At 48.2% G+C, this 119,781-nt stretch overlaps 11 protein-coding genes across 14 annotated transcripts in view; 6 read left to right on the forward strand and 5 right to left on the reverse strand.

Moving 5' to 3' along the window:
• Positions 1–15,563, reverse strand: part of LOC128272034 (uncharacterized) — a 21,437-nt gene extending 5,874 nt beyond the window's left edge. Inside the window, 2 exon segments of the mRNA XM_053009746.1 lie at positions 15,167–15,386; positions 15,388–15,563. Coding sequence (XP_052865706.1) covers positions 15,167–15,386; positions 15,388–15,563 — 396 coding nt within the window.
• A 20,769-nt stretch (positions 15,564–36,332) lies between these two features.
• Positions 36,333–42,068, forward strand: LOC128275737 (zinc finger protein 665). Of its 2 annotated transcripts, XM_053014346.1 has the most exons (11): positions 36,333–36,401; positions 38,174–38,474; positions 38,578–38,748; positions 38,817–39,345; positions 39,411–39,684; positions 39,762–39,947; positions 40,017–40,107; positions 40,190–40,324; positions 40,389–40,488; positions 40,546–40,698; positions 41,243–42,068. In XM_053014346.1, exons 2-11 carry the CDS (start codon positions 38,286–38,288, stop codon positions 41,284–41,286), a joined length of 1,872 nt encoding a protein of 623 aa, XP_052870306.1. In that variant the 5' UTR covers positions 36,333–36,401; positions 38,174–38,285; the 3' UTR covers positions 41,287–42,068. The 2 variants fall into 2 exon arrangements, with proteins under 2 accessions (XP_052870306.1, XP_052870307.1); XM_053014347.1 differs by having other exon boundaries at positions 40,546–42,068.
• A 1,597-nt stretch (positions 42,069–43,665) lies between these two features.
• LOC128272784 (iron-sulfur protein NUBPL) lies at positions 43,666–44,733 on the reverse strand. The gene is made up of 2 exons (XM_053010658.1): positions 44,447–44,733; positions 43,666–44,380 (listed from the first exon to the last, which is right to left on the reverse strand). Exons 1-2 carry the CDS (start codon positions 44,704–44,706, stop codon positions 43,666–43,668), a joined length of 975 nt encoding a protein of 324 aa, XP_052866618.1. The 5' UTR covers positions 44,707–44,733.
• Positions 44,734–45,460: 727 nt separating this feature from the next.
• Positions 45,461–65,279, forward strand: LOC128271643 (serine/threonine-protein kinase GL21140). The gene is made up of 10 exons (XM_053009254.1): positions 45,461–45,865; positions 61,078–61,425; positions 61,500–61,727; positions 61,790–61,919; positions 62,003–62,420; positions 62,500–62,597; positions 62,672–62,938; positions 63,002–63,151; positions 63,237–63,514; positions 63,948–65,279. The coding sequence occupies exons 2-10, from the start codon at positions 61,175–61,177 to the stop codon at positions 64,018–64,020; spliced, it is 1,893 nt and encodes a 630-aa protein (XP_052865214.1). The 5' UTR covers positions 45,461–45,865; positions 61,078–61,174; the 3' UTR covers positions 64,021–65,279.
• A 3,661-nt stretch (positions 65,280–68,940) lies between these two features.
• On the forward strand, positions 68,941–71,627 carry LOC128271417 (peroxidase). The gene has a single exon (XM_053008948.1). It carries the CDS (start codon positions 69,092–69,094, stop codon positions 71,165–71,167), a length of 2,076 nt encoding a protein of 691 aa, XP_052864908.1. The 5' UTR covers positions 68,941–69,091; the 3' UTR covers positions 71,168–71,627.
• Positions 71,628–71,963: 336 nt separating this feature from the next.
• Positions 71,964–74,280, reverse strand: LOC128272479 (protein-associating with the carboxyl-terminal domain of ezrin). The gene is made up of 2 exons (XM_053010297.1): positions 73,049–74,280; positions 71,964–72,985 (listed from the first exon to the last, which is right to left on the reverse strand). The coding sequence occupies exons 1-2, from the start codon at positions 74,183–74,185 to the stop codon at positions 72,068–72,070; spliced, it is 2,055 nt and encodes a 684-aa protein (XP_052866257.1). The 5' UTR covers positions 74,186–74,280; the 3' UTR covers positions 71,964–72,067.
• Positions 74,281–74,643: 363 nt separating this feature from the next.
• LOC128274626 (60S ribosomal protein L5) lies at positions 74,644–76,643 on the forward strand. The gene is made up of 3 exons (XM_053012878.1): positions 74,644–74,720; positions 75,098–75,799; positions 76,089–76,643. Exons 1-3 carry the CDS (start codon positions 74,718–74,720, stop codon positions 76,275–76,277), a joined length of 894 nt encoding a protein of 297 aa, XP_052868838.1. The 5' UTR covers positions 74,644–74,717; the 3' UTR covers positions 76,278–76,643.
• A 1,692-nt stretch (positions 76,644–78,335) lies between these two features.
• Positions 78,336–85,766, forward strand: LOC128275376 (CCR4-NOT transcription complex subunit 3). Of its 3 annotated transcripts, none has more exons than XM_053013854.1 (12): positions 78,336–78,375; positions 79,395–79,492; positions 79,559–79,693; positions 79,773–80,226; positions 80,308–80,513; positions 80,594–80,888; positions 80,970–81,498; positions 81,617–81,693; positions 81,785–82,437; positions 82,506–82,616; positions 82,748–82,957; positions 83,134–85,766. In XM_053013854.1, exons 1-12 carry the CDS (start codon positions 78,351–78,353, stop codon positions 83,230–83,232), a joined length of 2,892 nt encoding a protein of 963 aa, XP_052869814.1. In that variant the 5' UTR covers positions 78,336–78,350; the 3' UTR covers positions 83,233–85,766. The 3 variants fall into 3 exon arrangements, with proteins under 3 accessions (XP_052869814.1, XP_052869813.1, XP_052869816.1); XM_053013856.1 differs by lacking the exon at positions 78,336–78,375 and adding an exon at positions 79,312–79,330; XM_053013853.1 differs by lacking the exon at positions 78,336–78,375 and having other exon boundaries at positions 79,235–79,492.
• A 663-nt stretch (positions 85,767–86,429) lies between these two features.
• Positions 86,430–88,335, forward strand: LOC128274708 (uncharacterized). Its single transcript, XM_053012989.1, has 3 exons — positions 86,430–86,476; positions 86,539–88,059; positions 88,122–88,335. The coding sequence occupies exons 1-3, from the start codon at positions 86,450–86,452 to the stop codon at positions 88,221–88,223; spliced, it is 1,650 nt and encodes a 549-aa protein (XP_052868949.1). The 5' UTR covers positions 86,430–86,449; the 3' UTR covers positions 88,224–88,335.
• Positions 88,296–105,365, reverse strand: LOC128274707 (protein real-time). The gene is made up of 8 exons (XM_053012988.1): positions 104,785–105,365; positions 93,896–94,371; positions 93,324–93,813; positions 92,859–93,117; positions 92,673–92,794; positions 91,577–91,835; positions 91,413–91,513; positions 88,296–91,346 (listed from the first exon to the last, which is right to left on the reverse strand). Exons 1-8 carry the CDS (start codon positions 104,845–104,847, stop codon positions 91,170–91,172), a joined length of 1,947 nt encoding a protein of 648 aa, XP_052868948.1. The 5' UTR covers positions 104,848–105,365; the 3' UTR covers positions 88,296–91,169.
• Positions 105,366–112,943: 7,578 nt separating this feature from the next.
• The window catches only part of LOC128270744 (zinc finger protein 184), a 37,196-nt gene continuing 30,358 nt past the window's right edge, over positions 112,944–119,781 (reverse strand). The window contains exons 3-4 of the mRNA XM_053008160.1: positions 113,200–113,356; positions 112,944–113,132 (exon numbers count right to left, since the gene is read on the reverse strand). Of these exons, the coding sequence (XP_052864120.1) occupies positions 112,944–113,132; positions 113,200–113,356 (346 nt within the window). The remainder of the gene's footprint in view (positions 113,133–113,199; positions 113,357–119,781) is intronic.

Raw genomic sequence — 119,781 nt, forward strand, 5'->3', positions numbered from 1 at the left:
CGAGATGATTCATTTGTCGTCGAAAATTTAAAATAACTTTGTTTCCACACAACGTACAGCTAGCGCGACACACAAGCGACTTACTTTCTGGACCATCGCCCACTCACCACTCACTTTGTTTGGCCGATAACTTTTATCGTAATGGCCATCGCAAAACGTTTACCGTATCACCCCATCGTCAGGGAGGCTGATAAAACGTCGGCACACACACCGAGCATAATTCGTTTTACGATTCAGTTAAGGTGCGGTAAAGGTCCGCAGTGTGGGTCTATTTGATTTAGTTTTCTTCCGTGCCGTGCATACTAATCGCGAACCGTCGATAATCTTATACAAGCGTCGTCGTTCAAGCGTTTCTGTTAAAAAATCGTAGCTTCCGGAAAGAATTAGCGTTATCGCAACACAACTGTTTACAGAACGAATATACACAACGTATCATCGAAACCGTAAAGCAGAATAGGCTTTAAGCCCTAGAATTACTTTCTTCTGAGTTTAAAGCGCCGTTTCAAAGTGAATCTCAAATGATATGATTCGAATTACGATTGTATAATTATTTTTTTTAAGCAGGCTAACGGATTCCAACCGGTATTTTTTAAAAGAAAGCTGCCATTGTAAGGAAAAACGATTCCGAATTATAAAAATATACGTGTAGCTGCCTTGTGACACTAGCTTCAGTTCCATTACCATTGGAACTTTGATTGACTTGTTTCGGCGTTTTATTCCCAGCCGGCGAGGAATAAATGGGGCCGACGGACGTGTGCAGTAATCAGCTGTCCAGGCGGGGACCGAACGGGACCCAAGAACACTCCGATCACGGTGACAGTGATTGAAACGACGAAGGCATCGCTACTTCCAATTGCGAAACACGATCGCCGTATCTTGATGTACTTCTTGCACAGCGAGTGACAACTGTCTATCATTAAACGAGTCGCATCTCCGATAGCAGACGTTCCGCGCGTTCGTCAAGGTTTTTCGCCGTCTCCCTGTGCAGCGGGGCTCTAATTGCCCTTTGTGGGACCCTCAGGTTCCGATGTCGGCAACCAGGCAGAAGATCGACTTACATCGTGCCGAGTATCTGGCGGATGTCGTCGCGAGATGCTGCGCAATTACCACGGTCGACTCATTCCTCACTCGAAACTACTATTGTGTAACGTCAGAATCTTCAGAAAACTCTGCCACCACACAGCAATCAACCCGTTTCCGTAATCAAGAGACTTGAAAATCTTCACAGCACTACTCCCGGCTGCTCGAACGCGAGTTTTAAAAGCTACTAATGAGCCAAGCTCTAAACTTTTGATAGAAAAAGCCATAGACTAGACAATCAAGGTGCAAACAGTGATGTAACCGATGTCTGTATCGCAGTATCGAACTGATAGGGCGTTGATAAAACCCCCGACAATTTGCTGCACCGTATGCACAACTCGCAAGTTGATAACGGCTGTTTGCATACACTTTGCCATGCGATAGCAACCACGAATAGCGCCTTCAATTACCCAGAAGTCAAACCAACGATAAATTGTCGATAAACCGTGCAAAATCCCCACGGCGCCATCCAGCGTAGATAAACGCGATATAGAACAATCGAGCTTTCACACTTCACGAACGAAGCAGACTACTTCACAGAACGCAACCGCGGGCAAACAATCAGCGCAACAGCACACGTCATACTTCGTGGTGAACAACGAGTTTCTCACCCGCAACCCGCGGCGCTACATAATCCGCGGCTGATCCGCGGCAGGGAAACAATTGCATTTGTGTTATCGTGTGTTACCCCGCGAATCCAGTCCATTAAGCCCACGTGGGACCGTGGGTCTCTACATGAGACGACCGCCTTAACGCCCGGCCTGGGTGTGCGTGGACCAATTGTTCCGCCCACCGCTAGTGTTTTGATGACGTGTTCGCTGTCAGTGCGCTGCTTGTCAGCAAAACTCTACCGATGACTTGGGAGTCTCAGGGAGTCCACGACATAGGTCGCAAAGCTGAATGGTGGAACCGCCACCACCACCACCACTGGACACTTCCGCAGCTTACTACACCCCGCCGGGAAGGCATGCGCTCGAAACTTGAGCCCTTTTTTCGCAACGCTTGGTGCCACCTGTTCTGGCGATCTGGCTTTCAGGAATGTTGGGCTCAGCTATCCGATACGTCCACGTACCCACCCCCTGACCGGGGCGCTCTTGGCTATGTGGCGCAACAAAGTGTTGGCAATGCGAAAAATGGCTGAATTTGCATTGTGTGGCGGTGGCGCACGTCGTTTCAGTGGCGGCGTTTGGACAACTTTAACTCGGTCTGGTCGAACTTGAACATTCCAGACGGTTCTTCGCTTTGGAATGGACTTTTAAGAATAAAAAAGACAATCCCTCTCTTAGATACACGCAGTTCCGTGTGCATTTATTGTGCAGTAACAAGGAACATTACGCGGTCAGCATTATACGTCAGGCTGTTCAATAAGTTTTGAACTTCAAGAACAGAAGGCGGCGCTACTGGCTTAATTTTTATTTTGTTATGTTGGTACACTCTTCACATGAACGTATGGGGAGTTTCATTTCATTCTGTCGATTCGTTTTTCCTTTACATTCCATTCATTGTCGACGTGTCACAGTACTTTTTTATGACGCAAAAATCAAGAATCGTACAGTAATTGAATTTTTATTTTGGAAAGGTGATGCGGTTGAAAGTATATAAGGACTCTTCGCCCTCAATTAGTAGAGTAAAAAGATCCCACCTTCAAGACGATCCATGTCAAAAACGTCAAGAAACAGACACAACGGCTGAAATCGTAAGGAAATACCGGATATCGTATTGGAAAATCGTCGAATCACTTAAAGAGATCTAGTATAAGGCCTAGCCATCTCATTGAGCAGTATAACCAATACTTTGACTGAAGACTGAAGAAAGCTGTTTGCAAAATGGTTGCCGCATTCGCTATGGAATAAAAACGCATTGGAATGCAACTTTCCCGACAACATTTAGAGCGTTTTCGATAGGATAAAGTGGATTTTGGCCGTCGGTTCATCACTATGGATGAGACTTGAGTCTATCACTATGATCCTGAATCAAAACAAGTGGCTAAAGAGTGGTGTGAACCTGGTTCTTCAGCTCCGAAACGACAAAAATACGCCAAAACAGTGTTAGCATCAGTTTTTTTTGGGGTGCGAAAAGGATATATAAAACAATAAATTCTGAATATTATTGTAACCTTTCAGTCAGACAATTTGTGAAAAAGACCCGGTTTGCAATGGAAAAAATCCTTTTTCATCAAGAGATTATTCCTGTTTCTCATTTACGACCTCACATTTATTCTCCTATTGATACCGGTCGTAATGAAGACAGAGAAACTCGTGGTTCTTAAAGCACAAACTCAATAGCAGCACGATGCTAAAAAAATATAAATCCCAAACGTTTAGGAGAAGCATTCATGCAGCATGGCACACCATTCGGTAGGTGCAGAAGGGTTCCTAAATCCCTGCAATAAAAATACTGTTCAAGGGTCGGCCATTCATAGGCGTCAAACGGTGCGCAATAAAACAAATCGGTTTGACACCTACGAGGCGTTTCGTTTTCGATCGCCCCAAACTGATAGCCAACGGTCCTAAACCAACACTGCATAATTCCGAACAAGGATTCCCCGACGGCGGGCGGTGAGGGGACCTCTGGGGGCCATTATCGGATCACCCATAAAGAGCGCACACCCAGGCGCATAAAAACGGATCGGTGACCGGCACGATCCAGCACGACGCGACCCTCATCAATATGAAAACGGTGCATACTTTCCCATTATCGATAGCAACCTGCAGCCCGTGGCTAATCTGCGCACCCAAACCCAACACGCGTTAATGGTGGCGGCGTGTGTGTCCTAATTTCCTTCGCACGGTCGTGGCAAACGTGACACGGTGACACGGACCCGCGCCAATGCGAACCGCGGCAAATGAAAGCAAACGGACGTCCATCGGGGAGGCCGGACACCATCATCGCGGCTCATCAACCTTATGCGCACCATATTTGAGCCACCTTGGACACCTTTTCTCAGGCCAGCACTGCGAACTACGAATCGTGCTCGATTCGAAAGTGACTAATCGCTCCAATTTCTCTCCGGACCGCCGGACCGCTTGACGTGGGGCCGTGTACGCAGTCCGCAAAAATTTCACCTTTAAATTAATTTTAATAGCCAAACGCGTGTCCGCCCTCAGTAGGTCCGGCGAAAGGCTTGCCTGCAAAAGGTTAGCCAATATGCTCGCCGCTTGGCGTGGTTTCGTGGTCATTGCTTTACCGCTCAAAGTGCGGCGCGTGTCTCTGGCACGGGTGGTCCACGGACTAACGGTTGGAACGTCCGTGGCCAGGGCGGCTCCCGTTGCTTCCCGTCCTAAATCAACAACCACCGAACCGGACACAAACAGACAGACAGAGAGAGAGAGAGAGCAATTAGTGTAGACTTGCGAGCGTTTCCGTCACGGACCCAAAAGTGCTCCCGATTTCAAGCTCCCGGCACCTTCATAACATCCTGACTGAGCACGTATTAGGCCCTGGCCCGCGGTCGACAGTCGATGAACAGTCACTTATCCCAACATCTGTGCAGCGCCACAGGCGAAGCAATCAAGCGTTCGATCCCTCCCCGGATGGCCATCCGAAACGCATTTAATTTGTCCCGTAAACATAAACATCCACACACAGACAGATCGACGGAACTGAACTTTCCCCAGACCTCTGGTTGACTTTGAACTTGGGGACAGTGAAGCGCACGCTTCAACATCAGCCCCGCGGAGATGCCAACGGTGCTCGGTGAGCAACTTTGTACGCCTGTGTGTGTGTGCGTGTGCCAAACCCGAAACGTTGTTGGATTCCGATCGTACGCAAATGAAGAATGTGGCCAGGCAAGTTTTCCATCCGCCGGACTCGAATCCGTCCCACCCGGTCCGGTCCGGCTGGAGCGCAAATGATGAAAGATTAGCAGGCTGGCGCGAGAGAGTTACGGCGCGCGTCTCTGGGGACTCTAGGACCGTTCCGAAGCTAGGCGGGTCTATCTAATTTGTTAATAGATATTTTATCTCACCTTCCGATACTGGTTTCTCGCAGGTCCACACGTGTCCAGCGGTGCTCAACGCCTCGCCTGCCGTGTGTGACGCACGGTGTCACTGAGATCGCCACGCTTAATCGCAACGACATCGCGACGACACCAAGGCAGACCTCGACACTTTCGAACACACACGCACAGCAGTCTGCTGGCCTTTAGCGCATCAGCGATCAGATCAGCGATCGCGATCGCGTTCAGAGGATCAGACCATCTGGTCGAACGAAAGAGAGAGTTTTCTCCGTCGCGAAACGGTGAGACCGAACATTATTCAAATTAGTCTAGCCGTTGGGTTCGTTGGACCAGCGATCCAGCTGGTAGATCGACGCCCGACGGCATTCGCCGTAATCGTCGATCGAGCGCACAGTGCGGTCGTTGGCACCCCAGAAGATCCTTGATGCTCATCTTTCAGGTGTCACCGGTTTTCACATTTGCACTCCACGGCCACGGCACGCCTTGCTTTCCCGTTCGAACGAATCCCAGCCGAACGAAGGCGTGGAGTCCACGATCTGTGCGATGGAGGGCTTTATCGAGCGCGCATGACGACAGTAAAGTGTGCTTCACGACCATGGACCCCACAGCAAGCCCCACCGAGGAGCGTACGTTAAACAGCTATCTTCTTCCATTAGCCAATCCATCTGTCAATAAGAGCTCGAGCCCGCCCGAGAGGCCGCTCGCAGGACGAACTGGCGTCGTAGGCGAAATGGGAAAGAATGTCAAGCGATCTTCCGACGGCGATCCTCGTTGACACTAAGCCCCGCCATCGCCGTTCTCGGCGGCGGCGGCGCGACGGTTAATCCGGCGGACAAAGGCGAATCATCATGATCGGCAGAATCGGCCCAAACGAATGCTCGGTCACGATTTTAAAACTCGAAGAATTAGAGGGCCACCGATCAGCTGGCATCCGGCATGGTGCCCAAAAGCTGGAGCTCCACACCACACTCCGCAAGGTTGTCACGATTCTGCGCTCCTCTGGATCCGTCCCGACCCGAAAACAGGCACGACATATTTCAGACCGGGCCCGCAGAAAGCGGACAGAATGTTTAACCTTAATCTACCCCCGTCCGACCGAAGCCCATTAAAGTGAGTCAAATGGAGCGATGGAGGATTAACGAGCGTCACTTCCATTTGACACACACGGCGCACGCGTTTCACGGTCCGCGCGGCATTGGCCTCAAGGAGACCCCGACGCGCCCCGAGGATCCCGACCAGAAACGTCTCCGGTTGCGACAAGGTTGCGCACTACTTTTGGGGACAAATTTGACTTCCCGGGCGATGACAGGTTGCTGCCAGGCGGCGATTGATGGTAGCGATTAGCCAAGCACTTTGATCCAATCGTGGAGAAACCTGTCAGCCATTTGATCGCCGGGGCTTGGCCGACCGGATCTGCTGGCTTGAGGGCTACAGTGGTCCAGAACCTGTCCAGAAGATGCGTCGACCAAACCGGAGACCGGTCTCGGAGGAGTCGTCCATTGTGTTGTCGCTAATCAGATTGTAGTTATTGATAGGCCAATAGCCGATGGGCATAATTGAATTAGACGATCGTGTAAATGATGCGCTTCCTGTCTCCGGTCGTCATCACGATGCTAGCTGTCAGATGGCACGATGGCACATTATTATGGCCACCGGCTGCCACCGTTGTAGGTCAGAAGGTGCTGGGAATTCGGAAGAACTGTACCAACCACCAACACCGCTTCAGGGTCGTGTGAGGACCGGTAAAGGGCACCTCTCTCGCGGTCCGATCGTCGCACGGTAATCGGCTTGATTTTAATCACCGAAAACGACCGTCTCGAGTCCCACGACCGTGACATTTGTACGATCAATCAAGCGCGAGCATCGAAAATGTGAACCACGACATCGGGTGGGCGGATTGTTTCGAACGCCAACGGGGCGATGCGATCGCTCCGGCCTGGCAGTTGGTCACACTTTCCATGAGACGACTAGTCGGTGCTAATTTCAACCATAAATCTAGCAGAGGCCAGCAGATCAGAGATCTTCTGGTGATCATAGACCGCAGCCTCGCTCAGAGACTCGAGTCGGTATGTCGGATTGAGCCATTTCCATTCTGCCGGTTGGTGATTAACATTTAACGAAAGGGCGATATACTCGACACTAGCGGAATGGACACAATAGACCTGGCTAGTCGAGAGAGCTTTGTACCTTCGAAGTACCTTCTGAAACTTCCTTCCTAGTCCAACAAAAACCGTTGACGTTGCTAAACAATGACCTCATGTCGGGGATCAGTATCGCATAATATAATTAGCATAATAACGCAATTAACAATCGGACACCATACACATACCACATACACCCCCGTGAGGGTAGATTTTGCACCTTCTACAAACGAAACCAACGTTCGGACACCTTCGCAGTCAATGACCAAAGCCTGTGGTGCCTGTGGAGTCCGCCTACGAAGAGTTGGCACAGCAGCCTGGCGTAACTTGTTGAGATGTCGGACTGGCCCAGGCCCGTAGCGAACGACTTCCCGCTGGCCATCCACATCCGGTTGCATCCACGGCACGGCCAAACCGCGAGAGAGCGCTAGGTATTCGTCGCCCACACGCCTAGACAGGGGCAAAAAACAGAAATATTCCCCACTCGGTCGGCAAGCCTGCAGTTCCAGTGATCGACGGCAGTTAACACATGGGCTGAAAAGTCCCGAACCTTCAAGAACCTTCTCCCGACACTAGACAAGGCGACACGTTCTTTTTTAAAGATTAGATCAAAAATATTAAGTGTTTGAATTAATTCTTGTCGTTTTTATTCGTCGTTTGTGACCTAACTTCAACAACCATACGTATGACTACTTTAATGAAAGTATTGTCCGTCGTTGGCTACTACTTTCTCCCATCTTTCAGGTAATTCCTTGATTCCGTGTCGGTAGAACTTCTTATTGTTAGGAGCAATCCCCTCAGAGACTCATTTTTCAATACTTTAATAAAATGTGAACCGCTGTGCCGTCGAATCGTTACTTATGCAACGGAACAAATACTAGTCCGAAAGAGCAATATCTGGTGAATACAGCGGGGAGGTTTACAGTTCCCATCCGACATTTTCGAGATAGGTTTTGACCGATTTTGCGATGTGGGGTCAAGCGTTGTCATGTTGGAAAATCAGCTTATCATGTGTCTTATTAAAATTCTTGTTGTTTTTATGGCCAAAGCTTGCTTGTTGCTGATGGGATTGTCCATCAACAATTTCATTAGGTTTTAAAAGCTCACAGTATGCTACACCTTTCGTTTCCCACCATATGCACAGCATAACCTTTGCGCAGTGAATATTTCGCTTTGGTTGTGATGGATCTGGTTCACCAGGTTGTATCCAGGATGTTGAAGGTGTTGATGATTCTGAGGTGATATTTAAATTTAACAAACCGGAATTTTGGGATTCATATGTGACAATGGATGAAACATGAATCCATCGCTTCACACCGAAATCAAAACGATCGTCATCCGAATGAAAAAAATGCTCACCGATAAGAAATTTCCCTCGAATGAAGAGGTTATCACTGAAACTGAGGCCTTTTTTAAGACAAATCGATAAATCGTTCGACAAAAGTGGTATAAAAATGTCCAAGCGGCGCTGGAATAGTTGTGTGACTCCACAATTTTGAACAATAAAACCGCGCTTTTCCCGTTAGGCACAGGACTTTCCAGCCCATGTGTTAGTGAGGCTAGCTTTCGGTTAAAATGTTGCGATTTCTGCTCGCCGTAGTCTTAACTTCACCGCCGACGTGCAGAGCTCCGGGGAGCGTCAAAACACTATTTCGCGATGTTTATTGTTGGGCCACTCGCGGCGATCCGGTCCCGGGCGATCATCCATCATCGACGTGCGCGAGCAGTTGCCAAACGGCATCCATCCATCAGCAGGCAAAAATCACAATCCTCCCGACCATCAGGCCATGCGGTACACGCCGCCGTAGGTGTCAAAACACAACCGACGCCACCGGAGCAGCGTTTGCCATTGCAACTCCCAGCTGCTCGATATTTCGCTGCCTGCTGCTCCCCTTCACTTTTCTTCACCGCTTGAGGGAGCATACGGGTCCCGCCCGCGCCAAAGCCGGGTCCGTGCAAGAAAAGCTCCCCCGCCGTAAGGTAATGCGATACTTTAATTGAATGGCCCCAAATTCTAATCGCGATCTTCGTTCCGGTCGCTCGTCACACCCCTCGGGTGGGAAAGGGACCGCTTTGGCCGTTTTTTACCGTTGCGATCTGGCGAGTGTTGTGAAACGCACGCGGTTCGGTCGGTCGGTCGCACGAAATCGCAACCGGCGTGACCTCATCCGTGAAAACGTGGGCGAACGCGCAAGGGAAAACCCTTCACTCGGGTAGGTGGTGGTGGTGATGCGCGGCCGATCGGCGTCGCAAGATCACCGGTGCGACCTTCGGGCGATCCCGCCGATGGCTGCCGAAAACAATTCCAAATCCCCAGACACCGCCGCATCTCACGCGAGTCACGGCGACGAGATTAGTCGGTGGCCGCGCTGTTAAATATTCATCAGCGGAAGGGGGGGGGGCATTGCGCGGAGCGGCACCCAACCCCCGGGGACACATTAAGCCGCGTTTCTGGTGATTGGTGCAGGTCGTTCGTGACACTTTCCAGCTACACTTGGTAATGGCTACCGCCGCCGCCGCCGCCAAAGGTTGTAGGCATTGTTCAGTGAACTCAATGTTACAACCAAGACCGAGCAACCGACCGTTCGGCCGTGATGCTCTCGCGATGCATCTGTCACGAACCGGCTGCCTCGACGAGGCCCCGGCACGCTATCGTCAGGTTCGTATTCCGTAGGAATACGCAATAAGAAGCGGTCTCGTTGGACGGTGTGAAAAGAAGAACATTTAAATAGAATTTAAGTAGCTTTACGGTGCTGCTTTATGACTTCACCCTTCTATTTAAATTAGATGCAAGGGCTTTATTGGGCATTTTCCTATGCTGTTCAGGTCTCAGGTCGACCTGGATGCCCTGTATGGACTCAACACAACTCACCCTTTTAAACCTGTGCATAGCATTAAGTGTCTGTTAGTCAAGAATTTAGTTTTCAAAACAAACACAATAACGGAAACTTACACAAATCCCCACACAGCATTCTAAAGATCTACACACGCCTGGATTAGGCGTTCGCCAAGATATGAGAAATGTTAATTTACAGTTACGATCTAAGGCGACGAAGAGAGGTAGCTAGCTAATACAGCCCCCAGGCGCCAACCCGGGAATCGAACGTACAGCACCACGAGTGACGGCAACGATCGCCTTGAGTTCCCAGACCAGCTGGGCTTGTAAAATGCGCTTTGAAGTTGCCGTTCTACGACCATTCAATGGTAACCAATTAACACTCGATAGCTAGTGGCCACCGGGATTGACGCATATCGCGAAGAACAGCCACATTTTACAACATTTTCAACAAGCGAATGTCTTTCAGAGAGAGAGAGAGAAGTAACTGAAGAATGTGTCAATATTCAAAGTGTAATGGGTAATGTTCCAAAAGAGAAAACTAGCCCTACGCCGAAGCTTATGCAATGTACGCTCGACAAGCATTGTTTACGTAAATTAGTTCCACCGAATTGATCCTTTTCTCTCGGTACATTTCAAAGGCCCTAGGCCTGGCTTGTTTCTCTCCTTGCGCCAGCGGATTGTATTTTGGAACGCTTTGATTAGCTGGAGCGAAACTAAATTTCCCTTCAATCGCTGCCTCTGGCCATACTAGTAACCGCCATCTTCGGTAGCCGGAGCAGTACCGGAAATGTAGCGCAATAGCAGCTGGCAGTCCACGCCGGATGTGGTTTGTTAATTCAATTTTAAGACGTGTTGCTCGGCGTTGGCCGTTTTCATTTCGGTGGAAGGTTATCTTCGTCAGATGGAACGAAACATTCATCGATTAGTACCGGAAGCTGAATTGGTTCCACCGCTTGTCAACAGCGACAACAAACGGTTCAGAAAGATATAGAAAACGGTAAAAAAAGGAAAATATCTTCAAACATAGAAGAGTGCGCTCGAAAGAAGATGCTACAAACAGTCGAGCGTCGAGCGACTCTTCTCGACGACTTTCACGCAGAGACACATAACAAGGGACGAGACCAAAGTTCGAAGGGCCGCTTCCGGATCAGGTTTTCAGCGGTGGTCCACGAAAGTTACGCTTCCGGTGGTCCCTTGTCTAAGGTGTCCCCGGTGGCCCCGAGTGACACCCGGAGATTTGGGAGAAATTTCTCAACAATCGAAACTGGCGTTGGAATGTATGGCTGGCCGACAGGCCAAAACGGGCGTGTCATGGCGATGTGTTGGGAAAAATAAATAAAAGAAAATAATCGGACACCCCGGATTCCGACCGATCGAAGCGCAGATTTATGGCGCCTATTTAGCGTATTACTTTTTCCCCCTCTTCGGGGTTTCCTACCACGACGGACCATCCGGAATCGGTTACAGGATGGACCCGGTGGTGTACCGGATACGGTCCCCAGTGAGCAGTTTTGGAACGGAGTTAGCGTAGGATTTTGCCATAAACATGAGCTTTTGGCGATGTAACACCGAGTCGGGGGAAACAAAATAGTAAGCCGAACATTTAACACTATCCGGTTATGGAAGGGATCGATCCATTTGTCGCCTGTCGTTGCTTAAGTCCCGTGAATATGCTAAGAAAGTTCACCTTCACGAAGCTTTATTCTACGGTCCGAAAAGGAGTTTTGGAAACAGGTCAACAAGAAAGGGAATCATCGCAAGACAAAGATGGAACCGTCTTCGAGGTTGTTGTCTTCAACAAGATTATTTTTTGTTGCTTGAATCAACTCAGAATCAACTCGAGACAAGCAAAAGCTGCTTGCCTTTAGACATGCGGATCAAACGATGATCAAATCTGCCTTATGATGTAGCAGACACCTTCCGCTCCAATTATGGACAAGGTCCCAACAACTCCTTGGCACAGGCTTAATGGATGAGCGCAACAAAAACAAGGTCCCAAATGGAGCGGTCAAATCAAACGTCAAGCCAGGTTCAATCAAACGAATCCTCTCACAACAATTCTGTTGTCAATTGCACTCTAAAGAGCCACCGGCAAAAGTGGATCATCAGTGAATACCACTGACCATTGCGACACTCGGCGGTGAACTTTACAACCCTTAATAAATCATTTATCCAGATGACCTAGGCCTAGTCGAGTGGCACAGTCGAGTACCCCCCTGGCCGGGCGTACTTCTTATGCTGAGTGCCCCCTTCGGTTGGGGATAGTTAACGTTTGGGAGGTAATTAGCCTCCGGCCCGGGGCCAGGGTATTTGTATTTTGGCTTCGACCCTCGACAGATTTATGAGGCGCCTTCTAGCGACTGTGGCCGAAAACGCGAACCGCACGCTCCACAACAAATCACTCCGCTCAGCTCAGGGTCAACGAGCCAAGGGAAGCCAGATCAACACCAAATGGCAACGGCATCATCACCACCCTGCCGAGCGGCACACGAAAAGCATGAGCTGGGCTCATTAAAGACATCGAGCACACCGAGCGGGTCAGGATAATACTGTTTATCCAGATCATTGCGGGATGATCTATGCAAGTGACTTCTAAAGCCACCAGAACCATCGGTTAACTCCAAGCACACGGTATATCAAACCCCTATGTGTGTGAAACCCTTCCGGGGGGCCGTTTCATGGAAGGCCACAATCCTTAACCCGAATCGTCGAGCGGTCAACGCCGAACCACGTGGCGGTGGTCCATTCGCCCGTCACAATAGCTCCATAAAATTATGCAAGTAACTAGATCCACACACACACTTTGGCAGGCCACCTGGGGGATCGCATGGCCCCACCGCCGTGGCCGAAATTTATCGTTTGAGAAACACATATTTTTTAATTGGTTTCATAACCTAGGCACAGGCCCACACCCCACCTCACGTCGCACTGGCTCCGGTGCCGAGTGGCCCGGTTAGCTCAAGTGATTAAATCCTAGCCCGTTTCGCGGACGATCGTACGTTCGATAATGGCGTTCGGATGAGGGCTCAGGGCCTCGGAGCCCCGGAGCACTAGCGGCGGCGGACCCGTATTTCGCGAGCCGTCAAATTATTAGGTAATCTAACTGCCGCTACCGGCAGGCACCGGTCTATTACCGCAAACAAAGCCAGCAAGCTGATTAACATTAGTGCACCGCAAAAAGGAAGCTCCCGGCCGACCTCATCTTCGCGTCGGCACACTATCATTTTTGCTCTCGCGCAACCCTCGAGCCAGCCAGTCGCCATAACGAGCTACTTTCGATTTCGCTTCCTCCCGCCAATGAGGGACGGAGTGAAACCCGGAGTTCCACGTTTTATCTACGGTAAGCCACCGGGCGTATGATCGACGCAACCCCTTTGATGGAAGTCTTCGAGCGCAGCGCGCTGTTACTTTGCATATTGCCTTCCCCGTACGGAAGCCAACAGGCGAGTCCGGTGCGGGCGGGCGACCGTTTGAATTTGAACCGTCGTATCGGACGAATTCGAGCTGCAGTTGCAGTGCTGCAGTTACCCAGAGAAGGGCGCGGGCCCGGCCGCGGGAAAATGACATGCACGAATAAATAGCCTGTATCCATTTGCTGATTGCCGCTTGTTTGGCCGATCGAGCGCGGGTTGATAGAAAGTAGCACCGGTACCCTCAGTCAGACACGATGTTCATAAATTAAAAGTGTTACAGGGTGGCAGCTGGTCGTTAAATCGGTTTGTTGGAGTCTGACATTTTACGACCGAATTTAAACAATGTCCAGACACTGTTGCCCCCGTCTGAGAAGCTTCGGAATGACTGGATCGGTCGGGGTCACTATGTAGACATATTACAGGCATATTATGTAATTGACGGGTAATACATCCAGTATTTGGAATCCAAAGATGGAGCACCAAAAACATCGATTGTCTATCGAAAAATATCGGCACGTAGCGGCGTCTGCCCCTCCGTCGTTCAAGTTGTCAGCTTCAACCAATCAGCTAACATTTTTCGGTACCGTACGCCATCGACGGTAACGGCAGCTTCTTCTTCATTTTCGAAGATGGGCTGCTTTTCAAATGATTTTTTGAATTTCATACAGTTTGAATTGAAGACTAACGACTTTGAAAATAAGTTTTTAATGTTTCCCAATTTTCTGCAAGCGTACAGCTTCCCATTTCGTAAATGTCAAAGTTTTTACTAAATATTTTACAATTTCTATAATGAAGTTTAACGTCTTAAAAGTAAAAAATAAACGGTAGTTTAAAATCCAAACACTTGGATGACCCTATATGTTGTTTAGATGAATGGTTGAAGCCTTTTCATTGAAGCCTTTTTATATGGATCTATAACCAGACAACCGATTAATCGCTATCCAAAGCGAAAAGACATCAGTTCGAACCCTGACGGTGCATCAATTTAAGTTGGTCCTCAATACGACTCTGTCCGTTCTAATAATAATAAATAAATAACGGCCAGACATGTTAGTCCTTCGTCGTTTAATCATTTTGAGGAATAAAATGGACGTAGTAATAGTTCAATTCAATCTAGACTTAGAGTCGGACAATTCTCCGACGAACATTACTTGACGAAAATATGTTCAGCCCCTTATAAAGCATTAAAGTTTTGAGCCACCGTCCGAAACCGTCCGTGAGTCCGATGTTGCTCTGATAAAAAAAACTACCATTCAACAACGAGCCATTATTAGGAGCACTCGTTGTTGCACCGGAACGTGATCCTAAAGAGAGGCGCTCAGCTACGCCACGCTCCGCCCGGCAATCGCTCGAAAGCATCGCATCGCTGGCGCGCCACACACTCCGGCCATGCTTCAGCTCCTGTTACGATCCTGCGAAAGCGTGTTGCATAATGGCCATCATCTGCGGCCGTTAAATGCTCGTCCTAAGTCAGTCGAACAATGGGCCGTTTCCTCCACCAGGCAGCCCGTTCCCCAACGGTGAACCGTTCGACTTCGTTCCAGTCGAGCCACTCTCGAAGACCCAGTTTGAGCCGCGGTGCGGTACGGTATTGCGTCACGCTCCAGCGACCACCGGCGTCCGTTATCCGCATCGATTAGGCAGTCCGATCATTGCCAACCGATGCTAACTGTTGATAGCGAGACCGTTGTGTAGGACGAAAGCCCAATTCATGGTCCCCCGTTTGCTGTCGTACCTTGTTGTGGCGCCGTTCTGGACCAGCGTCCGTGTAGAAGACGCTCCTGCGATCGCCGCTTCCCGCAAAGCTCGAGCTGGAGCTGGAGTTCCGTTTGACCGGGCTGCCGGTACTGCTCCGCGCGCCGGAAGACTTCAGCGACGACACCAGCATCATCCCGGGGCCGGGTCCGCAGATCGACGACGCGCGATTCACTTTGGTCCGCATGCCACCCCCCCGTTCCGGTTCCGGGACTGTCCAGTTTAATCGGCGGAAGACCCACGGATCCAGTGGCCGCCGCTGGCCCACTCAGCGACTGCACGAGATGCGCGTTCGAAATCCCAAACATTGTGCCACCGACTGGGGGCGGCGCTACGGTCACTGTGGTCACTGCCGTTGCTACTACCGGTGCACGCATCGTCGTTGTTTAGTGTGTCGTCGTTGTTCCACCACACCATGGTCTGGTTACTACCGAGGACGACGCACACCGAACACTCATCACTTATCACTGCGACTGGCGCAGGAAGATTCGTCACTCATGCGCAGTCCGTCCCAAGTAACTAGAGCTGGAGAAAGAGAAAATGTAAACGGGAAAAAGGGGTTATTTATTATCTATATCTTAAAAAAAACATAAAAACATTTTATCAGTCGATCAGTCGATTCTGATGAGATAATTTTCAATTATTTTTTTCTACATTTCAGGCGTTACCTCGGCCATAACTTGGCGAATGTTATTTTTTCAAATGCTCCGAAGTTGCTGACTTGTCAGCATAAACACGATCTATTCCGTAGCCCCACGGTAAAGTAGCTCCAAGAATAAAGTCCAACGGTGTCAAATCGCATGATCTTGGTGGCCAATTGACATCACCACACATCTACATATCTTCTAAGTCCATATCTTCAATTGTAAGCCACAAAAAATGTGTTATCATCTAGCGGTATCGTTCGGAATTGACGGTAGTGGTCTTCCTTCCGTTGTCTTCGAAAAACATAGGGTCCTATGGTGCCACCAGCCCATAGTGAGCACCGTACAGTTACCTATTATGGATCTAACGGTCTCTCTTCAATCGATTGAGGATTTCCAGTGGTGCAGATGCGGCAATTTTGCTTGTAACCGCCAAGCGAAAAATGCCACTTCCAATAGCTCGAAACGTATTTACGTTTGAATCTCCACTTTTGTAGTAAGTTTTAATAATGTTAACACGTTGTTCAATTTCAATTTCAATTTCAATTTATTTACAAACGGTGTTTGCCGTCAGGCTCGACACGGAATCTAATATTAAAAAATTTACAATAAGGTATCTTATGCGTAACAGAATAAAGGTATAGAGAGATGAAAGATGAACGAAGCAGAGAAACTGATGTTCTGTTCTGATGTTCTGATGTTAAACGGTTCATTTTCCAAAATGGTAGACATTCAACTAAAAGTTTGACACTTAGGTTGACAGATTTACTCGAAAACTGTAAAGGGTCGGCCCTGTGATTTCGAAACTACAAAATGGATCACCCCACGAGTTACGCAGAAGAAGCCGAGGCTTGATACTAAATTAAACATTACTATTAACAGTTCAGGTTCCAGAAGAGGTTTTCCAAAATATACAAGAACGTGGTTGACCCCTGAGAGTGAGAGTTATTCACGTGGGATCTTCAAGGAGTAGGACTAGGAATTGGACTCAACCCCAGGTTTTGTCGTTGGAACCGTTTAGAATGACAAAATAAAAGATAAACTAATTTTGTCAACACTTACAAAGAATGCTGTTTGCGCTTTGGAACAGTTTTAAATTCTTGAACCAGCAATTTCAAATCAATTTTTCGAATGGCGAGTAACTGAACTGAACTGAAACCCGATGTCCGAAACCCCAAAAAACCTAACCGTTTCGCCCTTGCCGCGCGTCAAAACCCCATTTGCCCGTCTACTGCACACGGCCGTGGACGATTATCGACTCTTCGTTTCGGTGGCTTGCCGTCAAAAAAACAAAACTCCAAAATTCTTTTTCACCAATAATTGACCACAGAATCGAAAGCCTATTTTCCACTCAAGAGCCTAGTTATGGCGGCCTGCCCACGGTTCTGGCTAATGAGATTAAAGGTATCCATTTGCAACGCCATTTTTCCGACGCCTTTCAGCCCGTCCACCCGTCCGGACTTCGACCCCTTCGTCGAATTGTGATGGTTAGCTGCTGTGCCATTTGTGTTTTTAGCCACATCCCTTTCACCACCTACACAGCACAGCAACCGGTGCGTTGGCGCAAGATTAGCCTTCTGCTTGGATGGCTCCGGTTTCGCAGCAGGTTTCGCCGCACGCCGCACGACCTAGAAGGTGCATTATTTCCGGCAATGAGAAACAAAACTTCTCCGGCCGCCGGCAGAGTCTTTGGATTTCGTGGTGCCTATTAAACGGTGCCGAATGAACGAATCGGATGGAATCCGGTGTCCGGCGGACCGATCCGCGGTCGGTCCGTGACAAACGTGAAACGGACGAGTTTTTTGTTTTGTCTGTTCTAGTTTTTCTAGCAAAAACCTGTCGCAATCCTTTCGACGCCATTCGGTTTCTTCAGACCCTGTCGAAATCGGCGACCCAAGTCTCATTTATCGTGAAACATGTCTGGCAACGATTACAGCAATACCCGCCCCTTCTTCGGGCTCATTGATGTCGCCCACCTGCCGGTGGAATCCTTCACCTGACCCACTTGAGGGCTTCAGTTATCGAAAGCCAAAGCAAAATAATACCATACCCGAATGAGTCACCTACCACTCAACGCCGGCCATTCGCAAACTGGTCCACGACTGGACACACCCTTAAGCCGTTTGGACAGGACAGACAAATAAAGAAAGGAACCGAACCGGGACGGGACGAAGCAGGAGAAGAAGAAGAGATCTCGGAGGTGTGGTGGAGTAAAATTTATTTAATAAGGAGATAATTCGTCACGCCCGGTGCGCTGGAATTGGATCGGAATTCCGACGGTTTCTGCGTTTCGGGCCGTTTCTGGGCCAGCGCTTTTATTTATGTGCCCGTGCCCGCGTCGGCTCATTTTTATGTTGTCACTGCTTTCCAATCAATCAAGCTCCCCTGGGCCAGCGCAAGGCTTGGGGTCCCTCAGCCCGTGAGGGTACGTGAGCAGAGTAGCGTTTTTACTTGAGCCCACCATCGGTAGAAAGCTCTCGTTCGTTAGGTAATGGACCCTGGAGTTGTCTCAGAAAAGCAGAACCGACCGACGTCGAGTCCTGTTTAATCAGGCGCCGTGGATCATCGGACTCCCATCGGGCGAGTAGTTGATCAGTATTGACATTAAAACGAGTTCCATTCTAAATACGCCCAGCTAGGCATAAATGTGACCACCGAGTGACCGGCATGCGGCAAAGTTGTTAGGTCCGGTTAGCTACGGTTCCCGGGTGCTCTGAAAAGTCGTAGTGCACCTTCATCAATCAACTCCGCCGCCGGCCAAAAAATTGCATCCGCTTCCCAGGCCCGGGCGGAGCCCCAAAAGGCGAACCCGTTTCACACCTCGTCGCTGCTGAAGCACGGAGGCACGGAAGTGAAGTCGTCGGAGAAGTAAAAAGTAAGATATACGACCAGCGACTGGGCGCAACCGCAACCGCGACATTCTGGCGCCCCGACACCCCGACCGATGTCCTTGGAGCGTTATTATCCATTTGGTAAATCAGAGGGGTACGCTACTTCTCGGGTACGCTACTCGAGGAGTCTGACTGGACCCAGTCCTCCGTTTATGGTTCACCGGGCAACCAAGACGCCCGTAGCGCGATTAGTCATCGCGAAACTCGCATGCACCGAACCCTTCACGGGCGCCGATTTGCCTTCGGGCGACCGTTTTATGCTCGTAATGACAGCAAATGGCATTCTTCGTGGGCAGCGCTGCAGTGGGCCGCCTCTCCCGCGAAGACACCGTTCGATCCATTCGTTCGTGAAGCTCGTTTCTAAATGCCAACTCGGCAAGTCAATGGACGTGGATCGCGCGAGAGACACTAAACTAAACACACGACACCCGAACCGAACCGGTGGCTAATTGTGACATTAATTGAAAATCTATTTTCGCACCGTAATCACTTGATTGAACCGGAGTTGGCGCGCTTCAGATCCGGTTCCGGTTGCCTCCAGTTGAGCGGTCCAGTTTCTGTCTGCCAGCCACGGTGCCGTAAGTTCAGAAAAAACAGCCATGGAACGTTGCATGCCCGCACGATGCGCTCTCTTTCCGCTGCACCGATGGAAGCCAGCGGACCGTGAGTCTTGTCGGACCAGACGAACGAACCCCGCGCCGTATCGCTCCATACCAGATCTTTCCCAATCCGTAGCCAAAGCCCTGTTCGCCCTCAGTTTGGTTTCCAGTTACCGAGTCCGAGTTGTTTTTATTCCATTTTATGTGCTCCAGTGCCGAAAGTCCAGCCCGATGGTGGGCTTCAGGCAACTTTAGTTCCGTTTGGAACTCCTGGACTCCAGGGCGAAGGCTCCAGGATGGAATGCGGCAGCCCCACGGAGCCGTGAGATATTGGCTCGTGCTGGGAGCCAGCCGAACATGACGCTCTTAATAAGCGCCCGCCAACAATGGATGGAAAGATTGGAGTGCGCCGGAGAAATTGGTTACAGCAACAGGACCGGGACCATTTTGTTGGACCTTTTTAACTGTTGTTTCGCACAGCAGCAGGCGATGAAGTTCCGCACCAGGGTAAGGGGACACCTGGTCGTGGGGTCGTATCGTGTTCCACCCTGGCGCAGGACTCGCAGGGCGCAGAGAGATTGTGATTTTATGTCCGCTTCCAAGTAATTGTAGCCTTTTTGTGGCCTCCCTCTGCCGTCCCGTCAGGTTGCAAAATCAATGCAAATGTTATTATTCGCCGCACTTTATGACGTTCGTATCCTGGTGCCCTGGTCCAACCCGGGTCCGGGTTGAGACAGTTTTCCCGATTCCCATACCCCGTCGTTTCGGCCTTTCAATTTGCTTTCATTTCCCGCTGACAGTTTGCTGGTTTTATGTGACAATTTCACTCGACTGCGGCTTCCGGGATACCGGACAGAGCCTGCAACTGATTGCGCTGCCTCATATCAACCGCCAGTCGGCTTACACAAGCGGTAATTAAACGCTGACGGTTGATAAAACATTCAAATACTGCTGAAAAAAGGGCGACTCGCCTCGCAGAAAATGCGTGCGGCGCAGCAAATTGCAACTGTTTTGGCGAACCGATTACGACGGCAGTTCTTTTGTAGCAATAAAAACGCAAGCACCTATTGGAGTGGTCACCGGTGGGGGGGGGGACATTATATCATAATTTAAACCAAAATGTTGTAGCTTTTGATATGAAGCTGAGCCCTATAAAATGGAATCTGACTCGACCTAGACGAGGATATTTAATTTGTAATATGCTAAATTTAGACGATTGGACAGTCTCATTAATTTTAAGTTAACTGATTGATGCCTTTGTGGAAAATGAGACTAGTAATAAGATAGTTTTATAGCTCAAGCAGGAGCAGAAGATAACGTACTTGAAGAGAGATCATAATAATACGAAAATATGAACAGAAAAAAGCAATATTTTCCAAGAGTCAAACATATATGAATTAGTATTAGTAATACACCTTCCTCATCATTTAAAAGATTGTCTAATTCTACCTAAGTCTAGTTTAGTACAAGAAAAATGTACTTGTACTAAACGAGACTCAGTTTCGACGAAATTTAATCCATTTTTACCTCATTTTAACGTACATCTAGACGTATTTAAAGGTTACCTTTGATAACTTTATTTCAAAACTTTTCCATTTTTTCCCATGTGATAAGGCACATTTCTTTCAAGATGCGATGTAATAAATGGCCCCACTTTTGAGGCACAATTTTAATTTTCCTCTCATAAAAGCTCTTATAGTGTCCTAATATTTAATAATGTAGCGGTAGTAAAAACGGCACCATCCGATAGCGCACCAGACAATGCACCCAGCGCAACAGAGGGGCGTCTTTCGGAAACAAAACAAACATTTTCAAACAAACAGCACAAACAAACCGATCAAATCCATTCCCAAACCCGGGCAACAATGCAGCAATGTTTGCCGATTGCCGAGGCCCCCAGCGCGAGCAAACTGTTAACTGTTTAGTGTCGGTGGCCAGCAACCCATTCTCACACCTATCGTCCTGCAAACATAATGCGCTGCAAGTGGCCACCATCCCCCGAAACCAAAACTGTGCCATTCCGAAAGAGACTCACAGACCCCGCGACGCTTATCTGTGGCACCTTTTCCCGAGGTAACCCTGACATTGATTTAGAGGGAACACTAAAGGCGGTGGGAGCCACTTTTCGTGTTGTGGTTCATATTTCTTTTAACGGGCTGGCCCACAACAGTGTCCCAATGGAAATCATAATGAGCCGAAAGTGGTAGCGACCGCGACGCAAACAAGCCACCCGAGCGAAGCAAGAGAGGCGGGCCCAGAGGGAGGCCAACATAAAATGGTGCGCTCATAAAACATGAAGCCATGAACAACAAAACTATTCCGTTCACGCAACACCAACAACCGCACGCCCTGATAACGCAGCAGCCAAAGTTGGCCAAACTGATCAAAACTCCCTCGTCCGACCCACGAAAACAGCCCGCGGGGGGGGTAGGGGGGATGGCCCCCCAACCCACAAGATGGCGGCGGGTGGGTGGGATGAACATAAGACACAAAGGTCGGGAAAAATGTAAAACGCGCTCGCGGTCGACCTTGTTTTGGTCTCACGTTTCACAACACACCGCCCGAGAAGCCAATCGACGTCACCACCAACCACCGGTCGGAACGGTAGCGGTGGTGAGGCGAGGTCCCTGCAAGTTGCCACCGGCGAGGTCTGCGAGCAAACAAGGAACAGCAAAAGCTAAAAGGCACCCAACCTAGCAGCCACCCAGCAGCCATAATCTAATAACCGACGGAGGCACTTCGGCGGTTGTAGCGCCAAACGCGGCGCCCCAAGTGCCCTCTATCAGCTGCAGCTGCAGAAACGCTCGGTAATGAACGAACTGGGTGAGGTTCCTGCCTGTTCGCCACTTCCTCCGACACTTCGACTCCGGCCGCCCGCAGCCGGTGGAGTAAGAGATTGTGTTTCTTTAGACTAGTTTCTTTTTCGTGTGCGTGCCAACCCCCAAGAGTGTTGTCTGGGAACGCCGTGCGACTTGCGGCACACGGTCTCCACCTTCGGCCGCGGTTGCGTCACAAGAGTCACGGTGACACATCAAAGGTAAGCTGACAACGAACGCGGAGTACCATTTGGTGGGCTTCGCTACACACTTCGGACGATGCACCAGAACACCAGAGAATGTTTGCAGTCGCTTCGGGGCTCGGTTTGGTACGCAATTAGCGGGACCTCTGTCTGGGATAAAACCACCCCAAAAACAGGTTCTCCAACGCATCGGCACTTAATTGAATTAACGGAACCATATGCATTTTCTGTGAGCTAGGCTGAAACGTTTATCACACTTGCGGTACCTCACACCTTCTGCGCCAGTGTGCCAGGGAGATCACGTAAAGCTTATCGTCATGGTTAAAATTAAAGCCCATAATGACGGAATGACTTGCACCGCTGAGGCTGAGCAAGTAACGACCTGCGGGGTTGAGTCACAGCTTTCGTTCTGAAGTGATGGCACTATTTTTAAGTAGTGATCTGGTGTTTAAGAATTTCTCTTCCAACGTTGTGTATTTGTGTAGCTGAACACATGGGCTGAAAAGTCCCGAGTATCTTGTTGCATTTGCCACTTTCTCAGTTAGTGCGAAGTCTTAAAGGAAAGCCGTCCAAATTTCATGATGCTCTACTCATAAGTAAGTGAGTTATTGTGTTGAAAGTGACACTATTTTTGTTATTTGTGTTTTAATTTTACACTGCTTCTTGATGGGAAAAATACTGTTCAAGAGACGAAATGGCTCGAAAAGTATTACTGAGCTGTTCAATAAGTCCGTAGCCGAACTGAGGGCGCTGCTACCAGACTATTTTGTTTTTGTTACGTTGGTACACTCTTCACATGAACGTATGTGAAGTTACATTTCAATCGAGCACTTAATTCTTATTTTACAATCCATTTAGTATCGACGTGTCACAGTAATTTAATTAAGTGATTAAATTTTTATTTTAAGAAGATTTAAATGCAAAGGAAATTTCTGAACGAATCTTGAAAATTTATAAGGACTCTTCGCCTTTAATCATTATAGTAAAAAGAACCATGATCCCGTCTTGAAGACGATCCCCGTCAAGGACGTCCAAAAACAGACACAACACCTGAAATCGCAGGAAAAATACAAGATATCGTATTGGAAAATCGTCGAGTCGCTGAAAGACATTTAGTTCAAGGTTGAATAATAAAGTGTACTGAATAATAAAGTTTCTTTCAAACCATAAAATTGTTTTTTTTCTTACAGAGGCTACGAACTCGAACAGCCATAGTGGCTGAAGGACTCCGCTCAACAAAATGCTCGCCGGTAAGAAATTTTGCACGAATGAAGAGGTTATCGCTGAAACTGAGGACTATTTTGTGGCAATAGATTAATCGTTCTACAAAAACGGTATTAAAATGTCCGAGCGTCGCTGGAATGATTATGTCGTTCTTGATGGAGATGTTGTTCTTGATGAATAAAGCTAATTTTGAACAAAAACACGCGTTTTCTTTCCCGAGCTCGGGACTTATCAGCCCATGTGCCCACCTCCGAATCGCATACACACATTGAATTCAACCTTCCTCCTTACTCGACCTCTCCGGTATTCGCGGGCGCAGGGGATTGTCCGTGCGGTGTTACGGTGGGACAGTAAATCCGATCCTTTAACTGTAGCCGTAACGCAGCGATTACCGCAAACTTTTACCCGAATTCGCGTAATTGCGGTTAATGATCGGACCCGTGGCCGGTCATGGAAACCCAATAATTAGCTCGATACAGTTTTCGGCGCGCGGTGCGCATCTGTGCCAAACACACACATCATTGCCGTCATTATTCGGGCTCTCCATTTTGGTTCTCTTTTTTTCTCTGGTGCCTTTCAGTTCGAACAAACGCATCACGCGCCCCAAAACGTGGATTGGAAAATGGCGACGGCAGGCTGCCGCTGACGGAATTGAAAACCATCATCGACCGAAATCGATCATCGATCGATTAAGATTCCAACACCCAACGGTTCGGTTGGTCCACGCTGCTTACAGGAATTCGAGGAATGCCTTCAAATATTCGACAGCCTCGCTCTGGTTCGCTCAGGAGGCCCTGTCCTGGAGTCCGTCGACACTTTGTTTATTTATAATCTTTTTCGCAACGACCGGGAAAAAAAAATCCGCACAAAGATTGCGGTGCTATTACTCAGCGGCTTCGGAACAGGAGAATGAAGAGCACCTTAGAAGTAAGGCAGCAAGGTGTTGCCATCGCTTTGTTCGGTACAGAATTGACACAGAGCGCCCTACGCAGTGGCGCAGCATTCCTTCGGCCCGAGGTTTGTGTGTTCCCCACAAATAGGTGGCTTCCTGGAAGTCTGGACGAGATGCTGCGGCCGACGTATCAACCACCTCGTAACGGAAAGGCACATTATCTCCACGGGCGGGGATCCTCCGCCAACAAATCTATCTCCCGTTGGCCCCACACCCCCTTATATCGGTCGATCGTGGGCCCCGAACCCGGCGCAGAAGTCGGCTGGAATTCACGCCGTCGTCGTCGGCGGCCACGTCACACACATCTTTTTCGGTACGCCTTGCGAAGCTGCTTCTGCTCGAGGGCGCTTTCTCTGTGTGTCTTCGGCCGCGGGCTCTCGGAGCCTCGCGCGCGCCTTTCGTCCAGATTATTTTAACTTTCCATTTTCACAAACTCGGCCGGCCCCCGCGGGCCCGGATTGACTATAAAGTTTAGTACTGCTCCGACGTGCTTCCCGCGGCGGCGTGATGATTTTTGAAACTGATTTGGTTATTTCTTCTTCCTCTCTATCGCTCTCTCTCTCTCTCTTTCCCTTCCTAGCACGTCCGGTTTGGGATGTCCCTCCGCAGCCCGCACCTGCTCGCCGGTCCGGTTCGCTTCGGTCCAGCAAGCCAACCGCGGAGTGAGACCTTTGGAGGTGAAGTTACCTCGCCGCTAACCTTCAGGTGGAGTCGGGGGCGATCGGTGCGGTCAGCGGACGGACGGGAATGATTGCGCTTCGCATCGGAAGTTGTAGAGTTCAGATGCAGCCTCCGGCGGACCGGGCTGTAGGTCAACCCCAGCAAGTGAGCCGTCCGTCGGAGCTTCGGTTCGTCAATCGGAGGTTGGTTTCCACGAATTCAGCGGAAATTAGTAAATGCTACGTTTCTTTCGAAAGACTAAACTCAAATAATGCGTTCAGCACTGGACTAGGACCTCAGTAACGCAGAAAAATAAACGAATAAGTTATTAACGCTTCAAAAGCATCTTTCAAACATTTAAGTCTCGATGCCTCAAACAATTCTAAATTTTTGTGATAAGTATTTTCATTCGCAACTACCTTTCGGAGCCCCCTAAGAGTCTCAAACCGGGAACGGCAAGGGTGCGCAGCATTAGTCTGGCGCACGGTTAATCCCCGACCGCGTCTACACACTTTCCCGTACGATCCGAAGCGGTGCTGATCCAGCCAACGAACACCACGGGCGAGACAAAACTGGTTTCGGAACCGGGTCCCGGTTGCCGTCGAAATCGTCTCACGAAATCATCTGCTCAGGCACTGCAACCCGAAGACGACGTGTTCGTCTGCTGAACATCGTAACTAATCTCCCCGCGCGAACGGAATTGCTGAGACTTTTGCTCCAAGATGAACCTCGGCCATTGACATCGGGGGCAGGCTCGCCCGATGGGTACTTTGCCGCTTAAGAACGTTCCATCTACGGCCGGACTCACTGACCATCTGCTTCTTTGGTGCTTTACGTGGGCTGTACTCGGTGCTGCAGTGCATTTAGCTGCGACTTGACGAAAGCGGGACAGAAAGGGGTAGATCTTGATCGTAGCTAATATTTCACCGCGCCATTTAGAAAAGAATTGGAATGACAAATCGGAATCGTCTTGGGTTGCTCCTTCTTCCGTCCCGTTTCGTGCTCTGTTTCGGCCTATCCCGTTTTAATCGTACCCTAGCCAGACCTTCACATATTCGGTCCCAAAACCGTCTTCCGGATCGGGCACACAGGTAGCCCGGCTATGCCGCCAAAGCACCAGAGCACGGTGGACGGAAGGCAGGACGACAGGGCAAAAGTAGAACGAATCCACGAAAAAGGCCAGACCGTAAAAAGGGCCCCGGACCGAGAATGGAAAATCGGTTTGCTTTTTTTTTCGAGATCGTTTTGGGCTATTTTTCATTATGCTTCATTCTTCAGCCCTGCTGACCACCCGTATGTGGAATTCTTACGGTTCTAAGGCGATGTTTTTCACTGATTCGGTACGGATTGAGAAAAGGGCTCACGCTCTGTCGGTCCCCAAACCCGAAATCAATCTTTCCGGGCGCAGATCGCATCGCGGCAAAGATGGTAATCTTGGGCAGCTTTCTGGACACCAGGCGGACGGACGAGATAAGAACTACGAAACGTAGACAGAAAATGGGACAATCGGGAGAGGACCGAGGCACACGCGGGCCACATTTCCACCGTGGTGGTCAGGGTCTGTAATTTGAATGTCTCGGCCTGAGTGAGTCTGGCAGTTGGCGGATGGTTTATAGTGGTCATACAAAGCGTTCCTTTTGCTCATTGTCAGCTAGACAGAAGAATAAAGACATCCGCACCAGGTCTGTGGTCATGGGAAATTTAATGGCTCTATCATTAGGAGGCTCTATTTGGGTTTGGAAGAAATAGGCCCATTTGTTGGAAAAGCAGCATAAAATGTTTCTAATGATACGTTCATGTGTTTATGCTTCAAAATTTCCAGTATAAGTATTGAAGCATAGCTGGTACCTGAAACATGACCACCATCAGACGATCACTTTCGCTTGATCGTCTCGGAAGGGATTGTTGGGCTATTGGGCTCGCGACTGGTTAAAGAATGATCCCGATCCCTCCCCAAAGTGTTACGGATGTTGCAAGCGTAAAGAAACTTGTTCCGCGACAGGGCAATGTTCAGACCAACGAAAAGTGAATGTTACTCGGGTCGAAAAAACTCGAAACGGTAGCATTCCCAGTGCACCTCTGCGGGAACCCTGCCCAGGACTGGGTGTAGAAAATTTGTCTTTCTTTACGGCCACGGCTTTGGAAGGGGTGGTTGGCCAGCAAAGTTGGTGGCGAACGTGAGCTTCTCGATCGCGCAGATCTTGCGCTACGAAAGAGAACAAGACCGCTGAAAATAATGTTGCAACGATCGTTAGACGACGCACACACATGGGCCGTTCGCGGTTTCTCGGTGAATCAGCCCCCGGAGAAGAGGTAACAAACAAACCACGTAGCCACAATGACCTAGCGTTTGATGTTCTTTTATCTCGGATCTGAGGATCTACCTCTCGCATGTTTTGCACAAATTGTGCGAAGCTCCAGAAGCTTTTCTGGCCGCGTGAAAGCGACGTAAACCTCGTTTCTGTCTTTTGAACATTCCGATTCATTCAGAAAACTCTCTCCACTCTCTCGTTAAAGATATTACCGATACCTACACCAGCACGCGTCGGTCACGCACACCAGTTCACGCACCGAGAAGCAAGGAATGCGCAAGTGGCTGCTGCTTGAAGTCTGCTCCTTTTGTTGTTTCGTTTCTCTCTGTTGTTGAGCACTTTATACCCAAACACTGATTCCGACGTTGATATGGAGGGTTAAAATCCTAAAACTCGCCAAGCTGATGCAACGGTTAAACGACTTGACTTACTTCTCTACTGCCACAGCTTGTTGCGGTTGCGGTGCTCGACTTTTCTTTGAGGAAAAACCGCCTTCTTTGTTGACGATCGGTTTATTCACTCAGCTTCCGAAGTGACACAAAAAAAGCACAAAACATAGCCCACACATTTACCACCGAATTGGGAGGCAGATCGGGGAGGATCGAGTCAACACACACAGAACTTGCCGCTCGCTTGGAACAGTTAAGCAAACACTTTGCAGACTGCAACGACTGCAACGACGACGACAGCAACGAACCCTTCGCACACTCGCGCGCAGAACATAAACTGCTCGACTGTCACCGCCGCCGCGATCGGAGGATCCACGCAAGACTTCTTCTCGCCACGCGCGCGTTTTCTTTCCTTTCTGCGCCTTTTTGCTTTCGCGGACTCCTTCGATCGAGTCAGTTTCTAAGCTCACTTCTCAATCTCTCGCCTTGCTAAGCTCACTTCCACGATCGTAAATTAAATTCACTCTGTCCGTTAAAGAACAAAAAGGAAAACTTAAACTGCCCCGCATTCCACAGGCACAACCGCGATTTTGGAGCTATATAGCGTTGATCTCGCGTCTCGCGATCTTTCGATCCGCTCGTGGGCCCGGTTGTTGTATTACTGAGAACCGCGAGCTGAACTCTCTAAGAAAACGGATTTAAGCGTCTCGCGTTTCGCTGTTGATGTGTTGGTGTACCGCGAACGGGACTCGCATAGGGGATGGTTTGAGGTCTCGCCATTGGTTATGTGGCGAAGCTCGTCTCCTGTTGTAGACTGATGTGTTCTGTCAGACGGTTGACGCAAGGTAAAAGTGGCGATGGAGCCAAACAAATGGCCACCAGTGGGGAAGACGGTCCGCCAAACGGTCCCAATAGCGGATTGTAGACGGGGAGCGAGGGAAGTCCAAAAAAACCTATAAACCACTTCTGGTCGTTGGGTGGCTTTCGCATTAATCGCTACAAACAGCTGCTTCACAGCTGACCATTGTATTTATTGATAGCCGCATGGGGAACGCAATTCGAACATCGCAGTACTTCTCTGGTGGTTTATAAGGCCTAACGTAATCCCAAAAGTATGCTATAATTTTTGGTAGTCTCCAGAACCTCTAGAAACGATTTCGGAAGTGCACCAGGAATCTCTCTACAATCGCTTCCAGCAAGAGCCTGAACCATTGAAACCACAGAAAAATTCCATTTCACATACGACGACGATACATCAATAAGGTTTTTTGGCAAGTCGAAAGTCTAGGCAACCTCGCTCGAATCCGCTGACGAACAAATTTCTTGTACGGGCGGCACAGAAAGGAGTCTCAATTGTTGCGATGGTGTTCGTAGCATGTTTGTTTGGGTCAAATTTATGCTCAACATCCCACACCAATCCCAACGCGCGGTAAACCAAACCGAAAAGCATAAGCTTTCGCACGACCAAACATTAAATTATTATTTTGATTAATAATGAAAACATATTGGATGTGTTGTGTGCAAATGTGTAATCTTAGCATCAAATGCTGAAAGTGCGACCGTTTTGTCAACTTTTGAATCGTTAGCCAAAATTTGCCATGAAAACTGCATTTAAGCAGAAATTTTGAATTCATAAAAGCTTATGCAGTCATTCCAAAAACTTAAAGCTCACAGCCGCTTCGAAAAGTACCAAACGTTGTTGAGTTACATCCCAAGGAGCAACTACCCAAGGAGCAACTATAGGCCTGATTATCATTCTCTAATTGACTACTCAAGCGGTCATCTGAGTTCACTTTGGTATTAGCGCACCGTTTGAGTTCTCAAACGCTCAAACGCAAACTGGATGAACGCTCTCTGTGGAAAGCTTTCGGCTGGATGAACTTGTTCACTCGATTAATCGAGTTGTCACGGCATTATGGTTTTCAAACGGAGACTCGAATTTGACAATCGAGTTTCCGTCAACTTTTTGCAACGGAAAGTGCTGTTCTGTTAGGATGTCTTTGATTTTATCAATTATTTTGTATTGTTTATGCTGCGCCGTGCAAAGATAGTGATACTTTCAAAGATAGTTTGTATTTTGGTGATGAAAAATTCAATTTGTCAAATTTACATCGCAAAATTTTGCGAAGAATCTTAGTATTTTCAGTTCCTTTACTGCCACTATCGCTAGTCCAAAGTAGGTCTGCCTAACTAAGAGCCTGCTTTACAGCAAATAGGATAAGTGATAGGGAACTCAGGGTCCTAACCCAGTCCCAAGAAAACAAAATTAATGCCTTTGAGAGAAAGATCCTCAGAAGGATACTAGGCCCAGTGAAGGATGGAAGCACTGGAGGATCAGGCATAATAGTGAAATCTATGCAGTGTTGGATGACCCAGAGGTCTCCACCATGATAAAGAAACAAAAATTGCAATGGGCGGGCCACATTATATGGATGAACGAAACAAGGCTACCAAAGAAAACGCTATTGGGAACGGTACACGGCAGGAGACCAGTCGGTAGGCCAAGAGCCCGATGGGAGGACAGCGTCCGTAAGGCCAGCGAGGACCTGCTCGGTGTAGCAGACTGGAGAGGCAGGGCAGTAAGCCGAGACAGCTGCAGGGTCTCGATACAAGCGGCCATAGCCCGAATCGGGCGTTCGCGCCACCAATAGATAGATAGATAGATAGATAGATAGGGAACTCAATAGCTCACACATTGGTGTACAACAAGAACAAATAATCATGTACACCGAGAACGCGTTATTGTAAACGCGTAAACGTTGAACCAACAAGTGTCTCGTTATTATGGCCGGCGACAGAGCCGCACCGAATCCGAACGTTGCTTGCCGATCCCCGATCACTTTCATCGCGTTGGAGAACGGGACCAGCTAGCAGCCGAACTCGCTGTGCGACCCGGGACTAACCGCACAAGTCGTCGCGCGTTTCGTTCGTTATTTCGTGCGCGAACTTGTACTCGTGATCTCGATGATCCGCCAGCTTACAATATTTCGAGTTACAACCTTTAACAGATCTAAAAATTTGAGAAATATAATAGCAAAAATCGCACGCACAGCTGAACTGCTACCTGTGTATGTGTATCTGTGTGTGCAATGTTTACAAAAATGCACCAGAAATGACAGATCGTACTCAAAGAGCTTGAAAAGCTTTCACATTTAAGCTTTTTAGCACATTTTAGCACATTTAGCACTCGGAGCTTCTCTAATTGAAAACCGTAATGCCGACACTTGAGTTTGCCATTTGAGATTGACAACTCGAGTAATTGAAAACCGTAATCGGGGGGTATGTCCGTTTCACCGTCCGTCGGACGCCTAAAACAGCAGAAACGGACGGTAAAACGGACGATTGTCAAAAAAGCTCAGTTTATGGAATGGGTATTTTATCTTGCTATAAAGCTTTGTTGAAAATTATAGCGCTTTCGAAGTCGCACCGTCGTCTTTTGTCTCCCTTTAATATGGCGGTCACTCACTCGAGATTTTGATTTGATCCGAAGAAAAAGAGGAGCACACGCAGCACAAACCAGTCAGCACGGATGAAAGAAAAAAAGTCGTCTGTTCCGTTCCGAGAAAAAGAGCTCGCATTCGACCGAAAGGCAAGCGAAAGAGAGAATCAGGTACGAGAAAGAGAGCACGAGAGCAGAAAACTGCAACTGCTCTCTTTTCGCGCAAGATGATGCGTCGATGCGTCGTTTGTGTGAGTGTGAGCAGTGTGCTCGATGAGAGAGAAAATATCTGGCCAGAGAAAAACGAACCCAATACTGCTCGAATTTACCCGTTCGATTTACCGTTTGTTTTTCGAACTGCTAAATCCGTTTTGAAATCTTTTGGGCATATTCGGAGTCTCGGAGTCAGTCGGAGTCTTGAAGTGATCGCAGAGTTCGCTAAATGAACCGGCCTTTGAGGAATTACTGTAATTTCGCTCTGTTATTACTTCAGATTAAAGGTTTGCTTTACTTTCGAGCAGTCAAGAAGGCATGTAGTATAGATTTTTCACCAGGCACGGGTACTAATCTTTAAACTGCCCAAGGAGCAACTATGTCCGTTTCACCGTCCGTTTTACCGTCCGACGGACGTCCGTCGGACGCCCTAAAACAGCAGAAACGGACGGTAAAACGGACGATTGTCAAAAAAGCTCAGTTTATGGAATGGATATTTTATCTTACTATAACTGCGGTGCCACACGGCACATAACAACGGATATAACAGCCTCCTACCGCGACTATTTTGACAGTAAAGCGATCAGTAGGTGTCAAAAGCGTTGTGGGTCAGCAGACCCATAACGTGTTACGCGTAACAGTTATGCACAGTGTGGCAGCGCAGTAAAGCTTTGTTGAACATTATAGCGCATGCAAAATATTCAAAAAAAATTATAGCAAACCAGATTTTTTTTTTTTTATTTATTTATTTATTTTTTAAATACAAAATTAATTCGTTACCCAGCGACGAACGTACAATCGCCGGGTTTACAATCTTATTGCTACGCACTCAACGCATTACAATCTATCCAATCTATACAATCTATCGGTTAAGTGGAGGGTTCGGATAACCCATCAGAGAAGCAACAACACTCTGGCAATCGACGATGTTTTCGAAAACGACGAAATAGATGAGTTTGATGATGGTATCACAAGCGGTTTGCGCTCCGTTGGCAGCTCCGAAGGGCTGCCATCTGTGGTGCTCCAACATGGAAAGTGCCAAAAGTGACCAAGATTTGGACTGATCCCATTCAACTGCGTGTACCTTCATATGATCGTCGTGAGTCAGGAACAAATTCATCGTCTCAGCTGACTCCGGTTCTTTAGCGTTGCCTCCCCTCGCTGGGAGAGCTTTCCTTCTTCTCGGCCGACAACTCCTGTGGCCGCCGAAGCAAACACCAGCAAGCGAACAACGCTGTTGGGTGGCAAATGTAAAATCGTTTTCGCGAAACGGTGATCTTTTTTGACGCATCCAATTACACAGCATCGCGTCTTGCGCTTTCCTCTGTCATTGTGCTCCGGCTCGCTTGAGTCGGTGCCGGGACTCTTCGCAGCATGGGCTGAGAAACCATTACATCGGCGTAAAGCGTAGCAGATGTTCGCCCGGGTATCGGCCATGCGGACGTGCTGGCCGCGCAAGTTGAAGTTGATTATTTCGGTAATTACTGATCACCGTCGGCGTTTGCGTCGAGGAGCCTCGCTACGTAATTACGATGTCCCGCAGCCGAGATTTTTCGTTTTCCTTCAACTTAGATTTTTCGTGCACTGGTCGATGTTGGCTCCGATTTTCCTCCATTCAAAGAGTCCGTTGCGCATTGAATTACCGATCTGGTGTCTACAAAACGGTAAGATCACAATGTTAGAATGATGAGACAACCATATTACTAACCATACCCGTGGAAGATTTTGCGTAGCGTTCTTGGATCACCAATCGTTCCCTGGAAGTTACTGCGCACATCATCATCCAGCACTTTGTCAATGTCTTCTAGGTTTCGAATACCGACACAACACACACAAGCCGTGGTGTGATCGCTGGCAGATTTGTTCCAATAACGCGCAGGGTCTAATTTCCTGCGCGAACTGTCCTAAGTCGGGAACTGGGAACTAGGTTCAGTACGGTTATTCGTCGATATTGCAGGGAATCATACGGGACACGTTATAAACCGACACAAGTCCAGTCCAGAAAACACCGACCGAAGAACCGACAAGTCCAGAAAACAGTCCCGGACGGGACTGTTTTCGTCGTTATAACGACGACAACGGTTCGTTCATGTGTCAGCGTCGTCGGCGCGCCGACTATCCGATAGCTCGTGGCTCCTTGGGATTACTCCCGTCATCCTAATATTTGTTAAATTTCATAGAAAATAGTACCAAAAATCATAAATGTTTGAATTTCAAACTGGATTAAAATGAAACAAGTTTAAAGATTAGTACACGTGCCTGGTGAAAAATGTATACCCCGTTCCTTCCTTACTGCTCGAAAATAAAGCAAACCTTTAATCTGAAGTAATAACAGAGCGAAATTACAGTAATTCCTCAAAGGCCGGTTCATTTAGCGAACTCTGCGATCACTTCAAGACTCCGACTGACTCCGAGACTCCGAATATGCCCAAAAGATTTCAAAACGGATTTAGCAGTTCGAAAAACAAACGGTAAATCGAACGGGTAAATTCGAGCAGTATTGGGTTCGTTTTTCTCTGGCCAGATATTTTCTCTCTCATCGAGCACACTGCTCACACTCACACAAACGACGCATCGACGCATCATCTTGCGCGAAAAGAGAGCAGTTGCAGTTTTCTGCTCTCGTGCTCTCTTTCTCGTACCTGATTCTCTCTTTCGCTTGCCTTTCGGTCGAATGCGAGCTCTTTTTCTCGGAACGGAACAGACGACTTTTTTTCTTTCATCCGTGCTGACTGGTTTGTGCTGCGTGTGCTCCTCTTTTTCTTCGGATCAAATCAAAATCTCGAGTGAGTGACCGCCATATTAAAGGGAGACAAAAGACGACGGTGCGACTTCGAAAGCGCGCGCGTGTTGTGTCTTGAAAAGGTGATTTGTTTTGAATTGAACTGTTATCCAAAATTAAAAGCGCGACACCGTACGGGAAACTGAAGTTCCGCCGTAAAAGCACCCGCAAGCCGCTTGGCGTGGGTCGCTTCTTGGCGGAGTGGTGGCAACCAGGGGAAGGCGCGCTGAATAAGGGCTACGGTTGGAAAATCGGCGCATCCGTTTTCAGTAGACTTTTTTTCGCTCGCTATGACTGGGCATAATGGCGGATTTGGTGAACATTGCTATCGATTAAAGTTGGTGGGTAAAAAATGGCAAGCAAAGGGCATTTCGTCATAAATTTTTACCAACGCACGGGATACGATGCGGCAAAGTGTGCGAGTGAACCGTTCCAACGAGAGCGAGAGAGCGCGACTGTGTGAGTGTGTCGGCGACGCGCGCTTGGTTGTGTGTGTTGGTGAACGAGGGCCGCGCGCACGAGAGAGCGAGTTAGCAAATGGCCGCGCGCGCGCTTATGAAGGAACGGAAGTAGGGCTTTTCGAGTTGGAAAAGAGAGAAGCCGAGTTTACTGCACCAAATCCATCAACGGCCGCCTTTCGCCTTCAGCATTTTTTGCAGCACCGCCTGTGTGCATCCTGACAGCAAGTGCCGAAAAGCGGCCCACAATTTGAAGTTAGGCTTCTCAGTTCGTTTGTTCAGTTTATTTGAAAAATCACGAATTTCCATCATTCAAAGTGGGGCCAACAGCCCTGTGATGTGAGCAAGACGAACACTATCACACACGTCGACGCGAAGCCGCCATCTCGTTTCTCCTTACGCTGAGTCAAGCCAAGAGTCCTTTTCTTACGCTTTCTTTCCGATCGGTCGAATGTTGAGACATTTGTCTACCATTCCGCGAGTAACTGAAACAATTGGTTCTACAAAGGAAAAGGAAGGAACGAATACAATGCCGCAAGCGAGAGAGGCCACCATTTCGCTGAGATGGAGTAGTGTGTTTTGTTTTTATTAACACTTTTTCATTGAGGCTGCAATTTCACTCGACGTTGACTGGGACCTCTGACAGAGCCCGTGTTGCCAGCCGATTACTCTTGGCCGGGCTGCCAGCTAACGTAGTTGGCGTGAGAGAAGCTTCTCTTGTTTCTCCTTCTTTTTTCTTTCAGACAAAGCAGGCTAGTCTCTCCCTCTCGCAGTGTGCGCCTCTGTCTCTCTTGTTCCGCTGCGCAGTAACGCGGACCGTTCGCTGAACAGCGTTTTCTCTTTTCCATTCTCCGTTCGATCAGAAGACGGCAAAAGTTTGGTAGTTTTCACATTTCTTCGCGAAAGACGCCTTCTCTTTCTACGATAACAAAGCGCCGAATTGTGATAGCGAAAAACGTGTGTTGTGACCGCGCGTATTTTCGACCAGTGGCGGTTTATTTACGTTTTTTTTTGCCACTCCACCGTAAGGAAATTCGTGGCTTCCCCGAGCATTCCAAGGACCAGACCGCTTGTCGCAGAAGTAATGCTTGTATTTCATTCGCCGCGGTTGGCGTTTGACCTTAAATTTGACAGATATCGATAAATGTTTCGTGCAATTTAATTTGGGGCAATACTTCATCTTGCTCCGTTCATTCAATACGGTGGCTTCTAGGCTTGGGTCCTACTTTCAAAACGGTCATACGAGAGCGTGCACGAAAATTCGCGACAACCTTGACTTGGTCGTGTGTGATCAACAAGATATTGAAGCAATGAATGAAGTCTATGTCCTTTTATGCTGTAGATTTGCCCTCGAGATTAGTAGAGTCAGGTTCTATTTTTTTCTTTATCGTTTACAGGTAATCAGCATAAGAAATTCCTGGACAGTTATGCTAATGCGATCGTCGATCGCTTAAGCTTGTGGAAGAAAGACTCCGCAGTTCTGCATTGAAGGGGGGACGCAGAAGAAGAATGTTTACAACAAACAACATCCAAACGGCGACGGGCACACCAATCGGGATTCAGTGCCATATTAAAGGGAGACAAAAGACGACGGTGCGACTTCGAAAGCGCGCGCGTGTTGTGTCTTGAAAAGGTGATTTGTTTTGAATTGAACTGTTATCCAAAATTAAAAGCGCGACACCGTACGGGAAACTGAAGTTCCGCCGTAAAAGCACCCGCAAGCCGCTTGGCGTGGGTCGCTTCTTGGCGGAGTGGTGGCAACCAGGGGAAGGCGCGCTGAATAAGGGCTACGGTTGGAAAATCGGCGCATCCGTTTTCAGTAGACTTTTTTTCGCTCGCTATGACTGGGCATAATGGCGGATTTGGTGAACATTGCTATCGATTAAAGTTGGTGGGTAAAAAATGGCAAGCAAAGGGCATTTCGTCATAAATTTTTACCAACGCACGGGATACGATGCGGCAAAGTGTGCGAGTGAACCGTTCCAACGAGAGCGAGAGAGCGCGACTGTGTGAGTGTGTCGGCGACGCGCGCTTGGTTGTGTGTGTTGGTGAACGAGGGCCGCGCGCACGAGAGAGCGAGTTAGCAAATGGCCGCGCGCGCGCTTATGAAGGAACGGAAGTAGGGCTTTTCGAGTTGGAAAAGAGAGAAGCCGAGTTTACTGCACCAAATCCATCAACGGCCGCCTTTCGCCTTCAGCATTTTTTGCAGCACCGCCTGTGTGCATCCTGACAGCAAGTGCCGAAAAGCGGCCCACAATTTGAAGTTAGGCTTCTCAGTTCGTTTGTTCAGTTTATTTGAAAAATCACGAATTTCCATCATTCAAAGTGGGGCCAACAGCCCTGTGATGTGAGCAAGACGAACACTATCACACACGTCGACGCGAAGCCGCCATCTCGTTTCTCCTTACGCTGAGTCAAGCCAAGAGTCCTTTTCTTACGCTTTCTTTCCGATCGGTCGAATGTTGAGACATTTGTCTACCATTCCGCGAGTAACTGAAACAATTGGTTCTACAAAGGAAAAGGAAGGAACGAATACAATGCCGCAAGCGAGAGAGGCCACCATTTCGCTGAGATGGAGTAGTGTGTTTTGTTTTTATTAACACTTTTTCATTGAGGCTGCAATTTCACTCGACGTTGACTGGGACCTCTGACAGAGCCCGTGTTGCCAGCCGATTACTCTTGGCCGGGCTGCCAGCTAACGTAGTTGGCGTGAGAGAAGCTTCTCTTGTTTCTCCTTCTTTTTTCTTTCAGACAAAGCAGGCTAGTCTCTCCCTCTCGCAGTGTGCGCCTCTGTCTCTCTTGTTCCGCTGCGCAGTAACGCGGACCGTTCGCTGAACAGCGTTTTCTCTTTTCCATTCTCCGTTCGATCAGAAGACGGCAAAAGTTTGGTAGTTTTCACATTTCTTCGCGAAAGACGCCTTCTCTTTCTACGATAACAAAGCGCCGAATTGTGATAGCGAAAAACGTGTGTTGTGACCGCGCGTATTTTCGACCAGTGGCGGTTTATTTACGTTTTTTTTTGCCACTCCACCGTAAGGAAATTCGTGGCTTCCCCGAGCATTCCAAGGACCAGACCGCTTGTCGCAGAAGTAATGCTTGTATTTCATTCGCCGCGGTTGGCGTTTGACCTTAAATTTGACAGATATCGATAAATGTTTCGTGCAATTTAATTTGGGGCAATACTTCATCTTGCTCCGTTCATTCAATACGGTGGCTTCTAGGCTTGGGTCCTACTTTCAAAACGGTCATACGAGAGCGTGCACGAAAATTCGCGACAACCTTGACTTGGTCGTGTGTGATCAACAAGATATTGAAGCAATGAATGAAGTCTATGTCCTTTTATGCTGTAGATTTGCCCTCGAGATTAGTAGAGTCAGGTTCTATTTTTTTCTTTATCGTTTACAGGTAATCAGCATAAGAAATTCCTGGACAGTTATGCTAATGCGATCGTCGATCGCTTAAGCTTGTGGAAGAAAGACTCCGCAGTTCTGCATTGAAGGGGGGACGCAGAAGAAGAATGTTTACAACAAACAACATCCAAACGGCGACGGGCACACCAATCGGGATTCAGTACCAGACGACGACGACGACCGACATCAACAAAGGCACCAAGCTGGAGGGCCAAAAGACGAACCAACAGGCGCCGGAGTTTTCGACGTTCTACGCCAATGTGAATATGATACAGAAGTTGACGCCAACGTCGCAGGTACAATCAGCTTCAATGCTGGCGGTTGGCACCACGCTTCTCTTTTCGCACGTCCGTTCTTCGACCGGCAGCACTAACTTTCGTCCATTTATCTCTCTTGCAGGCGCTTAGTACCGTCAACTTGGCACAGATTTCCGATGACACGAAAACGGTCCAGTACTTGCAGCCCTTCAGCTACACAAACTGTGCCCTGGTCAACCAGATGCCGATACCGAATGGCGTTACAGGCATTACGGTAGATGGGCGGCAGCTCGTTGTCAACAAGCCGATTGCTGTGAGTGTCCCCACCGTGTGCTCTATTGATTCCACGTACGATTCTTATTTTTGCTCGTGCTTCCACAGAACACCATTTCGAACATCAGCTTCAAGTGCGATGTGTGCGGATTGATGTTTAACCATCTGACGCTGCTGAATCATCACAAGCGCACGCACAATCAGGACGGTGAAACGACATCGGATGCCATTACCGTCGTAACCCAGCCGCAGAACTTGGTGCAGGCTCAAAATCTCATTTCGGAAACGGGTCAAAATCTGGGCCAGATTCAAATCGTCGCCACCGAGGCCCTCGATCCAGCTCCTCAACAGCAACAGCTACAACACGCACAGGAAGCGCAGCAGCAAGCTCAGCAACAGCAGCAAGCGCAGCAGCAACAACAGGCGCAACAGCAGGCACAGCAGCAGCAACAGCAGCAACAGCAGCAACAACAGCAGCAGCAGCAACAAGTTACAACTCACTCGACGAAGGCAGATAAATCGCAGAAGTGCATCTCTTGCAACGGGCCCATCCATAGCAACCCCAAGCGTAAAGGCCCCAAGTTGATTCGTTGCGAAACGTGCATCAACAACGATGGTGCCCAGACTGTGGCGCGAAGTAAGTTCGTCATTGCTACGGAAAGAACCGCGTCACTCTAGCTTTGCCCTTCTTTGCCCCACCAGCCACCCAGATCTTTGTTGCACCGGATGGAGATATCAAGTTCGAGATTGGCGAAATTCCCAATGCCTCCAACAGCAACTCGTCGATGGACTCGTTGATGCCCAATCCGATGCACGCCATCAAGGCAGAACACACCGTAGTTCCGCAACAAAACGCACATCCGGTGAAGAAGCGCAACCTAGCGACCGTCACAAAGTGCAACAAGTGTAACGGCTCGGGCGTGATTATTGTTGGTGGCCAGAAGAAACACATGCATCAGTCGCATATTCAGCACCAGTGAGTACCTGGTTATTTGGAGTGAAATTTTCCCCTCATTTTAATACGCAAACTAAACCGCATTTCTCGACCGTTAGACCTGAAAAACCGTTCACATGCAACACCTGCGGAGGACGCTTCTCGCGCTACTCCAGCCTTTGGTCGCACAAGAAGCTGCACACGGGTGAAAAGAACTACAAGTGCAACGTGTGCGGGATAGCGTTTGCAAAGGCCGTCTACCTGAAGAACCATATGCGCATTCACACCGGAGAAAAACCGTACAAGTAAGTATTGGGCCGCCATTCGGCACCCGGAAGAGCAGAAATCTGAATGTACGGATCGCTTCTTTGCAGATGTGGCACGTGTGGCATGCAGTTCTCGCAGTCACCGCACCTAAAGAACCACGAACGGACACACAGTGGAGAAAAGCCGTACGTTTGTGAGGTTAGTATCTAACAAGTGAGCATCTGAAAATGTCTCGTGCCGCCTATGGACGATTTTGAAATGTCCGCTTGTCTTCCTGCAGGTCTGTGACAAGGGTTTCGCACGCCACGCTACTCTGTGGAACCATCGCCGTATCCACACTGGCGAGAAACCGTATAAATGCAATCGTTGCCAATCGGCATTCAGTCAAGCTGCCCATTTGAAGAACCACGAAAAGGTAAGGAGCAATTTCGGTGCTACCTTCAACACTTACTGTACTAATGGCCAATGTCTCGCTCTAGGTGCATTCGGGATTGAAGCCTTTCAAGTGTGACATCTGCTCAGCAGCATTTGCCGATCGTTTCGCTCTCAAACGGCACCGTGGCATCCACGAGAAATATGGTACGTTCATTCTCAAACCCTTCCGTAACTGGAAGCTAACAATTGATTTCTCTGCAGGACAAACCACGCCACTGCATCAGAATCAACAAAACCAACAGGCCCAACAGCAGCAACAGGCTGGCCAGCAACAGCAGCCCCAGCAGCAGCAAGTGGTCCACAAAGAAGAGATCATCGAGATGGATGAAAAGTCACGAGAAGTGATTATATCTGGTATGTAAGGCGGTTTACATCCGAAATGGGATGTATACCGTGAGCTAACAGTATAAAAGCGTATTCGTAGAAGAAGCTACAAATGCAGGATACGCCACTTCAGGCAGTATAGGGGGCAGGCAAAGGCTTCAACGTGTAAAAAGCCAAAAGATCCAATAATCGATAGAGAAAAGCACACACATGTTATTAGTTAAAGCATAAACTTAAGCATCAGATTTGCATGAGAAGTACATGCGATACTGTATAAAAATGGATAATTTTACACATAAACACTGACATTTTCGAGGTCAATACCGGAAGTAGCACTTGTAGCACTACTGTCTCAAATGAATCAAACGACAAAACAGTAATTATTTTCCGAAGCAAGCCGCAAATCTGCACAGATCTGCAGATCACAGGGATTTAGTTGAAGCTAAAGAGAACAACTTACAAGGCACAACAATACATATAATATCAAATGTAGTAACTATGTATAATAAATCTATTTTATTTCTTTTTTGTCCTCCATGTCATACTGCGTCTCGTTTCTACGGACGAAACACAGTCCGCGAAAGCATGCCAGTTACACAAATCGTTCTCCACTCTTAAGTACGTATAACAACATTCAATTCAAAATGGAACGCTGGCAGAGACGGTCAATGCGGTCGCCATTCGTACAACTATTACTTTATTCTAAAATGCGTTTACATACACGTAGTGTTCGTGAGGAAGACTAGAAGATACACGCAAGGTAGTAAATACGTTAGATGGTAGAGTGAGTGAGGTGCATTTCATTTCAACAAACCCGAGGGCATCATTATTACTTTTATTACGTTAGCGATACTGTATTACCAACATGATTTAATAGAATTAGTCTGAATTTTGTCGCCGTCTTCAAAAGGCTCTGTCTATATGTTAATGCTTCTTTTATAGTAAGTTTTGTTCATATTCTCGCGTATACCACTATCATAGCAGTGAGAAGCAATATATGACAGAAAGAGAAACCATTTTGACTCGCATTAATAAGGGTTGATCAGTTTCACAAACAGAAAAGAAAAACGAAACAGTCGAATGCTTAGAAGCACTTCATCTACAGAGTATAGATGAATCAAGATTATTTCATTCTCTTGTCAAGCCTCACAGGTAACAGTATCAATTTTCTGCACACGAAGCAAATGCATGGTACCACAATGGATGTAAATAAGTTTTAAATGTTGTACCTAATTCTAACTTCCAACAGAATCACACACCGTAGTTCGGCGAACACGGAAATTGAAAGCAAACACACAACCGTCACCGTTATACTGTAAAAAAATATTGTAACTCTCACCTGAAATGAATTCCGCAGCAACTAAAATAAACCGTGAACTTGATTAACGAAAAATATGCAACTAAGAACAATAAATGATTTGAAGCAAAATCTATTCGCTGCAGTTTTTCCCTGACAGTGATGACAAAATTTAAATAATAAATTTGCATTTTATAAGATAAAGCGAATGAGTTTAAAAAAATCAGATCATAACGAAATAACGGAAATCATGTGCAAAACAAGGTTGCTATAGGGGCCCCTGCGTAAACACGAACCCTGCTTGTCTCAACCTTCCACTAAACGTCACTTCGCACAGAAAGCACGCGTGTTTATTTCTGATCTGTTGCCGCGGGATAAATTTGCTTTTTAGCATTTTAAGCGTTTAGTTAAATGTTAAATGGATTTCTTCGTTGTGGATACGGTCGGTGATTCGTCCGGGAGTGCTGCAAAACTAACACCAAGCCACAAACTACCCAAACGCTACTCGAATGCACTCGAAACATTGGGTTCCTCTTCTGTGAAAAAAACGACATCACTGCCGGCGGCCAACACCGAAAGCGATGAAGACGACGATTATGATGGTTCGTAAAATTGCCTAAACTCCCAAACAAACGGAAACCTCATTATCTGCTGCGTTGTTCCAGGTTTACCTTCTCCGGGGCAGAGTATTTCGGAAATCCTCAACGACGATGCTGATCTGGTATGCCTCGGAAGCACGGGTAGTAAAAAACGTCAAGCCAAAACGTTGGCGTCGCGGAAAGGTCTCAATTTTCGGGTGGACGTACAACCGAGCACATCGAAGGCAGCCTCGTCGAAGCGTCGGCATGTAACAGTTGCAAACGAACTCAACACAACGGATGTGGACAAAGAGCTGCGGAGTTCCGTATTGTCGCCAGCCATTGAAAAGAGCGAAAGCTTGGCCCGACTCTCGATGAGCGATAAGAAGCTGCAGCATTTGAACAGGGTAAGCATCTTAGTGACCGTTCCTGATCTTGACGTGGCAGCAGAAGTGTCTCTCGATGATGATATATTCGACAGCTGAAATGGATCGCAGGGATACTTCCAGCAAATTGGCGAAGATTTTCCCCGTGCTTCCACCATATAACCCTCTCGTTGTAATCTTAACGGTCTGAATACTTAAGCTTTGCATGCCGTCGTAAGGCCAGCGAGATAGTGAAGTGATGTGTTGATTGGCGGGCGTTTGCTGGTAAAGTGAACACCGCCAATGTATCCATCCGAGGACTAAGCCACGGAACAAAGTGAGAAAACGTAACGATGCGCTGTGGTTGTTCCAGTCCAACAACAGAAATCTTTCATGGGTTCGGTGAGTGCGGGCTTCGCTAAATTGTCCGGAGATCCCTGATCCATTTGATGCCTTCTTTAGTAATCTGATAACTTTGTGGCCCAGGTCAACGTGTCGCACCCATCAATTATGTGTGTGGTTAGTTTATCGAACAATATCTTCCCATTTCATTACAGTTGGAACGCCAGAAAACGAAGGGAAAGAGCTGGTTCGATCTCCCAGCGCCCGAGATGACGACCGAGCTACAGAACCAACTGGAACTGATTCAAATGCGCTCCGTGCTGGATCCGAAAAAATCCTTTGGTCGGGCGGAAAAAATCCGCAAACTCCCGAAGTACTTCCAGATAGGAACGGTCGTCAATTCACCTCTGGAATACTACAATGAGCGGGGCGTGAAGAAAGTAAAGTCACAATCGCTCGTGGACGAACTGTTGGCCGATGCCGAGTTCCAAAAGTTCAACAAACGCAAGTACGCCGAGGCGCTGGAAATCAGAAAGAAAAAGGCCTTCCACAAGGCAGCGATCAAGATGAAGAAGCTGAAGAAGAAGAAGAAATAAACTTTTGCCGTTTTATTCGCCAGGAATTCTAGTACCTTTGTGGCCAGGCTATCGTACGAGTGAGCTAGCTGCGAATTGGGGTACTTTAGACACACCGGCGTACCTCTATCGGAGCACTGCATGACGTCCTTTTCGATCGGTACCCGTGCAAGAACGTCCACGCCCAGTTCTTGTGTGTACTTCTCAACTAGGTTGTCGGCGAACTCGATGCGATGGTCACATTTGTCGCATATCACGTGGCTCATGTTTTCCACCATGCCAATAATTGGCACCTGCAGAGCCCGATACATTTCCGCACCCTTTTTGGTGATATCAAGAGCAGCGGCCTGCGGAGAACTAACGAGCACCACTCCATCGATCGGCACGTTTTGACTTAGCGACAGGTGGACATCGCCCGTTCCGGGTGGTGTGTCCACGATCAGCACATCCAGCGGGCCCCACACGGCACCCTTCAGCAATCGCTGTATAGCCGACATGACCAGGGGTCCTCGCCAAACCACCGGTCCAGATTCTACCAGTAAACCCATGGACAGGCTGCAAGAAAGATTGGTAGCGGGGTAGCACCGGGCCAGTTTGGTAGATTTTCCCGCGCACCATTACCATTTCACGTTATAGTTCATTAACGGAATCATCATGTTCCGCTCATCCACCAACGGGACCTCGGCCAGATTCATCATCCGCGGCACCGACGGCCCAAAGATGTCTCCGTCGAGCAGCCCGACGTCCTGGCCGTGCTTGGCCAGCATGACGGCCAGGTTGACGGCGGTCGTCGTTTTGCCCACACCACCCTTTCCGGAGGAAACGACCACAATGTGCTGAACACCCGGCAGTGGCATCCGTTTGGGTAAACTCCTTGCCATCAACTCGGTCTGCCGTTGGTCGGGCTTGGAGGATGAATTCCGTCTGCATGTTGAAACTCCGAACTGAACACAGGCACGATCCGAGATCAAACATTTGGCCAAGCTTTTAAATATCATCTTTCCGACTTTCGTTTCGTAACGAACGATTCTTCCTCCGTGTGTTTATATTCAACTCCGTTACACGCCGGTCGTTACGAGCTGTCAAACGTAACGCAGTGTAGCCCAGCCCTAAGCCGGTCGTTACCTTCGGGATTTTCGCAACTTGACTCGGGTGTCAGGTTCGTCATCAAAGTTAGGTTCGCAATGTCTTAGTAAGGTTGCAAAATCTGTTGGATTTATAAAAACAACATTCACGTTTTGACATTTCGTGTTTTGACGTTTTTTTGAGGGTTAGGACAAAAGTAAGATAATATACTTTTATTAGAAATAATAAAAGTATAAAAAAGAGACTAACGTTAAGCTTTGCAGCTCAAAGTCTCTGTAATTGAATAGACCCCCACTTCAATGTCGAGTAAGTGTGTGTGATAATTTCGGTGCGGAAAGTCGTTGTCGCGATTGTTGGGCGTTGATCATTTGGGGGAAAGTTGCTGCTCCGCCTGTGTGTATTACCTTCCGATCCGCAATACACCGCGAAAAAAGGGTTCAACAGCTCTGTACCTCGCGACGTGTGACAACAACCCCGCAACCGAGAACGACAAAAAAGAGCTGCCGCTGTTCATGTCGCGGAGTTACGATAAGAGTGCGTCAGCGAGTGGAAAAGCAATAGGAAGATAGTGGTAGTTGTTGTTGCTGTTGTTTTCGCATGTCCGCCGCTTGCTGTGTGAAACGTGCGCATAGTTTCCAGCGGTTCCTGTGTTGCTGTGCACTGTGCCGGAAAATAAGAAAAGTGTGGCCATTCTGCCTGCTCTTTGTTGTCAACTTCCACCAACCGAGCCCACGGTGTCCATCGGCTGGCGCACCCCTTCTTCCATCCACTCAGAGCGCGCGGAAGTTGTTCGGAAAATCCTCGGTTCGTTCCAGTAAATGAAGCATTTTATTGTTTTACCGTGAAATCGGTGTGAGTGGAATCGCGCACCGTTCGAACCCGCCTGGTGGTCGCCATTTACGTGAAGACGCTGGCCCCTCATGCTGCTTGCTCCCTGATCAAACCCCCCCGCAGGTGAGTAAGTCTCTAGTGGAGAACTCCCTTTGTCCCATCCGTCCCCAACCCTCTATTGCGAATAATTGTCGATGCTGTGTGCGTCGTCGAGTAGGCAGAGTGCTTTCCGGGCGCGAAAGAAAGGAAATGGAAAACCCATTTTGTGCCGTAACATACCATTAAACCAAGCAGGCGTTCGACTGTGTGCGTTTGTTGGCACCCGTGCGGCGTATGTTTACGATTCGTGTTCGACAATGGGGAAAAGAACTTGGCCTTAAAATGGTTCGAAAAATGTCCCGGTGTCGAAAGAAGACCCCACGACCCCCGCCGGTAGAAAGTGAGAAATGCATCCTCAAGCTGGCAAGAAAGGCGACGGAGGACAGTTCGGGGTGTCCATTTTGGTAACGAAAGCGAGAGGATAGCATTTACCACCAAACATCCATCCCCACCGTCCGATGGCCCGATTTTGCTGTCCTTCCGCCGCATCTGGGCCCGCTAGTTAGACGCCGAAACAAGTTCGACATGTCGTGGAGCTCTTTGTTATGTTTTGCCTTCGCTTGGTATTCACTTTTCGTTTTTGTGTGTTCTTTTAGTGAGGAGGCTTCACAGGTGCGCTCCTCGCGATGGATTTTTAACAACCAACCCCCTGTTGGAAGTGCCACAATTTCGCAACCACCACCGCGCACGGGAAAGCCGAAAGCCTATCATAAACCCATCAGCGCGTGAAGAGCGCCGGAGAAAAGAAAAAGAAAGTCTCTCGAATCTTATTTGTTGCACCATGCACCACGCTAATAAAAAAAGGAAATGTCTATCATATAAACGATGGCAAAATCTCCGGGACAGTGACACGCAGCCACGACGAAGCCTGAGCGTGAAACCGAAATTCGCCTTTCCTTTCCGCTGTTGAAAGTATAGCGTGAAACTCAGCGCCTGCTTTTTATATGTCGCTTTCGATGATGGCGCTGACGTCGGCGAAAAGTATGCAATCGTTTTCATTGAGAAAAATCATCCAATCATACACACACACACACTGCGTTGGAATTCGAAGCACTCGGCGAGTGTTTGGAAGCTGCACAATCGAGACGCGGCGCCGCCTGCGTGTCACACAACGCATAGCACGCACCGTGCCACTGTCACCGTTACCAATACACCGACAAAAACAACAAACTCCCCCCCGGCGCCGGACGTACAGTTATTGGCCCCGCCGGCACCGGGGGTGTATTGCACCCGCCGTTTGGCATTGGCTACATTGCCGCGCCGGTCGCGGATGTCAAGGAGATTCTAAAAATGTTCCGTACGCGCGCATTTCGTACCACGCAAGCCGCCGCCATCCCTTCTCCCCAAAAACGCCCCATACACGCACACATTTACCGTGTACCTATGCTTCGGGTTTTAGCGTCCCGGTCTCCACAGCCGCATGGGGGTTAATGTTGTGTTTTTCCGACACGCCCGAAGGGGACAGATTGCAGTGCTCGAGAGCTTCTGGGGCCCTCTGCATTCCTACCCAAACCGGACATGCATACCGTTGACACGGGAGTAGCGCCGAATGCAGCGGATGTGTGTAGGTTTCCGTCTGGGATGTCGATTGGAGGCCAACACAAAGTCTCACTAAGTGTTTGCCTAGACACGAGCGTCTCGGGGAGGATCGAAAGAAATGCCTCTTGTTCACAGTTGCTTTCGGATGTTTACTTAGACGCCGTGGCCGTGGGACGATGGCGTCCCAGTACCAACATTCCTGTGCGCCCTTTAGATACATTATAATTACTGGACAAACCGGCACACACACAGGCGTGTCTCGTCTGCATGAATCGTTTCCACAGATTGGCCACAACCGTGGAAGGATTTTATGCTACAGATTAGGCTGACAAGAGAGATGAAGACGGCACTCCGATCGAAAGAATCCGGTGCCGTGGAATGGAGGCATCTCTGTAGCTATTTCCAATCCACATTCTGGGGGCAGTGAAAAGATTTATGGTAAACCCTACGCGCGGGAGCTGATCTCCATTTATGGAATGACACATTCCACTGTTATACAGTTAGAGGCGTCCATGATTGGTCGAATGTGGAGTAACCACAAACATCTGACAAATTATTATTATTTATTATCGTTAGAACAGGCAGAGCCGTATTAAGTTCTGACAGATAACCGGGGAAAACTTAGCCTTTTGTTTGAAATAAGCCTTATTTTGCTATTAGTGTGCTCCAGAGTGATGTGCACCGAACCAAGGGCGCATATCTAGTACGATCCGGTGATCTTGTAGGACGGAGTATGATCACGGCGATCCTCCTGCCCACCAGGGCGTGTCTAATGAATGTTTCCTACCGTCTTGTCATCGAGTTATGCTTGAATTGTTGACTACATTTTTACTCGTACGAAATCGACACCTTCTTGGAGCACTGTTTACGCCCCACGGCTCCAGGTTGTGTTGTGTAGCCAGTGGCCCGGAAATGCTCGAGAGCCGGTTGCCGTGTAGTCACTATTTTTACTCCCGAAAAAATAGTCAGTCCAGGTGGCCCACGGTCGGACGGGGTGACCCAAATAAGTTGTTGGACTCTGCAGTCTACGTCGCGTGGCATACAGGTCCCACACACATACGGCCCTACGGTGGCCTGGAGCCAGCACAATATCCTTTCCTTATCTTGCGCCCCAGTACCTTGGGCCGGTGCTTTTTTCTGGGCTGGGCTGCAAGCGGTGACGGAGCGTATTTATAGCATGTATATTTCACTTCACGTGGCCGGCATTTTGCGACTTTTTAGGTGTGGCAAGGCAACGGTAGTCGTCGCTACTGGAAACCTATGCGTCAGCGCAAAGCACAGCGGACCGGCCACTTGAATACTACTCTCTATGCACGTTTGGGGCACTTTCTTGTTCGCAACGATATTTTAATGAGAAATGGCATATCAAAAGAAAGAAAAACACTTTCTCAACCAACGAAATTGGTTAAACATTTTTCAATTCGAGAATAGGAATTATTAAGACATCAGGCGTGTCACAGAAACATAAAAATCTGTCATCCGATCGATAGCCCAGACGACGAATGGACACGCGCGCAACACGTTCCATGGGTTTCCCAAAATCGCCTTCCAATCCGAAGGCCTCCTGTGGAGGGTCGGTGTCACATAATGCCTACCGTTGGCGGAGGGCATCCTTTCCAACCTGGCGTGCGCGATAGTTTTGAAAGCAAGACATGCCCATCACGGCGAAACGCCACAAAAATTAGCTTCGGCGTGCATTTGGCTCATCAACCGAACCGATTTGCTGTCGGTTTGTGTTTATGCTCGTGGGAAAGATAGCTATTTATGTGCGCCCTTCCGTTTCCCGCCCCCTTTTGGCGCTGGGCGCTGTTGCGTCCTGGCGTGTGTGAAGTGATAATATGAGAAATGAAGCACAGCAGCAGCAGCTGTTTGACAGCACGAGGCGGAATTACGTCCATGGTGCGGATACGCAACACTGCTTCGTGAAAGGAGTTTAAAATAAAAATATAAATCTTCAAGCTATTACAGATTATTAGTGCGGTGAGAGTCGTGAAGCCAATTTGGAGCTCTACAGGTCCATTGCATGGCGCTTTACGGCGGGGGTTTCTAATGGTTTCTAATAAAGTTATACAGGAAATTACTCACGAAGTTTGAAACGAAGCGATAATTTTGCATGGTACTGGATTTTTCCATGACTGGCTTATCGGCCCTTTTGGCCCCACTAGCCCCACTAGGCGTATCGGCCCTTTTCGCAAGTGTCGTGGATCGCTTCAGGCAAACCACAGCTGTTAGTCCTGAGCTTATCAGTTTGCAAAAATACTGACGAATAGCGATAAAACAACGATAACCGGCGGGCCTCGCCCATTTGCCATTAAACCGGTTTAGCTTATCTAACTGCGGTCCATTATTAGTATTAGTGTTCCTTTACCTCCAAAATCGGTCTCATAACACATCCGGATAGTGATTCCCGTGTCCTCAATACGCCTTTTCCTGCGATCAATTCCACCCATCATACTGAATGCCCGTCACATTAATGCCACTTGGATGCATCCGTAACATAAATTCTTCAAAAAATGGCCCACAGCTATCCAGCCCCGGGGTCTGCCTTTGCCGAAAGGCATCGAACGGATCTGGCGAAGGTAGAAAGCCACATTAAGCGCCCCAAAAGGTTGTGCTTTATGAAGAAAGCCAACACTTTCTCCACTTTGTCGGTGTCAGGGACGCAAACGGTTTGGTGAATCAGTATCTAATTTGTCGTTTCGCCAGCGGCCACAACATGTTAACCCAGCAAAACCCGCAAACCGCGTGACGTCCAATGCGCCACGCGTTTCTGCTACACTTTACTGACCGAAAATAGAGAAAGTGAGCTCATCCGTCATGCCGGCGGTCCGAACCGGAGCATCGCCCCCCTCGTCCGGGGGTTTCGGTGGTTTATGATTGATGAAATATGTCACCAGCGTGTTCTGTCGGTTGTCGGCTCGCAACAACGAACGATTCCCCGCCGGCGACGGTCCATTTGGATTTACGCAAACCATTTTTACGCACATCGCTGCCTTGCTATGCTAATGGCGGAACCTTCGTTGTTGTGATGATTTTCTTCCATCATTCTCAGCTGAACCGGTGAGGAGCTCGCGCCTACTTTGAGCCTTCAAGAATAGCCTGGTCCAAGGGTTTGAGAGTGCTTTTCTGTATTGTTGCCATCGAATCGAATCCCAAATGTATAGTTGCCATGGAAGCGACCAGTTTATCACCGAATTGTCAAATCAGCTACGGAACTGAAGATTCGTGACCGGAGTTTACATTAAAATCCTGCCACAAAACATAAGGTTCCGTAATGCAACAGAGGTCCCATCTTTTAAGCAGGTTTAAATGTTTCAGTAGCCACTTGCTGGTGTCAGTGTACCTTATGATTTATGCTCTCCTCGTGCCCGCAGGTCAACGATCACTCCTTGGGACAGACGGAATAAAACATGACTTACCAGACCCTGTGGTGGAATTGGAATGCGGCACGTGCGAAGCGGAAACCGTTAGCGGGAAGTGTGTGTGAGAAGATTTTGTTTCTTCCCTCCACCGTGTCTGATGTGTGTTGAAAGGGAACAACTCGCTAATAGGACTACAGCACGGCACAGCACTGTAGCTTGGCCACTGTAGCGAAACGTAATTAAATGTAGTATAATTTTGCGAAGCATGCTCTGATAACTGAACGAGTACCGCTCTCTTGTAGCACTTGTACCACTTGCTGTAGCTTCAGCGAACCGAGCCAGGATCTTCGGTTGCTCTGCATTCATTAGCCACCAACCCACTTGAGCGTGGCCTATGTTTTATGGTGGCGCACGGTTCCGTTCTTGAGTCGCTTCTTCAACCGCCGATTCTTCGTTGGTCGCCAGGATGAATTTCGCACTCGCTGCTCACAGAGCGGCGTTGCTGAGGCTTTGTGGTGGATAAGGACCCATGTTGAAAAGAATGCTCCTAACCATAGTTTCTTCCATCGTCGCACAAACATCACAAAAAAGGTGGCCTCGGGCAAATCATCACCAGTTAGCGAGTCAGCGCGTTGCACAGCGAGCGACCAGCTTATCCCCGGTTGACGTGCAAACATTCCGTTTTTTACGAGCCCAACACATTTGCCTGTGGGCGAGCTTGATTTGATAAGAGCGCGCCAACCGTCGCGTTCCCTCGGGGCGGTTACTAGCACAAATCACGACGGGGGGTTCTTGCCAGGACTGACCACTTGGCAAGTCCTTGCCCGGGTTTGTTTGTTCCACTTTTGAGGCTAATTATCGACCCCACCAACTCCGCTAAGCTTCTCGTCAACGGACGCCTTCTTTCGTGGTTTCAGTTGATAATGGACGATGGCGCCCTCGATTGCAGAATATCGTGCAGATCGAGAAAGGGAAAGTGCGGGGTGCGGAGTTGACACACATCAGGGCGGATAAAAGGCGCTACTTTTAGAGAGACCCTTAATCGAGGCTGAGAAGTAGGTCACATGTCTTGATTTTTTATGCGAGCAAACGTGAGAGGCTACTGTTCGCCGCTGGAGAGTGTGACAAAGTTGCAAAACCCGGACGACTAACGAGCCGGTTCTACGTGGTTGCGTGCCGATGATCCATCCCATATATTCTCTGTTCTCGGGCGGACGGCACTTGAGCCATCGACTCACATCATGTGAGCACCATCGGCGACGACGACGATGATGACGACGATGATCTCCGTGTTATGATACGCCTCCGTGATCCGCGTACGGTACCGTTGTCGGTTCCTCTTCCGGTGATTCAACCGACCAAGGCACACCTCCCGGGCCCGCGCTCAAGCTAAAGCTTGATTATGCAAAACAAACCGGTTCCCGGTGAAACACTCCCATCGTCGGAGTGAGGTGCAATCGACACCGGCTACACCGCGCCGGGCGACGATTTTATTGTCTTTATATGGTGTGAAGTCCGTTTGCGGTTTTGGCGACGGTACTGGGGGAGGTCTGTAATCCTAGTAGCGGTTGTTTGATGACTACTCACCCGGAGGTCATCCGCGTCTTCACACGGTCCAATAGCTCAACCCACAGTTCCTAAAGTAATTAGTTTCGTTTTTGCGTGGCCTCTCAAGAGATGACTTTAATTGCAAGAAACCAAACCCTCCAGAGACGTAGTATGACGTCGTTCGGTAGCGCATAAATCAATTGTGTCGCTCTCTTTCGCTTATGATTTTCGTGACTTATGACACTGCTGCCGTAGAGAGTCCGTCTTGTCTAGGCCGCTAAAAGTTCCGGGCGACACGCGTACGTCGGGACAGTGGAATTCCGATAGGCTGTGAGTCAGTGACAGGAGCACAGAGAATGGCAGGAAGTGTGGAGTGCGCTAATAATAAATATTCATTCCAGCTGGCGGCCCCGGGGAGATGACGATCAATGTCAGACGATGTCAATTGTAATGTGGCGAAGAATGTTGGTCCGAGGAATGTCTAGAAAAGTTTCACGGTTTCGAGCAGTCGACAATACGAGTTGTGGTTAAAGCGCTGTCGTTTTTATTTATTGCCTTTACACTGATCGTGATTGATTCGAGTGATGTTTCTACTTCTCTATAAAATGGCCTGAAAGTTATCGAAAATTTTATTAGTTTTTGTAACAATTTCGACAATTATATTTATTTATATTTGTTGTATTATAACAAACTCCTCGGGGTCATTTCTTCCCAAACGATGCATTACAACGATTACATTGCCTTTGGGCAGATAATTACGACGGGTCATTAGTTTCACATTTACGGCCACGATTCTTATTTGGATCCATTTTCAGGAGAATTTTCTCCAATCACAAAAAGGCTTCAGCTCGAGCGTGGTACGGTTCCTTGGTGTAGACCAAAATGGTCATCCACTGAAAGGTGGACGAGTACGACGTCGTTGTTGGCCCACAAGACGGTCGGCGCCTACCGGAACTCCCTGGCGTGGTCTTCCGCTGCCCCGTGAACTTTGGCACAGTTCCAGTCGTAAATGGATCGTTAAACTTTTTGCTCTCACTCTTTCGCGGCGAAGCCTTGCTTGACGGACCGCCGGCCCACCTGGACACGTTTGACCCGAGACTTTAGCTTACTTTTTTCTGCCGGCCATTAGGGCGTATTGTTCGGATCGTTCTAATGCGAATTGATTTTTGGCCAGCGAAGCATACAGCATGAAGGCGGCCCGATTGGCTCTATGGTCCTTTCTCGACGGGTGTGTATTGATTTGAGCCGGAGAGTAAATAATTTCGCGCTTCGGTGACCACTCGGGGTTTCGAGCCACGTCGAGGGTAAGCCATTAACACGTGGCTTCGGTGGAAAATCAGAACCAAAACCAAGTTGTGTCTTGGGCAGAGTGGGAGTGCTCCAAGAGTGGACTTTGCATGCATTTTTATCAACCTTCAAGCGGACGGGGACCCCACACACCAGTATGCACACAGCGTCAACAACCTTCGTTCGCGCGTGGACCAACACGGTTCTACTACAACCCTCTTCATTGGAGAGCTGTCAGCTAAACAACTCTTTTGGGGCCATTAAAACCCCCCCAAGATATAAACGGGAGACGGCTGGGGTTTCGCTAAGTCGTCGGAAATTACCCAGCGCGGCGCGGCGCCCATGAAAATATCATATATCATAACCAAAGCCCAAGACCTTTGGGTTTCGTAGTTTTTTTTACCGACATCTCTTTCTATCCCGACGGACTTATCTATTCAAAACTATGTTCCGCGCGAAGGTGTTGTCGCTCGAGCGCCCGCGCGTTTTGTAGCTGTCGTGTCAGTCAGATATTATGCTCCCGTTTCGTCTTCTTGGTGATGAATAGACATTCTATGGCCCGAAAGTGGTAACTGTTGCTGGTTCCTTGGTTTTCACGTCATTAAAAGGGAACGGGGAGCCATATGTCCATCAACATAATTTTTCTTTTGATTCAATGCAGTGTCGGGGGCCCCACTGCCAACGATTAATCGCTGCGACACAGCCGGTTAAGCAACTCGCGAGTCACGACTGCCTTCCCATTACCACCGTGCCCTATAAATCTACTGCCGAGCGGTGTGTGCAATGTCCTCGGCAAAGGTTGCATTCCAATTCAGAAAACCAAAATAAACGGTTCATACTTTTTCAGGTGCCGGTGGCAACCTTTTGGCTACTTTTGTGATTTTTAAAACGCAATTTACCGTTCGCCTCAGAAGTTCTCGTCTCAACGGCCAGGCGCCCCCCCCAAAACGGTGGAATTGTTTCCATGCATAATCGCTTCATTACGATGCACTTTGCTTTTATCGCGGCCCAAGACAAGCAAAAACAAATATGCCCCTTTGGCCGATTGTTGTATTGCTTCGCGAAAAAACCAACAAACGGGAGCCGGCCGGGAGATGAAAGGAGAAACCCCCTTTTGCGCGATTGTGATTTGTCATCTTTGTGGTTCCGTTTGCCGGAATATCTCTCCGTCGTCCGTAACGACAACCGCAACAACGGCAACCAAAACATCCCATAAGTTAGCTAAGCGCGGTCCGTTGTGTTTCCTTCCTTCCGGACGGCCACCGGGGTCCAGTTTGCGGCTTTCGGTCGGTCCGGACGTTAGCGCTAAACGGAGGAAGCTCGTTATCGATCCGGATCCCCGGAGTGGCGAGTAGGATGAAGCTGAACCGCTGCCAAAAACTCTCGCTTGATTATTGCTTTGCTTTGCGCCAGAGGACTAGAGGCACGGCTCTGTAGAATAGGCGAGCGAGACGCCACGAATCGTGTCGGAGATTTATTGGCAATGCAAAAACCCCTCGGGTTAGTTCCGCGGTGTGCCAGAGGCTTGGAGGTCTGGTAATGAAAGTCGCTACCGGAAGGTATACTACGGCGCCTAATAAATACAGAGTCGCACAAAGCGAAATTCTTTATTTAATTTAATTTTTGAAATTATTTTGATTAAAACACAAATAAACTCAATTTGTGACATGTTCTGAACTTATTCAACAGTTTCTTTATTCATCATAGTATTCCTGAAACTCCTTTTTGGCAGTCACTGGTATGGACATCATCCGAATAATCGCTTTTTTCATAAATTGCCTCATACTCAGTCACATCCACATTGATTTTAGTTTCTGTCCTTCTAAACGACTTAACAGTTCCTTCTTTCGGTTTGATATTTTTCCTGATGATTCTTCCTGATGGTGTTAAACTTAAGCTTGCAGTTGTAACTGTCTGCTGGAATGTCTTGTCAATGCTGACATCCAATGCTGTGACTGCTAGATCGCATCAAGCGTGTTCGAAGTAATCTCTTAGCACATTTTGTATCAACATTTCAAACCGCATGACATCACTGGCAAGAACACAAGATTATCGCTAAAAATAGTCTTCTTCTAATCCAACCATTTTCAACTACCCTCCTTTAAGCCGCAGGTGAATTTACTGCCCCAATATATCACTGCTGCTGCAGGCTCGGCAATCATCAAACGATGTAGGCTGCTATCTTTCCCTCCAAGAGCAGGCGGCACACAGTCGGTGGAGGTCAATGACTGGCCCGGCTGAAGAATCAGGGGGACGGCGGACTTCGTCGACGGTTCCGTGGGCTGCTTATGTAAAGAGCATGCACCGGTTCCCTCCCTTGGGAGGGATTAAGGGTGGAAGGTGTTGGGTAGCCAAATCCCTCAGGTGGAACGTTTATTAATATTTTGATATCCACCGTCGTGGGGTTGTGGTTGAACGGGTCCCCGCCGGCGGCAGTGTGGTACCCAAAAAATGAGATACGATCTCGCTCGGGCATTGCGGATCGGAAAAGCCGGAACACCACGGCCACAAGAAGACGGTACGCAAAAGGAAAACATAATGAAAAATGAAGCGTCTTAGGCGCACAACAGTGTCCCGTGGCAGGTTTATTTGCTTTCCGCAGACCGACTGTCACCTTATCGGGTCCGAGGACCTTCGGTGTAAGGGCAAGGTTAAGCGCAAGCGACCGCGTGCACCGCGTTTGGCAAATGCGACGTGACGGATTTCGATTGTAGGGCCAACAGGACCGCTGGCGGTGAGGAATAATGTGCGTCAGATAGGCCGTGCGACCCATCTGCCAGCGGCCTCAGGTATTGAGCATCGATCAAGCGATAACGACAGGGCGGACAGAGGAGGGCCGGCCTTTTTTTGGTGATTATGATGGTTCTATATTGCTTCTCGGCCAGATTTCTTATCAACTTTGCCGCAGAATTACCCCAAAGTGCGGGCCAGGTTTTATTGAGTTTTGCTATAATTCTGGGCAAACTTTCATGGTCCGATTCAAAGAATCCTAGTTTTTTTTCTTCTGTGGCCCGACTGACAAAGTGGAGGACAACGTTATGAGCCCTTACTTTTTTTTTTGCTTCGATGAACAATCTACCCTAACAGCACCACGGTCGGCGGCCGAACACATGCTTTTCGCCTGTAGGTCTCGCCAACTCGGTATCAGTCATCATTTCGCAGACCGGTCCGTATTCCGTGAGTGATAACCCAATTTTCGGGGTGACGTAACGCGGACGTCGTGGTGCCCGGAAAGAGTTGGTTTTTTATTTCTCTTTTTCGCCACAAATATGGCAACATATGGACACGCCCTGTGAAGAGAGGTGTTCAACCTGTTCGTCCGGCACGGTTCGAAAATGGTACCTAAATATACACTTTTACTTCGGCTACTTTTCCCTGGTGGCCTTTCGGGCCGATCGTTTAGGACTCGCACGGAGGAGTTTGAATTTTCCTTCATTACAGTTTGGCCAAGGCAGTAAAAATGGATGTTTTTACCACCGGGCCATCGTTTATCATTGATAGCATCGTTATTGCGAGCCACAAAAAGTGGTCTAAAAGAAGGAGAAGATATTGTTTATGATGCGGGCCCCGTTAGTTTACGCTTCCGTGACCATCCGCGAAAGGTACGAGCTAATGATTAATCATTAAATTAAAGTAGCTCCCGTTCCAAGCGCGCCGCTCGGTTTAAGGTTTTTTTGTTGTGTATGTGGAGAGTTTCCCCGCACCCCCCCCGCCCCCCGGGGTTCATTATGACTCACGCTGCCGCGTAAGCCTAAACAAGCTGCTAAATAGAAGAATTTTCCAAAAATATCGTTCGAAAAAAAGCACCAGCTGAGCGAGGGGAACGCAATCGGTTGAGTTTATTGGTTGGCTTACCCGCGGCTCGGAGCGTCGGAAGTATTCCTCGGTCCCTAACACCAATATGGCTGGGGAAGTAACAGAAATCGTGGTTGATGGGTAGTTTGGCCACGCTTTCTCCACGACTGTGTCTCCACCGGCGCTGAGTTGGGCTGGTGCTGATTGGCTTTCGGTTTTCCGCTGTTTCCACTTTGCGGCGGGTGCACGCTTGGGTTTTTTGGGGGGGGTCCTCGCCGAAAGAAGTGCCACGGAGGTTCGGTTTCGTTTTCGAAATGGAAAGCCCGCTATGGAACCAAGCCAATCATGGGGGGGGCTTTCCGTGGCAAATGAACACAAAATAATTACTACCGACGGTTGAAAGGAGACCGTTGTACCGGACCGAACGAGCTGCAATTAATTCTAATCGAATCGGTTGCTGTGTAAATCATTCGAGTTCGAGTGCAGGGAAATGGCCACTGCCACGCGGCGGCGGCGCTGCATTGATCGCGGACAGAAAGGAAGCGGAAACCGTGGTGGGAATGATTTTTTACGCCACACGCAAACGAACCTGCTGGACAGCCGGCGGGGGTCCTTAGCAGGGCGACTTATTGCTGTCGGCTCTCGTTCTCTATGGTCAATGTTTGCGTACACTCTTGAGTAAAACATGGTAACAGCCATTTCTCGTTATTTGTACCGTCTTCTGTATTTATCTTTGACCGTCCCATCAACACTGCTCTTTCAGCAACTCCTTATCTTAGATTACTTGAATTTTCAAACTTAATATTTTCAAAATATTGCTTCCTACTAATATGTGCTTCAGATACAAGTATTTAGTCATACTCAAAAATAACTGACCAGCGGTTAAGTTTTCATCATTGCTAAGAAAAACATCTCACCCCTCGATAGTACCGAGGTTTGACTGTAAGAATTTATCAGAATCACATGTAAACGAACGTAGAGTAAACACACCAACGCTGACCGCCACCAGCACCGAGTAATGGCATAACTAACGTAGCCCGATTAGAAACGCCGCAAAACAACATTCTCGCCATATCGCATTTGTTCTTCCTCGTGGAGTAGTTGCTTGGCGCGATCGCCATCGCGTATCGAACGAGTCGGGGGGTACACAGTTTTTGCCGCTGCTTGACTCTGCTGCTGTATGATTTGCGAGTCCCTCCCTCTGTGACCAAGTGAGCAAACACTGGTAGCTGCCCGGGGGTCGTTCGGGCTCTGCAACACTGCTGGAGAAGATGGAGATTGAGATGTAAATCAAAGCGACGGCCATTCGCGCTAACAAGAGGTATATTTAGCAAGAAAAGAAACCAGGAAGAAAACGGGTTGCTGCCGTCACCATCCCAGATCCACCATCCGTTGCGGATATGCTTCGTTTACCGTTAATCGAAGCGCAAAAGTTAATTGAAACTGAATCCGCGCGGCTCATCGTCGTGATCGGTTTGCGAAAAAAAAGAAAATGGGGTTCGAAGGACCAGAGACCAGAGGATGAGTAAACATGACCGTGGCGATCCATCGATACCGCTCAGTACTTCCGACCAGCTAAGCAGGTGGCCAGGAAGTTACCACCACCGGGTACGGTACCGAATTGGCGGCATTCGGTTAGATCGATTCCATTACGGCGGACCGACCAATACGCGCTCCGCGCCGCCATCAAGTGATTCAATTGTGCAAAAAAGAAACAGACCCAACTACACCGCCCCAGAGAGGGTGGTATGTCCACATTACCCGAACCGACTGGCCATGATGATAGTCACTCGGTCGTTATGTAAATCTCTGACGTGGAGAATCAATTATCACGCCCCTTCGCGGAGTCGCTGTCCAGCGTCGAGAGTGCACTCGGCGAGTAGCGTCCATTTTTGTGCTTTTGCTACGGCCGGGTCTGCTGCCAACTGGCAAGTGAAATTTGCTCCACTTTGCCCGCCCTGGACCATTTCAAGTTCCGTTTCCCGAGCCGGTCTGTTTGGAGGGAAAGAAGTGTTGCATAAAGTAATTAAAAGATGCAAGTTCGACTACCACCGGCGCGGTAATGGTGGAGCCGGAAGGGAACTGAGGGGAGCAAACATTAGTGGCAGTTGGAACAACAGATGTGTTGGTTCCCCCCAGCACCAGACGAAGGGATAATGATGCAAAAAATATGGCACAAACGCTGGGATGAACAGCACGTGACGGTGTGTTAAAATCGTCAGCAGCAGAAGCCCTAACCTTAATGGCGCCATCCGTTTTCGCGACCCTTATGTCGGTTTCACACACATACGGAGAACCGGGGTGCCATCAATGCCACGCGGAATGTGGCCCTCTGGCTATAGGTATTCCCTTTCGCTGCGACTTCGACTGCTTCATCTCTGGAGGGAACTTGTCACTGTGGTCCCGAAGTGCTCCTCGGTACGGCCAAGGGGTGACCACTTTCCTTCGTCACTTTTACACTCTCGGTTCAGACACAAATCAGATGGTTCAGATGGGAATTGAAGCGATGTATTGAAGCACCGTCGCTTCGCCCTTGGCCGGTTTTGCGATTGCCTCGGGGTATGTGTCTTCGCGTAGCGTTCTGAACTCGTTCGCAATGCGATGTGTTGGAACAACTCGTAACGTAAGTAACGAATGCAATGCGGGTAACTTTAACCCGGACCTTCAACCTGGAGTAAAGAAATATACCAGCCAACCCATTACACCCGCGGGTTGCGAAGAAAGTGGCATCAAGTGGAGAGTCATTCGTTTCCGCTGCAGCGAGTTCAATAGTTCAAGGTTAATGGACCACTAACTTCGGTAACCTTTAGATAGATCGTGGACGAGCGGAAGGTTAATTGGAGCAATAGATACCCACCATAGATACTTGAAAAGGTCACAATATGTTCAGAACATTCCCCGTAGCACCCAAGCCGGGGGGGCTTAAAGCAAACTTCAGCTGCATGAGTTAGTTTTTAACTTTCGACTTCAGACGGCTTTTTACAGTAAACGCGAGGCAATTGTTACTGGCAAAGGTGTCGGATGATATGCTGAACGCGAAAGTAGAGGCATAGCTTGCTTGATTTGTTTTAAATACTAAAGCTACTAGCAATTTTCAGCAATCGCAGTAAGCTTCATCCAGTGAGAATTTAGAATGAATTTACAGTTCAGAACATAGAAGAAAAATATGAAAAGATTTTCGTTTAATTGCATAAAAGTATAGCACCCTTTCGTTTAGTTACATAAATTCATAAAGTCCAAGTACTCCTCCTGCTGGCTGGCATCGCTGGTCTCGCGAGTAAGTAGATTTTGTTTCCGGGAACTCAATTTCAACTGTTTGGTCCCAAAATGCGAAATGAAAGTAATGTGTTCATGGCGTTCCTATTTCTCCGTTCGTTTTCGCAGCGCCAATGCTCGAAGTAAATTGGGCCAGGAGAGAGGCCACTTGGCTGGCTGACTGTGACTGACTGTTCGGTGTGGCCGTTTCCGCACCGCTTCCCAACTTTGGCTCACTCAATCAGGCGCGATGATGATACCAATGACCATTGGCTCTGCGTTGGGTGTTGCAACGTTGATGGGGGCATTAACTTGCACGGACCTGAATATTGTGGATTACGCGGGATGGTCATAAAATCTAATTGCACATTCCGAAAACCAATTTTTCTTTCCCAGTTCGTGTTAGCTCTTTTTCATCCGTTTCATGCGTGATTATGCTTTCATTTACAGCCAAAAGTCTCCGGGTTTAGGCGCATTTTAGTGGACGGACATTAGACTGCCAGCGGAAATATCGTTTGACCGGAGTCGGAAGCAGCAGCGCCCTGGCATGGAAGTAAGCACCCATACGACTTCGACGCTCAGTCGGAGCAATAGCCGCACCAGTTCCAATTCCGAGCTGGAGAAGGAGCTAATTGATCTCGACATTAGCGCCGGGGCACACAACAAGTCGAACACGCTCAAGAAACGGATCTCCAGCAGTCGAACACCGGCGAAGAAAGCGAAACGAATACGATTTTTTCGTAACGGCGACAAGTTCTACTCAGGCAGCACGATACCGGTCTCGGTGGAACGTTACAGGTAGGGAGCGAGTCAGCAAAGCCCAATCTCTCGTCAGCTAATGTGGACCCCCCAAACTTGATCGTGTTTTGTAGATCGTTCGATAGCTTGACGGAAGACTTAACGCGTCTGCTGGAGGATAGTGTAACGCTAACCGGAGCCATCCGGTCGATCTACACGCTCGACGGGAAGAAAATCGAGAAGGTCGACGATCTAGAGGATGGCAAAAGCTATGTGTGTTCCTGTAACAACGAAGGTTTCAAGCGAATAGAATATAACGTATCGAACACCGTTAGCAGCAAGAACCCCAATAGACTGTCCAGGTATGGATAGAAGAAGCTACTGGAAGCCGCTGGACGTTAATCGAATTTCATTGGTTTTGCAGAATGATACGGACACTATCGCCGGTCAAGAATGGTGGGGGTTCGAACGGAACGGCACCACTGAAGGAGATTGACTCCGTGGTGCATCCGCGGATCGTAACCCTCATACGGAATGGTGTAAAGCCTCGAAAGGTTAGTTAGGGCCCGAGGTCACGCTAGTAAACTAATTAGAGTCCCGCAGTAACGCTCCTTCGTCCCTTTCTCGCCGGCGACAGATTCTGCGGTTGCTGCTCAACAAGCGCAACAGTCCTACGTACGAGCACGTGCTGACGGCCATCACGCAGTGCGTCAAGCTGGATACAGGTTGCGTGCGGAAGGTGTTTACCGAGGCCGGTGTGCCGGTGCAACGATTAGCGCAGTTTTTCGATGACGACGACGTGTTCTTCGCTTATGGCAACGAGCGTGTCGGTGCGAACGATTTCGAACTGGAGGCCGAAGAAAGCAAAGCCATCGCGGCCCACAGGAAAACACTTCGCAACAGTACGACGCGCACGGGACCGAAGCCCAAGATGCCGCTAAAGAGCCACAACGATACGTTCGTTTGTGTGGACGAGTCTGCGATAAACGGAGGCATTCTGCCGGATTCGTTGCCATTGGAACTGCAGGCAAAATATACGCTCGGTTCTGTAATTGGTAGGTGTCTCTTCCTGTGTGCTCAAAGATGTTTTCATTGTTGGGGTTCATTGTCAATGTCTCCATTACCCTGTAACAGGTGACGGCAACTTTGCTGTAGTGATAAAGCTGAAAGACAAGCAAAAGACAACGGAGTATGCACTTAAAATCATCGACAAGTCGAAATGTTCCGGAAAGGTAAGGCCGCCGGGCAGTTGTTGGGTGGTCAGTTCGCCAGACTGTCGCATTTCATATACCACCCATCTTTGTAGGATCACTATTTGGCGGCCGAGATACGTGTGATGAAGAAACTGACCCATCCGTACATCATTCAGCTGGTGCACGACATCGAAACGATGAAGAATATGTATCTAGTGCTAGAACTGGTCCGTGGCGGAGATCTGTTCGATGCAATCACACGTGTAACACGCTTTTCGGAGAACCAATCAAAGATTATGATAAAACACTTGGCGTCCGCCATGGCTTACCTGCATTCCCTCAGTATCGTCCATCGAGATATTAAGCCCGAGAATCTGTTGGTAAGAGACGCTCGCCTCTAGCAGTTTTCTAAATTTAACTAATCTTCATTCTGGCTGCTTTAGGTTGAACTGGACAGTGACGGTAACGTAATTCTACTCAAGCTGGGAGACTTTGGACTTGCCTGCGAGGTAACGGAACCGTTGCTCTCGATTTGCGGCACCCCTACGTATGTCGCACCGGAAATCCTCATGGAATCAGGCTACGGTGTGAAGGTAACGGATGGTTCCTCTTGCCGAACTCATTGGTTCGCCAGCTTTCGGGAAAATTAAATTTCTTTTCACGCTTCTTTGGCCACAGATCGACGTGTGGGCTGCCGGTATTATACTGTACATACTGCTGTGCGGTTTTCCGCCCTTCGTGTCGCCCGACAATCAGCAGGAGCAGCTGTTCGATGCCATCCTGAACGGGTACTTTGACTTTCCGGCCCCATACTGGAACAACATCGGTGACAGTGTGCGCGATCTCATCATCAACATGCTGCAGTCCGATCCGGAGCTGCGGTTTTCCAGCGAAGACATTCTCGATCACCCGTGGCTGACGAGCGACATCGTAGACGACACGCGCGATCCAAATGGGTACCGAATTTTCTCCAATCACGTTTACTAGTGCCCGATTCCGTTTTGTTTTGGGTTTGCGTTAACGGCACCTTGGGTCATAACCGACCCTGTGATGTTGTTTGGCGCGCGTTTGAAAGTGTACAGTGTTTTGTTGAGTTTTTTTTTTAATCTTTTACGCACGGTATCGAATGATTTCATCCAACTGTTCTGTTGACCCTTTGCTAGGATGGTACTAAACTGTTAGATATGCATGAAGGTCGTAGGTCGTAGGTCGTAGGTAGAGTACTAGTAGTAAAAGTAGCTGTAGATGGGCCTAAATCAAATGATGTATCCATTGTTGCATATTGACCTCATATTGACATACATTCTCTTGTTATTCTTTCCATTCCACGATGGCCACCCGCGTATTCTTGTGCAACATTCAATAACGCCAACACTGAAACCAATCTAGTATCGTTATCGACGAAAGTTGTGGGCTGCCCCCACTAGAGGCAGTAATGGGAATCCCGATCACTACCCAGTAATAGTAATGCGTGTTCGCCACAGCGTCGACGTCGGTCGTATGATTAATCGTAATTCCCGGAAAACCTCGTTCGGCACGACTACTACTACCACCACCACTGGCGAGTTCTATCGGCAGTGTTTCCTCGAAGGGGGCGATCATAGGAAATTAAATCTCGTTTGGAAACCGTTGCAAACCTCACACACATAATCTCGCGGGATCTCTGCCGCGGAGGGGTACCGAACCGAATAGGGGTGAACTATCTCTCTTTCACCACCCTCCCTGTGTCCCTGTATCTTACCTGTGCGGCAAACGAAAAGGTTCGTGTTATTCTGCTTTTACAAAACAAAATTGACGATACCCGGAAACGGTTGGAAAAATTCATTGTGTATATAGAGTACGGTAAAAAAACGGGGAAATGTATTTATTTACTATCATTACGTGTTAGACATTAGACGTGTTGCAAGGTTTAGTCACTTAAGCACCAGAGGTTCGCTGTTTTATTAAGTTTATATTTTTCCTCGCTTTTCCGTTTGTGCTACCGTCGCTTTGCGCCACAGCACGATTGCAGCAGAGAGGGTTTTTTTTAGATTTGTGATGTACGCACACTCACACCCACTATATCACTGCTTCCAGTTGGTTGTGGGATCCAAAAGACGCGTTTGTGAAAAGATCGTGTTTAGCGAAGAAGCAACAAACCGAGAAAGATAGATCGAATGCCAGCTCTGCGAATAGAGAATACTATTTATTGACCACAGACCGGTGGTTCTGTAACAAAACAGCCCGTTAGAAAATGTTTAAAGTACCAAAACATCATGGCAAAAGGCGAAGTGTGACATTCAGCGTATCGTTCACTATTAATTAGGAAAAACCGATGGAGATTATGCGTTATCGAGTTCTGCTTTGTATACCATATCGGTCGCTTACGTTCGGCGAATTAGCTTCCACGGTCAGGTTCTTTCGCTAGCTGCTTGTTTTTAATTTTTAGACAATTTCATGTTAGTATTTTCCGTACATTGTGGACGTGCGTAACGCAAGGAGTCAATGAACGATAGGAATGCTGGGAAAAATGCCTTATGATTTGTAACTTATAATAAGCTTTATGATTTGTATCACTTTCTGTATAGCGTCAGACTGGTTTATGTTCTGCTACGCATAAACGGAATCAACGCAATCCGACTGAGAATGTCTGTGTTTTTCTGATATAAAGTCAAGAAACAAGCGAAGACTCTTATAGGAAGCATGTTTGCTCACGCCGGAAAATTGAAATACATTGAAAAATGAGGCAGCAAGATCTCAAATGCACTTTGGTTTATTTATTTCCTTTTTTATTAGTTACCGTTTACCGCTACGTTGTTATTGTTTCACCCTAGATTCTCGTTCATGTCCCTTGTTTTGTAGAACTTTACCGATTCTTATCTCGTGGTTGCGAACTAATCATTCCATTTTTCTCACCTTTGCAGCATTATGTTAATGAATCCTTTACGATGATCCGTAAACAACAACACCTCACTACTTAGCGCGTTAGCTGATAAGTTTTCCTGTGCAAATCTAAACAAAAAACAATGACGATTACTACTATTGTTTGATAATCATATCACTTTTCCTGCTAAAGAAAATGAGACTCCGCCAAATGACTATCATTCCTTTGGCGCAATATTGCATCTAAGATCTAAAAGATTAATTGTTGCACGTAAAAATTATGCCCAAATAATTGAGTGACGTACGAAAGAACTCCAAGCAACGATCACTGGAACTGGAACGGCTCTTCTATAGGAATGGCAACTGGTTAGCGAAGAAGAAAAATGTAAAAATCTAGCTTCAGGGAAACGCGGATAGTAATTTTTCGTTGACTTTCGTTGAGGCAGTCATTCGTATACCGTTTTGAATCTACCACGTGGGCAGTAGAAGTGATGAAGAGATTACGAGCCACGCAGCGGAAACCGAGAGCACCGTGACCCGTAGTGTGTGCCTCTAGAACGATGGCTTTCCTCCGGACAGGACAGCGTGGTGTAATGTCCGGTCGCAACGGTACATAATAGATTACGATTTTATATATAGATACATATATACAGTTTGTAGGACAGCTTATTGGCTTTTTAGACACATTTATGGGAAATGCTATCGAGCGTCCAGCGAGTGGGGAAGAGTAATGCACCAAACGATATGCCCGGTTTCTCCCCCAGCACCTGTAAACGACGAATTTCCGACAGTAACACAGTGGAACCAAATTCTCATCTCATCCGCTCCTTTCTCACGCGTTTTCCAAAATCAATAGGCCCGCAGGCGCATCATTAGCTGGTGGCAGTGGCAGAATGTAGTCAATTATGTTGTGCGACGCATTGTCCCTAAAGTTCTGTCCAGTATGCTGCAATTTATCGCTAAGCGCATCAGATGCACCCTTATTGAACTACGTCCCAGCCATCAAACATGCTACTTAAAATGTCCTTTGTCACTCTAGGGACGAGCAAATGAGCCACAAAAAAGGACAATAACACAGAGCAGTATATACACGCAGCAGCACCAAGTTAACCAAACAGGAACGTTGAGTGAAGAGGCGAAAAGCAATGGCGTCGAGCAGCATAACCAAGAGCCTCGCATATAACGGCAACACACTTTTTGCAAACAGAATCGTCCAACACCAGAAAAACACCGATGGGACAAATCCGGCGCAGTCATCATTACCCACGCATTAACGCCGAGCAAGATGAGTTTTTGTATTTTGCGTTTGCTTAAGCAATGCCGCATTTAGACACTAATAATCCTAAGTGACGCTTTTCTGCGATCAAAATCCCAATGAAGTTATAAAACGATATCATTATGAATACACGCTTAAATGACGTTATTTAAGAAAAAAGGCCCCCACTAGGCGATAGCGATAAAATAGTTTGCGCTTGTTTGGCGCGATCAGTTGTGCAATGTGCGGATGTGCGGTGGCTTATGTAAAGTGATATGAAATTCTCAACGAAAACACTACCCACGACGCTTCACTACATCGGAATGTTGAGAGCGGCGGGTAAGATCCATGAAATTTGTGACACGACACAGCCGGCACACGTGGCAAGGGTAAACTAATCCTTACTCTGGGACGTATATACACACAGCAACAGAGAACAAGTCGTCCGATCGAGGCTGTTAGTGGAACTACAGAAATGAATAAATTATATTAAAGTGAGAGCCCACTGGCCAAGGCAAAACTACAACAAGTGTTCAAAAACTGATTTTTTTAACCCAAAAACTGACTTTTCACACAAATACTATTCCAAGAATGCGAATTTATTCAAAGATAATAATAAGTAGCTCAGCTACGGCCTTCTCGTATGACACACTCTCGTGAAGTGCTCCACGTTTTTATGGCCCACATCTCATTCCGCGCGGATTCTCCGTCTTTTGTTTCTAGCACAATGGGCAGAGGTTTTCACATTTCTTCTCGATGACTTACCTGAATTGAGGTGTGCTCATTGTTGCTCACGTTATCGGCCGTTTGTGGTTTTTTTCTGTCGTACATTGCCGAGCTTTTTCAAACGCGCCCCTCTATCGGAAGGTGGTCGTTTGCGGTGCGCTTGACTTTGGCGTTCGCAGACGTTAAACTTTGCTCACTACCAACACGAGTATCCTTATGCGTATGGATTTTTTTACAGTCGCATCGAAGTGATAAACCTACAACCAGGTACCGGTTTTCCTTTTGGAGAAAACAACACAGCTGAGCCCGGACCGACCGATTCCGGTTCGAAGCAGATTGCATCTGGATTGAAGCAACTCTTTTGCATGGCCATTTTGTCGTCGATCGGCCTGTGGTGTCGCATGTTTATTATCAATGACTTTTGCGGCGATCTTGTGATAAACGTTGATATTTTTCGCGTACATGCTTTGATGATTTCGAACTAAAATCGCCGTGGTCACCGGCCACGGCCACCTTCCCAATACACACTTTTTGAACTAATCTCGCTCAAATACGAGAGAATGTAACCATAATGGCAACATCTCAATCAGCTTCAAATGGCATCCAATTTGGACCGCGGAATCATTTAGCAAAGCGTTCATCTATTCTATTTTCCGGAAACACGAGGCACGAGGCGGTTGTGCAGTCGAAGGACGTGTGTGCAATTACTAAACACCAGACGCGTTTAGAGCTTGCCCAAGGGAACGACGGGTTCGAAAATTAGCGTCAGCAAACCAGCACAGGCTAATTGCGTTCAATTAAACCCGGTGGAATCCAGGAAGAGTTCAACCGTCCACGTTGTCCGTCGCCGAAGCCGTAAAAGTGGGATTGAAAGCTTTTCAGCGCGAAGAGCACCCTGAAAGATGCCGCATCGCATCGTTCAAGTCACCTCACGTTCAACTTTTTCCTTCCAGCTTCCTCGTCTCGGTCGACGTGGATCGAATTTGATCGAGCTCGGTCGAAGAGGATCGCCCGTTGCGATTTGAATGCACGGTCCGTGGCGGGTTACTTACGCGTTGTCACGCAGCTCGTCAATCGAATCGGTGATCGTCGGACTGAAAGGGGAATTGAGTCACGCAATGGCTAGAACGTGGCGCACACGCGGCCGATCGCGATCACGTTAGCGATCGACGACGGTTCGTTGTGTGTTCGTCACACACAGCCGCATTGAATTGACGCATCATTTGAACTTTGAAGAACAACAGAGGGAACAGCGCGAAGAGCGCGAGAGGCGCCCAATGGTCATCTTGACCGAGGCAAACCGATAAGGTCCGCACCACGATCGAGTGAGTGAGTGAAAAAGACACAGACAGACAGAGAGCGCGAAGGACGGTATGTGGCCCCCGGCGGAGATGTATGCGTTGGAACTTGTTTGCGGTTTTAGCCCGGCCAGCGGAAAATGGGATCGGATAATGTTTTGAGCAAACAAAACAACACACCCAACCCAGTGGGCCAGCGCCAGCCAGCGCCCCGCGATCGGTTCAGTTCGGTTCAGTCAATCCGATCGGTTGGACGTTCCGTTCCGACGCCCACGGTGAGTTGGAGGTCGGTTTAAAAGTTTGTCGATGGAATTCCACTGGCCAAGCACGCCCCGCGAAGCCATTCGACTACGATTAGTGTTACGACGGAGATAAGAACGCCAGCAAGCAACATGAAGTCATCCGGATTGGCAAGTTTGTGGCGCGCCCTGGTGGCCTTACTCCTACTGGCGGCCATTGCGCAGCCGTTCGAAATCGTGGAGCGCTACGGGCTACCGAATCCGACGCTCGCCCAGAAGATGATCCGCCTCGCGAACCCAACGAACCTCGATGAAGCCCTCGAGTACGGGGAAATGGTGGTGGAGAAATCGAAACGGCTGGAAGCATCGATTAGCGGGGCCAGTTCCCGGGTGAAGGTCACCAGGGAGGGCACCACGTACGCCCAGACCATCGACGGGTATCCGACGCCGAGTACCGAGCGCCAGGATTTGCTGGCCCGCACGGTGCTCCGCGCCTCGGCCTTCATCGTCAACCGGTACTGTCTTCCGGCCGCCATTTCTTCGACCGAGTGTGGCGCCTTTCTCGGGGCCATTACGCTTCCGGACACTTCATCTCTGACTGAGCGGTGCAGGGCGGTGATCGCCTCGAAGGAGCACAACGACGAGTACCGTCGGTTGCTACCGGCCGCTTACGACGACGGGATCTACACGTTCCGGCGAAGCGTGTCCGGAGGAGAGCTACCGTTGGCACGCCAAATTTCGGGTCTATTCCATACGGCGTCCCAGAACGGGGACCACCGTGACGAAGGGCGCCATTCGGTGGCCCTCGTGCAGTGGTCCCAATTTATCGAGCACGATTTGGCCAAAACGACCGTACAAACCATGCACGACGGAACGCAGATTGAATGCTGTACCAACGAGCACGGTCCGCTGCTTCCCCGCTATCGCCATCCGGCATCCTGCGCGCCCTTGCCGGTTCCCGCCGAAGATCCGTTCTACCGGAAGCACCAGGCCACGTGTCTCAACTATGTCCGTAGTGCGCTGTCGCTCGGTGAGACCTGCCATCTAGGGCCAGCCAACCAACTGAATGCGGCTACTGCCCGGCTGGACCTGTCGCAGGTTTACGGAAGCACGGCGAACGATACGTTGCATCTGCGATCCCTCCAGGGTGGTCGTCTCCGGGCGCAACATTCCGATTCTCTGGACTACCTGCCTAAGGCAGCCAACGAGAAGCTGTGCGTAGCGGACGATCAACTTGAAATTACGTGCTACAGTTCCGGTGATAGTCGCGTAAATGTGAATCCTTACGTTACGCTCTTACACACGCTGTTTCTACGTTCCCACAACCACCTAGCGAAGCATCTGGCCCGCTTGGCGCCGCATTGGACGGAAGAGCAGCTATTTACCGTCTCGCGACAGGTTAATACGCGGATCTATCAGAACATTGTTCGCGAATGGCTAACAACGGTCACTGGGCGACGCGAGAAGATCAAAAAACCCGTGGACCGGGGAGATGATCGAGTGAGCAACGAGTTTGCGACGGCTGCAATCCGCTTCTACCACACGATGATGCCCGGTGTCATCGGTAACGGTACCGATTTGCAGCCACTGTTTTACCGGCCAAAGGATCTACGGAAACGCGACTACTTCCGCCATCTCGTTGGCGCCGTACTGCAGCAGAGCGCGATGGCCCTCGACACAGAATACGTGGACGATGTGGCGCACCTTCTGTTTGGAGCCACGGGCCAGGTAGGACTCGATGCGCTGGCGCTCGATATTCAACGGGGTCGAGATCACGGGTTGGCACCATACGTCGATTACTACGCCCTGTGCAACGGGGACCAGATCAACGGCTGGTCCGATTTAGAAAGTGTGATGAAACCGAACGATCTGGCGATCCTTCGTTCGGTGTATGCTAGTGTACGTGATATTGATCTAGTTGTGGGAGGTATTGCGGAACGACCGAAAGACACCGATGCCACCGTTGGGCCCACATTCGCGTGTTTGATTCGCGAACAAACCGAACGCTCTCTGCACATGGCGCCGGACGGACTAACCAACGATCTTGATGCCGCGGTAGCAGATTACGGGGGTGCCAGGTTCATGTGTGATACGACGATGGTGGATCGAGTTCAGCAAGATATTTTCCGCCTCCCATCGGCGGTCGATAACCCGCAGGTGCCCTGTTCGCAGCTACCAGCGCTCGATCTTGCGCGTGTCGTACGTGCGATCGACGAGCGTGCGAAATAAATGGTGCGACAAGGTCAAAATTGCGCCCCCCGGTGACGAAGGTGTCTCGTCAATGAGATGCGCCTTTGATTAATTATGACTTGTGGCCCGCGCTATCCTGTGTCTCTCTATTCCTTTCCTGCGTTTATGGAAATGAAAGTTGAATACGTTCGTTTACGTCTAAAAGACTTAAAAGCTCGCCACGTGGCCGGGCAACAAACCACTGAGCTTCCGGGCATCATATCCGCTTCGAAAGCCAACTGAGAGAGAGATGCAACTTACGGTGCCATTGATTGGTGTGAGGCGGATTCAAATTCCTCCTCGTTTCCATTTCAAATGAGTGTGGTGTGGTAATTTAAATAATATTTTGTGCGGGGCAATGTTATGGGCCATTTTGAGACCATAACGTTGGTTGGTTGAAACATCGATGAACCATAATTTACAAACACTAGTTGTAATTCTTAAATAAATAATAAACTAATAAAACTATATTTGTATGAACTATGAAATATTTTACACTGTTCTCTTTGTTTTATAATACTCGAATTCGCCCGTTTTTGCGATTCTTCAATAGTGGAGTAATCAATCTGAGCGGCTTTCCCCATCAAAAGCATGATTACGCGTCTACCCACTGATAAGAGGAACACTTTGCGATCGATAGGAAAATCCAAATTCCATCCCAGCGTCCTATTCTTCAGACGTAAATAAGAAGTAAAACAGACGTAAATGGCACAATGGCAACGAAATAAATACCCTTTTGTTTCGGAGAATCAACACATTTTCGGAGACCACCAGGGTAATGGTTTAGGTAACCAATTATAAACATATATTTATTACTTAGCTATAGATCCGATAAAAAACAAATCCTTAAGCATCGTACACAGTGGTAGTGCGGACGTAGATACGTGCTGGATGATCGCTTCACCAATCTTCATTGCCCTCGTCACCCCATCCATCTTCGGTCGCTTCCATCTCATCCACCTTGATCTCCAGGCGGCTGCTGCTAACCAGCGGCACTTCCTCTTCCTTATCATTGCCAATCCCCTTCAGCCGCTGCGTTTCCTGCCTTGGTTCGTTTCGGTTCTCGTCGGGCGGGTTTAGTCTCTCTCCGGCAGCTTCCCTACTCTCGTGGGCCGTAAAGTTGCCAACGGACTCGTCCTCGGCGATTAGCAACACGTTCGCTTTCTGTATGACTGGTTCCATGTCTTTGAAAAAATCGAACTCTTCTCCCGGGTCACCCTTTTTCGTTGAGGGCTGCACTTTGATGTCAAACCGCTCGCTGCTCGCTCCCGTAACAGTGGCCGCCGAAGACGAATCGTTCGATGCTGCTCCGGTTCCCTGCTGCTGAGTAGAGTCACCTTGATCTAACGGTTGGTCGCGATCCACCGTTGCCACGGGTTCACTTCTGGCAGTCTGTCCCTGAACTCGCTGTTCGGCGGTATCATTCTCCCAGTCACTCCACTCGTCCACCTGCAGCTCCACGTCTGAGTTAGTCTGATAGATGTCTTCCCCTTCGGGCGATAACCGTTCCGGCAGTACCAGATTGAAACTGCTTTGGTTCATCATTACCGATGCAAACGATGCATTAGTGTCAGCGCCGGTATCCGGCACCGGACTACCGGAGAGAAATTCACCCGATCCAATCACAGGCGTAATGGAGCGCACGGCACTCCAAGCATTTCCCACGTCCGGTATACCCTGCGGTCGTCCGTCGGCAAATATTTTACTTCGATGGCCACCGATCACTACTGCCGAACCGAGAATGGGCACGAGATCGGCCAGGCAGAGCAATGTCTTCGCCACCAGAACATCGTTCGTGTCCTTTATCCCAAGCAAAAGCTGCAAAAAAAGAATCCAATCGTAAAAACCCACGGTTCGACGTTCCGCTCGGCGAGTTCTCACCTGAGGTAGAATGTGGTCTCGGAGGTCTTCCTTGGCGAAAAATTCTACGTAAGCCGGAAAGTATTCCAGCAGAGTGAGGCGGATCTGCGCATCCTGCACACAGAATACCTGGCGCACTCGGGGTAGCATGTAGGCCGAAAATAGTTTGGGCGTGAAGAGGGCCGGTGAGAGGTCATCGCTCTTCGGGCGCAGCACGTACGGGGTCAAACACAGCTGAGCCGTCGTATCGAGTAGCACGATGCGCGACAGGAGTAACGAGCCCATCTGTTCGGCCACCGTTTCCGGGTCGAATAAACGCAGCCGATCGGCTAGACTGATAAAGAACTCTTGCTTCGCCTGAGGGCTTTTCAGGGGCAGCTCGGTCAGGAAGGAATGTATTAGTATGAAGTCATGGTTGAAGATCGGATGCAGTAGCACCGCCGACAGGTTGGGGCGCATGGCTGGATTGGCGTGCTTTAGGTGCGTGCCACAGTACGCCTTAAAGTCCTCGACCGACGGAATGTTGGCGTCAGTTTTGTTGTGCAAAATCTCTTCGCACATCACACCGAATGCGTACTGCTCGAGTGCGAGGCCTTTGTTGCTGAGTTCGGCCGGGTCTATTGATTTCGGGTAGCGATACGGTTGTGACTTCTCCAACAGCGTCTGATTGAAATCATTGGTCCGCCAGAGATGCTCGAACCCGGACAACCGCCAAGCACCGTCGTCCGTGACGTAGATGGCCAACATGCTGATGCTCAGATGACGCACGCTAGCCTGCTCGAGCAGGAAAATGAGCGCACAGAGAACGTTCCGCAGGCCGAGACAGATCTGTACGTCGCTCGTGACGCTCAAACACTTCACCAGCGGACGGCACCGCTCGGTGCCCAGCATCATCAGGGAACCTTTGCTCCATGACGCGTGGTACCGGAGGATCGAAGGATGTCGATAGATCTTAAGATTTTTTATCGCGCGCTCGAGCGGGTTTTGGTTCGTCCAAAACTGTCCCGAGACCAGTGTTTCGCCCTGGAAGATCGATATGTTGCCGACGGTTCCGTTCGTATTCGGAAGCTCCCCATTGTACACCGACCAGTAGTCGGTCACTTGGATCGCCTTCTTATTGATTTCTACTCCCTTTAGCTGGGACTGCTCATTGCCCATAGCACCGCGCTTTCGAACTACTAAATTAAACTCGTTGGGACTTTGGAAACAGTGTTTCGCATAATTCTTATCCACACTTGACCAATTTTTCGCAATCGACCTTCCTCTTCCAACGCAATCTTCAAGTTGACAATTCAAAAGAAAAACAAAGAGGCGTTTGTCATCCGGCACATGGTGCCGGGGTTTATGATTACGAATCGACTGTTCCACTTTGCGTTGTTTTGAAAACTACGATGCAATAGGTGATTTGAAAAAGAATGCAATGTGTGCCACATTGTGTAGTGAGAGAATTAATCGAGAGTGAAAATAAATCTTGGAAGTGTTGTCTTCTCTAACAGCGCTTCAACATTGTTTCCGTGCCAATAAGTAACAGAACGCATTCCTACCCTCTGTTTCGAATGTCAGGTGGACGCTGTCAACAAACTGAGTCCGTCGGTGCGCCATCTTTCTTTTTTCCTTTCCCGTGTAGAACCGACGTGTAGAAAACGTGTTGAGCGTTTCGTGCGTCGAAATTTTCCCAAAATAAGACGAAATGGTAAGTTTATTGTGCTAAAACTAGTTCCATTTAGGGGCTATGCCAATTTTGTATCGAAATGAACTATTTTTGACCGGATAAAATAAATGTAAAGCTCTTTTCCGGCCACCGATACGTGTCCGGTGGAACAGTAACTGTGTACCTGCGTGTGGATCGCAGGCGAGGCGGTGTTAAAATTATGTAGCAATCCATTTATCGCTTTGCTCGGTACTATAGCATGTAATTTACCCATTGTAGTCAAGCTTTTTGATACGCCAAGTGTTTTCGTAAGATATGAAGAACGAAAATATGCCCTTACAATTCTGGACTTGTTATGTTTATAACCTCACAAATTGAAGCAAATCTGATGTTTTTTTCATCTCTTTTCCTGCACACAGGGGTTCGTTAAGGTAGTGAAGAACAAGCAGTACTTTAAGCGTTACCAGGTCAGGTTCCGTCGCCGTCGCGAAGGAAAGACCGACTACTATGCCCGCAAGCGCCTGATTTTTCAGGACAAAAACAAATACAACACGCCGAAGTACCGTTTGATCGTTCGTCTCAGCAACCGCGACATCACCTGCCAGATTGCGTACGCCCGTATCGAGGGAGATCGCATTGTCTGCGCAGCCTACTCGCACGAGCTGCCACGTTATGGCGTTAAGGTTGGTCTGACCAACTATGCCGCCGCGTACTGCACTGGTTTGCTGGTTGCTCGCCGCATTCTGCAGAAGCTGCGCCTCGACACCCTGTACGCCGGTTGTACCGACGTGACCGGTGAGGAGTATCTGGTTGAGGCTGTCGACGATGGTCCGGCGGCTTTCCGGTGCTACTTGGATGTCGGATTGGCTCGTACTACCACGGGTGCCCGTGTGTTCGGTGCGATGAAGGGCGCCGTCGATGGCGGACTCAACATCCCGCACTCCGTCAAGCGGTTCCCGGGCTACAGCGAAGAGAACAAGAGCTTCAACGCTGAGATGCACCGTGAGCACATCTTCGGTATGCATGTCGCCAACTATATGCGAACGCTGGAGGAAGAGGATGAGGAGGCGTACAAGCGCCAGTTCAGCAAGTACGTCGCCCTGGGCATCAAAGCCGATGATGTGAGTATACCGAAGCGATGATTGCACTTTTACACACGTCCACTCCAAATTACCGTCGAACGAACCCATTTAGAGAGGCACGACGGTTTCCGAAAGTGGACCACAGTAATGTTTGAATGAAATAGTTCGGAGTGTGCGGGATACATTTGCCACCTTGCAAACTTCCTTGATTTTGTCATACAAATAATTTCTCTCCATTTGGAGGGTTTTGGTTCCATTCGTCCAATGGCCATTTGTGCCCGGAGTAAGAATAGCAAACAATTATTTACCACCATTTTTCTTTCGGCAGATCGAAACCATCTACAAGAATGCTCACGCCGCCATCCGCAAAGATCCTTCCTTCACGAAGAAACCCGAGAAGAAGGTCAACAAGAAACGGTGGACTCTGGCCAAGCTGACCCTGGAGGCCCGCAAAGAGAAGGTTGCGAAGCACAAGGCCGATTTCATGGCCAAAATCCAGGCCGATGTCGAAGCCTAAGCCGGCAGCAGCAAGCTTTTCCTTCTGCATCCTTATTACTTCCCTTGCGGTGTGCGTGAATACAGCGAGCAACAGAAAACATTCGTTTAAATTTTGGCTTCTATTCGCTGAACATGAACATTATGTTTGAAGAGAATTGTAGCGGGCAGCAGGCCCGCAGGTTACGGGCATACCGAGGTCGACAGAGCAATTTGTTATGAATAAATATAATGTTGATATTCAGCTGAATGGGAACCAAATATTTTGTTTGTTTTTGTACTGGTTACTGAAGCACGATCCACTGTAGGAATGGCACAAACGAGAAAGTATGAGGGAATTCGTTTCATAAAATTAAGTTTAGATTTGTAAATCCTACAAACAAATAAATAATACATATTATACTAATGGGTTATTATTGAAAATGTTGCTTTATTGATCTTTTCGTTGGCTAACCCTTCACACCAGACCCAACTGGAAACCGGTTAATCCCAAACGCTAAACGTGATAATTTCCTCTAATCATTTCCACCAACTAATTGAGTTCAACAAATCAGTTTCTTTATTCACATTTGTATACCTATTCAATTCTAACGAACATATTTATATTAACATAAAAACACATAAACCATCATTTGCAGGAATGCCTTTGGTCTGGTAAACGCGAAATAACCGTTCAACAGTTAAGTTTTATCGCTGTAATCTGATGGTGTTATCTGGATTTTCTTATAGTTAATAAACAATCATGGCCGCTGCAAATATGAGTAAATAATATGTGAAACATAAAAAAAACTAGGTAGCGATATTCACAACGGATTCCATTGATAAAGTGATACGGCGTGGAAAATTTGAATCTTCTCCCTATGTTCAGCGCAGTAGTCACTAGATGACACAACGCACAGTCTTGAATGAAAAGCCCGTATGAACGATTTGCTTTTGCAAGGTTTGACAGTTTACGCAAATCAACAGCAGGACCATCGGCGCAGAAGCACGCAGCCCAAAAAAGCTACGCAACGGTGTGTGCGTAATATCGATGACCCGCTCTCGCGGTGGAAGAAACGAGAGACCTTGTGGCTCTGACCCGCTCTGGCACATGCGAAAGCGTACACGCACACCGTTTTGGGCAGGCAATGGTTTTGAACGATTCTCCAACAAATGAGCCAAATAGAGGTTCCGAAATAAGTGCTCCCAATTGCAGGAAAATATTTTGTAAATGCTAAATGATAGGCACGCTTTCGGCGTCCGGTAATACAGTGCCAGCCTAACTCAACGGTGCGTGTTTCTCGGGAAAGTGTTCGTTCGCATCTCTAGTCGTGGATTGCGGAGATTTTCGGTGCGTTAACCCAAAGTGGAAGGTACTCCTCGCGGAATGAGCACGGTTCGGCCATCTTGAAAGTAAGGCAGCACCAACACACGCACAAACGCAGACACGTACGTGCGTCCTATGCCGTGTGTGCCGCCGCTGCTCCCCGCGCACATACACAGCCACACACACGCGCAGTTCCCATCACACCACTGGGTCCTGTAAGCGGTCTCCCGAAAGGAAACGTTGCCATCGAAGGAATCCTTGGTTTTTGGTGCCCTTTGCTACGCGCGTTCGCCCCGCCAGCGATCGATAGCGGATTTTCCTCTCAGCGGGTTTCCAGCGAACAACGATTCGTCTCCATGGACGGCACCGATAGGTGGAAAGAGGTCTAGAAAAGTGACCCGTAAGACAATCGCTACCATCTCACCACTACACTACACCACGCTCTCGCCGTCGCTTACATTCGGCCAAACCGCTTGCCGTTGTTGGGTTGCAAAGCGAAAAGAAAGGAAAGGCCAGGATCACGACTGCAGCATCCGGAACTGGAACCCGGCAGTCCCGGTGAGCCGCGTAGAGTATCATCTCGCGTCTTCGTTGGGTGTGAACACAGCGACGGCGTGGAAAGCGACCGTCGCGCGGTACACAACCCGAGCGCTGGAGCGGAGCAAACGAAGTGGACGGAGCAAGCAGCGGGATCCGGAAGCCTAAGAACGCGCTCCAGAACCCATTCCAGAGGCCCGGCTTGCATGAGTAGATTATGTCTGATATCTGTGACCAGATGTGTACATAGCCATGGCTGCGACCCGAAAGTTGCAAGGTGAGAACCACTCGTTAACGCGGTACAATAGGGGTGCTTCGCGGTGCAGGCGCGCAAGTATGCAATCGTTTTTCCGCCGTACAATCGATCCAGCAGTCCAGCAGTGCAACATGAGAGCAACATTTTTGTGCATATTTTTGCCCTACCGAAAGAGGCCGGGAAAGGAAATTGTGCAAAGATTTGCGTGAAAGTGTAGAGAGATAAGGATTCCTAGTATATCTGTGCGTGTGTATGTGTCCTCAGTATCCGCTTAAAGGACTCTACGAAACTCGTTAAAAAAAGAGCGGCTTCAAATTCCAATGCTTTCATGTTACGGTTCCATAGCAACCGGTCTGTGCACCCCACAAACGATTGGAGCATTATTCAGTCGTTCAGGATCTAGGATGCTGTGCAATGAATGAGTGTTGGCAATGTGCAATTCGTTAGACGGACGGTGAGGCTATTTACCGTTGAGATGATGTTGACATTGTCACTTATTGTCAACCAAGAGACGGATATTTTAGCATAGAAAGCGGAAACGGGGGTCACCAGGGGGTCACCAATAATGTTTACTTGATTAGGCAAGCGTTATGTGTTTGTTTCATTTTCAATGCTGGGACAGGTAGCTCGGCTTCCCCGATTAGAACCAGTCGCGAACCGGACCCCCCCACTTCGGTTGACAGTTTGAAACCCTTCCCGGCCCTTAACCCCCCCGGGCACGCATTAGTAGCATTGTTCAATCGTTTTAGTGTTGACAGTATTGAATGTCAGTGGTGTTGAGCGCGCCACGAGCCCCCGAGTGTATGTTTTAGTGGCGCAGAGAGGGTACAAAATAGAACGAATGTGACGCTCACAAGTAGTTGCCGCGCGCTACCCGCCGAGGCCGTGTATCGTAAGGCGCGCAGTGCACTTTTGTGTATCAACAAAACGGCGGCAAGAAAGATACGGTCGACGAATGGCAACCCGTTTTTAATGTGTAGCTCTTTTGACGTACCGCCCTCGAATCGGAATGTTTACTCATCCCCGATTCCTATCCGCAGGTGAAATCGATCGGTGCCTGAAGAAAGTCACTGAAGGAGTGGAAACGTTCGAGGATATTTGGCAGAAAGTTCACAATGCTACAAATAGCAACCAAAAGGTGAGCAACCGACCGGCGTTCGCTGCCCGATGCGGCCAAGGGACTGACGGTACCTAACCCTTGCAGGAAAAGTATGAGGCGGATCTCAAGAAGGAAATCAAAAAGCTGCAGCGGTTACGTGATCAGATCAAATCATGGATCGCATCCGGCGAGATCAAGGATAAAAGCGCTCTGCTGGAAAACCGTCGGCTCATAGAAACCGTACGTTTCGTTGAGGGGGGGCAAGGGTTTGGAGAATTTTGGTTGTTGGCTCAATCGGTCGTGTCTCCCATTTCTGCAGCAAATGGAGCGGTTTAAGGTGGTCGAACGGGAAACCAAAACGAAAGCATACTCGAAGGAGGGTCTCGGAGCGGCCCAGAAGATGGATCCGGCGCAGCGGGAAAAGGAGGAGATTAGCAGCTGGTTAACGTCGGCCATCAACTCGCTGCAGATCCAGATCGATCAGTTCGAGTGCGAGATCGAGTCGCTGCTGGCGGGCAAGAAGAAAAAGCTCGACAAGGACAAGCAGGACAAGATGGACGAGCTGAAGGGCAAGCTGGAGAGGCACAAGTTCCACGTCACGAAGCTCGAGACGCTGCTGCGGATGCTCGACAACGATGGTGTCGAGGTGGAGCAGATAAAGAAAATCAAGGAGGACGTAGAGTACTACATCGATTCTTCGCAAGAGCCGGACTTCGAGGAAAACGAGTACATCTACGACGATATCATCGGATTGGATGATGTGGAAATCTCCGGTAAGCATCGTGCACTCCGAGGCCACCCGACACCTGGTCCCTGGTATTTTGGTTAATGGGACGTCGATTGTCTCGTTTCAGGCATCCCGGTGTCAACTGGCACGGACAGCAATAACAGCAACGAGACGGCCGGTTCGCCCAGCAGTCTGATATCGGGAACTAGTCCGGCGCAGTCGCCGGTGCTGAACTACAGCGCGAGCACGCTGCACAACCACAGCAGCGATCTGTCGGCCGATAATAACAATCTAAGCGAGAAGCGTCCCAAGCCCGATGGCACGAAGATAACGGTATGTTGGTGGGAGCAGCCGTTACACTTAGTTAAATACCTAAATCACTGTCTTGCGTCTTTCATGCATCACTCCGCCAGCCGGTAAAACCGACTGCAATCCGAGCTAGCAAAGTGGATCCCTCGGTCCTGGCGGTCAGCAATGTCGTGAACAACAACAACGGCAGCAGCAACGCGAACAGCAGCAACATCGGCAGCGGCATCATCGGCAGCAACAGCAGCAACAACAATTCGTCCAAACCGGGGTTGATCAGCTCGACGCCTAGCAAAAACCACGCCAACGCTGGTCCGGCACCGAGCGGGTTGCAGCCACCTCCGAACAGTATATCGCTCAATGGGCCCGCTTTCGCTGCGGTGGCGAAACAGCACGCCAGCAGTCAGTATACCGGCGGAATCACCGGGGCGCGCGCGTGGTCAGCTGAAACACAAGAAATCAATTCTCATTTGTCTGTTTCAGAAAATGGTTCCACAACGCAGTCGAGTGCGACGTCGGGGTCCGTGTCGTCCGCGGGTGCATCGTCGAGCATCGGTCCGCAAGCTCCGAATGCATCGAATGTCTTCAACCTCAGTCAGATTATTAATGCATCTCAACCTAAGCTTAGTCAGTCGCAGCAGCAGCAGCAGAATCAGACGCAGCAAAATAGTATGCCGAGTGCGGCGGCCGTGGTTGCCGCGGCCAACAGTGGCAATGTGCAGCCATCGACTCAAGCAGTACCATCGTCACAGCAGCAACCCCAGCAGCAGCAGCAGCAGCAGCAGCAGCAGTCGCAGCAACAAACGGCGCAGCAGCTACAATCCCAGCAGATTCCTTCCGTGCAGAATTCCATGCTTCTACACAGCGGTGGCCAACCGCTGTCGTCGTCTGCGGCGAGCACCGAGAGCGGCAATCATGTAATTAGCACCTCGTCCGCGGCCACGATCAGCAGTAGTGGCCCGAATGTTATTAATAACTGTGTCTCGCCAAGCAATTCCGCAGTCAGTAGCAGGTACGTGCACCGTGCGCCTCTCGCGTTCGCTTGTTTGCGAAGGTAGCTTTCTTTGTTTATTTTAATCTGTCACCGTTTATTTTTATCCTCGCCGACCGGATATCCTATTGCGTCCTAGGGCGTCTCCCAGTTTAATGTCACCACCGCAGCAGCAGCAGCAACAGCAGCAGCTGTTAAATGGTCCTACAACACTCGGTAGGTCCTCGGCCGTATTACGCAAACGCTTTGTCGTTGGTTTGATCCGTTCGCCTCTATGTACATGTATTTTCGTTCGATTTTTTCTCAGCGCAAGAAGTGATAAATAGAACGGGAGTTCTCGAAAGTGGCCCTAGCCCCAATCCCAACAGCTTGATGCAACAACAGCAGAGCCAACAGCAGCAGCAGAATGTGCAAGGTGCATCTGCGGCAGCGGCAGCCGCAGCGGCCGCCGCAGCAGTGGCAGTCGCGTCCGCTCAGCAACAAGCGACAGCGGTGGCAGTGGCCGCGGCCGCTGCAGCCGCAGCTGCCGTCGCCGGACAGCAGCAGCAGCAGCAGCAGCAGCAACAATCGCAACAGCAGCAACAACAATCGCAGCAGCAACAACAACAGACACAACAGCAGCTACCACTACCACAGCCAGTGGACACGAGACAGACCGTTCCTCCCAATCAGTCCGCTCAACTGCAAGGCCCGCCGGCGTCGTTCATGGTCGATGCCGGCAGTGGCGGTGGCGGTGGAGTGGCAGGCGCCGGCCTCATACCGACGTCATCGGCCACTGCCATCACCAACGGACCGAACACGATCATCAACACAAACACTAGTATTTCGAGCGCCGCCAGCGTGAACAGTGGCACCGGCGGAAGCCTTAATCCTGCCGGCACGCACGAGGCATGCATACCGCCGCTGCTTGGCGTCGCCCCGCTCGGTACGTCCAAGCTGCAGAAGGAGCATCAAATACAAGTAAGTGTCCGATTCGCCGCTGGCCTAACCGCATGGGGACCTTACCTTACCTTCCATTTTTATTCCAGTTCCAACGGATGGAAGCCGCTTACTATCATCTGCCAACGCCGAGCGACTCGGAGAGGCTAAGGACGTACTTGCAACGTCAACCCGTGCAAACACCAGGGCACTTTCCACAGGTAAGCAACCACACATTCCACTTGAGGGTGCCCGTGGTGTAACATTTCAACACGGGGCTCACTCACGAAATAACGGCCATCGAACCTGTGGCCGATCAATGATTGCTCTGCTTCTCTCGTTCCATGCGCAGCAACAACTTCCACATTCTGACACGGTTGAGTTTTTCCAGCGTCTTTCCCCCGAGACGCTTTTCTTCGTGTTTTACTACATGGAGGGAACGAAAGCTCAATATTTGGCCGCGAAAGCGCTGAAAAAGCAGAGCTGGAGATTTCATACGAAATACATGATGTGGTTCCAGCGCCACGAGGAGCCGAAAGTGATCAACGAAGAGTACGAGCAGGTAAGTGAAACTCGGGGCCGGGAAGCTGGAAGCATGGGGAGCAAATGAGGCTCGGAAAACAAAACTCGCTTTGTCCGGCGTCGAGGACACACACATATGGTGGTCCTTTCGCGCGTGCACACCGTTTAAAATTGGTTTTCCTTCTTCTCTTTCTGTTTTTCTTTCTCACCAACCAGGGAACCTACATCTATTTTGATTATGAAAAATGGGGCCAGCGTAAAAAGGAAGGGTTTACGTTTGAATACAAGTACTTAGAAGACAGGGACCTGAATTGATCTTTACAGATTACGGAACTCCTTTTTTAAAAAACATGTGGAAAAGCGTAATGGAACGAAAAAAATCTGTCAATAAAAATTAAAAAATGTTCAGAAAAAAAACAACACGAAATCACGAGCAAAATCCGCACGAGCATCCGCGACGACAAAATAGGACAAACGGCCGGCAAAAACACAAACCATCAGCACACCAAACTAACGACGACGATGTTGCTGGAAAAGGCGAGCGGCTTAATTGGCGTGCGGAGTATCTCAGTTCGAGGCAAGGCTTTATAGGCCGATTTCTTTTTCTCTCTCCTCCGTTGGATGATGATCGTCGTTTCGTTCAAAACGCAACATTTGTTCCGGAAGCATTTTTCTTGCCGCTTTGTTTGCACCACAGCAACCCGTTGCTAGGATGGATTGGCAGCTTTAGCGAATTCGCCAGCGATCGCAAAGCTATCTTTGATGGTTCGTCTTACGAGACACACACACACAACATGTCCCCTTATTGGTAGGTGTTAATTTTGGGTGTGAGCTTCTTCTCTTCCAGGGTCCATTAGCAGCTGTTTCTCGTTCAATAGAAGACCCGCGATTTGTTGTATTCGGAGTCTTTTGTGGGATCGCCTCAAAACTTGCTTCTCCGCAAGATGCTCCGATTCCGAGTCGGACAACGGTGGTAACAATATTATAGGACGGATCACTCACACAACACAACACAACACACACACAAACTCAGACACAGTACTACGTAAACTTAATCCTAGAAGATTGATGATGGAGAGAAAAGCTTTTAAAAAGAACGAAACGAACATAAAAAACGATGAGAAAATTTAGAGAAAACCATGAAAAAAAGTATGCAAATACATATTGTTTAGATGTAATCTCGTGGCCTGGATGCCGGGGATGTGTTGACGTGGGTCGGCCGTCGGGTGTACTGTAGATTTTGATTCCACGTTACAACCGTCTGAAACACACACACTCACACACACACACTTTCTTCATCAGTGGCCACCGATCACCATGGTTCGACTCCTTGCGGTTTTATCATTAAACCCATTTCCCATTCATGTTGTTACGTCCGACCGACCGGTTGGCCGACCATTTTGTAAAAAGAGAAACCACACTAGACAAAAAAAACGACACACTTCATGCTGGTCACAGGAGTCCTGTTTCATCCCGTGCGTCTACATTTAGTCTCTGTCGAATCGATTCTAGGCCTGCAAATAGATAGGGGGAGGGCGCTTCCCAGTATTGCCGTCACCCAGCGTTCGCGGAACATATTCTCAGTTCTGTTACCGGTTTATCTCCTGACCTTTGCTGCTGTACATTGTCAGCGCTTCGTAGGGCTGAAACGGATAGTAAATATGGTCGTCAACGTTCCGTCAGCGTGTTCTGTAGAGCAAAAGCAGAAAAGAAAGTATAAAACAAAATCCCCCCCTTGGTCGGAACATTCACCGCTCGGACCTCTGAATGTTCGCGAGGCGCCACAATCTCGAATAAGTGTAATTGCATAAACATGAACAAGTTGTCAAGATGATGGTAGAACGGGGCAAGAAAACTCAGAACAACAACATGTTTCCGGGCGCCCGGATCGGCCTCGTTTCGGTGGAGTGAAAGAAGCAATTTAAGATGAAAACTATCAAACGGCGGATCCCGCCACAGCTCCGTTGCCCGGCGAGTCTGAAAGCTGCTGGTGACCATTTACCAGCTGGTTCCATTTGTGTTGGAATCAACGAACGGACATGGTCCGTCAGCCGCGCTCAGTTCCGCCTTAACGAGGGGGAGTCTAGGAGACAATTAGGCGGAAGCGCGAGCGGTCAACGGTATCTCGCGATTGAAACCCTATTCGGTGGAAGATGGCTAGCCTTAAGGGAGGAGGTGTGCGCTCTGTCTATCGATACCGAATGCGACGGTGTTCGGTGTAGGATTAAATACTACTGTCCCAGTCAAAGTACTCTCCGAATCGAAGAGGAAATGGGACACTGCGTTCGGGCATCAGGAAGCGTAGTGGGGCAAGGAAGTGGTTTTCCGGCACGCAAACAAGCCTCTTGCGCGCACCACCTGCCCAGAACTGATCCCGGATGGAGCCAGGAGAGGCGTAGCTCTGTGTGTCCCTCCCGGAGGTGTGTAGCGCGTGCGGGTTTGTTCTGCCGGCTGACACTGCCAATACAAAAACCTTCCGCGATGAGTGGGGCGAAGCGAAGCGAACGATGCAGAAATCGTTCAAACGCTATGACGGTAGGAAAAAGGATCAATTGAATGTAAAAAAAATCGGAGCACAGTAGAAAGGATCAATAATAAATCGAAAAAAAGAGGAATAAAGTAAAATCAGTGAACTAAAAAAAGAAAACAAACGAAAATACTTAGGAAATGTTGCTAAACCATCGACGCAAAACCGTTAAGCCACCGCCAATGGGGGACAACGCACGTGAACATTTCTTGACCCACGAATGACGATAAATGAATGAACAAAACAACTGCATTAAAATGTGATTTATAATTATAGATAAACTGATTGAGTAATTATTATTGAAATAAAAGCTCTATATATTAAAGCAGATTTACCTTTATTCAGTTGCCTTTTTCTTGTTTCTTTCACGTTTTGGTGCACCATGAGCAAAGAAATTCGTGGAGATTGTGGCTATTTTAACGTGCGTTCGTCTCGGTCGAAGCATCATCGGCGTCCACACTTGCGTTAGATCTTGCGACTTCCTCGATTTGTATCAAACTTTCGGGGAAAAATTATTGCAGCAGCACCAAACTAAATTAAAATGGAATAAAACAGTTAAAATCGTATTTACGGTGCGCGTTGAATGTTGTTTGCGCACCGGATTGTTGGAATTCCGGTGCGACAAGAAAAGAAAGAGGGAAACGGGATCCAACGGGAAACGAGAAGGGAAGCCGATCGTACACGTTAGCGAGAAGCTCGATTGTCTGAAACGCCAGATCATCGAGAAATTTACGGAACGGAAGATTGATTGGCCGTTGTTAATGATACCCAAACTCCGGTGCAGTGCGCACACTCCACCGTGGCCAACCTGTTGCATGGCAATTCGACAGTTCCACTCCGACGGCCGGATGCAGGACACATCGGCTAAATGTAATGTGGTGCATGATGTGGCTATTAATAGTGCGCCGTGGAAGTATTGATCAAATATTTTGGACAAAACGGGCGACTTCGTACAGTAAGTTGAACAATCTCACAACACGAAACCACACGTAGCCACGGGACGGGATGGAATTTACGGATCTTCCCAATGAGGTGACTATGTGACACATTTCGGGCCCAACTCAAAACTAACCCAAAGTTCCGTTTCTCCGCAGGTTTTAGGTAAAATCTTTGCCTTGCTGCCAGTGGATGAGCTGGTGCCGATTTCACTCGTCTGCACCGCTTGGAGAGACCTGATCCGTAGGTTCATTCTGCCGAAGTATGCTGTGCTTCACGTTCGACCAGTCCATCCCGTCACCCATCAGTTCGTCGCGATGGAGAAGGTCCTGGCGGAGCAGTGTGCCAGACCGTTTCCCTGCTCACACCTGAAGCTCACCCTTCCGAACGGAGATCTGCTTCGGTCGGTGGAGTTTCAGCAGTACTTCCGGCAGCAAGGATGCGCCCTTAAATCGCTGTCCCTCCAGGTGACAGAGCTCAGCACGGAGCTGCTGGAAGTATTTCCCACGCTCTACAGCCTGGAGAAGCTGAGCGTTACCAGTGAATCGGAATCGGCGTACGGAGCACTTCCGACCAACATGGAAGCGGCCCTCCGTTCCCTGAAGACTCTCAAGCATCTAAACCTTCACCTCGCTGGCTACTCTATATTGCGTAGTCTTTCATTCCTGAACGATGCCCCGTTAGTGTCGTTGGTGTTTGAACGTTTCGAAATGGAACTTCATCATTTAAAGCTGCTCCTTAACGGTCACCAAGGAACGGTGCGTGAGCTGACGGTGCGAGTCGATGAGCTGAAACCTCTGTTGGAGCTTCTAAACTCGTACGATCAGTTGCGGTTGACCAAACTGAACCTGAAATCGTGCGGCAACGAGGATGACTTTTCCGATGCACTGATACGGCTGTACGAGAACCAACCGCAGCTGCGCTCGCTAACGATCGGTTCGGAGCTTTCGCTACGAGCCGTCGAGGCGTTGCCAAAGAAGTTGCCCGTCCTGCAGGAGCTGGACATTATCGCCGAGAGTGTCAACAACTGCCGGGCGTTTGCAGAGTTGCGCCACCTGCGCCGGTTGACCCTGTGTCTGTATGATGTGCGCGCCTGGGACGAAACGGTGGCGATCGAGAGCGTTACCGAGCTCTCGTTGGCCGTAACGTTTCCCCTTATTTCGCCGGCCATCTTTTGCTCCTTCCCGAACCTGCACCGGCTCTACTTGGAGGATGTGGACGATGAGACACTGATGCGGGACATCATCGTGGTGCGCACGCTGATGGAGCAGATGCGTTGCGTCCGGGTGCTCGATCTGGAAAACTTTGTTTTCCGCGAACGCGAGATACTGAACGACGGTGTGCTGCGGTTCGACGAAATGGACCAATTGCAGTGTCTAAAGTACAGCTGCCGCGATATGTCGGATGCCTCGCTGTTAACGTTCACGCTGCCGAACCTTCGCGAACTATGCCTGACGCACTGCCCAAACGTGACGTTCCAGGGCATTTCGTTTCTGGTGCGCAACTGTCCGCTGATCGAGCGGTTGCACTTGGAGTCGAACAAACGGACGCTGCAGGATGATGGTCTAGGATTGATCGTACGAAAGTTGACCCACCTGCGACGGTTGGTCGTGGTCAACTTGCGCGCGTTGACGAACGTTTCCGTTGATGCAATCATCGAGAACTGCTTCTATCTGCAGGTAACAAATTTAAAACACTGCCCAAAGGATGGACCCGTTTACTGTCGGTTTTCTGTTTCCAGGACTTGACCATATCGCACTGTGTAGGAATCACGCTCGATAAGGCGGAAGCTATCGGCAAGCTGACCGCCGTGACGTCATTGAAAAACTTAGTCTATAACTGAACAGTGGCACTGAAGCAAAAGGTACACCAAAAGGACACGCCAATCGCTAACAACTCACCGCGAAGGTTATAATTTTGCCATATTTCTTTATTATCTGCAGTTATAAACTAAATTCGACAATACAATGCTTTCATAAACTGTGATTTATGTGTCGTTTGCAGTACTCTCTTCTCGTCTTTTCCGAATATAAGAATTTTCACTACCACCCGGGGCCATTCTTCTGTAACTGTCGCTACTTTGCACTGTACTCGTCCTGCCCCCTACAGACGTTCGCTGGACAATATGTGTGTAATGTGGGTTATGTTTGCGTTTGCCTCTACTACGACGCCCCGGCGCAATGGATGACAATTTTTCTATCACGTTGCGTATGCGTGAAAATCTACTAACAATTTCGTACCAATAGTAGCGTACTCTGGTGGCTATGCAAAAGCTATTAGATTTAACTTGACCCCAAAAACGCTGCACAAACATCCTCTGTTTTTCCCCTTCTGACACACTGACGGTATGGTTTTATGCTTTGTTTCGTTTATGTTTTAAAATTAGATGATTAAAATGAAAAAACAAACCCATCCCGTGTCATTTAAAAGTTTTTGAACAATCAAAAACTCGCCTCATTCGTTTGCGGTCCTGTAATATAAAATGAACCCTTTCTCATTCTAGTTCCTAAATAACAATAACTCTCACTCTTTCACTAGTATCTTGCAGCAGGGTTTGGAAAGAGGGTCACACACGCGGCACACACGTAGCTCTAGCAGTTTGGATGAATATAAAATATACACTAATAATGATACGCTTTCGTTCATTTGAAGCAATTTTCGGCTGTTTCCTTTTGTATAGTTTGTTTATCCATCTGCATTAGTGTTGTACGATACGTATTGATGAAATGTTTCTAGATGATCATTCTCCCCGTGTCCATTTGATGATAGTAAAAATTCTGTATGCTAAACGTTGATTGATGTTGATAATAAAAACTAATGCTGGTGCGCCGCACTTAGATCTAGATAGATCAAATCAAATATTGTTGCATTTAATGGATTTCACAATACTGTGGCTAGCGAAACATAGTTTATCAACTGAACGTTTGAATAATACGGGCCCCCAATTTTTAAACAACTAGAGTAGATTCAGTTGGTTATGAGTGGCGCGATTTTTTATGTGTTTCAACAGTCAAAACGCAAAATTAAGGGTAAGAAACTCACGTTGAAGAATTCACAAGACATTATAGTGTTTCTCAGCTTGTGAGATGATAAAAACCTTGAAATATTCTAAACTCATCGATGCAGAACGTTAAACGGTCATTAATAAGAGTTTTAATGGTAAAAACAACACGGATATTGCACAAACATTATGTTGCATTGTTGCAGGGATGCATTTTTTCCATAAAACGGGAGAGTGTAAAACCTATCCTGGTTACGGTGACTCGAAAGCTTACCAAACATTGGCGAAAGAAGTAATAATTCCCGAAGGCAAACGTCTCATTGGTCAAGATTTTATCCTACCTCCAAGAAATTCAACAGAATTAACTCACATTTAATAAATTAAAATTAAAACAATCTGATCAACAATAGCACCTGAGGACTGTAGAAAGGACCACAGGGCGCAAAACAACGCTGTTTTTACCATATTGTCTGAGCGCAATGGCAAGCATAGAACAAAATAAACTTTTTTTTCAATAGTAATCAGTAATCAATAGTAATTTTTGGTGTTTTCCCTTAATTACTCCTAAATAAAATATCTACTTTCGACGTATCTTTGATTGACTAAAACAATTTTTGCATCCTCGTATTAACCATTTGTTTTGTTAGAATAAACTTTGTTTTGCTAGCCACTGTACACAAAAGCATATTGTTCCATCATCTAGTGCATTAGTTGAGATGCGACTAAAAGATTCGGGAAACCCGGGAGTATGTTGGCTGTTTTTCTCTTCTTCCTAACAATAAAATCGTAACAGTACAATACGTTCTAAGCTCTAAAATATCATACGCAAGTGATTTGTAAACTACAAATAAAAAAGTTACACTTTTCCACGCCGTTTGATATCTATCACGATTGGTGTGTGCCTACATTCGCCTGCGTTGGGCGGCTAGCTATTTTATGAAAAATGAGATACTACCGAAGTTAAGTATAAGAATATTTACACACATGATCTGCTCCACATGAGAAACATAAAAACCAGGTGACTGGTTCTGGTTCGACATTCGTTCAGCCTTGTGCCATTAGGCGACCGTGGCTTACCTACTCCCGGACACGGTGTGCCAATGAAGATTCGTGATCGAGTTCGTGATTGTGTGAATGAGATTTACATCGTTACAGTTTTACCAAAGCGCGAACGGCCAACATTGCAGACACAGACAGAGATAGTAAGGGGATGGTGTGTGTGGTGTAAGTAGTGTGTTATGTGCACAAAATCACTCTTCGTGTCCTTTGCGTTCGGCGCCCAGCACACTTCGCCTTCTATTATTGTCCTCCTCACACGGGACACAACGGTAGGACGGCAGGGAAGTAGCATTTTCCTAACGTTCGTACGAAACTAGCTGCTCTCCTTGTCTTCTGTACTACTTTTACAAATTACTGTGAAACTACGAGATCGGTTTTGCTGTGTTTGCTCATTGAGATTGTTTCATTAATTGATTATGCTTCTCACTGCTGCTGTTCCTGTTTGTTCGTAAAAACACTTTGCACAAATGCGCTGTCGCGCAAGCAAGGATTCCGGTATAGAGTGGATAACATTAGGTAAAAAAAATGGTTTCATTGGCTGCATCGGTGCCGGGTCAGTGCAAGCACGTGGTGTGTGTGCCACACCACAAAGTGACCCCGGACCCGGTCTCTGTGCTCCCCATAGAGTGCGGGGAACCACTAGAGCAAAGGGTTGATTGAGTGGACAGATGATTGGGCTGCAGCCGAGGGCTGGCTGGCAGCGCTCGGTTCAGTCTCATTCGTTGTTCATCATCGGGATTGTAGGCTGTTGGAGGAGAATCCCGACTGCAGACTAGTCATCGAGCCTTTGTAGTTGGCAGAGCTGAGCGTTTCGTGGAAATACATCAGTTGAGCTGGCCCGTCACTGGACGGTGGGCACATCCACTGCAACACGTAGGTGCCGGTGTTGGCCATTTCGTGGGAACCCTGTCGAGAAAGACGATTACCAGAGTATTTTCAAGAACCGCCGCCACGCTTCGTCCCATCTCTTACCTGTACACCTTCTTTCGGGCGGCATCGAACGCCTTGTTCAATTTTACTATAATTGACACCTTCCGTAAACCCGGCGGCGTCGAATACCGATGAAAAGTTATCTGTGAAACGCGGAAAACGGACGAGGTAATAGGAATTGCAGTTCGCCACTCGTTAGTCCTTACCATTGGCGTTGCGTTCGAGCTCCTTGGTCGTATGGTACACGCCAAACAGGGTATCATTTTTCAGCACCTCAAAGTCCCAGGTGAGCACACTCTTCGGATCGTTGTTGCGGATGGCCAGTTCGAACAGTTGGCCGGGCTTGAGATCAACCGATTTGTATAGCCCATGGTTATCGTGCGCTTGGATGGCCCCGTTGCTCTCCTCGATCGACTCCGATTTGTAGAGATGCTTCGGCACCAGACCTCCTTCGTGTATTAGCGTCTGCGGAGAAGGTTTTTGAAGAGCATAGTACGATCAGGAGCGATCCTGGAAACCGATGGCAGGCCACGGCAGGCGTAACAAGAAACGAGGAGCGCGAATCGAGCAGAAGCTAAAGACGTTTTTGCTTCGACCGATGGAGGATTGATGGATGGAAAACGTGGAACGCGAAAATGCACACAACTTCTGCCAGTGCAAGTGCCATTGATTGCGACATTTAACTACAACAACTTGCACATAATGAGCTCGCATAATGGCTGTGGTGAGGAAACGGCTAGAAAGCAAGTGATGATTGCAAGTGGGTTGATCGCATTTAACGGTAGCAGAGCAATACGAGAGAATAGGCAACAGGACAGCAATGTAGTGGAAGAAACCCATAATGGTCACAATTCTCTAGTTGATTTCCTGCGTGCGTCAGAACAGAGGAACGAGCGTATAACGATATGGCCCATTATGGCCTTCCCCATTGGAAAGAGGTCCTTTTTGTACGTTGCTAGCGCAGGTGACAAATAGAGGGGAAAAACAAGAAACTTAAACCGATAAATTTACTATATCTTACACAATGACAAGCGCCCAGAAAGCAGCGCGTGAACAGTTTCGCCGGTACCGCTTCCGTCACGATCGGTATGTTTGGCTGCACGATACACGGTACACGGTTATCTGTTAGTTGGTTTGATTAGTACGCCGCGAAAGACCGCGCAAATCGGTCACACACAAAACAGTGCTCTAAACACGCCATCACACAACAAAGTGGTGGTGGGAAAGGAACAGAGCTGGAATCGGTACGTTTCGAACGGACACCATGCACATAGAACGGCCATTCGGGCAGGAACTACTTACATTGCACGAGCCGCCCAAGAAACTGGGAATCTTGTCCGTGTGCACGTATTGCTCTATGCCATCTTCCATGTGCATGCAGTCGGGGCCACCGAAGAACAGAAACTTGGAGCGGGTATTTTCGTCTGAAAGTAGCAGCGCCCCGAGGTTAGTGACCCCGGCCAGTCTAGACGGCGCTCCTAATCTTACCGATAAACGCGCTGACAATGGTCCAGAGCACCGGAAAAACGCGCGGTGCTCGGACGATCAGCACGCGTCCCATCGTTTCCGGGTAGTTCTTTTCGACCGTTTCGATGATACGCAGCAGGGCCTTCACTCCCGGGCGCCACAGGTGCCGCATCGAGAGGCCATCCAGGTCGACCAGCAAGCACCAGTTCCAGATCGGCTTGTCAAACAGTTTCGTGGCCTCTTTCATCAGCTTCAAGCCCTCCTCGCAAATGTGTAGCGTCTGAAACGAAAGGTGCCAAAAGGGCGCGGGGCGTGAAAAACATTGATAACGACAAGCCGGAACTGCGAATGGCCTCAATTCGCCTTTCGAGCCGGCTGCGCAGCCGGCAATGATAAGAGCCGGCCAACCGGCCGATCGGTCGACCTTTGGCCGCCCCTTTGATAGGAAGGATTGGTGCGAAAACGTCAATGAACTCCGGGACGTACCAGCTTGAGCAGCTCATCTTCGCCGACCGACTTGAGCAATCCTTTCACGTCCATCGTGCCGAGCCGCAGAATGTAGAGCGGTCGACCGTCCTTGTCGTGATGGTGCCACCCGCCCGGGAAGTACTTTTCCACGACCGCCGGCGTTTTGTATTCGCCCAAAATGTCGTCAATCCGGTGCTCCTTGCGCCACTGTAACGACTCCTGTAGCATAACCGTCGACTTGTCGATGCTGAAGTCACGCGCCCGGAGAAAACGTAGCAACGTTTGGTAGTCCGGTTCCGGGTGTTCTGCTGTTTCTTCGAACCGTTTGCGGAACTGCACCAGCTTCGATTCCTGCAGTGGCGTTAGTTGGCCAAGATACTTGGCGATGTAGTCGGCGTCAAGGATCGAATTGTCGCGCAACAGCGGAGGCTTCTCGGACGCTCCGGCAGCGGTGCCGCTGCTGGTGCTCTTGCTGATGTGATCTTCACTGGTGCCGTCATCGACCCATCTAAAATGTGGCATTCAGCAATCGGGGGATTAGTTAGTTCCGAGTGGCCGAAAGGGCGGCACCAAGACACCGTTGCCCTTACCTTTCCACGTGCGTTACGCCTTCCTGTTTGAGTTCGTTCACGAAGTACTCGATGATTTCCTTGCCCTTGAGCGTCGTCTGCGTGTACTGCTTCATGCCCATCTTCTCCATCGAGTGTTCGATGCCGAAGAAGTTCTTAATGTCGAGCGTGGCCGTCTGGTCGAAGCACGTCCAGTCCGGGTTTTCCGGGTGCGCGTAGTAGCGACACTTTTCGAAGATTTCCACGCGCGTCGCGAACGACTCGTTCGTCGCCTCGATGCTCAGCGTGCGCGTCCGCATGTCGAGGAAGTTCTTCTGGATGAAGAACACCACATCGACGCCGATGATCTTCTTGATGAGGTACGGCGCCTCGACGGCGATCGTACAACGCCGCTCCGTGTCACGCCGAGCCCCGTTGTCGTACAGGTTGTCCTCGATGATCTCGCAGTCGAGCACGATCGGCATTTGCGGGCACGTGGGAAAGCGTCGCTCGTATGCCTGCCGCGCCGGGTGAGAGGAGTAATAGAAGAACATAAAACCTTAATAAATATGAGCTCGAGGACTATTACCACCAGCAGTATCTTGAAATGGAAAGGAATTCTTTTTCTCAATACAACAGCACAAAAGCTTCAGGTTATTTCTGTGAACGATTTTGTCCGATGGTGTTGCCACTCGAATTTCGGTGAACATAAGAAACATTTCGGTCTTCAAAGTTGAGACCTCGATCGGACAGGTTTGTTGTTGACTTCACTACTTCAAAGGTCCCTAAGAAATAGACGATTATTTGGCAACCTTTATTATTTCTTATTATTAAGACAAGTTTATTTCAATCTTATAATTTCTAATTTTTCCACGAATAAAATTTATTGCAACTCAATATCCAATAAACAGCCGCTTCTCTACGCATCGTTTTTTTCTGATTATTGTGAGCAAAACAATTGAAAAAGGAAGCAACACCGAAGGATGTCTCGTGAAGGCCACATGCCTCATCAGCAGCACAGCGGAAAAAGAAGCGGATGACCGTAATCCAACTCGAAACCGATCCATTCCGGTTGATTACAGTTGACATAATGTTGGGGGCCGTGTGGGCGAGCGGCCGGCATCTGATGGGCACAAAGGTTGGGTCGTCGTGGCCACGCTTCGAGAGCGTTCCGACGTAATAAAACAACCGGTGGAATCGCAACGGAGTTACTGTCTGTGCCCGACCTTCACAACAAAGTTTGCCGCTAGATTACGGTTGGTGTTGTGATAAAGTTTTATCAATATCCTTCCTTCCGGTGGGGGCGGATAATGTCAATCAAACCGCAGGGGCAGGAGTAAACTTGTGTCATCTAGAACACTTCCCGGAAGCGGCTACTCCGGGCGTAGAATAAAGAATTTGGCACCGTAAAGTAGCACTCTTTTCGCAATGCGTGGCCCAGGATGTCCTTGAACGGCACCCGTTCCATTCCCGTCGGTCCTGCGTCGGTAGCTAATGATCAATCAATTAAGCTACCAATTAGCCAGTAACAAAGGGAGAGTTTACGCGGCCTTAAGTCGTAAAACATTCATCATCCGTGCTAGCGCCACCGGTTTCCAAGGACATGGGAGGACGTGACGGCGTTGCAGCGTATCTGCGTTCCTTTTCCCGGCGGTTCCTGTTTCCCAGAATAGCCTCGTCGTACGGCAAATGGCTCTGCCCGTCAACCCATGTTTATGTCTTATGCTGTGGGGATCGTGTCCGGACTGTGATTGCGCAATTTATAAATAACATTCGCCACCATTCAGCCCCAACAACAACAACAGCAACTGAACGTGAACCCTTCAAAGCACTGCGATGTGGCGGCCCCCCCCGTCGGCGGGCACAGGTGTGGAAAAATGATACTTTTAACCGCCATTGACAGGCACGTGGGGTGTCGTGGGCCGTGCACTATCTGTGCCCGGGTACCGGATGCCGTGGCTGTGGTCGGTCGGTTGGTTGTGTTGTTGCTGATAAATGAACCCGTCCCGGGGCTCGAGTGCACCACCGCCCAGAGGGTGCCTTTGGCTGAGCTTCACGCCCTGTCTCAGTGGCTTCCAACTGGCCAATGACGCCATAAACAATGCTACGGCATGGCATTAGACGATCCGAGCAAACGGTGGCCATACTCTATGCTGCTGGCAAGCGTTGGCGGTTGCACTTGTTGAGCGAGCCGCTGCTGAAAGCAGAGATTTATCACGCATGTTGAATGGGGCGACCAAACATGTTTGCAAACACTTTTGGAAGGGAGCCCCCGGAAGATTGATCGAATCGGGTCGAAATATCTAGCAATGCTTCGGCGTCCCCCCAAATGGACCCATTTGGACAGTATGCAAACATATGAATCATCATTTTTATTTGGATCATTAAAAATGACCAAAAATTAAAAAAATCAATTCTACGCACAGGATTTTAATTTATTATTTACAATTTTTGTTTTACATTATTAGTCTTTAGAACTAGAAACATGTAATCCCAAGGCGCAGATAGCTTCAACCCCGGACAGATGCAGGTCAAGTGACGGCACAGACGCATAGAGTACAAATAGGCAATTCGCAACAATGGGCAACACGTGAACAGGGCGCGAATCGTGGGTTTCTAGCACTGGGAGCTGTCCTGGCCCGAAGGGTTCTTAGAGAAGCGCAAAGAGCAATCTCGTAGAGTAAGACTGATTGGACTGTTGTTCTCCTTCGCTTTAAGGAGTCAAGTGCCAGAAGAAAAAGGCAACGAGCTCTGTGTAGCCTTGGAGGGAAGGATGTTCTGGATTCTTTCGAACCGACTCAATGTGATAAGTGGATCGCCAAACGCAAGACAAGACCATGCAAATACAGAGGTTGCAGACAAAGCGGATGACGGTTAGTGTATTTCTAAAGCCCTTCTTTGTGTTTACCAATATCAAACAAAGAACGCTATTATTACAGTTCGTAAAAGGAATAAAATAGATTAGAAACTACATAAGCCTTCATATTGAATGGGGTGGACAAAGGCGCTCGACCGCGAGTGGTGGGTTCTTTGATGCAGGCCAAGACCTGAAATACTGGTATGGAATACTAGTACATTCCGTTAATTTCCATTTTCAGGAAAACATCGGAATAAACAAAAAATAATAAAAAAAAACTAAAAGAAAGCGTCTTCAAAAACATAGACAATCGTGTTTCGATTATGTTATTTGTTTGCTTGAATAAATAAATATGAGGTGGACAATAGCGTTAACCTTCAGGTATCTGCCTCAATACTATTTTCATGTTTTTCAAAAGTTTGATAATTTATTGAACGTGTGGAATTCGGCACCTTTTCGGACTAGATTTGTAGGCAAATCACCAAAAATTATGAAACATGATGGTCGGTTGAAAACCTTTGTAAAAGAGTTTGGAGACCCTTTGGAGTTAGATAAGCAGCGTCAAGAAACGGGCATGATCCGCAACCGCAACAATAATTCTCCTCCCTGATAAAAAATCGTCAGTAACTAGAACTTAACATTGTCCGATTACCAACACAGAATAGATTTTTCACCGATCAACCATTGAAACCTGTACCAGAATGATGTTATGGATTGGCCAATAAGGTAGTGAAGGTAATTATGATAATTCACGTTACTCGGATATTTGATTATACACCTTACTCGTCACAGATTTCGCCCGATGCCTGTTCAACTCGATGGCTAGCATTAGCAGCATAAGCGTCTAAATGCATCCCACAGCAGGGGGACAATTTGGTTCCCGTCCCCGATTAGTGGACCCCTATTGTCACTGCGTGCTATCATTATCGCTCCGAAAGATTCGATCGAATCTGCCCGCCATAGTTCACCGCCTTTGGGGGTGAAGGTTCACACCCCACTGGAGCCCGATCCACCGGGGACTGTGAACTTTGACTTTTGCCAGTTTTTGTAGGCCGCTGACAAAAGGTCGCGGACTACAGGTCGGTTGGTTGGGAGGCGCGACCTTCTCGTCTCGAGAGGTTGTCTGCACCCCGGAGACGAAGGCTTCCTCCTCCGTTGGAGTGGCTTCCGTAGGTCTATAAAAAGAACGCTTTCGAGGCACTCGCCTCTTGTAAAAGGACTCCAGTTCTTAAACGGTGGGCGTTTTGCGTGCCACATAGTCCGCAGTTTCACAATCAAAACCAATCTCTGGAGCACCGAGGGGCACACCGCGCCGTGTTGCGGCTGCATGTTGATTATCCAATCAACTCGATTGGCTCGGACAGGTGTCTCCGGGTTTTCCGGGAACATTCCGGGCTGTGTGTGTGTGTGTTGGACCTGCTGCCTTGCCACAAAGGTCGGCGGTTACGTGTGGTCCGTTATCGGAAAAGCTCGTTGCCAAGGGCGCACAAAGTACCGTGCCCTAATGGACTGTGTGGACTTTGTCGAACTATCGATCGATTGGTGGTATTTATTTGAACTCATCGAATGGCGAATGGCGACTAAATACGTAGTGCTCCCCTATCAACACCGCAGGTCCATCGATCGCGGAGACTATTAATCATTCAAGCGGCCGTACGCAACGGCCGCAAGTGGTTCGCTTTTCCGCGCTGCTGCCAGGAAACGATCGCAAGGGACTCGCGGATGGCGTATCGGTTAAGGGTGCTACAATGAGGACTAATAAATAGCTTACGCGCTCGTCGTCGTCGTCGTCGCGTGTACCCGGGAACTGCAATGGGGCGGCCGCGTATCTGTTGGTTTTCAAGTATTCAAATTAACGGTAATAACCCGGTTTACAGTGACGGGTTCGCGACCGCGAGACGTTTCAAGGATAAGGCTTGATTGGGTGCGCAAATGCGACCGCTGCGGCGAACCTTTTAGCATCCGGCAAGAGTCTCACGTGACAATGCGATAGAAAGGATAGGTGAGGGTTGTTATCTTTAGCCATTTATTTATTATTTTATTTATCAGATAAAATGGTTTAATAGAACAGTTCCAGTTTCATCCGATCGGATTTCTATTGCTTGCCAGGTGATTAATGTGTTTTATTGAAAGTTTCTATTGCTTATGTTACTTTGCGGATTCAATTTAATGAGATTGACTTATAATAAAAAAAAACCTATATTTTTTTAAATTATTTGTTATTATTTCTTTACCCCAATGTTTTTTATTTTTTACCAATCCCTAATCTACGCAATTCACCTTTGTCAACGATTGTGCAAACTTTTTAATCGATCCGAAGAGTCCTTTTTGGGAATACCCGTCAACAAAACATTCGTTTCGGCTCTTATCCCCACTGATCGCCTCTAAACGGTGTCTACGGAGTCTTGCCACAAGTCACATGGTGCTAAAGTCAGGCAAATACAGTGGTTGCGGACCGGGTACGATATTGGCCGGGTTTATGGTGAAATGATCACGAAATGATCACGAAAATGTTATACAAAAAACTAGAATTATCTCTCCACAGATCTGGTCCTTTTTTACGCACAGTTTGTAGACAGTTTGGGCGATTGAAAGGTGTTCAAAAGGCAAGACACCTGGTTCCCGTGATTTTTTACCCACAGCAGTACAAAGAATTAAATTGTGTCCGCCGGTCAATATTGGAATGGAACTGAAATCTGCATAGGAAAATAAAGCAATAAAGAAAAGTAGGGCAGAACGTGGACCACTCTTTTGCAAAATGCATAACAGAGTGCAATTTTCTGCAATCCAATCTCCGCTTGTGTTGCGCACGCAATAAATTGCGCGAATGCACGCTAACCGATGTTCAAAGTCTGTTGCCACTCGCTGCCTGTAGTGCGCATATTTTACACTATTTCGTGAGTCCTCAGTCGAAGCGGCCTCACCTCGGAGTGCAAGTTAGCCAAGCGAAAACACAACCCGGGGTGGCCGACGGCGTCGAGGACCCCGGGGCAGATGTGCAAATATTGGCACTTGGGCGCCGGCCACTGGGCCACCATTCGAACGATTGTTTTTGTATTTGTTTCTATTACACACATGTTTACGATCGATCGCCGATACCTCAACCCGGGTCGGCGGAGAGTCAAAATTGGGTCGCATATGTTGCGTGTCCCAGGTGCACCCCAAAGTTTGGTGGCATTTGTTTCGGTAAATTATTAATCCCACCACCATCCCGGTGTGTGCTGCGTGTGAACCCGATCCTGTTGCGGTCAATTAGCCGCCTTGTGGTCGGGTCGAAGGAAGCCCTAGGAAAGACGGGCCACAAGAAACCGGGAACGGAGTTGAAATACGTGTTGGGTCCCATCCACAAGGGGCAGTTGATAGCCCCAATAACCCGCAGTGAGTCCTATGCACATACAAAAGCGCGTACAAACACACCATTTTGTTGCGCCACGTCACGAACAAATTGTTGCACATAAGTGGTCCGCGGCCGCAGCGGGGTCATTTCCCGCCGGACGCCGGAATAGTGGCCTTATGTAAGGCCTTTTTACATTTTAGTAGCATGGGTCCGGATCAAACCGGACCGCCGACTCGATACAGTTAGAGCGTACTAATTGACTCTATTTGAATAACGACATTGCGCCGAAGGACACCCGCCACGGGGCGAACCCCGTATTGGATTTTACCGTTTGGTTTTTACGATTTAATGAATGATTTTACCGTTTAATATGCTTTCGTGGAAAATTGACCTATCAAATAGAAAAGTTCAAGAACCGACACGAAAAGTTAAGTAGCTTCGGAAAAGGCAATGAAAAACAGGGAAATGAGAGTAATTGGCCAGTTGTGCCGTTCCAGGGTGCGAAGTGACTCAATTTTTTCGCTCAACCGTGTAATGTTAATTGTAACACACACTCGTGACGTGGACAACGAAATGGAGCAGATAAATAGAGCAACATGGCAACAGATCTCGAAGTCCATCACCATCGCGGCAAATGACACCTCGGAAACCTCAGAGCCAGCGACGAACCAGATTAGCGCCAGATTAGCAGCGCCAGATGCTTCTCCGCTACTTGAGGCGTAGCAAAACGCGCCATTTGCTGTCAGCCTTCCTCACCACCACCCTGTGCCGGATTGATAAAAGGACATTAAAAGGACATCGCAGGCACTGGCGGCGTATCAAATCACTTGCAAATGAGATCAATTCACGGGAAGCTAAAAATACACATTTGCCATGAGGCGCAAATGCCGCATTCGGCAACCTAATATTCGATCAATTTATCTTCGCCGGATCTCCGGGCGGAATGCAAACGGCATTACTGAATCCGCACCCCATCAGACATTTCATCAGAATCGGAAATGGGATAAACACAAGGTGAGAACATTCAACATCACCGCAGCGCTCTGCTCGATCAAGACGATGACGCAGATGTGAAAGTGAAAGACGGTAGCGATCTGCGCGTTCTCCGAAAGATTGGCCAATATTTTGGCCTAAGTAATAGCTGACCTTTCTCGTGTCGGCAACACACACTCAGGAGTGTGTGTGCCATAACCAAACACAACAACAGCTGATTCACACCATCAAAGGCTGCGGCAGTGAAGTTGTGTACATTCCGCGCCAACCGTCGGGGGATTGCGCACCGAGTCGGGGTGGCACTTGCGCGGCCAGAGAGTGGCAAAAGGTCTCCGACACTGCGACACGGACTAGACCCCACCCCATGAGGCAGGCTGTGCTGCGTTGTGAAATTTATGGTCGTTGCGAAAGCAACTTTTGAGAGCACCATTCTTCGAGGTCCGCGGTACGGGCTGGCCATCAACGCGGTAGGTTGGCCAAAAATCCCATTCCCGAGAGAGTGTGCACCACACACACACGCACGACCACACAGTAATAAGTTGGGCCGGAAAATTCGGTGGCCACGGCGGCGGCATTCACTTTTATCGCAAGCGCGCGCGCGCGCGCCCCTTGAACTTGGTTCATATCTTTAGTGAAAAATCGAAAACGATGCGAAATTGGTGCAACCTTGAAAATTAGGGTTGCAGTTTGGTGGGGTGGTCTCGCGTCACGTCCGATGGGTGGTTCATTGGGTGGTCCGGGACCAAACATGGAATGACGACATGCACTCTGTGTGTGTGAGTGTGGTGAATGGGTATTACACGAAAATGGTTGCCAGCAATTGGAGACCATTAAAGGCCTTCGAGAAATCATAAATTTAAATTCCTGTCCAGTTTATTCAATTCATTAACCCACAAACCTTTGCGCCTTTTGGCACATGCCCCCCGGTTCCTGAGTGAGTGCAGTGGGCCAAATGGCCCCGTTGGGAGCCAAATGTTTAACCTTCGACACTTTTTTGTCCATTTCAAAATGGAGTACAATCGTGACCGAGATTGCAACGTTGCACCGCGTCAGCGGTTTCTGAGCAAAAGACGTCACTACGGACCTTGAGAGTGCCATCAACTACTGGATGCGAATCAGATGGCGCCATAATCCGACTCTGCCCGATCTAATACTACTCCTTTGCGATCGCTGTAGTTTACTTCAATCTCTTCGAATTTATGACGGAGCCAGCGAAGATTAACCACTTACATGGCGCAAGTTTCACAGACTGATATCGTGAAGGCGCGCTTGAGCCACCAAAACGTAAGGTTCTTGCTCTACGAAGACTTATGTTGATGAAGGGCTCCCACGAGACCACTAAAGTGCCGTAAATCTGAGGGGCCAAAACGGTGAACGTGCAGTTTGGGGCGTGTGATTGAACATTTTGGCGTGCAACTTGGCGGTGGATTGTAATTTACGTTCGCCCCCGGGGGCCTTAGCCGCATTACTTCGCGAAAGAAATACGTCTGAAGTTGCTCAGCAGAAGTTCAACGACTAGCCTCATTTGTGATTAGTTGGGGATGAGCTTAAAATGAGTATTTGAAAGACATTCCGTTGCAGGATTTTTACTGGGTAGCCACTATAATGAGACAGAACAAAAACCACCGAACTCAGCCTCAAATTATACTTTGCACCGGTGGCGCCATTAAGAATTCGGTCGTCCTTCGAATAAATTTCGAGTCGACATCGTTTGTTGGTCCAAACGCTTCGTGCTTAATTGTGATTCCGGATGCTCGCCGAAAGCAGTTCGCACGTGGGGTGCCAACGGCAGAAGAAGACAGGCTGTTTCTCCGAAGGCCACAGGACCTTAACTTTTGCGGACCCCGCAGTCTGGGGCCCGCAGAGTGCCACGAGCGTTTTCTAATCAATACCCCGATGGCGCCTCATTGACTTTTGCTGATCAAATTTGAGGCTGCACCAATTCGATGGCCATTAAAACGCTAGGGGCGCGAAGCAGCGAACCATTTTCGACACTTTAGTCAGCACCGCGCAGAGGAGCGTTTGATGTGTTTTACGACAATTAATTTCGCCCCATGGGTTCCGATTCCCCGATAGGGAAAATATAATTAAGGAATGGAATCAGGCTCTTCATGCTGGTTCCATTTCGGTGACTGGAACGGGACGGATCATGGACGAAAGTTTTTTCGAAAGTTTCAGCTCGGTCGATACGAAGGCGATTGAGCCTTGAGAGCCACGCGATATCAACGATGCTGTATTTTAGTAGCCAAGGTCGTCCAGAAAGGCCAAGGCCGACAGGTAGAACTTAAGAACTTTAGGATATAATCCAACACCGCAGTACAGTAACAACTTTGCCCTCGACACAAGAACGAACCGTTCCGGACATCAAAAACCCTGCCAAAGGCGCCATCGGATCGCGAGCCATGTCGGACGTTGTAGGTCAATAAAGTGACCCGAAGGTCGCCGCATGTTTATCGAAGCTAAGAAGGACGACTACGGCGCGGTGTTTTCGGAAGACCAACAAGCACCGGAACGCACCGCTGTACAAATGTTAACAACTCACTTATCAAAACGCAAATCAGTGGCCAGACCAGGGGCTGTTTGTTTCTGATTCGGCGCATACACAGCGTCTGTTTACACAAACACTAAAAATGGCACATCAAACGGATCTACGCTGACCACCCGCCTGCCCGCCGCCGGTCAACGTCCAATAGCATCCTTGCCAGACTTTTACTTTCAAGTAGTCTCTCTCTCACCTTTCTCCCCTGTGAGCCCCTGAAGTCGGGAGCTTATTATAGGATAACAAAAATAAACGGCGTCTCGTCACAAGACTCGAAGCGACGCGCTCCTGGCCCACGTGGTAGCAGCGGAGTACATGTGCCGGTCAGTTTGTGCTTTTAATTACCACCGGGGATTACGGAACGCAAGAGGCAGCACACTTCGGGATCGGCGACCCCCCTCTGATCCGCGGCAGTAAAACCCACGGGTTGCGATCCCTTTGCGTGCGTCGTTAATGTCGCACGGGGACGTCGACCGGTTGGTCGAATGTGAAAGGTCTCGGTGTTAGATAATGGGCTTCTTTTGGGGCGGACGGCTGAACTGCAGATACGAATTATCTGCCTATTGGGTTGTGGATGTCTGAAGGCTACAGCGAGCGGCAACAACAGACGAATGTAGGAACACTTACGCAAATCGTATGCATAAGCCACCCGTCGGCAGTCTTACTGGTCTTACTTTGATTTCATAATCCAACTTCTTGGGAATTGTACGTGGAACAAGCCTCGAAACGGCCCAACGCGTGGTGTAATTGGAAGCTCCGGGCAACATGCAGAGTGCGGCAAGAAAGCTTCAAGTGGTCATGTCGTTTTTAAGAAATTTTCTTTATCGATCCTTTGGACTGTACATTGAAAATCCTACCTTAATTCGGGGAAGTCTTGTCCCAGACCTAGAGTAGATTTTCGATCAGAAATGAGTATTCATTTTATTTCGTTTATTTACGATACAATGTGACTCGGAATCGATTGAAACGATAACAAACTTAGGGAAATCGTTCATGGATTCGGTCCAGGAACTTTTATGCCGCACTGTGTACGTATTGTTGAGGTGAGCTAATCTAGTAGACATTGAATTTCAACGACAGTTTTCGTAATTTCAATCCCCAACCGGTTTATTCTGTTTACTGTTTAGAAAATTGATTACAGGAGCGTGATTTGAATGATTATTACATTTTTAAACTCAATAGCAAAGCTCGAACCAGCCACTTACCGCCACGACCAGCTCGAACGGATATTTGTAGATCCTGACCGGAGATTCATACTTTTGCACCATGCTTTACGGCTTTCCGGGTGTCTTGCAGCAACAGGGATCACAATAGAAACACGCACAGCAGGCCGGCAAGTAATGGGGTTTTAAATTTGGGGAAAATCGAAACCAAGTAATGGCCAGGCAGCCTCTCGAGCCTCGAGGAAAGAAGGAACCCGCGGCTACCGGTTTCCCTGCCGACTTCCGGTCAGGATGTTTACTCCCGTTAATTCACTTTATCGTCGCCAGCCAGCACGTGTGGAAGCGAACACGAGATAGGGCACGTGAGAGAGACAAAGAATTCAACGCACACTTTCGCTTCCGGAATGAATGAAGGAAAAGGCTCTGGCGAGCTTCCGAATGCCGTGGTTTTTCCCCGGGTGTCGCTGCACAATCGCACGGTGCTGAGTTGGAATTCGAATTTTTCTTCGCTTTTCACTTTTTCCCTCGGTCAACCCTTTTTGGGGCCAGTGGCTGCGATGCTGGGCGATGCTTTCGCGGTTTCACTTGACTTTCACGCCCTCGCCGATGGTGGGAGTGCTTGCTGCGGGTAACACGGAGTTGACAAAGGTTGAGGTTTCGTGGAACGTGGTGTGATGTGGCCAATTCTAGTAAGCTGCACTCGCTCGATCCACGGAAAAGTAGGTGGCGATACGGACGAAGAGGTGTTGCTGAAGGAGGAGATTCACTGAACGCACACGACATTCACACACAGACAGGCATTGGCGGGTGTTGGGTTGTTGTTTTGCATCCGCCACGGTGCCAGGACGAGGACGAGGCTCGCGCAAATTGAACTCGCTGGATGCTCAAAAGGAAAACAAACTGAACAACACAACGCACACCAAACAGTGTTAAGTTCGGAAACTCGAGATCTTACGCTCTTTGAACGCAATCAATTTTTGGCCAATAGAACCAACCAACCAACCAACAACACACACACACACACACTGTACACACGACCTCTAAGTTTTTATCTTTTGTTAATTTGTCTACAACAAAAAGTTTTGTTTGTTGATTTGTCCACGAAACGTCAAAACACGAAATGTCAAAATTTTATGAATGTTGAATCCACCAGTTTGATTGCAAACCTGACTTTTGAACTTGACCTTCCTTTACCGAAACTGACCAAGCGCTTCTTCTCTCTCTGTATTTCGCTATTCTCTCTCATTTCTGTGAGTTCTCTCTGGTTTTCGACCCGAAGCAAAAGTTAAGGCCCGTTTACACGTAACGATATATCGTTGCAATGCCTTGTATGAAACCAATTGCAACGATATATCGTTACGTGTAAACGACCTTTTACTTACGAACGGGAAAGAGATGCTGACGCTAGAGCCCGAACCCGATTCAAATAAGATTTGAATTATTTTTCTTTATTGGTTTGTTCGATTATTATTGTTTATTGTTTATTGTTTAGCCTTGAGAACCGAGTGAACAACCAACCAACGAACAACAACAACGCTTCCTTTTGTTCTTCCACTGGAACGCAATTTCAACAAATTCACGCCATCATTCGATTCATTCAGCAGCAGCAGTGATTATTGAACCCTGACACTCCCAACCCTTTATTGCAACCCTGACACTCAAACCAACCATTTTGACACTCTTGGTAAACAACAACAAACTCTAAAGTGCGGGAAATACATATTTTGTCATCGTTATTTCGCTTCTCACCAAATTGTTTCTCTTTCACTGCTTCAAATCGTTTAGCCTTGTTTTACTATTGTCCAGATATTTTGTCGTTATTACCTGATATTTTGTCAAGCTTACCAATGATAACAGAGATTTTCGTAGCACTCTTTGTTTCTTGGATCACTAACGGCTAAAGCCGGGCGGATACGCTGGCATGTTGTCCCTGCGAAGATAGTGTTTGCCTCAAATCCGGTAGGACCAGGGGCGCAGCGAGCAAGTTGGGTTGACCAGGTGGAGCCGGATCTCGTGGTGTCCTAGGGACTGGAGAGCGGCAGCCAGGAACCGTTGAACAACCATACAACGAATAACAACAACACTGAACAGTAAGCGATCAACGAACTACTCGCAGCAAATACAAAATGTAAACAAAGTTTATATGCCACGGGAAAATGCTTCGCCTTTCTCCAATATTGCCAAACACATTGTCGCCGCTAACGGGTGTTTCTTTTCTTATTGTTGCAGAATGTCTTCCAACGATCAAAGACGCAAACGGTGGTCGAGCCAAGAGCCGGAACCTTCAAAACGACGATGTGAAGCCGATCGATACTACCAGATCGATACTAGCGATAGCGAGTCGGAGATGAAGATTGAAGAAAACGATCGAAGAGTGTTAAACAGTGCAACCGAGCAGGAGAGGCGGCGAGCGGAGGAGGCGGTACGCCGCTTGGCGCATGTGGTGCTCCATCAAACCCGCAACCATAAGCTGAAAGTACTACGAAAGATTAAGCGCATACTGGCCCCAAAAAGGTCCTGCTATGCCGAATGATCCCCGAGTCGTCCTCCAGGGATCGTGGGAAATCGTGTCCGCAGCGGTCCAAGTGCGTGATGCCACAATTGGGCACATCTGGCATCGTGGTTTTAGTGAGTATTTAACATTTTATTATTATGATACATTACTATTAAATTACACATTTGTATTTCAATCTTTACAGCAAACGCAATTGTCGAAAACTTGGCCAGGTGTGACATCGAAGAGGAGATCTTCTTCGATATACATGTCGGCAAGGCACCTCTGTTTCAGCCGTCGAAGCCTAGGTTTACGTCGTGGGTAATCCAAGCCAGGCTGCTGCTTCAGCATGGCACAAGACCAGGCAACCCATTTGTACTCTGTATCTTTTGTGGAGTGGGAAAACCTCCAATTTACGAATTCCTCGGCCCTGTGTGCGAGGAAGCACGTGAGTTGGTAGGTAGACCTTTGATACTAGAAGGTGGTACAAGTGTGCTGATAAAACCACGGGCTGTCTTAGCAGATGCTGCCGCACGGTCCTATATCTTGGGTAAGTTTGGCATGAGATTATTTATGTTTTCCATTATTAATACATATTTCTTTAAATTTTAATTACAGGGACAGTACCACAATCGGAGGAAGATGGGTGCATAAAGTGCAAAACTCGAGGAGTTGGTCGTTCTGCCAAGTCCTTCAAAGGAATCGGCGCACCACGGACGCATAGAGAATTCGTAGATCGCAAATATGACGGCACTCATCGCTACTCAAGCAGGGCCATGACTCCGTGAGCAACCATACCGGGGCTGGATCTTATTCGGGACGTAACTGTCGGCGACGATCGGCGCATTTTCCATGTCGGTGCTGCACTAAAATTCTATAAAGCGTTCATCGATGGCACTCGAAATGGAACTGTTCCGAAAATACAACCAAAACTTCGCAAATTTATGGACACCGTCTTACTCTACGTGCAATTCCCGCACGAAAGGCGCGCGGCTGGACGCGGCTTTCCCAAAAGCCCAGTAACATGGACGCCAGCAATCTGGGGATATGTGATGGATGTGGTGGGCATCGTCGTTTTCAACCATGTAGGGCAGCAGGAGCTGTATAACGCCTACTGCCTTTTGCATTGGGCGGTTTTGATCTTGAACCACGACTGGTTCACTGTACATCGACAAGCTGCAAGGGAACTACTGCTGCAGTACGAAACCGAGCACAACCGGCTGTTTGGATACGTTTCCTGCAAATATCACCATTTTCGCCACGTACCGGATGATGTGAAACAGTTCGGATCGTTGCCGCTACTATCCACAAACCCCTTTGAGGACGTGATTGATGTTGTGAAAGACGTAGTCGACGTCACAAAGGACGATCAGGCGGTGGAACAGGCGGGAACGGCCGTTCTTCTGCGGGAACGAACCTCAACAGGCTCACAACCTAATTTCCCGTACCGCTCGAAGAAAGGAGTTAAAATTCGTAAAACATTTATGTTGGAAAACTCTGCAAACGACACAGATAGCTGGTTCCTGGCGGCAGACGGCATCTATCTATCTATTGGTGGCGCGAACGCCCGATTCGGACTATGGCCGCTTGTATCGAAACCCTCCAGCTGTCTCGGTCTGCTGCCCTGCCTCTCCAGTCTGCTACACCGAGCAGGTCCTCGCTGGCCTTACGGACGCTGTCCTCCCATCGGGCTCTTGGCCTACCGACTGGTCTCCTGCCGTGTACCGTTCCCAATAGCGTTTTCTTTGGTATCCTTGTTTCGTTCATCCGTATAATGTGGCCCGCCCATTGCAATTTTTGTTTCTTTATCATGGTGGAGACCTCTGGGTCATCGAACACTGCATAGATTTCACTATTATGCCTGATCCTCCAGTGCTCTCCATCCTTCACTGGGCCTAGTATCCTTCTGAGGATCTTTCTCTCAAAGGCGTTAATTTTGTTTTCTTGGGACTGGGTTAGGACCCAATTCTCTGAGCCATAACACAGGACAGGGCGGATTATTGTTTTGTACAGCCTTAGTTTGCCCTGTCTGTGTACTATCTTTGACTTTAGTATGGGTAATATTGAGAAATATGTCCGGTTGGCTGTTTGTATCCTCCGGCTTATCTCTCCCTCCTCACTACCATCATCTGCTAGGTTGGTCCCAAGGTACACGAAATTTTCGACATTCTCGAGGTTGTGATCGGCAGCTGTGTTGTTGTTTTGTCTTTGTCTTTGGGAGCGCTGCCTGCGGGACTGTGTCATGACCTTTGTTTTATCCTTGTTTATCTTGAGACCTGCCTGTTCTGCAGCTCTGTCCAGTTGCTGAAAGGTCTCTGTGGCCAACAGTTGTGATCGAGACATGATATTAATGTCGTCCGCATATGCAACTATCTGTGTCAGTTTAGTGCAGAGTGTCCCCTTTGTGTCCACTGGAATCATGCGGATCACTCGTTCCAGGGCAAGGTTGAACAATATAGGAGACAGCCCGTCTCCCTGTTTTAGACCGCTATCTGTCGGAAAGCTCGCAGATAGTTCTCCGTTTATTCGAATACATGCCGAGGTATCGCGCAGACATAGCTGAATCATTCTGATTAGTTTGTTGGGAATACCAAACTCTACTAGAGGCCGTATATAGGCTGTTTCTATCTATACTGTCGTAGACTTGTTTGAAGTCAACGAAAATTTGATGGACGTCGACGTTGAATTCCCAGCATTTCTGGAGAATGTTTTTTACACAGAATATTTGATCAGCTGTTGATCTTCCCGGTCTGAAGCCACCTTGATACTCTCCTATAATGGTCTCCGCTATTGGTCGTAGTCGGTTCTCCAGCACTTTGGCCCACACCTTGTATGCCGCACATAATAGTGCTATCCCTCTGTAGTTGGTGCAGTCTAGGCGGTCTCCTTTCTTGTATATTGGTACTATAATACTTCTTCGCCATTCCTCGGGTATGCACTCTGTGGCCCATATTTCCAGTATTAATTTGTGCATCGTGATGGCTAGATTGTTACCGCCGTGTTTGAGTAGATCCCCAGATATATCATCCATACCAGCGGCTTTATTATTTTTAAGTTGGGCTATGGCCGTTCCTACCTCTATTTCCGTTGGGGTTTCATAGTTTTCGTCCCTGTTTATGGTCGTTTCCCGATGGTTTATGTCGGTGTTGTAGTTGGGGTTGGGGTTTAGTAGTTTTGCGAAATAATCAACCCATCTTTCTTTTATGTTGGCCATGTCTCCTATGATATTTCCATCTGCGTCCTTGCACAGTGTTGTACGAGGTGTGAAACCCTTCTTATACATGTTCACGGTCTTATAGGCTCGTCTTGCGTTGTTGTTTTGGAAGTCGGTATTCATTGTTTCTATTTGTCTGTCGGCCAGGAGTCTTTTCTTTCTCCTACACAGTCTGTCAGCCGTTCTTCGTAAATTGTCATATGCTTCTTTCTTGGCTCTGGTTGGTATCTGCAGGTAGTTTGTATATGCAGCTGTTTTCTTGTCAACTGCTTTTTTGCACTCCTGATCGAACCAGTCTTTGTTTTTTGATTTGTGCTTAAAACCAATAGAGCCCTTTGCCGCTTCGACGACTGAGGATTTGATGTGTGCCCACATTTCTTCCACTGAGAGATGGTCGTGGTTTTTACTTAGTGCTTGGTTCACTAAACTTCTATATCTATCTGACACTTCTCTTATTTTTAGTTTCTCGATGTCGTACATCTTAGGTCTCTCTCCGGTTATTTTTGGATTATAATAGTTTCGTGCTATTTGGCAACGAAACTGTGATCTCACCAAGTAATGATCTGAGATAATGGCCCCTCTGCTGCTTTTCACGTTCAGTATGTTGTTGGATATTCTCTTGTCTACTATTATATGATCGATCTGGTTAAATGTTCTTCCGTCTGGTGACGCCCATGTTTGCTTGTGTATATCTTTTCTGGGGAATTGAGTAGATTTGATGATCATGTTTCTACTGGCTGCTAAGTCTATCAAACGTAGTCCATTGTCATTTGAGTTTTCGTGCAGGCTGTGTCCCCCTGTTATTTCTCTATGTAATAGTTCTCTGCCCACCTTAGCATTAAAATCTCCCATCATGATCTTGACATCCCCTACGGGTAGTGAGTCGTATGCGTTGGTTAACAAGGAGTAGAATTCCTCTTTAGTGTTATCATCTTTTTCCTCTGTGGGGGCATGTGCGTTAATAAACCACAAATTATAGTGCTTGCTTTTTAAGCGGATCATGCAGATCCGTTCGTTTACTGGTCGAAATGATGTGACAGATGTTTTTAAGCATTTCTTTATAGCAAATGCGACTCCAAATTCTTTAACTCCGGCAGGTTTCCCGCTTTTGAAGAACGTATAATCAGATCTATCTTCAACTCCTTGTCCAATCCAATATGTCTCCTGGATGGCTAGTATATCAATTCTATACTTAGCCAGGTGGTGTAGCAGTTCTTTCACTGCTCCTGCTTTATTCAGTGATTTTGTGTTCCAAGTTCCTAAAGAGTAGTCCGGTAGGCGTTTCCATGGTCGTGATCGTTGAGTCCGTTCTATTCGAGTCTTTGATACAAGTTCCTGAACTGTGGTTGTTTTACGGGGGAAGGTAGTTAGCCTGCCGCCCAATCTAATTTTTGGTCCGCCCTGACTATTTCATTTCATCAGTACCACCCGGTTTGGGAGGCTTTCCCCTATCCGCCACCTGGGGAGGCGTCCGATGGGAGAATAGAAAACTCCACACGGCAGACGGCATGGTGGTTAAATTTATGGGAGTAAGATCCATAGATCCTCTTTGTGTCTCTGGTTCACCTCTGGCGCAACAAGAAAGGAATACTGGACTGGACAACAGTTTTGCACATCCTATTGGGCTGGCGTCGTGGTCAACAAAGGACAAAAAGAAACTAAATGACCCAAAAGTGTATCAGATGAAGGACATGATCTGCAAGCTATGCATCATTAACATGCCTACTTATACAGCGTTTGTACCTCTACCAGAATCATTTGAGCAGTGCAATAAAAACGGTTAGTGGGTTTTTTGTGTACTTCGCACATCGGACTTTTATTTCTTAATTTTCGGTTCCTTCGGACTTCGTTTTTGATTTGACGTTTGTCAAATGTGACATTTCGTTAACGGAAGGTGAATAAAACGCACTTCATCGTCGGTATCCTAGCAATGTTCAATATTTATGAAAAATATTGTATCCTCAAATTATGTCCGTTGTTATCGTACAAATTACCCATAGTACGTTTATTTACTTTTATTTTCCCTGGCTGCGTACCCCTCTAGTTCTGGTTCTGTTCAGTGCTAGAAATTCCGGTGATATTACGCAGCCATTTCAGAGAATTGATTTTTGCTATAAAATTTACACCAGTTACAGGAATGGACACCAGGGCGCGCTGGTAAAGGATAACTGCGCGCAAAAAGAAAATAATAAACTAAATAATAACTGTAATAATAATAATAATAATAATAAACGTACATAACTGAGTAATAGCAAGACAAAAGGACCAATTAAAACACACCAAAGGATATTATTTGATTAAACCAAAGGATATGGTTTTGATAAAAAAACAAAAGACAATATTGTTCCATTTCTTTCATAAAAATAAAAAACGAAAAATATTGTTGATGCGTAGTTCTTGGGGCACCTCGTTCAGTATTTCGGTAAAAGCCTGATCCGGATTACTTTTCAACTCTCGTCTCGTTTTGTGACGTCCATTCAACCGTGCGCGGGCTCACAACTTGACCATTTCGTCCACTTGCTCGGGCACCATTTTGTGACACTCTTGAAGATGCGTTTTATACTCCTTCTGAAAGTTGGTTCCATACGAGCCTTCGGCAGCTTCGGGCGCACAGATTTTGCATTCGTAGAGAAACCGTCCCAGATGTCTCGCCGTCGAAATGACATGCTTGCGCAGGTTTTCCTAAAATTACAAGCAATCGGAATTTCACACGTAATCTTTCCAGACACACAAGCCGCCCGCTACGTACGATGGCGTTGCAGGAGTAGTCGCAGTGTGGACAGGAGAACGGTTTTTGCCCCGAGTGCACCAGAAGGTGCCGTTTCAGAGACCCAGGAAGGCGGCAGGCAAACTCACACTGATCGCACTTGTACTTCTTGTCCGTGTCCTCGTGGCGAAGTGCGTGGCTGCAAAACAAAGTGGAACATATACTTTACGAAAAATTATCATCATTACACAACACAACAATACGCAGCTGAACGGGCCGAAAGCCCGCTGTGGGCGCAATAAAATATCGAATTGACTAAACGAGCCTTTAAAGATCGGACTAAATCATCGTTCGGCTGTGAGGTGGACTGGCTGTAAGGGCCGATTATTGATCTACAATTTAAACAAAATTACTCCCATAAGGTCATACGTCTTTCGATCGATTTGTGTATGCCGGGGGATGGGATGCTCGCTCCAATAATGAATTAGCCTGCCGAGTGAGCCTGCCGGTGGCAAGAAATCGGGGGCTCGGACCTTTCTGGCCGGGCAAGGCAGCAGCAAGCAGAGCATAATAATGATCGACCATGTTACCGCGTCGGTGCACCGCGATATGGCCGCCAGAAAATGGCCAACGTTTCGCGGCGGCAACGCAAAAGTTCGGAAGCATTTTGCCCACCGACGCGAATCCGCGCTGCGCGCCCCAAATTGGCCTGCCGTAAAATGAAGAAATCGTGACTTATTAACTGACCGCAACCGACTGCGTGCGCCCTCCGCGCGCCGCCGACCTTCCGCGGTGGCGCACGCGTCTTTCCGGCGGCCGAGGTTGGCTCCGGAAAGCTCCGAATCAGGGGATCAGAGAAACAAGAACGCGTGCAGTGTAACATCCGGGAGGCAGCGAACATAAATGGAGTAAGACAAACGGTTGCAGTGCGCGATCGTATAGTTTATGCGCGCTGATCATATCGGGCTCGATAATAATATGTATTAGGGCTGTTTTTGATTCGTCGCGCGGAACGAGCACGCTGCGGGGGCTACCAGCACAATGTGGGGAAGAATCCGCGAACCCGAGGCCACCTCTTCGGGAATAAAAACTGACAATGCAGATGTAATTCCTCCATTTTCGCAGCCGACTGGCCGACAGAGACTTCATTTGAGTTTGCGACTGTTTTGGTACACTTTTACAGTTTGAAGCAAAATTCCGAGCTCTTTCCTCGGCGTTAGGTTGGTCAACTGTTTAGAAGAGTTTTCAAAACATGTATAGCTCAAGGAGTCAGTGTCATTGATATAACAATAAAATGATGAATAAGTGGTTTTTGGTAATTCTGGAAATGAAGGCTAAGCCGTATTTTAAAATCGTCAAGTTGTTGTAACTCTCGAATCGAACTCAACTCCAATTTCGTTCGTGGCTTCCGTTGGGAGGGGTCTTGTTACGTAAAGTGGCGATCGCTTGGAATTGTAACAATTCCACTACAACGAAGCTGTCTCTCCTATCAAGTTTCTGTTCGCGATCGACAGGGTGTTGTCGAAGAAACCCATGTGCAGGGAACAGCGTAAGGACACTGATCTCCTTGGGGGACAGCCGAGGAGAAGCCGCGGTGGCCACATTATTGGCACGAAAGAGAGCAATGTAAACAGATGAACGAGAGCAAAGGATCGGATCGATTTACCGAGACCGAGCTCGAACGCGATGTTTTGCTGTCCGGAGTGGCCACAGGGCCAAGGAGTGGCCACAGGGTTGCGGAGAGCATGTTGGCCACCGCACGGATCAACCGAAGAATGAGCGGACGGAAGGGACGACGCAAAAGCGCGTGAATCCCGCAACGCGAGCGATGGCGGCGATGGCCGGTTCTACCGGTGACATTCTTGGCTCCTTTTTATGCTGCTCCTTATGCTGCTGACGTGGCATGGCGGTTTATGTAAATTGCGATCACTATGCGACAATCGGCATTCGGTGTGTGCACAGAGGCTCCTCTCGGTGTCGTTGTCGTTGGCTGCTGCCGGTACCGTGGTGATTGGTATTTGAGACAGTTTTCTGTTGCAGCCTGTGTCTGCTCTTTAGGTCGCCACTGAGCCGGAAACATAACGCCCGCCCCAAACACGGCGGTGGCCAGCATTTGATTTGCGTTCCGTGCGTATTATGTTTCACTGCACTTTGGTGTAAGCTTCCTTTTTCGCTTCGGCTTCGACATCTTCGACGACGTGGATTGGAATGAAATTTCGATGTTTAGACTGAAGGGGCCAGCCGGGCGGGCTTTCGTGTGCGTGTCCGGTTGGCATGTGGCCGCGGCATGTAGCAAATTCTGGTTCAAGGTCTATGCCAAGTGCCGTGTGGGGGTTTGGCGAACTAAGTACCACTTGCGTCAATAGGATTGAAGCACGTCATAGAGGAAGATATTTAAGCCTTCGGCACTTGCGCTAAAAGGCTATAAGGCTTTCTGTGAGCTATGCGTAAATGTCTCATTCTTGTTGAAAATAACTGTAAGCTAATTATCGTACTTTGATAACGCGTTTTGATCTATAGTGAGAGCAGATAAGTACCCAACTTTAAGTCAGTGATTCGTAAGCAACCGAATCACTGCGTCATTCAAGGGCGGTCCATCTAGTGTTACTAGATTCCGAAGATGAGTGCCATCATATTGATTGTGGCTGTCGCCGTATGGCACGTAGCGTCGTCCTGTTAAAAACCATGTTGTCCAAGTTTTCAGTTTTAATTTCGCTGAAGAACCAATCAGCCAAAATTTCTCAGTAGCGCACGCCATCGGCGGTTCCTTCTTCATTTTCGAAGAAAAATGGGCTGATGATGCCGCCACACAAAAATCCGCACCAAAGAGCAACTCATTGTGAGTGCATTGGCTTTTCTTGCACGACGAGTGGGTTTTCCGAGCCTTGAATATGACAATTCTGCTTACTAACGTAGCCACCAGGGTGGAAATGAGCTTAAAGGAAATGAGTTTTCAAATATTGTACCGTTTGAGTTGAAGACACACGACTTTGGAAATAAGTTTTTCATATTTCCCAATTATCTGAAGCGTATAGCGTCCCATGTCGGTAATTTAAACGTTTTTACTAAATGTTTACATTTTCCAGAACGAAGTTTGATGTTTGAAAATGCAATCAATCGGAAGTTTAAAATCCCAACACTTGAGAACCCCCCATAGAATTTGTCTGTTCAGTTCAGTTCAAGTAAATAGCAATTAAAACATTTTTAAAAGAATTGAACAACATGGCAATAAAACAAAATGGCCCCGATGGTGTGTCAGTCATTATTAAAAGAGTAATCAAGGGTCTCATATTGAAGGTCACATAAATGGATGTTTGCCCCAATGGCCCAAATGGCAATGTGGTGTGGATCAATTTTAAAATTTCAAAAAAGTATTGTTCTCATCACTGGTAAGAAAACTGCTGATCTAGCTAAGCTATGGGATCCTATGGGACATTGGAATCCTTTTAAAATTATTTCAATAGAAACAAAAAACATTGGCAACTATCGCCCTTTGTGTGCTATAGTTAAGTTTACCAATAAAGTGGATTTCTTTTCGAAGAATACCATAACTAGGCCGGCAGTTTTGCAGTGCATCGAATCGATCGGTCGATTATTGCATTCTTCGAGACGCCAGCCTCTCGAACGATTATGATAAACTCCAAATGGGCAACGATCCTTAATGCAATCGTGTTGCTATTACGCTCGCCCGAGACGTGTTTCAGTTCCAGCTAGCTAGCTAGCGGTGGGAAACTCCATTTCCCGGCAGGGCTGAAAGTGACCGCTGACTAGTTCCAGTTTACTGATCTAATGTGTTTGCCGTTCGCAGCCGTGCGCCGCAGCCCGTGAGAGTAAATCAGACGCGAGGAGCGAGAAAAACAGAAGCACATTTTTATGTGGGATTTGTTGCAAGAAGGGCTCTTGCCACGCCGAGCGAAGCACTTGCGGAAAGTTCGCCGTTATCGTGCTGGCCATCGCTTCGCGGTGTGTTTGCACTGCACGATTGGCGGCGGTCTAAGTCTAATAAACCCATTTGTGCAGCTGAGAACGTCGTCGTCGTCGTCGGTCGTCGTCGTCGGTCGTCGCCGTCCGTCATAACCATAACCGGGCGGCGGCCAATCGACATTCCGTAGGGCGGTCCAGGTCCGGACCGAGCAAGCGCCTGGCGGAAGTAAACAAATCCCCGGGTTTGCTCCGGAAACACGGAATCCAACTTCCTCGGCGTGCACGCGGCGGAGCAGTTTTTCCTGATTTTCCCGATTTTCATTTTCTGTGTTTTATTTTTAATGCTCCCGTTTTTATGTGACGCCCACCGCCGGGCACCCGCCGCGCGACCCACTCTTAATGTGCGTATCGTGAGGATTGTATGTTTTGATTAAGTTCGGCTTCTACGGGCTCTGGTGGCTTCCTTGGCCTTCTTGCACAACCCCCGCCCTCCCAGATATTGATGACACATCGTCAGTGGCGTCATTAACATGGCGTCAGCCACGGCGCGAGTGCACCATGGTCGATGCATTTGCAACGCTCTCTGTCTCTCTCCGTCGCCGCGGAGGGATGCATAATAATGCAAATGATAATAAAATGTAGTAATAACATAAAGAATTATCTGAGCGTAGGGAAATGGTTGTCTGTACGTTGTTGCATGCTGCGCCCGGTTTTGTTTCTGCTCGCCCTCGGCCGTTGCGGTCGGTGGACATTCGGTGCGCAGGAATAATGAGAACAGAGCACGGAACGTGAGCATTGTCACCGAACAGTGCAAAAGTGAGCCAATAATAATACTGTAGCCTCTCGTCCAGTTACATTCGCCCCCGCCGTAGCGCTGTGCGCGGGGGGGTTAAGGAAATTTACTTATAATAAAAATAATAGTAAACATAAGGATCAGGCAGCGGAGGATCCCCACGCCAACCGGGTGGGGGGCAGATTAGCAAAATATGCTCACGGACGATTAAAGATGGACGGAACACGTACGTTGCTGAAGAGGACCAGAGGACCGGCTCTGCTTCTGGTCACCCGCAGTGGGAGGGAAAACAATGGCAAAACAGGGCCACAGCGCCGAGCTGGGTTGGCCATTGTGTGCGGGAGACTATGACGGTGGAAAATGGTTGATACATTCGTGACCGACGAGTGAACTGATCTGGCGAAAGAGATGTCCCGACATGTGGCGCTTCGCTGTGCGCGCTTCGCGTGAGTTACGGGTTCGGGGCTCGGGTAATTATACATTATTCATGATTAGGAAAAGATCATGCAACAAAGGCTTTTGTGGAGCGAGGTTTGCCAACTAATCCTTTATTTATTACCAAAAGAGGTAATGGCGATGAACGTTCTTTTGTCAATGCTCCATAATGGGTAGATAGAATAAAAATTAATGTGAACGATAAAAGTATATGCATCTATCCAATATTTTTCGAAAATTGAAGTAATAATGTGAGTAGTAGTTTGAGCAAAAAATATCGGCAAACAGTTGTCTTCAATTGATGAAGTGTGGTGCATTGAAAATTCCATTCAACTGGTCAAATTGTCAAGAAATTGGACCGGATTTGTGAAGAGACGATTCTTGGTTTTTGCATCACATTTTCGAGATCATTTCGTGATCATTATGTAACCACCGACAGACTTGACTGACTTGAGAATATGTTACTTCTGGCTACTTGCCAAGGTCAAGAGATCATTCCGTGGGCACCGTTTAGGGTCGCTCAATGGAGATAAGATCCGAAACAAACAATGCATTGAAGGCTTTTCCAAAAAAGGATGTTTCGGTTCGGTTTAGATTTTGAAAACAGTAACCTTTTTTTTTTTTTTTTTTTTATATAAATTGCGTTTATTGGGAGTTGATTTCGTAATACATCGAGGTTGATTAATCGAATGGGCTCGGCTAAGGCCTCTCCACATTATTATTGAGAATTATTACACATTATTATTTTCAGGTGTTGTTCGTTAGTGTACCTAAGTGTTTGATTTGTTTTCTTGATATTTTGACAGGGGCCCATTGGACCTGTCTAAGACTTTTTTCCTATGCCTTACATACCTAAGCCTACCTACTGACTAAACTATTTACATTATTTAAACTACTATCTACAACTACTACTACTTTAATCTACTAATTAACTGTGTCACTGAAGACGGTATTTCAATTCTTTGTTTTTACAGCAAGCGGACCAGTACTTTTTGTTGAGTTTTAGGGTGTGTTGAGCTATTTTTTCTATTTTAGCTAGTTTATGTATTTTTTCTGTGCTATGCCATGGAGGCTTATTTAGAATAATTTTTAGGAATTTGTTTTGGATTCTTTGTAACCTTTTTTTGTGGGTATTCGCGCTGGTGGCCCATATGGGAGATGCATAAGTGATGGTGGGGCGGATTATAGTTTTGTACAGTAACAGTTTGTTTTTGTTATTTAGTTTCGATCTCCTATTTATTAGGCTGTAGAGTATTTTTAGGTGTTTCTCGCATTTTTCTATTACGTGTTCGAAGTGTGTTTTATAGGTTAATTTCTTGTTTAGGTGAAATCCGAGGTATTTGACTGATTCTTTCCATGGGATGTTTGTTTTGTTTATTTTTGTGTAGCTAGTTGGGAGGCGACGCAGGCAACTTCTTCGTGTAAAGAAAATTGCCTCTGATTTGTCGGCGTTAATTTTGATTTTCCATGTT

This window comes from Anopheles cruzii, chromosome 3, assembly GCF_943734635.1.
Source record: "Anopheles cruzii chromosome 3, idAnoCruzAS_RS32_06, whole genome shotgun sequence".
Classification (NCBI taxonomy): Eukaryota; Metazoa; Arthropoda; class Insecta; order Diptera; family Culicidae; genus Anopheles; species Anopheles cruzii.

Bases quoted from the DNA above. Each gene is read 5' to 3' on its own strand.
- LOC128271643 (XM_053009254.1), top strand. From the start codon at position 61,175: ATGGAAGTAAGCACCCATACGACTTCGACGCTCAGTCGGAGCAATAGC. The intron at 61,728-61,789 runs GTATGGATAGAA...TTGGTTTTGCAG, and splicing joins AACCCCAATAGACTGTCCAG to AATGATACGGACACTATCGC. The intron at 63,515-63,947 runs GTACCGAATTTT...AAACCAATCTAG, and splicing joins GACACGCGCGATCCAAATGG to TATCGTTATCGACGAAAGTT.
- LOC128272784 (XM_053010658.1), bottom strand. From the start codon at position 44,706: ATGGCAAGGAGTTTACCCAAACGGATGCCACTGCCGGGTGTTCAGCAC. The intron at 44,381-44,446 runs GTAATGGTGCGC...TCTTTCTTGCAG, and splicing joins ATGAACTATAACGTGAAATG to CCTGTCCATGGGTTTACTGG.
- LOC128275376 (XM_053013853.1), top strand. From the start codon at position 79,364: ATGTTTACTCATCCCCGATTCCTATCCGCAGGTGAAATCGATCGGTGC. The intron at 81,694-81,784 runs GTAGGTCCTCGG...ATTTTTTCTCAG, and splicing joins AAATGGTCCTACAACACTCG to CGCAAGAAGTGATAAATAGA. The intron at 82,438-82,505 runs GTAAGTGTCCGA...TTTTTATTCCAG, and splicing joins AGAAGGAGCATCAAATACAA to TTCCAACGGATGGAAGCCGC.
- LOC128274626 (XM_053012878.1), top strand. The intron at 75,800-76,088 runs GTGAGTATACCG...TTCTTTCGGCAG, and splicing joins TGGGCATCAAAGCCGATGAT to ATCGAAACCATCTACAAGAA.
- LOC128274707 (XM_053012988.1), bottom strand. From the start codon at position 104,847: ATGGTGCAAAAGTATGAATCTCCGGTCAGGATCTACAAATATCCGTTC. The intron at 93,814-93,895 runs GTAAGGGCAACG...GCCACATTTTAG, and splicing joins GGCGTAACGCACGTGGAAAG to ATGGGTCGATGACGGCACCA. The intron at 91,347-91,412 runs GTAAGAGATGGG...CTTTCTCGACAG, and splicing joins GCCCGAAAGAAGGTGTACAG to GGTTCCCACGAAATGGCCAA.
- LOC128274708 (XM_053012989.1), top strand. From the start codon at position 86,450: ATGGAATTTACGGATCTTCCCAATGAG. The intron at 86,477-86,538 runs GTGACTATGTGA...GTTTCTCCGCAG, and splicing joins TTACGGATCTTCCCAATGAG to GTTTTAGGTAAAATCTTTGC. The intron at 88,060-88,121 runs GTAACAAATTTA...TTCTGTTTCCAG, and splicing joins AGAACTGCTTCTATCTGCAG to GACTTGACCATATCGCACTG.
- LOC128272479 (XM_053010297.1), bottom strand. From the start codon at position 74,185: ATGGGCAATGAGCAGTCCCAGCTAAAGGGAGTAGAAATCAATAAGAAG. The intron at 72,986-73,048 runs GTGAGAACTCGC...CTTTTTTTGCAG, and splicing joins GAGACCACATTCTACCTCAG to CTTTTGCTTGGGATAAAGGA.
- LOC128271417 (XM_053008948.1), top strand. From the start codon at position 69,092: ATGAAGTCATCCGGATTGGCAAGTTTGTGGCGCGCCCTGGTGGCCTTA.
- LOC128275737 (XM_053014346.1), top strand. From the start codon at position 38,286: ATGTTTACAACAAACAACATCCAAACGGCGACGGGCACACCAATCGGG. The intron at 39,948-40,016 runs GTAAGTATTGGG...GCTTCTTTGCAG, and splicing joins ACCGGAGAAAAACCGTACAA to ATGTGGCACGTGTGGCATGC. The intron at 40,325-40,388 runs GTAAGGAGCAAT...GTCTCGCTCTAG, and splicing joins ATTTGAAGAACCACGAAAAG to GTGCATTCGGGATTGAAGCC.